The sequence below is a fragment of the Haematobia irritans genome, chromosome 1, assembly GCF_050003625.1.
Source record: "Haematobia irritans isolate KBUSLIRL chromosome 1, ASM5000362v1, whole genome shotgun sequence".
In the NCBI taxonomy this organism is placed as follows: domain Eukaryota; kingdom Metazoa; phylum Arthropoda; class Insecta; order Diptera; family Muscidae; genus Haematobia; species Haematobia irritans.
The window spans coordinates 184781349-184903244 of NC_134397.1; the positions used below are offsets into that span (position 1 = coordinate 184781349).

The window sequence follows — 121896 nt, forward strand, 5'->3', positions numbered from 1 at the left end:
TCCTTTTCGCTCTAGGACGCTTAGTTTAGGAGATATGGGCAAAAGAGGTTTTTCATATAAAAATTTCAATTTTTTTAGGTTTTGGGTGGATTTTTCAACTTTTTGGGGGTGGTCACGAATTATCGTCCTTTTCGCTCTAGGACGCTTAGTTTAGGTGATATGGGCAAAAGAAGTTTTTCATATGAAAATTTCAATTTTTTTAGGTTTTGGGTGGATTTTTCAACTTTTTGGGGGTGGTCACGAATTATCGTCCTTTTCGCTCTAGGACGCTTAGTTTAGGAGACATGGGCAAAAGAAGTTTTTCATATAAAAATTTAAATTTTTTAAGGTTTTGGGTGGATTTTTCAACTTTTTGGGGGTGGTCACGAATTATCGTCCTTTTCGCTCTAGGACGCTTAGTTTAGGAGATATGGGCAAAAGAAGTTTTTCATATAAAAATTTAAATTTTTTTAGGTTTTGGGTGGATTTTTCAACTTTTTGGGGGTGGTCAGGAATTATCGTCTTTTTCGCTCTAGGACGCTTAGTTTAGGAGATATGGGCAAAAGAAGTTTTTCATATAAAAATTTAAATTTTTTAAGGTTTTGGGTGGATTTTTCAACTTTTTGGGGGTGGTCACGAATTATCGTCCTTTTCCCTCTAGGACGCTTAGTTTAGGAGATATAGGCAAAAGAAGTTTTTCATATAAAAATTTCAATTTTTTTATGTTTTGGGTGGATTTTTAAACGTTTTGGGGTGGACATGAATTATCGTCCTTTTCGCTCTAGGACGCTTAGTTTAGGAGATATGGGCAAAAGAAGTTTTTCATATAAACATTTCAATTTTTTTAGGTTTTGGGTGCATTTTTCAACTTTTTGGGGGTGGTCACGAATTATCGTCCTTTTCGCTCTAGGACGCTTAGTTTAGGAGATATGGGCAAAAGAAGTTTTTCATATAAAAATTTCAATTATTTTAGGTTTTGGGTGGATTTTTCAACTTTTTGGGGGGTGGTCACGAATTATCGTCCTTTTCGCTCTAGGACGCTTAGTTTAGGAGATATGGGCAAAAGAAGTTGTTCATATAAAAATTTAAATTTTTTAAGGTTTTGGGTGGATTTTTCAACTTTTTGGGGGTGGTCACGAATTATCGTCCTTTTCGCTCTAGGATGCTTAGTTTAGGAGATATGAGCAACAGAAGTTTTTCATATAAAAATTTCAATTTTTTTAGATTTTGGGTGGATTTTTCAACTTTTTGGGGGTGGTCAGGAATTATCGTCCTTTTCGCTCTAGGACGCTTAGTTTAGGAGACATGGGCAAAAGAAGTTTTTCATATAAAAATTTAAATTTTTTAAGGTTTTGGGTGGATTTTTCAACTTTTTGGGGGTGGTCACGAATTATCGTCCTTTTCGCTCTAGGACGCTTAGTTTAGGAGATATGGGCAAAAGAAGTTTTTCATATAAAAATTTAAATTTTTTTAGGTTTTGGGTGGATTTTTCAACATTTTACGGGTGGTCACGAATTATCGGCCTTTTCGCTCTAGGATGCTTTATTTAGGAGATATGAGCAACAGAAGTTTTTCATATAAAAAATTCAATTTTTTGGGTTTTGGGTGGATTTTTCAACTTTTTGGGGGTGGTCAGGAATTATCGTCCTTTTCCCTCTAGGACGCTTAGTTTAGGAGATATAGGCAAAAGAAGTTTTTCATATAAAAATTTCAATTTTTTTATGTTTTGGGTGGATTTTTAAACGTTTTGGGGTGGACATGAATTATCGTCCTTTTCGCTCTAGGACGCTTAGTTTAGGAGATATGGGCAAAAGAAGTTTTTCATATAAACATTTCAATTTTTTTAGGTTTTGGGTGCATTTTTCAACTTTTTGGGGGTGGTCACGAATTATCGTCCTTTTCGCTCTAGGATGCTTAGTTTAGGAGATATGGGCAATAGAAGTTTTTCATATAAAAATTTAATTTTTTTAGGTGTTGGGTGGTAGTCACGAATTGAAGTCCTTTTCGCTCTAGGACGCTTAGTTTAAGAGATATGGGCAAAAGGAGGTTTTGGGTGGATTTTTCGATTCTTTGGGGGTGGTCACGAATGAAAGTTCTTTTCGCTCTAGGGCGCATATTTTAGGAGATATGGGCAAAAGGAGTTCTTCATATTAAAATTTCAATTATTTTATGTTTTGGGTGGATTTTTCAACTTTTTGTGTTTGGTCACGAATTATCGTCCTTTTCGCTATAGGACGCTTAGTTTAGGAGATATGGGCAAAAGAAGTTTTTCATATTAAAATTTCAATTATTTTAGGTTTTGGGTGGATTTTTCAACTTTTTGGGGGTTACGAATTATCGTCCTTTTCGCTCTAGGACGCTTAGTTTAGGATATATGGGCAAAAGAAGTTTTTCATATAAAAATTTAATTTTTTTTAGGTTTTGGGTGGATTTTTAAATTTTGTGGGTGTGGCCACAAATTAAAGTTATTTTCGCTCTAGGACGCTTAGTTTAGGAGATATGGGCAAAAGAAGTTTTTCATATAAAATATTCCATTTTTTTAGGTTTTGGGGGGTGGTCACGAAAAGTACTTTTCGCTCTAGGGCGCTTAGTTTAGGATATATGGCCAAAAGAAGTTTTCCGTATAAAAATTTCAATTTTTTTAGGATTTGGGTGGATTTTTAAATTTTTTGGGGGTGGCCACGAATTCGAGTCCTTTTCGCTCTAGGACGCTTAGTTTAGGAGATATGGGGAAAAGAAGTTTTTCATATAAAAATTTCAATTTTTCTAGGTTTTGGGTGGATTTTTAAGTTTTTTGGGGGGGGGCGGTCACGAATTAAAGTCCTTTTCGCTCTAGGATGCTTAGTTTAGGAGATATGGGCAAGAGAAGTTTTTCATATAAAAAATCCTATTTTTTTAGGTTTTGTGTGGATTTTTCAATTTTTTGGGGTTTGTCACGAATTGAAGATCTTTTCGCTCTAGGATGCTTAGTTTAGGAGATATGGGCAAAAGAAGTTTTTCATATAAAAATTTCAATTTTTTTAGGTTTTGGGTGGATTTTTCAACTTTTTGGGGATGGTCACGAATTAAAGTTCTTTTCGCTCTAGGACGCTTAGTTTAGGAGATATGGGCAAAAGAAATTTTTCATATAAAAATTTCAATTTTTTTATGTTTTGGGTGGATTTTTAAACGTTTTGGGGTGGACATGAATTATCGTCCTTTTCGCTCTAGGACGCTTAGTTTAGGAGATATGGGCAAAAGAAGTTTTTCATATAAACATTTCAATTTTTCTAGGTTTTGGGTGGATTTTTCAACTTTTTGGGGGTGGTCACGAATTATCGTCCTTTTCGCTCTAGGACGCTTAGTTTAGGAGATATGGGCAAGAGAAGTTTTTCATATAAAAAATCCTATTTTTTTAGGTTTTGGGTGGATTTTTCAATTTTTTGGGGTTTGTCACGAATTGAAGATCTTTTCGCTCTAGGATGCTTAGTTTAGGAGATATGGGCAAAAGAAGTTTTTCATATAAAAATTTCAATTTTTTTAGGTTTTGGGTGCATATTTCAACTTTTTGGGGGTGGTAACGAATTATCGTCCTTTTCGCTCTAGGACGCTTAGTTTAGGAGATATGGGCAAAAGAAATTTTTCATATAAAAATTTCAATTTTTTTAGGTTTTGGGTGGATTTTTCAACTTTTTGGTGGGTGGTCACGAATTATCGTCCTTTTCGCTCTAGGATGCTTAGTTTAGGAGATATGGGCAAAAGAAGTTTTTCATATAAAAATTTAATTTTTTTTAGGTTTTGGGTGGATTTTTCAACTTTTTGGGGGTGGTCACGAATTATCGTCCTTTTCGCTCTAGGACGCTTAGTTTAGGAGATATGGGCAAAAGAAGTTTTTCATATAAAAATTGCAATTTTTTTAGGTTTTGGGTAGATTTTTCAACTTTTTGGGGGTGGTCACGAATTATCGTCCTTTTCGCTCTAGGACGCTTAATTTAGGAGATATGGGCAAAAGAAGTTTTTCATATAAAATATTCCATTTTTTTAGGTTTTGGGGGGTGGTCACGAAAAGTACTTTTCGCTCTAGGGCGCTTAGTTTAGGATATATGGCCAAAAGAAGTTTTCCGTATAAAAATTTCAATTTTTTTAGGATTTGGGTGGATTTTTAAATTTTTTGGGGGTGGCCACGAATTCGAGTCCTTTTCGCTCTAGGACGCTTAGTTTAGGAGATATGGGGAAAAGAAGTTTTTCATATAAAAATTTCAATTTTTCTAGGTTTTGGGTGGATTTTTCAACTTTTTGGGGGTGGTCACGAATTATCGTCCTTTTCGCTCTAGGACGCTTAGTTTAGGAGATATGGGCAAAAGAAGTTTTTCATATGAAAATTTCAATTTTTTTAGGTTTTGGGTGGATTTTTCAACTTTTTGGGGGTGGTCACGAATTATCGTCCTTTTCGCTCTAGGACGCTTAGTTTAGGAGACATGGGCAAAAGAAGTTTTTCATATAAAAATTTAAATTTTTTAAGGTTTTGGGTGGATTTTTCAACTTTTTGGGGGTGGTCACGAATTATCGTCCTTTTCGCTCTAGGACGCTTAGTTTAGGAGATATGGGCAAAAGAAGTTTTTCATATAAAAATTTAAATTTTTTTAGCTTTTGGGTGGATTTTTCAACTTTTTGGGGGTGGTCAGGAATTATCGTCTTTTTCGCTCTAGGACGCTTAGTTTAGGAGATATGGGCAAAAGAAGTTTTTCATATAAAAATTTAAATTTTTTAAGGTTTTGGGTGGATTTTTCAACTTTTTGGGGGTGGTCACGACTTATCGTCCTTTTCCCTCTAGGACGCTTAGTTTAGGAGATATAGGCAAAAGAAGTTTTTCATATAAAAATTTCAATTTTTTTATGTTTTGGGTGGATTTTTAAACGTTTTGGGGTGGACATGAATTATCGTCCTTTTCGCTCTAGGACGCTTAGTTTAGGAGATATGGGCAGAAGAAGTTTTTCATATAAACATTTCAATTTTTTTAGGTTTTGGGTGCATTTTTCAACTTTTTGGGGGTGGTCACGAATTATCGTCCTTTTCGCTCTAGGACGCTTAGTTTAGGAGATATGGGCAAAAGAAGTTTTTCATATAAAAATTTCAATTATTTTAGGTTTTGGGTGGATTTTTCAACTTTTTGGGGGGTGGTCACGAATTATCGTCCTTTTCGCTCTAGGACGCTTAGTTTAGGAGATATGGGCAAAAGAAGTTGTTCATATAAAAATTTAAATTTTTTAAGGTTTTGGGTGGATTTTTCAACTTTTTGGGGTTGGTCACGAATTATCGTCCTTTTTGCTCTAGGACGCTTAGTTTAGGAGATATGGGCAAAAGAAATTTTTCATATAAAAATTTCAATTTTTTTAGATTTTGGGTGGATTTTTAAACTTTTTGGGGGTGGTCAGGAATTATCGTCCTTTTCGCTCTAGGACGCTTAGTTTAGGAGACATGGGCAAAAGAAGTTTTTCATATAAAAATTTTAATTTTTTAAGGTTTTGGGTGGATTTTTCAACTTTTTGGGGGTGGTCACGAATTATCGTCCTTTTCGCTCTAGGACGCTTAGTTTAGGAGATATGGGCAAAAGAAGTTTTTCATATAAAAATTTAAATTTTTTTAGGTTTTGGGTGGATTTTTCAACATTTTACGGGTGGTCACGAATTATCGGCCTTTTCGCTCTAGGATGCTTTATTTAGGAGATATGAGCAACAGAAGTTTTTCATATAAAAATTTCAATTTTTTGGGTTTTGGGTGGATTTTTCAACTTTTTGGGGGTGGTCAGGAATTATCGTCCTTTTCGCTCTAGGATGCTTAGTTTAGGAGATATGGGCAATAGAAGTTTTTCATATAAAAATTTAATTTTTTTAGGTGTTGGGTGGTAGTCACGAATTGAAGTCCTTTTCGCTCTAGGACGCTTAGTTTAAGAGATATGGGCAAAAGGAGGTTTTGGGTGGATTTTTCGATTCTTTGGGGGTGGTCACGAATGAAAGTTCTTTTCGCTCTAGGGCGCATATTTTAGGAGATATGGGCAAAAGGAGTTCTTCATATTAAAATTTCAATTATTTTATGTTTTGGGTGGATTTTTCAACTTTTTGTATTTGGTCACGAATTATCGTCCTTTTCGCTCTAGGACGCTTAGTTTAGGAGATATGGGCAAAAGAAGTTTTTCATATTAAAATTTCAATTATTTTAGGTTTTGGGTGGATTTTTCAACTTTTTGGGGGTTACGAATTATCGTCCTTTTCGCTCTAGGACGCTTAGTTTAGGAGATATGGGCAAAAGAAGTTTTTCATATAAAAATTTAATTTTTTTTAGGTTTTGGGTGGATTTTTAAATTTTGTGGGTGTGGCCACAAATTAAAGTTATTTTCGCTCTAGGACGCTTAGTTTAGGAGATATGGGCAAAAGAAGTTTTTCATATAAAATATTCCATTTTTTTAGGTTTTGGGGGGTGGTCACGAAAAGTACTTTTCGCTCTAGGGCGCTTAGTTTAGGATATATGGCCAAAAGAAGTTTTCCGTATAAAAATTTCAATTTTTTTAGGATTTGGGTGGATTTTTAAATTTTTTGGGGGTGGCCACGAATTCGAGTCCTTTTCGCTCTAGGACGCTTAGTTTAGGAGATATGGGGAAAAGAAGTTTTTCATATAAAAATTTCAATTTTTCTAGGTTTTGGGTGGATTTTTAAGTTTTTTGGGGGGGGGCGGTCACGAATTAAAGTCCTTTTCGCTCTAGGATGCTTAGTTTAGGAGATATGGGCAAGAGAAGTTTTTCATATAAAAAATCCTATTTTTTTAGGTTTTGGGTGGATTTTTCAATTTTTTGTGGTTTGTCACGAATTGAAGATCTTTTCGCTCTAGGATGCTTAGTTTAGGAGATATGGGCAAAAGAAGTTTTTCATATAAAAATTTCAATTTTTTTAGGTTTTGGGTGGATTTTTCAACTTTTTGGGGATGGTCACGAATTAAAGTTCTTTTCGCTCTAGGACGCTTAGTTTAGGAGATATGGGCAAAAGAAATTTTTCATATAAAAATTTCAATTTTTTTATGTTTTGGGTGGATTTGTAAACGTTTTGGGGTGGACATGAATTATCGTCCTTTTCGCTCTAGGACGCTTAGTTTAGGAGATATGGGCAAAAGAAGTTTTTCATATAAACATTTCAATTTTTTTAGGTTTTGGGTGCATATTTCAACTTTTTGGGGGTGGTCACGAATTATCGTCCTTTTCGCTCTAGGACGCTTAGTTTAGGAGATATGGGCAAAAGAAATTTTTCATATAAAAATTTCAATTTTTTTAGGTTTTGGGTGGATTTTTCAACTTTTTGGGGGGTGGTCACGAATTATCGTCCTTTTCGCTCTAGGATGCTTAGTTTAGGAGATATGGGCAAAAGAAGTTTTTCATATAAAAATTGCAATTTTTTTAGGTTTTGGGTAGATTTTTCAACTTTTTGGGGGTGGTCACGAATTATCGTCCTTTTCGCTCTAGGACGCTTAATTTAGGAGATATGGGCAAAAGAAGTTTTTCATATAAAAATTTCAATTTTTTTAGGTTTTGGGTGGATTTTTCAACTTTTTGGGGGTGGTCATGAATTATCGTCCTTTTCGCTCTAGGACGCTTAGTTTAGGAGATATGGGTAAAAGAAGTTTTTCATATAAAAATTTCAATTATTTAAGTTTTGGGTTGATTTTTCAACTTTTTGGGGGTGGTCACGAATTATCGTCCTTTTCGCTCTAGGACGCTTAGTTTAGGAGATATGGGCAAAAGAAGTTTTTCATATAAAAATTTCAATTTTTTTAGGGTTTGGGTGGATTTTTCAACTTTTTGGGGGTGGTCACGAATTATCGTCCTTTTCGCTCTAGGACGCTTAGTTTAGGAGATATGGGCAAAAGAAGTTTTTCATATAAAAATTTCAATTTTTTAGGTTTTGGGTTGATTTTTCAACTTTTTGGGGGTGGTCACGAATTATAGTCCTTTTCGCTCTAGGACGCTTAGTTTAGGAGATATGGGCAAAAGAAGTTTTTCATATAAAAATTTCATTTTTTTTAGTTTTTGGGTGGATTTTTCAACTTTTTGGGGGTGGTCACGAATTATCGTCCTTTTCGCTCTAGGACGCTTAGTTTAGGAGATATGGGCAAAAGAAGTTTTTCATATAAAAATTTCAATTTTTTAAGGTTTTGGATGGATTTTTCAACTTTTTGGGGGTGGTCACGAATTATCGTCCTTTTCGCTCTAGGACGCTTAGCTTAGGAGATATGTTCAAAATAAGTCTTTCATATAAAAATTTAAATTTTTTAAGGTTTTGGGATGGATTTTTCAACTTTTTGGGTGTGGTCACGAATTATCGTCCTTTTCGCTCTAGGACGCTTAGTTTAGGAGATATGGGCAAAAGAAGTCTTTCATATACAAATTTTAATTTTTTTAGGTTTTGGGTGGATTTTTCAACTTTTTTGGGGTGGTCACGAATTGAAGTCCTTTTCGCTCTAGGACGCTTAGTTTAGGAGATATGGGCAAAAGAAGTTTTTCATATAAAAATTTCAATTTTTTTATGTTTTGGGTGGATTTTTCAACTTTTTGGGGGTGGTCACGAATTGAAGTCCTTTTCGCTCTAGGACGCTTAGTTTAGGAGATATGGGCAAAAGAAATTTTTCATATACAAATTTCAATTTTTTAGGTTTTGGGTGGATTTTTCAACTTTTTGGGGGTGGTCATGAATTATCGTCCTTTTCGCTCTAGGACGCTTACTTTAGGAGATATGGGCAAAAGAAGTTTTTCATATAAAAATTTCAATTTTTTAGGTTTTGGGTTGATTTTTCAACTTTTTGGGGGTGGTCACGAATTATCGTCCTTTTCTCTCTAGGACGCTTAGTTTAGGAGATATGGGCAAAAGAAGTTTTTCATATAAAAATTTCAATTTTTTTAGGTTTTGGGTGGATTTTTCAACTGTTTGGTGGTGGTCACGAATTATCGTCCTTTTCGCTCTAGGACGCTTAGTTTAGGAGATATGGGCAAAAGAAGTTTTTCATATAAAAATTTCAATTTTTTAAGGTTTTGGGTCGATTTTTCAACTTTTTGGGGGTGGTCACGAATTATCGTCCTTTTCGCTCTAGGACGCTTAGTTTAGGAGATATGGGCAAAAGAAGTTTTTCATATAAAAATTTAAATTTTTTTAGGTTTTGGGTGGATTTTTCAACTTTTTGGGGGTGGTCACGAATTATCGTATTTTTCGCTCTAGGACGCTTAGTTTAGGAGATATGGGCAAAAGAAGTTTTTCATATAAAAATTTAAATTTTTTAAGGTTTTGGGTGGATTTTTCAACTTTTTGGGGGTGGTCACGAATTATCGTCCTTTTCCCTCTAGGACGCTTAGTATAGGAGATATAGGCAAAAGAAGTTTTTCATATAAAAATTTCAATTTTTTTATGTTTTGGGTGGATTTTTAAACGTTTTGGGGGTGGTCATGAATTATCGTCCTTTTCGCTCTAGGACGCTTAGTTTAGGAGATATGAGCAAAAGAAGTTTTTCATATAAACATTTCAATTTTTTTAGGTTTTGGGTGCATTTTTCAACTTTTTGGGGGTGGTCACGAATTATCGTCCTTTTCGCTCTAGGACGCTTAGTTTAGGAGATATGGGCAAAAGAAGTTTTTCATATAAAAATTTCAATTATTTTAGGTTTTGGGTGGATTTTTCAACTTTTTGGGGGGTGGTCACGAATTATCGTCCTTTTCGCTCTAGGACGCTTAGTTTAGGAGATATGGGCAAAAGAAGTTGTTCATATAAAAATTTAAATTTTTTAAGGTTTTGGGTGGATTTTTCAACTTTTTGGGGGTGGTCACGAATTATCGTCCTTTTCGCTCTAGGATGCTTAGTTTAGGAGATATGAGCAACAGAAGTTTTTCATATAAAAATTTCAATTTTTTTAGGTTTTGGGTGGATTTTTCAACTTTTTGGGGGTGGTCAGGAATTATCGTCCTTTTCGCGCTAGGACGCTTAGTTTAGGAGATATGGAGATAGAAGTTTTTCATATGAAAATTTCAATTTTTTCAGGTTTTGGGTGGATTTTTCAACATTTTACGGGTGGTCACGAATTATCGGCCTTTTCGCTCTAGGATGCTTTATTTAGGAGATATGAGCAACAGAAGTTTTTCATATAAAAATTTCAATTTTTTTGGGTTTTGGGTGGATTTTTCAACTTTTTGGGGGTGGTCAGGAATTATCGTCCTTTTCGCTCTAGGATGCTTAGTTTAGGAGATATGGGCAATAGAAGTTTTTCATATAAAAATTTAATTTTTTTAGGTGTTGGGTGGTAGTCACGAATTGAAGTCCTTTTCACTCTAGGACGCTTAGTTTAAGAGATATGGGCAAAAGGAGGTTTTGGGTGGATTTTTCGATTCTTTGGGGGTGGTCACGAATGAAAGTTCTTTTCGCTCTAGGACGCATATTTTAGGAGATATGGGCAAAAGGAGTTCTTCATATTAAAATTTCAATTATTTTATGTTTTGGGTGGATTTTTCAACTTTTTGGGGATGGTCACGAATTATCGTCCTTTTCGCTCTAGGACGCTTAGTTTAGGAGATATGGGCAAAAGAAGTTTTTCATATTAAAATTTCAATTATTTTAGGTTTTGGGTGGATTTTTCAACTTTTTGGGGGTTACGAATTATCGTCCTTTTCGCTCTAGGACGCTTAGTTTAGGAGATATGGGCAAAAGAAGTTTTTCATATAAAAATTTAATTTTTTTTAGGTTTTGGGTGGATTTTTAAATTTTGTGGGTGTGGCCACAAATTAAAGTTATTTTCGCTCTAGGACGCTTAGTTTAGGAGATATGGGTAAAAGAAGTTTTTCATATAAAATATTCCATTTTTTTAGGTTTTGGGGGGTGGTCACGAAAAGTACTTTTCGCTCTAGGGCGCTTAGTTTAGGATATATGGCCAAAAGAAGTTTTCCGTATAAAAATTTCAATTTTTTTAGGATTTGGGTGGATTTTTAAATTTTTTGGGGGTGGCCACGAATTCGAGTCCTTTTCGCTCTAGGACGCTTAGTTTAGGAGATATGGGGAAAAGAAGTTTTTCATATAAAAATTTCAATTTTTCTAGGTTTTGGGTGGATTTTTAATTTTTAGGGGGGGGGGCGGTCACGAATTAAAGTCCTTTTCGCTCTAGGATGCTTAGTTTAGAAGATATGGGCAAGAGAAGTTTTTCATATAAAAAATCCTATTTTTTTAGGTTTTGGGTGGATTTTTCAATTTTTTGGGGTTTGTCACGAATTGAAGATCTTTTTGCTCTAGGATGCTTAGTTTAGGAGATATGGGCAAAAGAAGTTTTTCATATAAAAATTTCAATTTTTTTAGGTTTTGGGTGGATTTTTCAACTTTTTGGGGATGGTCACGAATTAAAGTTCTTTTCGCTCTAGGACGCTTAGTTTAGGAGATATGGCCAAAAGAAGTTTTTAATAATTTAATTTGTTTTAGGTTTGGGGTGGATTTTTAAATTTTGTGGGGGTGGCCACGAATTCGAGTCCTTTTCGCTCTAGGACACTTAGTTTAAGAGATATTGGCAAAAGAAGTTTTTCATATAAAAATTTCAATTTTTTTAGGATTTGGGTGGATTTTTCAACTTTTTACGGTGGTCACGAATTAAAGTCCTTTTCGCTCTAGGACGTTTAGCTAAGGAGATATGACCAAAAGAAGTTTTTCATATAAAAATTTAAATTTTTAAAGGTTTTGGGTGAGTTTTTTAACTTTTTGGGGGTGGTCACGAATTATCGTCCTTTTCGCTGTAGGACGCATATTTAAGGAGATATCGCCAAAAGAAGTTTTTCATAGTTTCAGTTTTCTCAAAGTTTCAATTTTTTGAGGATTTGGGTAGATTTTTCAATATTACGGGGGTGGTCACGAATTAAAGTCATTTGCGCTCTAGGACGCATATTTAAGGAAATATTGCCAAAAGAAGTTTTTCATATAAATATTTCAATGTTTTTGGATTTGGGTGGATTTGTCAAATTTTTGAGGGTGGTCACGAAATATCGTTCTTTTCGCTCTAGGACGCTTAGTTTAGGAGATATTGCCAAAATAACTTTTTCATATAAAAATTTAAATTTTTTTATGATTTGGGTGGATTTTTCAATTTTTTGGGGGTGGTAAGAATTAAAGTCATTTTCGCTCTAGGACGCTTAGTTTAGGATATATGGCCAAAAGAAGTTTTCCGTATAAAAATTTCAATTTTTTTAGGATTTGGGTGGATTTTTAAATTTTTTGGGGGTGGCCACGAATTCGAGTCCTTTTCGCTCTAGGACGCTTAGTTTAGGAGATATGGGCAAAAGAAGTTTTTCATATAAAAATTTCAATTTTTTTAGGTTTTGGGTGGATTTTTCAACTTTTTGGGGGTGGTCACGAATTGAAGTCCTTTTCGCTCTAGGACGCTTAGTTTAGGAGATATGGCCAAAATAAGTTTTTCATATAAAAATTTCAATTTTTTTAGGATTTGGGTGGATTTTTCAACTTTTTACGGTGGTCACGAATTAAAGTCCTTTTCGCTCTAGGACATTTAGCTAAGGAGATATGGCCAAAAGAAGTTTTTCATATAAAAATTTCCATTTTTTTAATTTGGGTGGATTTTTTTAATTGTTGGGGGATAATCGTGATTTAACGTCCTTTCCGCGCTTGGATGCATATTTAAGGAGATATGGCCAAAATAATTTTTTCGTATACAAATTTTAATTTTTCGAAGATTTCTGTCGAAAGTTTGATTTTTTAGGGTGGTCCTCAAAAAATTTAGGATTTTCATAGAAATATTGATTTTTTTGGTGGTCATAATGTGTGGACAAAATATAACTAATAACTATAAATAAATATAGCTAAAATAATAAAAATGTGTACTCGTTTTTACTAAGTTTTCACTTAATATATTTCAGTTTTTTTTTTTTGCGTATAACATCCACTCTTGTATCCCAATACCCTATGAACATCATAGACAAAATTCAAATGACTTGAAAGCAAAATAAATCTCGTCGCGTAGGGGAGAGTAAAACTTGAACTTTATCAATGTCAATACTTCCGAAAGGTTAGTTTTGGGGGGTGTCGAATCCTTCTAAAGCGAATCAACTACGATATGGGACTACCATACAGGGAGTAAGACAAGAAATTGAAATCCTTTATCGTTACATGACATTTTGATGGCAGAAAAAGAATTGAACTTGCCAACGAATAACTGGTGAGGATGCTAAAGATATTAGAGATGAATTTCATACAAAATCCCTAACATTCATTTTCTCCTATACTGACTCGTATATCTCCAACACACACCCATGCACAGTACCTCTCTCGTCCTACTCTGGATTTGCTCAAACAATTTCACATTCTCATACATATATGCAAATGATGACGTATGGCTATAATGAGCATTATGATTTTCATGGCTACGGTAGTGGGGTTAAAGTCAAGGATACGTGGTGACATACAAGTACAAATAAATGACATATCCTTACTATGACCAGGCTGGTGATTTAATGGAGTATCAGTATGCAAATGTAGGGTTATAGTTCCAATAATGGAATGATGCTATCTGAATGAGAAGAATGTTCAGTAAGGGAAATCAATACAAGTTTCAACATTAGGTTAGGGTTAAGTGGGCTGACACTTTATTTCGGGCCAATTTATGTAAAAATACCTATTACATATAAGTACTTATTGCTTTTACCGTTGGCTCTACCCGATTTTCCGCTGACCTCTTTTGGAACTGCTCAATTTGGAATGGCTTCTCATCGAGTAAGGTAGCTTGCCATTTTCGAGCAAGAGAAGCAGCTCCTTGGCTATTTCCTGTCTAACTGTTTTGTTTTTTGCGTATCGGTGAGCTCTAGCAAAATTTGGAACTTCAATGGCTGAACCGATTTACTTGAAACTTTCAGAGATCGTAGGGGGCGTTCATGTGGTGAAAATAGGGTACCTCATTCTTTGACACCTGGTCGCGGAGGGGGACCTCCCCTTCATCGGACTTTTTGAAAATTGGACCAAAGTTGACCGATTTGCTTGAAATTTTCATTAAAGATTGGGGTTGGCATCTAGAGAAAGATCCGCTACTTTTTATTTCGATATTTGGTGGCGAAGGGGGGCCTCCCCTTTGTTCGACTTTTAAGTACAGTGAAAAAACTAAAATTCTCTAAATTATCTGAGATTTACAGAGAACATGTGGTGAGGTTATGGAATTAATATGGGGTACCCGATGATTTCATATGTGGATGGGGAGGGGGACCTCCCCCTTGCCCCACTTTTTGAAACTTGGAACAAAATTATGCGATTTGCTTGACATTTTCATTGAATGTTGGGGTTGGCATCTAGACAAAAATCCTCTACATTATTTTTCGATATTTGGTCGGGGAGGGGGACCACCCCTTTGTCCGAATTTTGTTGTTTGAAAGTACAAACAAAACTAAACTCCCCCGACTGAAAAAATGGGTTATGAAATTTATATCAAGTTCTTGATTTTTTAATAAAAATAAAAGGGCATAGGGAGACATCCGCTTCTCTTAAGTACATATAGAGAAACAATTAAACTTTTACCGAGTTACTTGAAATTTACAGAGGACTGGGGAGAGGTTACGATATTAATAGTTGATACCTGATTTTGTTGTATTTGGACTGAGGAGAGGCCGCCCTTTTAGGCTTATAATTTGCTTGACACTTTCTGGGACGTTTACAAAAGATACGCTACATCACTTTTCGATATTTAGTCGGGGAGGAGGTCCTCCTCTAAAACTACAAAAAAAAAACAACAATTCTTACGTTTTCTTGAAATTTACATAGGCAATGGGGGAAGGTTATGAACGAAGAGGCAACCTTCCTTGCCCCACACTTGAAGGAAAGTTTCAAGAATTTTCAGGGAAGGTTAGGGGTGCTATTCATTACGGTGTTTGTCGATATTGTATCGGGGAAAGTGACGTCCCTTTAAAACAATAGAGCAAAATTTAAACATCGCCGATGTATTTGAAATTTACAGGGAACGTGGGAGGAGGTGATTAAATTTATACAAGATTTTTAAATTAGTAAATGATTTTTCGATATCTGGTTGGGGAAGGGGAAAATTGAAATAAACTTTGTCGATTTACTTCGATAGAATTTATAGGCACCATTGAGTAGTTGCGAAATTAATATAGGGTACGTGATAGTCCGATATCAGGTCGGAGTGGAGCGAAGGTGGGGGAGGGTTCCCTTTTGTCCGTTTTTTTTTTCTTAAATTGAAAGTAGAGGGTTGTCCGTAAATGGGAACTCGGTACATAATTTTATGATTTTTGCACAGGCTTCTGCCAGACTTCTTTTTAGTAAAGAACTTAAATTTGCATGAATTTGGCAGCCAACGTAGAGGATGCATCATTTTCCAACATTTTAGCAAATGTTAATGTGGTAAAATTTTTTATTATTTTTGCTTTTTTTATTGGATGGGAAACAGTAATTCTTTGTATGTTATTATAATATAGTGCTTAATTTTCAGATATTTTGAGGAGAAGGATACCTTTCCTTGACAAACCACACTTAAAATTCACAAGAAATATAGAAGGTACACCCTCTCCCGCCGTATTTGTACCTATAAACGAAAAATCAAGTAGTCCGATTTGTTTAAAAGAATTCAAATCTTTACGAATTTGTTTTCAATACGAAGGATATAGTTGACTAAGTTAACGCAAAATGTTCCTCAAAATACGCTTCGGAAGGCGCAGCGAAGCGGGCCGGGTTACGCTAGTCAACTATAATATTCGAATTCCATCCCGAATGCCCGAAGTTGGTTAGATTATGGAGGATGAGACCAGCCCGTAGCAAAAAAAGGGCTGGCTCCCACTTAGACCATGTTGATCCATTGTGTTTCATCATAGTTGTTCTTCTTCGTCCTCATCAATCATTTGAGTTTGCAGGCGAGTTCCAAAGAAAGTTTTCCTAGGTCTTCCATCCCGAGGACTTTATGAAGGCAAGTATATCCTTCATATAGCAGTTCCGTACATCCGTTATATCCTGAAAGAAAAAGGAGACCAGGGGGCTAATCACGGCATTCGATATCGAATTCATAATCGTATCGAAAAAATTGTCGATACGATTAAAAGTTTGGATCACGGGATTCGATCGAAATTTGATGCAATTTCTTAAGCGATGAAATGACAAAATTAAGTTAGCGTCACAAAATAGAATGTAGAAAAAAAACATGCTTTTGGAGGTTTCAAAGTAAAAAGTAAATTGTATTGCATTATATCTTATGGACCCATGCATTCCTCCGAATTCCTTCCTAATTGGAGGATGAGATGAATATAAAATAATTCGACGACAAATAAGGAATAAAAGTGCTCATTGTTATTGGTGTAAGTACATGGGTTTGAAATGGTGTGCACTGTTAGAAAGTCACCTTTTGCAGGCTCAATGGACGATTTCGGCTGACGAAGGAGGCGTTCAAATGGAAAATAATTTTTGGTGGCATGTCAACGTCAATTCTATCACTTTACAATTGTCTGGCGTCTTACAATTTTTTGCGAGTGGAAGCCTTCTTAATTCACTATTCTTTCAAGGTGGTCCAGAAGCATTATGTTGTCACGGAATGGTACGGTATGGTTGATCACAATCTCTTGGATATCGATCTAGCAAGTGCACTTTTTATATAGTTCTTTGCCAAGCTAGGATGCTCGCTCCCGAACTCGACTATGACCAATTTTTGATTAACTTTTATTGGAGTTTCATTAGTCCTAAATATTCAAAATATGTTCATTATATGTAAATTTACTACACAATAGCAACAATTCGAACTAAAACTAATATAAAGGGTGATTTGTTAAGAGCTTGATAACTTTTTTTTAAAAAAAAACGCATAAAATTTGCAAAATCTCATCGGTTCTTTATTTGAAACGTTAGATTGGTCCATGACATTTACTTTTTGAAGATAATTTCATTTAAATGTTGACCGCGGCTGCGTCTTAGGTGGTCCATTCGGAAAGTCCAATTTTGGGCAACTTTTTCGAGCATTTCGGCCGGAATAGCCCGAATTTCTTCGGAAATGTTGTCTTCCAAAGCTGGAATAGTTGCTGGCTTATTTCTGTAGACTTTAGACTTGACCTAGCCCCACAAAAAATAGTCTAAAGGCGTTAAATCGCATGATCTTGGTGGCCAACTTACCGGTCCATTTCTTGAGATGAATTGTTCTCCGAAGTTTTCCCTCAAAATGGCCATAGAATCGCGAGCTGTGTGGCATGTAGCGCCATCTTGTTGAAACCACATGTCAACCAAGTTCAGTTCTTCCATTTTTGGCAACAAAAAGTTTGTTAGCATCGAACGATAGCGATCGCCATTCACCGTAACGTTGCGTCCAACAGCATCTTTGAAAAAATACGGTCCAATGATTCCACCAGCGTACAAACCACACCAAACAGTGCATTTTTCGGGATGCATGGGCAGTTCTTGAACGGCTTCTGGTTGCTCTTCACTCCAAATGCGGCAATTTTGCTTATTTACGTAGCCATTCAACCAGAAATGAGCCTCATCGCTGAACAAAATTTGTCGATAAAAAAGCGGATTTTCTGCCAACTTTTCTAGGGCCCATTCACTGAAAATTCGACGTTGTGGCTCGTTAGTAAGTCTATTCATGATGAAATGTCAAAGCATACTGAGCATCTTTCTCTTTGACACCATGTCTGAAATCCCACGTGATCTGTCAAATACTAATGCATGAAAATCCTAACCTCAAAAGAATCACCCTTTATTTACTATTCCTATACAGCGAAAACAATGTAAAAAACAAGTGAAAAATGTTTTACGATTGCAATTTACTAATCGAAAAAATTGTCGATTCAAAAAACTCAATATCGACTCTCGTGATCCGAAAAATTTAGATTTCGATCACAAGTTCTCGATATCGAATGGCGTGATTAGCCCCCAGTATCTTGTTTCTTCTAAAGGATAATGCTGGACACTGGCACAGAAAATGGTACGAGTCTTCTGTTGCCTCTGGGTTCAGACACCATCTACAAATATCGTCAGTCATTAAGCCGATCCTTACCCTGTGCTTTCCAAGGGTATTGTGTCCTGTTATGATGCCTATAAATACTCTCAGATCATCTCTGCGAGTCGCCATCAGAAAAACAGAGTTCTTGCGGCTCTTCTCGTCCCATATCAGTTTGGTTTGCTCGCAGGTAGCACAGGAAACCCAACGTTCCTTCCATATATCATCGTATCTTACATTGATCCTGTAAGTATATAAAGATAGCGGGTGGAAGACATCTGCAACGATGTTGCTCGTCCCGCGTGCGCCTTCTTTAGCCAACACATCCTCATTTCCCATTATTCCATAATGTCCTGGTCAGGGTTGGCCTGTCACAAACTGTGACTTTTGCGACATACATTTGCGACGGTATAATACGTATGTCGCAAAAGTCGTAAACCTACTGTAAAAACCTAATTTTGAATAGAAGAAATCCTGAACATTTTTTAATTTAGTTTGACAGCATTCGCTGTGAGTTTCTGCAGAAATTTGTGAAAGTATTCCCACGGTCAAGCCTATTTTCTTAGGTGGTATCGAAATTCCCGTTGGTGAGTGTGCAAAATACCTTGGGGTTATATTGGACAGGAGACTGAACTTAAAGCTAAGAAAGGACGAGAAAATCCACGGTTACCCTGTACTCGTGCAAAAGCCAATAGGGAAAATGTGGGGACTGATACCGAAAATTGTGAACATTCCTAAGAATTGAAACTTCTTCGCACATACAATCGTCTTGCATATCATCGAATTCGCTGCCTAGCTGACGCGACTAAAGTATTTTGAGTTTGCAACTTTTGTTACTTTTTCTACATTTACGACGTGTATGTGACGTTTACAACTTTGCGACAGTCGCAAACCTAAAAAAGTTTGATACAGACCATCTCTGGTCCTGGTACCCAGCACAGAGTGATACTATGCTGTTCAGTGAGAACTCTGAGCTATCATCGACAGCGACTGACTACCTTCGACGTTATGTTCGGATTTCCTAAGGCTTTTATTGCTGTCTGACTGTCGATGAAGAAGCTGATATCGCTCCTGAATATCGGCCTCATCAACATTAGCTCCGCAGCCTTCGCAATGGCAAATACCTCCGCCTGAAAGATGCTGCATGCGTCATCCATCTTGTATGAATCCTTGATACCCAACTCTTCGCAGTAGATACCACTGCCCGTGCCCTCATCCATCTTCAAGCCATCCGTATATATATTCAGGTCTCCAAAATGTATGCGTCCCTCTCTCCACTCTTCTATACTTGGTATAATCGATCTCAGCTGTCCCTCATATACATGCTGAGTCGCCATAAAGTCCGTCGTAATATCTCGCGGTTTAAGTTTAGATGGGGCCATATTTGCTTGCTGTCGATGAAGGGATGTAATTTCCCATCGGATATTCGCCGTCATAGCAGCTTTCTCAAGCAGTACGAGCTTGCAGGTTGCCAGAAGCATACCAAATCATTCTAGTTCCCCTGGAATATGTAAGGTAGCTCTTAGCCTTGCTAAATCATCCGCTTTCCATTTCCCTGGTATGTTTCTGTCACCCATATTAGTTGAATATTGTAGCGATGTCGTTGAGAGATGTGTGGCAGTCTATTGCCGTTTTCGAGTTGAGGAACACATAAATTTCTTGTCGCAAAGGGGTTGCAGCAGAGATTAATCCATTGCAAGTACATAGCGGCCAGTGGCACATCTGACTTGTGCTTTTTGTTTTTTGACATAGTTCGCGAAACCGCATAGCCGCTGTTGCAATTGTCTGCTTAGCCTAATATATCTAAAGGCAATAGACGCAATATGACATTAAGGGGATCTGTTCCTATCTTACTGAATGCGCCTGAGATACACAAACCATTCCATTCGCTGAATTGTCTAGTGCTGAAGTGACAGTCACTACACCATAACAGACAATAGCATTAGTGGTCTAACCACTGACGATGTACAAATTTCACCTTATCTATATTGCTTGTTTCACGAGTACATGGCTACCGTGGCTTTACTCGTACATTCACCAAAGGGAATACGACCTAAGGAGATGCGCATAATCGTAGGAATTGTCTGTCGTTGTAGGATATATCCGTAGTCCATTATTCCTAATTGTAGATGAGAATTTTCCCCCAAATTCTAAAGTCACATCATCTGTGCATGTCACACAAAGTAGAAGGTTATTTATAGCAACATTCCAAAGAAAAGGTGATAGAACTAGTGCTGGGTGATTGCATCTGTTCTCATACCTTTGAATGTTTACTTGCCCTAGAGTGGCTATAATACGTCCCTCTGTTAGAAGTTCATCTATCAGCCTCAGTATCCCTTGATCAATATTCGGATTTTACAATGCATTTATCGATGTATAGAATGCATTTATCGATGTATAGAAAAGCCACCATTGTGTATTTATTGACAGATAGTGAGCTTTCAATAAAGCTGACTAGTTCATGCAATACAGTCTCAGTAGACGTGTCCTTCGAGTAAGAATGTAGTCGTTTCGAGAACAATCATGAATCGAAGCTAGTTCTAAGATAAATATCTCTCAGCCTCTCCAAAGTCTTAAGAAGAAATTAAGATAAGCTGATTGGTCGAAAATCCTTTGCACCAGTCCTCCGGAGCTCTGGTGGACATTGGCGTGTTAAAGTGCTCCCTAAAGGATTTCCTCATATCTAAGAAGGTACAGTCGCTTCAAAGCTGTCACACAGATATCTTATCATTCAATTACTGCGAGGCCAAGGTGACGTCCAAAACCTCTTGTTTGGTTTAAGTGATAAAGGTTGATGCATTTACCTTTTTGGTTACCTTAAAACTAAGGATTCAATATAACAATTAATTTAAAGACAATTTTTTTTAAATCAAAAATGTTTTTCTTTACTTTAATGAAAATTTTGCTCTAACGGAGGAACGCAAATTCCCAGATTCGTGTCCTAAATATAATGAAAACAAGTTAGTAATGTCTAAAGTCGGTCGTAGCCGACTATATTATACCTTTCACCTACATGAAATGAAAATTTTGTCTCCGGTTGTTATATGAATCTAACATAAATCGGACGAAAGATATATATGTGAGCTTTATCTAAATCAGAACGAATTTTAACCAAATTTGGCAGGGATAGCTATAATATTAATTCTACTCCCTGTGCATAGCCTCACATAAGAGGAGTAAAACTTTAGCCTCTATGGTCATATAGATCTAAATTGGGCGAAAGATTTATATGGTAGCTAAATCTAAATCTGAACCGATTTCAACCAAATTTTACATACATTGCTAGAATGTCAATTGTATTCCTTATATCATATCGGTCCAAATCGCGCGAAAGATATATATGGGAGCTAAATCTGAACCGATTCCAACTAAATTTGTCACAATTGACGACAATATCAATTGTACTCCTTGTACAAAATTATGAGCAAATTAGGGTAAAACTCTGGCTTCTGGGGCCATATAAGTACATATCGGGAGACCATATAAGTGCATATCGATTTAGCTGATATTTTGCAAGTTTTTCGAGACTCATAAAATATTTGGGTGTATGGAATTTGAAGAAGATAAGTTGATAAACACGGTGATAAATATATATGGCAGCTATATCTAAATCTGAACCGATTTTTTTTAATCAATAGCGATTGTCTCTGTCCCGAAAAAAGACCCTGTGCCAAATTTGATGACGATCGGACATAAAATGTGGCCTGTACACAAAAATACATGAGCAGACAGACACACAGACAGACGGACATAGCTAAATCGACTCAGAATACAATTTTAAAACGATCGGTATACTAAACGATGAGTCTCTGACTTTTCCTCTCGGGGTTACATTCAAATGCACGAACTTATTATATCCTGTACCACAGTAGTGGTACCATAGTAGTGGTCCTTTAATTAAAATTTCTTTATTTTAAAGAAATTTGTCCTTAATATTGTATAAATTGCTTGTCCTAAATTATAGTTTGATAATTAAATTTTAGTTCGATAATTTTTCATACTAGGTCAATATATTTTCAGTGTAAATATGATTCTTGACTAATGCCCTGTTTCTGTATGTCGAACGAGTGTATTTCAAATGAAAAAAAATTATTTGGGTTTCTCTATATCGACAAGCAAGTCACTTCATATCTTGTTGTCGATTAGCAAACGAACATATACAATAAGTGTCAAGAAAAAAGTAAAAACTGTTTTGGAATTTGAATCAATTCTCAGGTCGAAAATTTGAAAATACTCATTTTTGATAATCAATGTACTCTCATACAAACGATATGAACTTTCAAAAATAGAGAAACCCAAATTGATTCGAATTCGAGTGACTGCTTTTGAGTCGACTGGGTTTTCGATCGACATACAGGGTATAAGAAAACCCTTTCAATATAATCTATTTCTCAACTAACTTAAAGAACCCTCGTAATAATGCAAAAAATTTTACTTTGGATTATGCCATGATATGAGTAATTTAGAAAATAAATTCCATTTGCATATTGAGACGAAATTGTATTCGTTATGATTTCCAACCCCATCTTTCTTGCGTGAAACTTTAGCTACCCTAGATGCCGACTATTCAAACACCAATATTGTTCCATCTAAAGGAATGATGAAATAAAATCAAAAAAATGTTCGCTATAGATTCTTCAATAAGGGTGAGTTGGTTGGTAAGAGTGGTGGCCATACCAAATCAAAATACTTTTTATGGTCACATGCAGATTTGAGTGTCATTTGTGTAAATTGCCTAACTCCCAACTGGTTATGATTTTTCTTTTCCATTTGGGTTTGAGAGAACTTTTAGCGCTAATCACTTCAAATGGGTTTTGAATTTTAAGACCGCTTAGGACTTGCATTTGTAAGAATATTTTTTCTTATTTTAAGATGATTGTGACATTAACAATCTTAAAGGCCTACATATAAAGCTCGCAAGGCTATGGAAGTCAATAAAAAGCTTATCAATGATACACACATATTTCAGCTACTAAATTATTTTTCTTTCATATGATTATTTATTTTTTATTTATTTGTATCAGGACAGTTGGTTCGATAAAATGTATTGCAAATTATTAGTACATAATTTCACAGGCAAACTTAAATTTATGGCAAACAACTTCATTTAATTTAGTTCAATTCATCCTCCGAATAATACTTACCCGGAGGCGAGACCACCGCACATACACACAAAAAAAATTTTTTCTGCTTCAATCACGAAATTAATTGATCCAATTAATTTTTAATTGAAATGTCTTCAATCACAGAAATGATATTATCAATTAAAGAATTAATTGAAGGTCAATTAAAAAGTTAATTTATCCAATTAAAAAATTAATTGATACTATTTTTGTGATTGATTTTTGTTTCAATTAAAAAATTTGTTGAATCAATTAAATTTTTAATTGAATATTTTTTAAAACTCAATTAAAATTTTAATTGGAAAAATTTTCGTGAAATTTTTTTGTGTGTAGGTAGATATTGAGTAATTAGGCGGCCAAAAGTCAAAATCTTAAATACGTGGTAGGCACAAAATATTGACGTCTACGTATAGTAAACACTTCCGCGAATTATCCCCCACTCTTTTTTTCCACAACCATACGTCACCGCTTCCGTGCAGTTAGACGCAATTTGAGCGTTGACTTGATACGTATTGCTATTTGGGTGCCCGAATTATATCAAATTTCGCAATACGCATGTATGTTTAATTTAAGTTGTGTAGTGAAGTGAAAGTGATTCCCATAGCTCAAGTAAGCTTCTATTAAATAAATAATAGTTTTAACTTTTATTTTTAACTTTCGTTATATTTTTCGGTAGTTGAACATACCCTCTTTTTCACATACAAAAATTATTTTTTTTAATTTCAAAAGCAATTTTGTTATGGATCAGGATTCGTCCGAATCAAATTTTTTTGTTTATTGAATACGTTACACATTTAGCTTTTCTATAAAAAAAAAACAACAGCCGCAGAAATCCAAGAAAGATTCTGCTTAGAAACTGGGCTGTTGGTGGACATGCCTAAACCCAATTTTGGTAATACCAATGATGGCAATACGAGTATGACATTTTTTGAAAACACAGAATTAGCGGCGGACATAACAAGCATTAACCACGAATTAATACATAGATTTAAAATCATATTAGAGGCGATTTCAAGTGGACACAAAATAAATACAACAAAATTCAAAGAATATGCCTTCAACACCGCGCAAATTTATGTGGAATTATACGACTGGCATCCCATGACTCCAACAATGCATAAATTACTATTACATGGGGCGACCATCATAGACAATGCACTGTTGCCAATCGACCAACTGTCGGAGAAGGCTGCAGAAGCACGAAATAAACATTTTCGGTCATACAGACAGAATTTTTCAAGAAAATTTTCAAGGGAAGAGTGCAACCGTGATATTTATCAAAGATTGCTTCTTACTTCAGATACACTCGTAAGTAGTGAAAGATCGTTAAAGAAACCATCACACAAGATTTTTTCCAATGAAGTTATAGAACTATTAGAACCTGCCTAGCCCCACACACAATCAAGTATTGAGCACGAAAAAGTCGAGATAGAACCATCTTTCAATAAGAAAATTTAATGCATTTTTATTTATTTATGATTTATGAGAATAAAATGTGTTTTTATTATAAAATATATGTTTTTCTTATTTATTTTTTTTTAAATAAATAGATAGTTTTTTAAAATACAGTCTTTCGAAGCCATTAACGTCAAAAAAATATTTTTGGCCGCCTAAATATGTCAAATCGACCACTGTGCGCTGGTTGTTGTTTTGACAACGCATGGTGTCATTTTATCGTTGTCAGATTGACACCACCTGTTCATAGTTTGACACCACATGTGTGTTGATTCACTTTCATGAACGAATCGTTTTGAAATGAGCACGCCGTACATTATTTTTTCTATGATTGTAGGGTTCTATTCTGACCCAAAACAGAAAATTGTGCCAAATTTGAAGTCGATTGGACTAAAACTGCGACCTAGACTTTGATCACAAAAATGTGTTCACAGACAGACGGACGGACGGACAGACGGACATGGCAATATCGACTTAGGAGCACACCCTGAGCATTTTTGCCAAAGACGCCATGTGTCTATCTCGTCTCCTATGCACTAACTTATAATACACTGTTCCACAGTTTGGCGCAGGGTATAAACATCGCGCAAAGGAGAGGTCCCGCCCCTGCGCCAAATATCGAAAAGTAAAATAGCGGATCTTTGTCTAGACGCCATCACCAATCTTCCCTGAAAAATTCAAGTAAATCGACTCAATATCGGGCAAGGGGGAATTCCCCTTTTTTCATCACATGATTACAATCGACGTTCTGTGAAACATTGAAGTAAATCGATTCAGCCATTTCCGCGCTTACCCGGAACATACAAAACAAATAAGCAAACATAATTCGGATTTTATATAGATTTTTTTGTAATCAAATCTAAATTGTCTTTACTGTATTTTAATTTAATACCAATTTATATGTCAATTAAAAGAATTTAATTTTGTCAAAAATATTCTTAAATATGAATGCTACCGAATATCTGAAAATACAGCCTTCATTGATAAAACAAACTTCACTTTACTTAAAAATTTTATGCTCTGTCATTTCTATTTTTCCAAGCGTCCATTTCAATAAACATAAAAAAGTTTACTTCATTTTACAACTGCTGCTATCGTTACAACTACACAAAAAAATAGTAATCCAAAGTCCTTACTAGTCTTACTTCGATGTATTGAAATGCTATAAAATTCGAAATGAAGAAAGACACCCCATTCAAATCGGGCGGAAGTGTGTGAATGTTTCCTTATACGATTTAGTTCCGGTTCTTGCTATTTCCTTAACATAAATGCATTTTACTCGTATGGAGGAGACTATGTCACTTTGATCAAAATAAAATTTCAGTAATTTTACTATCATATAAGTTTTTATATGGATTTCAAAATGCAGCTTCCATATCAACTCCTGGTGTTGTATGCATTTATTCAAGCATATGCTTTTTTTTCTATGAAATGCATTTGAATGACAATGCAATGGTTTTTGATATTGTGTGAGGGAGGACATCCCTTGAAATGTGATATAAAGTGGACTATTTTTTATGTCTTTTTTTTTTTGTGTTCATTGAAAAGTCGTATTTGAAAACATCATTTAAACGTAGCTATGTTTTTTTTCGTTTTCAAAATGCAATTTCCATGCATAATTGGTATATGTGCAAGTTATAATCAAATATTCCACAATATATTCGGTTGCACAAAAAATAAAAATTATAAATTTATTGTGTTGCAAAATTTTAATATTCAAGGATTTCATTCATCAATTTAATTTTGTTGTGAGCATTTAAATGTTCATTAACCCACTTGTCACACAGATATGTTATTTTGTTAATAGAAAAAACCGAATCTCCATTATCTCGGGAGTAAAGTACACAGAAAAAAAATTCCGTAGTTAAACTAACGCAAAATTTAACTTATTTTTATGCGGAAAAAATTATTTGCTTGTAGTTAAATTTTATTATTTTTATCGAAAGTTTCCACAGCTTAATGAAATCTTACTTTTTTTTTGAGTATGTCTCACAAATTTTATGAACTAAACGTAAGTATAAAGTTCAATGACCGTACACCTAAGTTCAATATGAACTAAAACCAATGAAAATTTTCGTACGATTCCCACAAATAGTAAGAATGAACTACTGTATGTGGAGTAAAATTTAGTTCAATTTTCATGCGTGGTAGTTCATTCTTCCTATAAAACTTTTTTTCGGTGTAGTAAATTTCATGGCAGTTAAAAAAAAGTATTTTTGTTGTAATACCGTGATTTCATATACATATAACTCAGCAAAAACAAGTATATTAGGCCGTATGTTCGGCCAGGCCGAATTTTATATACCCTCCACCATGAATTACGTAAAAAGTTCTACAATCGAATTACTTGGGTTGTGGAAACACTTGGTATCTTAAAATTTCTTAACTTCGTCTTCTAAATTGTAAGCTAGTCCATACGGGCTATATACGGGTATATTTTTTTAACCGTATATATATTGGGGAGTCTATAAATAATTACGAAACGATATGAATTTTTGCGCGGTAATTAGAGCGCCAGAAGTGAAATCGTGGATCGGGTTGGCTGATAAGTCCCCGATCTGAAGCATAGATGGCGTCGCTAGTATTAAATGCATATTAGTACCAACCTTCAAATGATTCATGTCAAAATTTGACGTCTGTAAGTCAATTAGTTTGTGAGATAGAGCGTCTATTGTGAAGCAACTAACAAAAGTTGTGAAAAACAAGTATATACAGCAGTAAGTTCGACCGGGCCGAATCTTAAATACCCACCACCATGAACCAAATATTAGGGTTTCCTCTGAAATTTCAGGAGGGCTTGAGGACTTGGGGACACTTCCCGAAGATAAATATAAAGATTTCACCTATGAGGAGTATATCAGATTCTGGATTTATAAGAACCATTTTTGTTTAAGTTTTAGAGGAATCATTAACATCTCTTGTAAGTGTGCAAGAAAATTATAAAATAATTTGATTTGAAATCTTAAATCTGTAGAAGTAAAATCTGGAAATTTTACATTGAGTTTCAAGCAATTTTCATTATCAGTGCGGCTTCTACACCCTCAAGAAGTGAACTCGGTCTATATGGAGGCATTACCAAATGGACCGATAAAAACTTAATCCGATACACGTTTTTGTGAGCCTAAAATACCAAAATATTTACAATTTCAGGCAAATCGGATAAAAACTACGGTTTCTAGAAACCCAAGGAGTTAAATCGGGAGATCGTTCTTATGGGGGCTATACTAAAATATGGACCGATACTCACCGTTTTCGGCACATCTCTTTATGACCCGAAAATACCTCTAGATTTCCAATTTCAGGCAAATAGGACCCCCATATAGACCGCGAAATCGGTCTATATGGGGGCCGGTAAACGCAGTGGACGCCCGAAAGAGGTGGTTACCGACGAAAACATCAAAAAAAATCCACAAAATGATTTTGAATTACCGTAAAATGAAGTTGATCGAGATAGCAGAGACCTTAAAGATATCAAAGGAACGTGTTGGTCATATCATTCATCAATATTTGGATATGCGGAAGCTCTGTGCAAAATGGGTGCCGCGCGAGCTCACATTTGACCAAAAATTCTGAGCGGTGTTTGCAGCTGTTAACTCGCAAAACACCCGAGTTTTTCCGCCGATATGTGGCAATGGATGAATCATGGCTCCATCACTACACTCCTGAGTCCAATCGACAGTCGGCTGAGTGGACAGCGACCGGTGAACCGTCTCCGAAGCGTGGAAAGTCTCAAAAGTCCGCTGACAAAGTAATGGCCTCTGTTTTTTGAGATGCGCATGGAATAATTTTTATTCATTATCTAGAGAAGGGAAAAACCACAGTGACTATTATATGGCGATATTGGAGCGTTTGAAGGTCGAAATCGCGGCAAAACGGTCCCATATGAAGAAGAAAAAAGTGTTGTTCCACCAAGACAACGCACCGTGCCACAAGTCATTGAGAACGATGGCAAAAATTCATGAATTGGACTTCGAATTGCTTCCCCACCCACGGTATTCTCCAGATCTGGCCCCCAGCGACTTTTTCTTGCTCTGAGACCTCAAAAGGATGCTCGCAGGGAAAAAATTTGGCTGCAATGAAGAGGTGATCGCCAAAACTGAGGCCTATTTTGAGGCAAAACCGAAGGAGTACTACCAAAATGGTATCAAAAAATTGGAAGGTTGTTATAATCCTTGTATCCCTCTTGAAGGGAATTATGTTGAATAATAAAAACGAATTTTGACAAAAAATGTGTTTTTCTTTGTTAGACCGGGGACTTATCAGCCAACCTGTTACATACATGCTTTTCTGACAAGAAATACTAAAATTGGGTCCTACTAACAAGAAATACTAAAATTGGGTACGTAGAATTTTGTAGGGACTATATATAGTATAGGAAATAGTAAAGAAAATAAATTTTCTTCTTCAAGAAGTTCCGAATAATTATGGACCGATATGGAATAATGCATGGTTATTACACGGTATATTAACTTTGTCATTCCGTTTATAACACATCGAAATATTGCTCTAAGACCCAATAAAGTATATAAATTCTGGGTGGTGGTGATATGCTGAGTGGATCTAGCCACGTCCGTCCGTCCCTCTGTTGAAATCACGCTAACTTCCGAACGAAATAAGCTGTCGACTTGAGGTCCCTTGTGATTGAGCTTAATATAGAATCGGGCAGCACTCAGTGATAAGAGAAAAGTTCAACACTGTGGTATCACAATGGACTGAATAGTCTAAGTGCGCCTGAAATATCGGGCTGCCACTATACCTAGCCTAACCTAGGTCGGATGGTATTGCAAATGGGCCTTATCGGACCATTTTACGTATAGCCCCCATATAAACCGACCCCAGATTTGGCTTGCGGAGGCTCTTAGAGATGCAAATTTCATCCGATCCGGTTGAAATTTGGTACGTGGTGTTAGTATATGGTCTCTAACACCCATGCAAAAATTGGTTCATATCAGCCCATAATTATATATAGCCCCCATATAAACCGATCCCCAGATTTGACTTCCGGAGCCTCTTGGAGGAGCAAAATTTATCCCATTTGGTTGACATTTGATACATTGTGCTAATATATGGCCACTAACAACCATACCAAACTTGATCCAAATATGTCTTTAGTTATATATAGCCCCCATATAAACCGATCCCCAATCACAAAAAATGGTTCATAGCCGTACATAATTGTATATAGCCCCATATAAAGGGCCCCCATATTTCAAATTTCAAGCAAGATGAACACTTGTCGCTCCATTGCGCAAGTATTGTCAAATTTTTTAGAAACAAAGTTATAATATGTGAAGCGAAGTAATCTTTGTTGATACCCTTAAGTTGGACCATCCTTATGGTTTCAACTTCATCTCACTCTCATATTTTGGGTTTACATGTAGGGGGGCTTAAATCTTAAATTTTAATACCTAGACTCAACCAATTTAGCAAATCTCACCTTCATTAAATCTAAGTACAATGATTACTTCCACAATTCCATAAACAACCCGCCACACATGTTTGTCTGATGTAACATATGATGAAAAATTTTGTTTGGGATTAAATGTTCTTAGGTTGATTGATTGCATCGATGATGAATTATCGATGAGGACTTTTTGCTTGGCCTTTATTTTTGGCTCTTCTAGGTAATCACTTTCAAACTACCTTCGACATTCTATGTTCTCGATTTTATGAAGACAAACGATAGCATGAGAAGAATTAAAGAAAAAATCCTAGACACTAGGGCGGATTCATCAAATACAAACAAATGTTCACAATTTTACTTAGATTTCTTTTACCTTAAAACTCTTAAAACTTTGGCATCTTTTTTGTTGAAAAATGATTTATTAACAATTTTTCCCATGGACATATTTCATAATTCTATATTATACAAAAGAATATAATACCAATTTGTTGGCTTTTCATTTTTATGAATTTATGATGCCAAGAAGTGCGTAACACAATGGAAATTTCTAGGACGCCAATATGACAATAATTCACTTAATTTTTTTTTCTATTTATTTCTTATTCAAGTCAAGAAAATTTAACTCCCAAATGTATACTATAGTTTTAGGTGTTTTCTTTTGTGTGGAAGAGAACTCCTTCGAGCTGTGCTATAATATTTTTTTTTCAGTTTTTCTTTTATGTGCAAAGAGAGCTCCTTTGAGCTATGCTACGTGTGAGCTCATAGTAACTACACTGTTGCAATGACATTATTTTTTTAAGTTTGATTTCATTATTTTAGACTCTGAAATGTTTATATTCTTTTAATTTTTTTTTTTTTCAAATCACAAAGGAAATTTCTAACCCCCATATTCATAAAAGTTAACGTAAACTTTAAACCTACTATTACCATACAAATGCATTCGATAAACTGTCAGTAAATTATTATGAATATGGGCATAAGACGCTAATGTGGCAATAATACACTTCGATTTTGTTTTCAATTTATTTCTCATCATGTAAGAAAATTTAAATCCTAAAAGTATACTATAGTTTTAGGTGTTTTCTTTTGTATGGGTGAGAACACCTATGAGATATGCTACAGTTTTTTGTTTTTGTTTCCTTTTTGATATATGATATAAGTATGCGTGGTACTAGTAACTACACTATTATAAGGAATTTTTGATTTTTTAATTTGATTTAATTTAGATTCCAAATTTTTAATACTCTTTTATACATTTCCAAATATGTAAACAAGAGGGAGTGAGAGGAAGAATTGAACATTTGCATATTTTTTTGTCTATCCGCTTTCCTGAAATATAATTTTTTCCGGTTTTAATTTGAAATGTTTATATCTTCTAAATTTATTTAAACCACAAATTTAAACCACAATAATACACTTCGATTGTATTCAATAGATTTCTCATCATGTAAAGAAAATTAAAATTTAAATCCCAAAAGTATGCTATAGTTTTACGTTTTTTCTTTTGTGTGGTGGTTCTATGAGATGTGCTACAGATTTTTGTTTGTTTTTGTTTTTTTTTATACCCTGCGCCACACTGTGGAACAGGGTATTATAAGTTAGTGCATATGTTTGTAACACCCAGAAGGAGACGAGATAGACACATGGTGTCTTTGGCAATAATGCTCAGGGTGGGTCCCTGAGTCGATATAACCATGTCCGTCTGTTCGTCCGTCCGTCCGTCTGTCTGTGAACACATTTTTGTGATCAAAGTCTAGGTCGCAATTTAAGTCCAATCGCCTTCAAATTTGGCACATGTTCCTAATTTGGGTCTGAATAGAACCCTATTGATTTTGGAAGAAATCGGTTCAGATTTAGATATAGCTCCCATATATATCTTTCGCCCGATATGCACTAATATGGACCCAGCAGCCAGAGTTTTACACTGATTTGCTTGAAATTTTGTACAAACATTACATTTAGTCGTGTAGTCAAGTGTGCAAAATTTGATTGAAATCGGTTCAGATTTAGATATGGCTCCCATATATATTTTTCGCCCGATATGCACTTATATGGATCCAGAAGCCAGAGTTTTATCCCGATTTGGTTGAAATTTTGCACGTGGAGTACAATTAGTAGTGTAGTCAAGTGTGCTAAATTTTATTGAAATCGGTTCAGATTTAGATACAGCTCCCATATATATCTTTCGATATATATTTACTAATATGGACCTAGAAGCCAGAGTTTTGGCCCAATTTGGTTGAAATTTTGCACTAGAAGTACAATTAGTAGTGTAGTCATGTGTGCCAAATTTGGTTGAAATCGGTTCAGATTTAGATATAGCTCCCATATATATCTTTCGCCCGATATGGACTAATATGGTCCTAGAAGCCAGAGGTTTGGCCCAATTTGATTGAAATTTTGCACTAGGAGTACAACTAGTAGTGTAGTCAAGTCTGCCAAATTTGATTGAAATCGGTTCAGATTTAGATATAGCTCCCATATATAGCTTTCGCCCGATTTACACTCATATGACCACAGAGGCCAATTTTTTACTGCGATTTAGTTGAAATTTCGCACAGGGAGTATAATAAGCATTGTTGCTATGCATGCCAAATTTGGTTGAAATCGGTTCAGATTTAGGTATAGCTGCCATATATATGTTTTTCTGATTTCGACAAAAATGGTCAAAATACCAACATTTCCCTTTTAAAATCGCCTCTGTTTTGTCGAAAAGTTGTAAAAATTACTCTCATTTTCCTCTACTTCTAATACATATATATCGAGCGATAAATCATAAATAAAAGTTTGTGAAGTTTCCTTAAAATTGCTTCATATTTAAATCTTTCCCATATTTTTTTTTACTATCATTGTGTTCCACCCTAGTGCATTACCGACTTAAATTTTGAGTGTGTAGATTTTGTAGAAGTCTATCAAATTCTGTCCAAATCGAGTGATATTTAAATGTATGTATTTGGGACAAACCTTTATATATAGCACCCAACACTTCTGACGGATGTGTTATGGTATCGAAAATTTAGATCTACAAAGTGGTGCAGGGTATAATATAGTCGGCCCCGCCCGACTTTAGACTTTCCTTACTTGTTTTTATATAAAATTTAAATATGTGTGGTAATAGTCAGGGCCAGAGAATGAAGCCGCCGAGTCGCGCCGCCGATTTCAGTCGCTGCCGTTCATTTTTGGCCAGTCGACGCCGCCGCCGAATATGTCGACTCACCGTGACTCAAATTTAGCCGCCAATTAATCAAACATATCGATTTGTTGAAATGTTGAACCTTCCACCCACAATCAATCAATTTCTCTGGTCAGGGCTGTGGAGCCGGAGTCGGAGTCGTAAAAATTTTGCTCGACTCCGACTCCGGTTAAACCAAATTTTTTAAAACACTTCACATTTTTGTAACTAAGCAAGTTTTTACACAAATTAGTTTCCATTGCGTTATTCATTCGATCAATGTATAACATGGTTGTAAATGAAAATCAACTTCCAATTACGGCTATATTTTTATGTTTCCTAGAATGTTAGACTAGCAGATGGGTTGGATCGATCCATTTTAATGCCCATATCAATTTATTTGAAATATTTCGAACAATCGAACAAAAAATAGAAAATTTTGTCAAAATGTTATTTCTATAAAAAGTGTTGTCAAAATTTTATTTCTATAGCAAATTTTCTCAAAATTTTATTTCTATAAAAAAATTATTCAAAATGTTATTACTATAGAAATATTTTTTCTATAGAAAATTTATTCAAAGTTTTATTTCTATAGAAAATTGAGTCAAAATTTTGTTTCTATAGAATATTTTGCAAAATTTTATTTCTATAGAAAATTTTGAAAATTTTGTTTGTTACACAAAAATTTTTTCAAAATTTTATTTCTATTGATAATTTTCTTTCTATAAAAATTTAAGTCAAAATTTTATTTCTATAGAAAATTTAGTCAAAATTTTGTTTCTGTAGAATATTTTGCAGAATTTTATTTACTACACAAAAATTTTTCTAAAATTGTATTTTTATTGATAATTTTTTCAAAATTTTATTTCTATAAGAAAAAGTTGTCAAATTTTATTTCTATAGCAAATTTACTCAAATTTTTTTTTCTTACTGATGCTCACTGGTACTCACTGCTATAAAAATGTATTCAAAATTTTATTACTATAGAAATATTTTTTTTATATAAAATTTAGTCAAAATTGTATTTCTATAGAAAATTTAGTCAAAATTTTGTTTCTATAGAATATTTTGCAAAATTTTATTTCTATAGAAAATTTAGCAAAATTTTGTTTGCTACACAATTTTTTTAAATTGTATTTATATTGATAATTTTTTCAAACTTTTATTTCTATAAAAAATTTTCCCAAATTTTATTTCTATAAAAATTTTATTCAAAATATTGTTTGCTACACAATTTTTTTAAATTGTATTTCTATTGATAAATTTTTCAAACTTTTATTTCTATAAAAAATTTTGCCAAATTTTATTTCTATAAAAATTTTATTCAACATTTTATTTCTATATATTTGGTCAAAATTTGATTTCTATAGAAAATTTTGCCAAAATTTTATTTCTATAGAAAATTTAGTCAAAATTTTGTTTCTGTAGAAAATTTTGCAAAATGTTATTTCTATATAAAATTTGGAAAAATTTTATTTACTAGACAAAATTTTTTTTCCAAAATTGTATGCTCACTGATACTCACTGCTAAGTCGAAAACTTGTAGAAATGACTCAAATTTTCAAATTTTTCAATGAATGAATCATAAATGCATTTTTGCGAAATTATCTAAACAATTATAAATATTTCCCAAATATTGCCCGAGATTTTGTAGAAGCCTGATTTGAGATTTTATCAAAATGTAGATCTAAATACAAAGTTGTGCAGAGTATATTATAATCGGCCTGGCCGACTTTAGACTTTCCTTGCATTTTTATTTTTTGTTAAAATTGTGTTACGTCCCATAACGTTAGATTTAAATTTTAAGTACATAGATTTTGTATAAGTATATACAATTTTGTCTAAATCGATTCAGATTCAAATTCATGCATATGGGAATATAAACCTTTATATAGCTCGCAACAAATTTAAAGGATTTGAGATAGTATCAATAATTTTGATCCACAAATACATACACTGTTGGTATCTTCTCATATTATGACGGGTATTTATATCATTATTTTATTTATTAAACATTGCCCTAAATTTGAAATATAGAGTTCAATTGGCATCTAATGTGAAATTAAGACTTTTTTTTTGCACACATAAATAAATACGATACTTTATATCGATCCACTTACGGTACCCCCACAATAGAACTACAAATTAGTGGTATTAAAATGACATTTAGAAAAATGCTGGAGTCGGAGTCGGAGTAGAGCAAAATTGGCTCGACTCCACAGCCCTGGTAATAGTAACTACACTATTAAAGGAACGTATTTTTTAAATTTGATTTCATTTAGATTCCAAATTTTTAATACTCTTTTATATATTTCCATATACCTAAACAAGAGGGAGAGAGAGAGGAAGAATAAAATATATAATTTTTTTCTATCCATTTTCCTGAAATCTAATTTTTTCGATTTTCACATTAAATGGTGTAATTGTTAGAGAAGCATATATTTTACCTTAAGTGGCATCGGATATGGTCGATACGTCGTTGGTTATAAAAAAGATATATTACTCCAACTCCTTTATCGTATCTTTTGGGAAGACATTCAGGCGTCTCTCTAATACACACTTAATCTTAATGGCTTTTTGGAAATAGTTACTTTTCTTCTTCGCTTTTTTCTGGTATAGTTTTCATTCAAGCCATTCACTTTATGCTGCACATTAACTCTGTAGCAAAAATTCTCAAGAAAATTCCCATGAAACGCAAATTGTGAAAATGACAAGAAATCATAGTTAATAATTAAGAACACAGATAATGCAGTGCAGTTAACTTTTTTATATGCTGCCTAGAATGATAGAAATAAGTGAACATGGCAGGTCTGAATCTTATATGATTTTCTGTGTGGATTATATACATGGAGTAAGAATCGTTCAACGATTTTCTATGAGTGCCAGCGATACCGTTGAGTAACTAAATGTGATACTGTTTACGATTTTGTGCCACTTTTCCAATAAAGTGTGCAACTTTTTCAAAAGTTTAAATTTTATGAGAAGTTAACATCATATAGATATGCGTTATCCCGAAAATTGAATATTATGCACCAACGATAAACAGCTATAGTCCAATAATCTTAATATATGAACTCATAACCGTTCAATTAAGGTTATGTCAAATTTATTGTGACGATAAATATCGTTTCTATGATGATATTCTTCTACTATATAAAAATAATTTGTCGAAATCGGTCCATAATTATATACAGCTCCCATATAAACCGATCCCCAGATTTGACCTCCGGAGCCCCTTGGAAGAGCAAAATTCATCTGATTCGGTTGAAATTTGGTACATGATGTTAGTATATGATAATTAACAAACATGCCAAAAGTGGTCCATATAAGTCCATAATCATATATAGCCCCATATAAACCTATCCCGAGATTTGGTTTTGGAGCCACTTGGAGAAGCAAATTTCATCCGAGTCAGTTGAAATTTGGTACATTGTGCTAGTATATGGCCGTTAACAACCATGCCTAACTAGGACCATATCGGTCTATATTTATATATAGCCCTCAGATAAATAGATCCCCAATCACAAAAAATTGGTCCATATCAAGTTCATAATGGTATATAGCCCACATATAAGCGACCCCCATATTTCAATTCTGGCTCTCTACGTACCGTACAAAAGTCCATATCCATAATTTAGAAAACGATGTTAAGAAGTTTTAAGATACCACAACCCAATTAATTCGATTGTGGACGACAGTCTTTCGTAGAAGTTTCTACGCAATCCATGGTGGAGGGTACATAAGATTCGGCCTGGCCGAACTTACGGCCGTATATACTTGTTTAATATTTGGTCGGGGAAAAATAAAAGGGCACAGGGAGACCTAATTTCTCCTCAAGTACATACCGTGAAACAAATAAATTTTTCCAATTTACTTGAAATTTACAGAGGATATGGGGATATAGGTTATATTACTATAATGGATATCTGATTTTGTGATATTCGGAAGGGAGGAGGGACCGCCCCTTGTCCTGCTGTTTAAAAATTGGGATTATAATTTGCTTTTCTTGGGACGTCTTCATTTTTCGATATTGGGACGGGTCGATATTGGGACGGGTTGGGAGACCTCCTCTAAAACTGCAAAAAAATAGGATTCTCAAGTTTACTAGAAATTTACAAAGGCCGTAGTGGAATATAATCAATATGGTGTACTTGATTTGTGGGTATTTTGAGGGGAACCTTCTCCTTGCCCAACTCTATGAAACTTGAAGGAAAGTTTACAGATTTTCTTGGAATTTGCAAAGAAAGTGACGTCCCTTTACAAAAAATTGAGCAAAATCTCACCTTCTCGGATTTACCTGAAATTGGGAGAAGTAGGGTACGTGAATTTACGATATCTGGTCGGGGTGGAGGGGAGGTCCCTTTTGCCCGATTTTTTGAAAATACAAAGTAGAGGATTGTCGATAAATGGGAATTCGGTACATAATTTTATGATTTTCCAGACTTTTTAAGTAATAAACTTAAATTTACATGAAGTTGACAGGCAACGTAGAGGGTGCTTCATTTTCCGGTATATGTTTGTGAATGGCATGTTCTCCGTGTCCAACACTTTAACAAATATTAATATGGTCAATTTTAAAGTACTTTTACTTTTTCAGATTTATTGGAAGGTATGTTGAGGAGAAGTATACCTCCCCTTGACAAACCACGCTTGAAATTCAAAGGAAATGTAGAAGATTGTCCAACGATTTGAATACACAACAATTAAAAAACAAACAAGTATATACGGCCGCAAGTTCGGCCAGGCCGAAGCTTATGTACCCTCCACCATGGATTGCGTAGAAACTTCTACTGAAACCGATGGCAAGGTATCTTAAAACTTCCTAACACCGTAATATATACCACATAGTCCATACGTGGTATATATTAAACTAAAAAAAGGCCGATTAAATACGTATATAATTAAGTTTAAAGTTTCTACAGAAATAAAATTTTTACAAAGTAAAATTTTGACAAAATTTTCTATAGAAATAAAATTTGGAACAAATTTTCTATAGAAATAAAATTTTGACAAAATGTTCAATAGAAACAACATTTTGACAATGTTTTCTATAAAAATAAAATTTTGGTAGATTATTTTTGGCTCGAGTGGCAACCATGATTATGAACCGATATGGACCAATTTTTGTGTGATTGGGGATCGGCTATATATAACTATAGACCGATATGGATCAATTTTGGCATGGTTATTAGCGGCCTTATACTAACACCACGTTGCAAATTTCAACCGGATCGGATGAATTTTGCTCCTCCAAGAGGTTCCGGAGGTCAAATCTGGGGATCGATATATATGGGGGCTATATATAATTATGGACCGATATGGACCAATTCTTGCATGGTTGTTAGAGACCATATACTAACACCACGTACCAAATTTCAACCGGATCGGATGAATTTTGCTCCGCTAAGAGGCTCCGGAGGTCAAATCTGGGGATCGGCTTATATGGGGACTATATATAATTATGGGTCATATGGACCAATTTTTGCATGGTCATTAGAGAACATATACCAACACCATGTACCAAATTTCAGCCGGATCGGATGAAATTTGCTTCTCATAGAGGCTCCGCAAGCCAAATCGGGGGATCGGTTTATATGGGGGCTATATATAATTATGGACTATAATTATGGGGGCTATATATAATTATAGAGCAATCGCAAGCCAAATTTGGGTGTCCGTTTATATGGGGGCTATACGTAAAAGTGGACCGATATGGACCAATTTTTGCGTGGTTGTTAAAGACCATATACTAACACCATGTACCAAATTTCAGCCGGATCGGATGAAATTTGCTTCTCTTAGAGCAATTGCAAGCCAAATTTGGGGGTCCGTTTATATGGGGGCTATACGTAAAAGTGGACCGATATGGACCAATTTTTGCATGGTTGTTAAAAACCATATACTAACACCATGTACCAAATTTCGCAAGCCAAATTTGGGGGTCCGTTAATATGGGGGCTATACGTAAATGTGGACCGATATGGCCCATTTGAAATATCATCCGACCTACATCAATAACAACTACTTGTGCAAAGTTTCAAGTCGATAGCTTGTTTCGTTCGGAAGTTAGCGTGATTTCAACAGACGGACGGACGGACATGCTCAGATCAACTCAGAATTTCACCACGACCCAGAATATATATACTTTATGGGGTCTTAGAGCAATATTTCGATGTGTTACAAACGGAATGACAAAGTTAATATACCCCCATCCTATGGTGGAGGGTATAAAAATTGTTTGAAAGGGAACACCCCCTATCCGACGTTTGTTAAGCCGGTCCGTTTTACATCTACATAACGAAATGTGTGGCAACCATCGAGTGATTAATCTGTACTTCAGTTTTTGTGCCAGACATCCCCTGACCCTACTCTTTAAAAGAGTTCAAAACTTTTCGAATTTGTTTTCAGATCGAAGGATACGGGTTACGCAAGTATCTATTGAATTTTTGGATAAGAACAATTATTTTGGCTGCTTATTCTCTCTTCATATATTTGTAGGATTATAAAATATAAATTTTATAATCCTACCAATATAATTTATTTCCTCTTCAGATTTTTGTTGGCTACTTTCACGTGCAATTAAACATTGGTTGGAATCATACGAAATTACCTGGTTATTGATGCATCTGCATTTGTCTAATATTCTGTCTAGAGGTCATATGTACATTGCAATTAATGCATAAATTTACATGAATTGCGAATGTACGATGGATATTTGGACAATCTGAGATGACAATTTCAAGACCTTTTAAATTTAGTTATATCCAAAAATCATTGAATAATGTGAATAGTGAATAATAAGTTTGGATTTTATGAAAATAGATATGGGTCCATTTATAATATCCGTAGGTATAACACTAAACTTAACAATACATCCATAATTCTCAATGTCGGATCTACTACCTTTCAAGAATAAGAGAATCTTCCATATGTAATCTTCCATATGTAAGGGAAACAGCCAGCTTTCAAAAATAGTTTAAACAGCTCCTTATACAAAACAATCGATTACTCCGACATTAGATATATCCTTTTCGAATTACATCATAAATTATACTTAGATCATAGTCCTTTCAAGAGTTTCAAAGAAAAAACCAGTTTGTTTAAAAAAATCTATTTTAATTTAATTTGACTTTTTTCTATTGTTGTTTAAAATATTCAAATGTATTTCACAGCTAATTGCCTTACTATTCGTCCATGGTCTTCTCAAAGCACCTCCACCACCACCATACAACCCAACAAACGTAATTGTCATGCATAAATAAAAACTCAACAATCCGGAATGGAGAGAATAATACGCGAAATCAAATCACATCACATTGTCGAGTGAACTCAATTGATTTAATCATTCGAGGAGTGCAATTACATTAATGATACTACCACGCTTCCTTCCACCACATGCCTTCCTTCGGTGGAATTGTGAATGATGACTTGTGGCGACATTGTTATGGACTCCATACTCAAACTCCTATGTATCCTATGAATACCATCCAACTCAATCACCCTGTCCCACCTCAAACATGGTCCTAAGGATAAACCAATGGAGGAAAAAAAACGAACAAAATGGAAATGTACTATGTACCCAAAGGACCCATTTAACTTTTCAATGAAACATTGAAGAAATCTAAAACTAAAATATCCGTCATCCATGAACGAATGGAAATCAAATGAAAGTTTGAGAAAGAAGCAAGCAAAACTTTTGTCGAATGTTCGAAGACTAATTCGCAAATTGACTACAAATTATTGAACAATTTACCCAACAAAACTAAAGCTAGCCAAATAAAACAAAAAAAACTACAATTGTCGACTATGGAACAGGGATACCAAGGCGATAACATGAAAAAAACACATTTCAAGTGTATTGTCATCAACAATGGAAGGAGACAATTGAAATAAAATAAAAAAAATTCTTTATGTCCTTTTGGCCAAAAAAGAACTAGGCTCACATACACACGACCACATTTACTCATTGGTAGGATAAAGGATATACTGCCACGCACATTATCTATGGCGACCAGCAGTCATTTGGCTATTTGACCGGTACCCTACAATCGAAATTGTTGTCAGCAATCAGACTCTTAACTGACATAACGTTTTCGAAAAGATCCGTGGGGAATAGTGAAGGGAATAAAACCATGAGGGGATACTGCCAGTAACATCGGAAGATGTAGTATATCCGAAGAGACTCTGCACGTTTGCGACAAACATGCTACTTGTTCACTGTCCAAAAAATAACATTTTGCTTTTGATCATATTCCTTCTCTGCGTGCACTTAGGGAAGCACCATTGTATCACAATGCACTTAATAGTCTAAGTGAGTCTGCAATATCGCACTTAGGGAAGCACCATTGTGATATCACAATGGACTTAATAGTCTAAGTGAGCCTGCAATATCGGGCTCACTTAGACTGTAATGTAAAACGGCGTCAATAAGTGAGCTTAACATAGAATCGGTCGGCACTTAGTGAAAAGAGCTCTAATAGAAACAAGTATAAACGGCCGTAAGTTCGGCCAGGCCGAATCTTATATACCCTCCACCATGGATTGCGTAGAAACTTCTACGAAAGACTGTCATCCACAATCGAATTACTTGGGTTGTGGTATCATAAATCGTTTTCTAAATTGTGAGTTAGTCCATACGTGGTATATATTAGACAAAAAGGGTATGTGTAGGTAAGTCTACAAATAATTACGAATCGATATGGACTTTTGCACGGTACGTAGGGAGCTAGAATTGAAATATGGGGGTCGCTTATATGGGGGCTATATACAATTATTGATATGGACCAATTTTTGTGTGATTGGGGATCGATTTATCTGAGGGCTACATATAACTATAGACCGATATGGACCTAGTTAGGCATGGTTGTTATATGGCACAATGTACCAAATTTCAACTGACTCGGATGAAATTTGCTCCTCCAAGAGGCTCCAAAACCAAATCTCGGGATCGGTTTATATGGGGGCTATATATGATTATGGACTGATATGGACAACTTTTGGCATGGTTGTAAAATATCATATACTACCACCACGTACAAAATTTCAACCAGATCGGATGAATTTTGCTTCTCCAAAAGCCACCGGAGGTCAAATCTGGGGATCGGTTTATATGGGGGCTATATATAATTATGGACTGATATGAACAAATTCCTGCATGGTTGTTGGATACCATATACTAACATCACGTACCGAATTCCAACCGAATCGGATGAATTTTGCTCTTCCAAGGGGCTCCGGAGGTCAAATCTGGAGACCGGTTTATATGGGGGTGTCTAAACCAATGTTTAGACTTATATTTATCTATCGAATTTCCTATTTAATCGAATTTGCATCTGTACTGAACTATTATGAATTACTGATTTTTTGTATCTGAACTAAACTATTATGAACTATTGTTAATGAAAAATCCATGAAGTTTTAATTTAAGATTAATCGATATTCCTAATCGAATTTATTATTGTAAATTATTACTTTCTATCTAAAAGTTTCTTGGCTTGTTAAATAAGTTGAATTCGGGCTATTCTTCTCTATATCACGAACGGTGAGCATACCCCAAATAAACCAATCACACTTCAAAATTGTAACTCCTGTCCTTTTATTTCCAAATCTTTCCCTATCTCTGCGTTGCTAAACTTGATGGTATAAATTCTCATATTCCACATTTTCTGCTCAAAATCATACATCCACTACAAAGCGTCAAGTACTTTCCCAAGTAGCTCAACTCTTTGACCCAGCAGGATGGGTAACTCCTGTAATAATAAGAGCCAAGATGCTTATGCAGCATCTCTGCATAAAGAGAGATACAATTAACAAATACCCGTATCATATCCCTAACTCAACAAAAATATTATAATATTGAGTATCAAGCTTTACGTGATTCAAAGCCGTTACCTCACAAAAGCACATTACTAACTTTGAACCCTTTTTTGGACTCAGACCAAGTCATTAGAGAAACGGTCGTTTATCAAATTCGTCACTTCCCTATAAGGAGAGATTTCCAATAATTCTTCCTGGAAATTCGCATTTTTGCACCCTTTACTTGTCTCATTTACATACTTTTCTAGCCCATGGAGAATGTAATCAAATGTGTCGGTTTGTACAAACTGAGTACTACATTCCCCGATTGAAACCTAGAGTAAAAGGAGTTATACGCAGATGCTTTTTTCGGCTGAGCCCCGTTTGTACAGGTGGAGGCTCTGATCGGCACAGGAACTCCCCCGGATTCCCTTAAATAACGTCAAATATGGACCGGAAATGGTCTTACGGTAGCATAAACGTCTTGTGATATATCTAAATCTAAACCAATTTGGCTGAGTTTTCAGTGTTGGAAAATCATACATGGCTATTGTTAGAGCCATTCAGCATTTAAATGTGAACAAATCGTTTGTTGCTCGATACGGTGATACTTATAGTATTGCATCGCGTCCAAAGAGAGCATGATAAAGCGGTAATGGCCCGACTTGATCGAAATCCATGCGGCAGAAAATGTATCGGGAATATGTTCTAATGACTGTATCCTTCGGCAAACAAACATTTCGTCCGCAGACCATGGACATTCCAACAGGACTCCAGTTCTCCAGCACGCGCCAACCTAGAATGGCTTAAAAAAGAGGTTCGTCGTTCCTTGCATTACTTAGCATCCATCAAATCCCACTGCTGTCATTATTTCCGTATCATTGAAAAGGGGTTTTGTAGTCGTAGCTGCCGCATCTCCGCAAATTCCGAGATTTTCCCACCCATTCCCATCCATTTAATCGAGAAGTGGTCAAACATTTCATGTTTTTTTGCTGGTTCAAGTAAAACGAAAAGAAATGAAATGTTGGTGACTGTGCAATGCGTTAGAGACCTATTGACGACCTTTATCTGAGGGCTATAAACCATAATCTGTGTTGGCAAGCAAGTTTTCTCGGACGACCGACAATTCATCCGTCCAATCCAAGGGGTCACTCTTCTGAGCCTTTTGAGTACTCGAAAGTGCTTTACCGCTACTTGGATTAACGGATGTATCAATAACGGAAGCAAGGGTCATTCATTTAAATGTTGTCTACAAGTTGGCAATTTTTGAAGTTCCTTTGGACGGAGAAGTAATGGTGGTCCATACCTCACATCCCAAAAGAAATTTTCTACACACATTCAAACACACGCAATAGCCTCTTCCATGCCTTTTGGTAACTGTGGTAATGTCCATGTTGGCGTTGTACGCAAGAAAGGATATGTGTGTTACCTTCTTATTTTCTTCACAACCCATCTAAGATGGGTGTTTTACTTTTCGTTTGTAAGAGGCGGTGTTCTGTTATCCTTCGAGCAAGTAGCTGAGAGTGTGTGTGTGTTTGTAGTCTTTGATGGCGCCTTAACGTCGTTGAAATTTGTTTTAATCGGTGTAAATTTCTGTTAAGAACATTTCTTATTTCTTCGTCAATGCTTTTGTTTCCTGACTGTAAAAGTTCTATGGCCATCCATTGATTTGTTTAAAAATGACGAAAAAATATCCTGCGTTCAATAAGGATGCTGGTGTACATAATTTTTACAACTTGAATTTTACTTAGATTTTATCTCTCTTAATGAATATCATACTTGGGGTTTCTTTGTGTGGCAATTGCTCTTTTATTTTAACCTCTATACACTGAGAAAAAATATTGAGTTTTTTATGCAACCTTAATTTTAGGACATGCAAGTTACACAATATTAAGGGCGAATTTCTTAAAAGTAAAGACATTTTAATTAAAATAAAATTCATAATACTTCCTTCAAAAATTGTTTTCTTTAAATTGAGGACACGAATCTATGAAATTTGTCTTTCTCCATTAAAGTTGTATGTCTTCGAAGTAAGTCAAATTTTCCTTAAATCAAAGAAAATCATTTTTGATTTAAGGAAGTAATCTATAAATTAAATGAGATATTGAATTTGGACTAAAGACAAATAAATGTTCAAATATAGGCCAACCAATATTTTGCTGGAAATTGAAAATCTGATGGTATTTTATTTAAGAAATTGTTCTCTATACAATGTTTTGACATAATTCCTCTGTATCCCAAGTTTCAAATCGCTTTAATACCCACCACCATGGAGCCACCGTGGTGCAATGGTTAGCATGCCCGCCTTGCATACACGAGGTCGTGGGTTCGATTCCTGTTCGACCGAACACCAAAAAGTTTTTCAGCGGTGGATTATCCCGCCTCAGTAATGCTGGTGACATTTCTGAGGGTTTCTAGGCTTCTCTAAGTGGTTTCACTGCAATGTGGAACGCCGTTCGGACTCGGCTATAAAAAGGAGGTCCCTTGTCATTGAGCTTAACATGGAATCGGGCAGCACTCAGTGATTGTGATACCAATGTGGTATCACAATGGTCTGAATAGTCTAAGTGAGCCTGATACATCGGGCTGCCACCTAACGTAACCTATACCCACCACCATAGAATGGTGATAGGGGTGTAATATGTTTGTCATTCCGTTTGTAACACATCGAAATATCGATTTCCGACTATATAAAGTATATATGTTCTTGATCAGGGAGAAATTCTAAGACGATATTACCATGTCCGTCTGTCTGTCTGTCTGTTGTAATCACACTACAGTCTTCAATAATGAAGCAATCATGCTGAAGTTTTGCACAAACTCGTCTTTTGTCTGCAGACAGGTCAAGTTCTAAGATGGGCTATATCGGTTCAGGTTTTTATATAGTCCCCATATAAACCGACCTCCCGATTTGGGGTCTTGGGCTTATAGAAACCGTAGTTTTTGTCCAAATCGCCTGAATTCGGAAATCTAGAGGTATTTTTGGACCCTAAAGAGGTGTGCCAAAAATGGTGAGTATCGGTCCATATTTATGTATAGCCCCCATATAGACCGATCTCCCGATTTTAATTCTTGGGCTTGTAGAAACCGTAGTTTTTATCAAATTTGCTTGAAAATGGAAATCTAGAGGTATTTTAGGACCGTTAAGAGGTGTGCCAAAAATAATGAGTATCAGTCCATATTTTGGTATAGTCCCCATATAGACCGATCTACCGATTTTACTTCTTGGGCTTATGGAAACCGTAGTTTTTATCCAATTTGCCTGGAATTGGAAATCTAGAGGTATCATAGGACCATAAAGAGGTATGCCAAAAATAATGAGTATCAGTCCATATTTTGGTATAGCCCCCATATAGACCTATCTACCGATTTTACTTCTTGGGCTTATGGAAACCGTAGTTTTTATCCAATTAGCCTCAAATTGAAAATCTAGAGGTATTTGAGGACCATAAAAGGAGGACCGAAAATTGTGAGCATCGGTCCATGTTTTGATATATCCCCCATATAGACCGATCTCCAGATTTTACTTCTTGGGCTTATGGAAACCGTAGTTTTTATCCAATTTGCCTCAAATTGAAAATCTAGAGGTATTTGAGGACCATAAAGAGGCGCGCCGAAAATGGTGAGTATCGGTCAATGTTTTAATATAGCCCGATGTCCCGATTTTACTTTTGGGCTTGTAGAAACCGTAGATGTTATCCGATTTGACTGAAATTGTAAATATACTAGAATTTTGGACGTTGTTTTAGATACACGTTGTTTTTCAAAAAAATCGGATTTAGTTTTTATCGTTCCATTAGGTAAGGCCTCCATATAGGCCCATTTCACTTCTTGAGGGTATAGAAGGCGCACTGATCTTGAAAATTGCTTGAAACTGATTACAGATTTTACTTCTCGTAATCATTTGAATAATTTTGCACAAGGAGTATATTTGATAATATCGTCAAGTGTGCCGAGTTTCATTTAAATCGGTTCAGCTTTAGGTATGTCCCCCATATAAACGTACATTTGCTGAAATACAGTATTTTACCCGAGTTAGTGATGTTTAGTACACATTTTTGGTGCATTTTGCTAAGCACCGGTCTAAATATAATATCATTGGAAAGGCATTTGATAGAAATTTATTCTTATGTATTTAAAAAAAATGTTGGGCCAAGAAGCAATTTGAAGATTTTGGGCCAAGGAGCAATTTTTTTTTTCCAATATTCCGATATTTTGGGATTTAAAAATATGAGTTGAAACCTTAATAACTTTTGAACTAATTGTGGTATCATTATGCTTTTTATTGACTTTTGCGGGAAAGTTTTTATAAACCATTCACAAAATTGGTATCAAAAATGCCCAAAATCCCTAATGTGGGACATATGTTAAAAAAAGTTATTTTTTGTAATTTACATATTTCTCAGCTATTTACTGGTAGGATGTTGAAACCTTTTACAATTAGTTAGTAGACACATGCGGCTTTTGGGAAAAGAGATCGGTTTAGCAATCGTTGCTTTTCCATATGAGAATTTTTTAAACTTTTTCTTTTTGAAAAATTGCCTATATTGTTAGGAGAAGAACTCATATACTACTTGACCAATATGGCCGATATAAGCTTAAAACGTATCTTTCTTTGGTGTTCTATAAGAAACAAGCAAAAAAGATTAGGAGAAATCTATAAAAAAATGTTACGACAGAAAGAATGTATGTGCCACTTTCGAAAAAAAAAATGGTAAAAATTTGGTATTTTTTTGGAAATTCTAATTTGTGGACTTTACAACTTTTAATCTAAAACACATAGGTACACAAGTTATTCTTATAAAATTCGTAGAATGCAGTTAAGGAGAGAAATTAAAGATTCACTCAAAAACGGTTCAAAATATTGACCTAGATCAGTATTCTAGATTCAAAATACTGACCCCACTTTGTCAAAATTTTGTAAAAAAAAAAAAAATAAATTGTGGGGACCATATCTTGTGAAGGGTAAAAGATAATCGCACACGCACGCGAACTTTTTTGTAGAGCTTTCATCAACTAAATCCGTTCAAAATTGCGAAGTTCACAGCTAAATCAAAATTTCGTAGCACCCGAGGTGACCAACTTTCAACGCCTACAGGTCAGCCCGTGGACCCACTAAAGACCCAAGAAACACCTCAGCTTTCACACAGAGAAAAAATTATGTTGATATCTTTATCCGGCTTCTTTAAAATAAAGACATTTTTACGAACCTATCTAGCTTTAAATCTAGGATAAAACAAATAAGGAAAGTCTAAAGTCGGGCGGGGCCGACTATTTCAACGAAAAAGAGGGAAATTCTTTTTTACATACAGCGCACATTCCAAAAATGTATATTTTGATTTCATAGCAGTTGCTTTTGAAAAATGTTCGGAGAACGTAGAGGTGAAAATAGGGTACCTCATTTTTTGAAACTTGGAACAAAATTATGCGATTTGCTTGAAATTTTGGCGACTTACTGAAATTTTACGGAGAACTTGGGGGAGATTATAAAATTTATAGGGAGATTATGAATTTATAGGATTTTTTAATATTTGGTCGGGGAAAAATACTCCTCTAGTACATACCGTGAAACAAATAAATTTTTCCAATTTACTAAAAATTTACAGAGGATATGAGGTAGGTTATATTACTATAATGGATATCTGATTTTGTGATATTCGGAAGGGAGGAGGGGCCTCCCCTTGCCCTGCTGTTTAAAAATTGGGCTTATAATTTGCTTTTCTTGGGACGTCTTCACAATTACGCTATATCATTTTTCGATATTGCGACGCTTGGGAGACCTCCTCTAAAACTGCAAAAAATAGGATTCTCAAGTTTACTTGAAATTTAAAAGGCCGTAGGGGTGTACTTGATTTGTGGGTATTTTGACGGGAACCTTCTCCTTGCCCAACTCTATGAAACTTGAAGGAAAGTTTACAGATTTTCTTGGAATTTGCAGAGAAAGTGACGTCTTTTTACAAAAACTAGAGCAAAATTTCACCTCGGATTTACTTGAAATTGGGAGATGTAGGGCAAGTGAATTTACGATATCTGGTCGGAGAGGTGCGGAGGAGGTGGATTCCCTCGGGAACTCGGTACATAATGCTATGATGCTTCCACAGGCTTCTGCCAGATTTTTTTAAGTAAAAAACTTACATTTACATGAAGTTGACAGGCAACGTAGAGGGTGCTTCATTTTCCGGTATATGTTTGTGAAAGGCATGTTCTCCGTGTCCAACACTTTAACAAATGTTAATATGGTAAATTTTAAAGTACTTTTACTTTTTCCGATTTATTGGATGGTACGTTGAAGAGAAGTATACCTCCCCTTGACAAACCACGCTTGAAATTCAAAGAAAATGTAGAAGATTGTCCAACGATTTGAATACACAACAATTAAAAAACAAACAAGTATGGAAAGTCTAAAGTCGGGCGGGGCCGACTATATTATACCCTGCACCACCTTGTAGATCTAAATTTTCGATACCATATCACATCCGTCAAATGTGTTGGGGGCTATATATAAAGGTTTGTTCCAAATACATACATTTAAATATCACTCGGTCTGGACAGAATTTGATAGACTTCCACAAAATCTATAGACTCAAAATTTAAGTCGGATAATGCACTGGGGTAGAACACAATGTTAGTAAAAAAATATGGGAAGCATTTAAATCTGAAGCAATTTTAAGGAAACTTCGCAAAAGTTTATTTATGGTTTATCGCTCGATACTTCTAATACATATAGAAGTTTAGGAAAATTAGACTCATTTTTACAACTTTTCGACTAAGCAGTGGCGATTCTGCAAGGAAAATGTTGGTATTTTGACCATTTTTGTCGAAATCAGAAAAACATATATATGGGAGCTATATCTAAATCTGAACCGATTTCAAACAAATTTGGCACGCATAGCTACAATGCTAATTCTACTCCCTGTGCAAAATTTCAACTAAATCGGAGCAAAAAATTGGCCTCTGTGGGCATATGAGTGTAAATCGGGCGAATATATATATATATATATATATATATATATATATATATATATATATATATATATATATATATATATATATATATATATATATATATATATATATATATATATATATATGGGAGCTATATCTAAATCTGAACCGATTTCTTCCAAAATCAATGGGGTTCTATTCTGAGCCAAAACACATACTTGTGCCAAATTTGAAGTCGATTGGACCAAAACTGCGACCTAGACTTTGATTACAAAAATGTGTTCGCGGACAGACGGGCATGGCTATATCGACTCAGGAGCCCACCCTCAGCATTTTTGCCAAAGACACCATGTGTCTATCTCGTCTCCTTTTGGGTGTTGCAAACATATGCACTTACCCTGTTCCACAGTGTGGTGCAGGGTATAAAAATCAAATTAGGATACAGATCTCATTTCTCGAATTTGCATTCTCTTTTTGCGATATATTAATAAAGCTATTCATTTACAATTAAATATCAGTTTGTAACCCCAGTTATAACAGATACTTCAAAGCAAAAAAAAAAAAAATTCAAAAAAAAACTTTAGTCCATATATATAAAATCCTTCAGATAATTCTTAGCCTATATTTGAAACGTTTTTACCTTATAGGTGAGTATTAAGTTCAAGTTTAGCCGCTAAAATCGCTAAAGTGAAAACTAAATCAGTAAGAAAAATGCATGAAAGTATACATATTTGTTGCAAATTTTATTATAACTTGATGGGGAAAAGCCCAAAGCAAATTTTCACAAAGTTTGTATACCTTAAAATGGATTATTAAAGAAAAGTAATCGTGAAAAAATTACGTTTTTAGCGGCTAAACTCGATCTTAATACCCACCTTATATCTAAATATATATAAAGACATACGACTTTAATGTAGGGATGTAAATTTTCAAGATTCGTATCCAAAATTTAATGAAAAATTTTTTGATTTTAGATAATTAACTTTCTTTTAATTTTAAAGAAATTTGTGCATGTCATGAAATTTAGGGTGCATAATCTCTCACATTAGGTCAATATTTTTTTTCAGTGTAGAGTGGGAACCTCATTTTTTCATATCTGGCCGGAAGGGGAGGTTCCTCTTTCCCGACATTTTGAAAATTGGACCAAAGTTCTCCAATTTGCTTAAAATGTACAGAGGACATACACTCAAAAAAAGTTTACTTGGATCCAAAGATTTTGACCTTCCCTTAAGGATTTTGGTATTGATTCCGAGCCAAAGATACGGCTTCTTTAAAATAAAGACATCTTTGACGGACCTCCCTGGCTTTAAATCTAGTTATCCTAGATTATTAAAATTGGATACAGATCTCATTCATCGAATTTTTATCCTCTTTTTGCGATATATTAATTAAGGTATTTATGTACAAAACAAATTCCAATTTAAAATCCAAATTATGGCAAGTACTTCAAAGTAAAACCAGTTTTCTTAATGTTAAAAAAAACTTTAAACCAAAGATGCAAATCCTTAAAATAAGTCTTAGCCTATATTTGAAGCGATTTTATCTTAAATTTAAAAATGCAATATGTCAGTTGAGTTAAAGGCGATTTCTTTAAATTAAAAATGTTTTTCTTTATTTTAAGGAAAATTTGCCTTACTTGAAAGATCTACAACTTCAGCAGAGAGACGGAAAATTTCAAGATTTGTATCCTAAATTTAATGAAAAAAAATTTTTGAAACAAGGATTATAAACTTTCTTTTAATTAAAATGCCATTATTTTAAAGAATTTTGTCCTTAACTTTGTGTAAATTTCGATTCCTAAAATTTAAATTGCATAATTTTCCATATTGGGTCAATATTTTTTTCAGTGTAGCTAGAGGATATGAAATTAATATAGGGTCAGGGTACGTCCTATTTTTAAAACAATAGAGCAAAATTTTAACTTTTTGAAAATTGGACAAAAGTTCTCCGATTTGCTTATTTGGGAGGGGGACCCCCCTTGCCAGCATTTAAAACTTAAAGAAAAGTTCCCCTATTTTCTTAAAATTTTAGGAGAAGTTTGATGGTGTTATTTGGACCAAAATCCCTGAACAATTTTGTTGATGTACGATCGGGAAAGGATACGCCCCTTTTCTAAAACAATAGATCAAAATTTAAACTTCCCCGATTTACAAGGAACGTGGGAGAAGGTTATTAAATGAATATACGTGTTTTTTTGGAGATTTTTATATCCAAATGAGATTTTTATATCCAAATTTTAAAATTTTTCAGATTTTCTTGAAACTTTTCCAAATTACAAGAAAATTACTGGGAACGATATCTGGTAAAGTGGTGTACATACTGTACAATATGCACTTCATTCTTGGCAACAAAAAGTAAAGGGTGATTTTTTTAAGAGTTATAGAAATAAAACTGTGAATTTTTCTGAATGCATTGATAGTTTTTGCAATGCTTCTGGCTGATCTTCACTCAAAAAGCGGCAATTCTGCCGAATTAACTTTTTGACATCTACGCGATGAACCCTTGGGGCGCTAATCCAACCCCAAAAAATTTTTGAACTTCGAATCTTTTAAAAATTAAGTACGTACAATTTTATTTAACATGCCAATTTTTTTATTTGAGATGTTTGAGTCAAAAATTAAGTAAACAAAAAATCACCCTTAAATCAATTTTTTTATTTGAGACGTTTGAGTGAAAAATTAAGTAAACAAAAAATCACCCTTTATAAATAAATTTCATTAAATTTAATAACACATAAGACACCATATTCAGCGTAGATATATACACATCGATATCCAGATTAAATGATTGAAAAAAATCTAAATTTCAGTCTCACTAGTTAGAGCTTCATAAGCACATATATCTATTGCTCCAAAAAAGTATTCACGATTTCCATGATATATATAATAACGTCGCAATTTCAATGGTACAAACGAAAATCCTTGTTATCCTTTTGGAAACTTATTTCGAATGCAAACAACGAACATTGGATAAAAAGAGCAAATACATGACCACACACATTCGTCCTCGAAGAAAAAAAATTAAAATAAAATTTCACTGATTATGCACACAATGTCCTCGAATTTCAGCCATGAATGTGAATGCAACAGGCTGCAGCAGCATCAGCTTTAATAGATCTAAAGCAACAAGGATACCAATGGACAGATGAAAACATACGAATGAAATGAATGCAATTCAAATAAATGCAAACACTTTCAACAGAGACAGTGATTCTACTTTTTTGGGGGTTTCATGGAATCACCATGTAGGACAAAGGAGCAACAGCGTATCCACACTGGATACTGTACAACCCACCAGTATCAGACAATAAAAAATCGTTTTTTTACACAAAATTCAACCATCATCACTGTCTGATTTGACCTTACAATTGGGGGATATTGTTAAGCAAGCATTGCTCATACAGACATACAATTATTCCCAAATTAACCCAAAAAATCCACATGTTCATGAACCACTCAATGATGGCTTATTAACATTTTTTATGCCTCTGTCGTTTCTGTCATCATGCTGTGGCAAGAGTTCGACCAAAGCACAGTGCTTTAGAATGGAATTCCATTATTGGAATTCATAAATTATTGTCAATCTAGAGATCAATTTTTGGTAGTAGTAAAATTGCGCCACCACCTAGCATCCAAAATGATACCCATATGAAACGTGCGCAAAAACTCTGAGTATCGCACGAATATAAACACTGTTAAAAACTGTTTCGTTGGCAAACTCCGAGAAGAAACATCTAGAAATAATATACCACCTGAATCGACGGTTATGTAAAAGTTGAATACACACGGACGAAAAAGACTGTTTTTCATATGTTTGGGTATAAACATTATATGTTTGGAACTCAAATTTTTAAACACAATATTTTTGAGTGCAAACATATAATGTTCATAAACTAGCATAATATGTTTAGGACCTATATGTTAATATGTTAGAACATATTATGTTTGGGACATAAAATGTTTGTAAATATAATATGCTTGGATTCAAACCTATATTAATTTAGAAATAGCCCATAAACATATACACAGTCTTACACAAGTTTACACACGGTTTAAGAAATTGTATTTTCTTTAATTATTAAAATATAATAAAATATGCATATATATGCTTTAGATTTTGTAAATTAATTTGAAAAACAAAGTATTTGTCCATTTTCAAGAAGATGTTTTTAGTCTGGATTATAAACAACAACAAGAAACATGTTTAGTTATAAGGTAAAAACCTCAAGGGTATGTAAACTTATGTGAGACTGTGTATGTGTTTACAAAGAGAGACAAAGTGTATTCTGGAAGTAAAATAATGAAGTTAACCAATTGGCGCATTAAAAATATATATACACAAAGAAAATTTCATTAAATATAGGAAAAATACTACATGTGAATATAAACAAGTATAAATGTACATATTATGAGTAAACATATATATGTTGTGATATAAGACTTCGCCAAAAATTGTATATCCTTAAGTAAAATAATAAAATGAGTATTCGGAGAGAAAATTCATTCGGGACCAAGATAAAATATATTTGAAAAAAAGAGCATGAGTTTTCTTTATCATTTTCGCATTACGGGCACAATTTTTTTGTTTCGTCAAAACAAATCGGAACGTAGGACGAGTAAGTCAAAATATTCAAACAAAGGTAATTAAAGGGATCTTCATAAAAACTAACGAAAGGGCACTATACACTGAACAAAAAGCATGTCTGGTTCCAAAGATTGTGTCTCCACTTTAACAATTTTTGTATTGATTCCGAACCAAAGAAGCGGAGAATACAAGTAACGATGCTTTTAAGACACAATTCTCTTTTAAATGGGGTTTTGTGTACTTGACTCTACGAAGCACATTTCAATTTTTCGCTTTTTCAGCTTTTTTTCATATGCTATAAAATGTCCTTTAAAAACAAGACTTCCAGTAGAAATTATGCTATGTTTCAAGTAAAAATGTCTTTAAAATAAAGTATTGAAAAACATATCCTATTTTTTTAATGATTTTTGCCTTGTAGTCAAGATGCAAAAATGCAACAAATTTAAAGACAGTTTCATTAATTTTAAAGAATTTTTCTGAATTATTAAAGTCAAGTAGACCTTAGTCCAAAAATTTGTTCTTTCATGTTATGATACCCATTTTTAAGTCAAATCACTTAATTATAACGACAACACGACTTCATTGAAAGTATCAACCTTTGAACATGGAAAAAACTTTATATTAGAGAAATGCGTCTTCTAAGCTAAGCAAAAGTTGTATTCTTATTTTAAGGACATGAACTCTTTGGCCTCACGACAATATTTTTTCAGTGCACTCTTTTTAGAGTTGTGAAAGTAAAATGAAAACAGGGCGAAACAGTGAAATATTAAACAGTAAGATCTATAAAAACAAAGATTAGTTCCTCTTTATTAATGAGTAGTCCAAGAGGAGTTGACGGATTTTTTCGAAAATAAAAGCGGGCATTGAGTTCGAGTTTTGCCGCTAAAATTATTTCTCATTTTAGCGGCAAAACCAGAATAACATTACAACTTTTTCCAGTAAATTGTATTATAACATGGTGGGGAAAGATCCAAAGCAACAATTGAATAAGTTTATTTTCTTTAAAAGAAATTATTAAAGAAAAGTAAAAGGGTAAACATGGCCATTTTAACGCGATAATACCAATTTATACCGGCCTTAAGAATTAAATTAAGTACAAAATTATTCGTAATAAAAATACATATTTATTTGTATTTCTAAATTAATGGTGTTACATGCTAGCAAACAATTGTTCACACCAAAATAAATTTATGTGCTGTTGTAAAATTACTGTTTAGAATTTAAATATAATGTGCTTTTGAATGGTTATCGTTAACCTTAGGATTTGATGGAAAAATATTTTTATATACTCGAATTCACGTTCTTCTTTTGTAAGAGTTTTTGAATTTCTTCGAAAATTTTAAACTTGTATACAAAAACCTTTATTTGTTACACAATTTTTATTTTTGCAATAAAAAAATAATATTTGATTTGAACACAGTCCATTTCGTTTATATCAAGCATTTTTCTTTTCTGACTTTAAGTCTTTTATAAAACACACTTTACAATTTCGTAGTAAAAATTTAATATAATAGTATGTAATGCTGAACAACTTTTCGGGAACTTCCGAACGAATCTGGAGTATATGTTAAAAAATATATTTAAAAAAAAAATGGTGTTGGTCGAAGCAGGGATCGAACCCAGGACCCCTGTCACGCAAGGCGGACGACCAACCACTGCTCCACGCTGCCAACAAATGTATGTTTAACAATGTTATGTTTGCATCGGCTCGTGGGCGCCGCAAGCTATGCTATATAAACATAACTTATAACGATAATTATCTCTTGATGACCATAACAGCTACGTAGCCCAGTGGGTAGTGTGCTGGCTTACAAACTGTGTGGTCCGCTGTTAAAATCCCCGTCCGGCAAAAGGTAAAATTGAAAAAAAAATTATAAAATTTAATAATTTCTTCTACAATGTTTGTATTACGGAAAAAGGTGCTAAGAACTAAAAAAACTCATGGAAGTGAAAAAAATGTGAGGCAATATACAATTAGGCAGAAAAAAAATTTTGAGCACAATATTCTTTGGGAGAAAATTCTTCTCAGCATATAATATTTTTGGGTCCAAAATGCCTCCAAACATATTATATGTTCACATAATAACATATAGTTTTTTGGAAGACAACATTATTGAATTTGGATGGAAAAATACAAAATGTTTGGAACTTAGACTACCCAAACATATTATATTGTTTAGACCAATATGCTTTCAAACATATTATATATTGGAAGAAATCAAACATATAAATGTTTGGGCAATACCCAAAAATGTATATGCTTGAAGCAAAATATATTTGGGAGTATATGTTACAGAAGCGATTTTTTTGAGGGTGCAGCCAGGAATATTTTTACAAAATGTGCCTTTGACTAAAAGTAGGCAATGTTGGATGATAGATAAAACTCGGAGCACTACCCAAACACGAATTAAAGTTAAAGTCGAAAATACACTCAAAAACAGTCAATTATTAGAATTTTGACACAATTTTCTATAGAAATAAAATCTTGACAAAATTTTCTATAGAAATAAATTTTGGTAAAATTTTCAATAGAAACAAAATGTTGACAAAAATTTCGATGGAAATAAAATGTTGACAAATTTTTCTACAGAAATAACATTTCTATAGGAATAAAATTTTGAGAAATTTTTCTATAGAAATAAAATTTGGACAAAACTTTCTATAGAAATAAAATTTGGACAAAATTGTCAATAGAAATAAAATTTAGACAAAATTTTCTATAGAAATAAAATTTTGACAATATTTTCTATAGAAATAAAATAAAAATAAAATGTTGACAAAATTTTCGATGGAAATAAAATGTTGACAAAATTTTCTACAGAAATAACATTTCGACAAAACCTTCTATAGAAATAAAATTTTGAGAAATTTTTCTATAGAAATAAAATTTGGACAAAACTTTCTATAGAAATAAAATTTGTACAAAATTTTCAATAGAAAGACAAAATTGACAAAATTGCTATAAAAATAAAATTTTGACAAAATTTTCAATAGAAATAAAATTTAGACAAAATTTTCTAAAGGAAAAAATTTTGACAAAATTTTCCATAGAAATAAAATTTTGATAAAATTTTCTACAGCAATAACATTTGGACAATATTTTCTAAAGAAATAAATTTTTGAAAAATTTTTCTATAGAAATAAAATTTGGACAAAATTTTCTATAGAAATAAAATGTTGACAAAATTTTGCATAGAAATAAAATTTGGACAAATTTTTCAATAGAAATAAAATTTGGACAACATTTTGACAAAATTTTCTATAGATATAAAATTTGGACAAATTTTTCTATAGAAATAAAATTTGGACAACATTTTCTATAGAAATAAAATAAAAATAAAATTTTGACAAAATTTTCTATAGAAATAAAATTATGACAAAATTTTCAATAGAAATAAAATTTGGACAAAATTTTCAATAGAAACAAAATTTTGACAAAATTTTCTATAGAAATAAAATTTGGACAAAATTATCTATAGAAATAAAATTTTGACAAAATTTTCTATAGAAATAAAATTTTGACAGAATTTTCTATAGAAATAAAATTTTGAGAAAAATTTCCATAGAAATAAAATTTTGCAAAATTTTCTATAGAAATAAAATAAAAATAAAATTTTCTATAGAAATAAAATTGTGACAAAATTTTCAGTAGAAATAAAATTTGGAATATATTTTCTATAGAAAAAAAAAATTTTGAAAAAAATTTTATAGAAATAAAATTTAGACAAAATTTTCTATAGAAAAAAATTTGGACAAAAACTTCTATAGGAATACAATTTTGAGAAAAATTTCTATAGAAATAAAATTTGGACAAAATTTTCTATAGAAATAGAATTTTGAAATAATTTTCTATTGAAATAAAATTTTTGAAAATTTTTTCTATAGAAACAAAATTTGGACAAAAATTTCTATAAAAATAAAATTTTGACAAAATTTTCTATAGAAATAAAATTTGGACAAATTTTTCGATAGAAATAAAATTTGGACAACATTTTCTATAGAAATAAAATAAAAAAAAAAAATTGACAAAATTTTCTATATAAATAAAATTTGACAAAATTTTCTATAGAAATAAAATTATGACAAAATTTTCAATAGAAATAAAATTTGGACAATATTTGCTATAGAAATAAAATTTTGAAAAATTTTTCTATAGAAATAAAATTTGGACAAATTTTTCGATAGAAATAAAATTTGGACAAAATTTTCTATAGAAACAAAATTTTGACAAAATTTTCTATAGAAATAAAATTTGGATAAAATTTTAAATCGAAATAAATTTTTGACAAAATTTTGACATATAAGATCCGTTCATGGTGAAGATATTAAAATAAAACAAAGTGATTTTCGATTATTAATATTTGTAATTGTTCTCTAATCCCGAAATATAAAAGCCAACCCTCGTACACAAGACAAGTGCCACTTTTGTCTTTAGTGCCCTTATTAATTTACAAAACTTCATCTGTATCAGTTCACAAAAGCGGAGCGGAGAAGGGCTTATTTCTCTCGCCAACCGTTATGGCTTTCATTTTTAACTTTTTTAGGTCAATGTTTTGTATCAATAAAGACTGACAACAGCAGAATCGAAACACTGTGTTTTGGCCTGGATTATGAAAGCTGGCTGCATTGTTGGTTGACTTGTCAAAAAAAGCTGTTCTCATCTTCATTGGAATGTCAATTGCGTGACATTTTAATATGATTACTCTTCGTATGGTGTCCTGATTTTTCACATCAAGATTGCTATACGGGGAAGTTTCCAGGATATTTATAGAGAGGTTCAAATTCCCCAAAACTCATCACCATTGTCATACAACAAAAAAAAAATGTTTCAATGCTGTGGTGTTTAATTTGATTCCCAAAGTCTGCAGTGTTTTAAATTTTTCGTTCATTCTCTGCAAGGATATGTGATTTCTGGGGAGCGTTGGGTAAGGATGGTACTTGTAATTTTGTATAAGAACAAAATGAACTCATCCATCCAACCAAGAAGGATGAGCATTTCGGAGGTAGTGAGCAAGTGAGGTGGGGAAAATAAATAAAACTGATGCCAGCCTGCTGTGATGGATTCAATTTAATATTATGAACCAGAAGCAAATATGGCCCAAACGACATGAACCACAAAGATGAAACAAAAAAAAAAACAACAACAACGAAAACACTGACAAAGTTTTGGCCCTCTTCAATGGCTCAATGAAATTGCACATTCAAGTGGCACAAATAGACTCACTCCAACATCCCCTTCCCACACCTAACCGAAGGAGGATAGATTCGGAAATTTGTGGCTATATTGAATGCTTTATGGCACTGATATAGGTGGAAGGAATAGATGCATGGAGCACTCTGTGGTTAATACTCGATCCAAACATATGTCCGCAATGGCTTTATTTCACACACTAAATTTGTTGCTCTCCTTTTTATGCTTGCCAAGGATAGTGGCGCAAAAAAGCGCCTGCAAAAACGGAAGCGTTTAATTGAAATTTATTGTTTTTTTCTTCTTCAAACACAATTTTTAAGATTGAAGATTTTAATTTATTTTCCAAATTTTTTTCCATGCTCTTTATATACAGTCACCCAATTAAAGTGGTCTTTAGCGCAATTCATTCATTTTGTTTTCAGAGGATTATTTGTGTAGAGTTATTATCCTGATGCCAACAATATGTTGAAATAATTAATCTTAATATTGAAGTCCATTGAAACTATTGAAAGGAATTCTTCAAACATTTCTATGTTATGTCTTTCAGCACATGGACATTGTGCCGAGCGGTGAGAGATTGCAAGAAACGAATTTTTTTATGTAAACGTAAATGATTACAAATGATGCTACATGAATCCACAGTTGTGTGTTTTAATATAGCACATTGTCTAAGGTTTGTTAATAGGAAGAAAATTGCTTCTTACTCCAGACTCATTTACATTGAAAAAAATATAACGTGAGGCCAAAGATTTAATGTCCGTAAAATACGAATGCCAATTTTGTCTAGCATAGAAGATGCAATTCTCTAATATAAAGTTTTTTTCTTTGTTCAAAAGTCGATAAAGTCGGTTTGTCTTTATATTTAAGTGATTCGACTTAAGAATCAGTATCTTAATATGAGAAAAAATTTTGTTGGACTAATGTCAATTTGGCTTTAATAATTCAGAAAATTCTTCCAAATTAGTGAAATTGTCTTTAAATGTGTTGATATTTTGCAGGACAAGAAACAAGAAACATTTGGTCTCAGGACAATATTTTTTTTTGGAGACTTATCCAACTTACCAAGTACATAAAATTCTAATTTAAAAGAGAATTATATTTCAAAAGTATTCTTACATAAATTCTGGTCTTCTTTGGCTCAGAATGAATACCAACATAATTAGTGTAAAAACAAAACCTTTGGAAGCGGACATGCTTTTTTTAATTCTATAGAAAATTTTGTTAAAATTTTATTTTTATAGAAAATTTTGTTAAATATTGTACTTCTATAGACAATTTTGTTCCTATAGAAAAGTTTGTCAAAATTTTATTTCTATAAAAAATTTTGTTAAACTTTTATTTCTATAAAAAGTTTTGTCAAGATTTTATTTCTATATAACATTTTGTAAAATTTTTATTTCTATAGAAAATTTTGTTAAAATTTTATTTCTATAGAAAAATTTGTCCAAATTTTATTTCTATAGAAAATTTTTTCAAATTTTTTTCTATAGAAGATTTGTCAAAATGTTATTTCTATACAAAATAATGCCAACAATTTATTTATTTAGAGAATTGTGTCAAAATTTTATTTATTTAGAAAATTTTGTTAAAATTTTATTTCTACACCCAGAAAAAAGTGCCTTCGAAACTAAAGGAAAAAATTTTCATCAATATAGTTTATCCATTTTATTTCCATTAAGGTAAATTTTTGTGAAAAATAATAAAATTTACTCGTTTCAGTAAAAAAATCCTAAACTGTAAGCAGTTAGGAATAGTTCATTAACTAGAATAAGGCATGGAATTTTACTCATACTATTTTCTTCGCTGGGTATAAGAATTTACTACTGAAAAAGAAAATTTTATTCACCGATAACAAAGCATTCGTAAAAATAAACAAAAACCGAACTAAAACCAAGTTTCTTAAAAATTAGTAAAATTTCTTATAAAATGATAATTGCGACTTCTTTTATAATAGAAAGTTTTTCATACATACGAACAACACTTGGCATAGAAAAATATTTTAGTTCATTCGTACTAAGAAGTACGCAATCCTTTCAAAACTTAAGGAAACACACTTGTTAGAATATAGGAAATTTTCCTAAATTTCTATTGTCTACCTGTAATCGATACCTGTCATCGTAATCGATGTGTTTGCGCGTGGGTGTAATCGATATATTTGCGCGTCGGTTGTTTCTTTTAGTTGGAATCGCGTTGTTTTGGTATACGGAGAGATTGTTAAAAAATAATATGGTAAAATAATATAATAAATAACAAATAAAATATATAAAATATTTGTTATTTTAAATTAGTGAGAAAAATTTTCGTTTTTTTAAATAAATCTATCAATGTTCGTGATAGTGTATAAAGAAAGAAAACACCAGCAGAATAACAACCCTTTCATTTGTCTTCATTTTGGAATCTTCAATTATCAGGTAATATTCAGTGACGCTAACCTTTTGCAACAAAAATGTTTTATGATTTTTTATATTTGTAGGTATTGAAATTGTAAAAGGAGGACAAAATCGGCAGCAACTTATTAAAAGTGAAAAGTACAAGAAGAAGAAAAAGTGCGTTTTACAGTTGATAATATCACACGGAAATTGGAAATAGCGGAATAATAAACTAATATTTCAAAGAGATTCGATGCTGTTGATTCTTAATAAATATATTCAATATATTAATAAAACATGTCTTTTATTGAAGATAAAATTGCTTATAGAAATAAATAAAATTGTATTTAAAAACGAAGGTAAGCAGTTCCAATTATGAAGTAAAAGTTTTACCACAAATGTGTAAGATTTGTCGAAATGAATGAAAAAATTTCAATAAAATCATTCCATATATAAATTCAAATTAGTTAAATTTTTTCATTCTGTAGTATAGTGGTATATAGGAAAATGTTAACTAATATATGGAATGCATTATTACTAATTTCTACGAAAATCACATCGTTCAAACAAATAAAAATGTCTTTGGCGCTATACGAAGTTCAACTTTCTTCACAATGAGTTCATTTTAACTTAAAGAAGGGGTCACTCTTTTCTGGGTGTATAGAAAATTTTGTAAAAATTCATTTCTATTGAAAGTTTTGTCAAAATTTTAACAAAACAAAACGAATGAAAGAAAGAAGAGGAAGCACGCTCAAAATAAAACCCAGCCAACTTCATTCAAATCAATGATTTGATGGTGGCAAAGGAAAAGAGAGATGTTTGTACGAATTTATTTCGGCAAAAGCCGGCTATCAATGTAAAACCTTTTTTCGGAGGGTTCGGAGGGTTAATTGGTTGATAGTTTTGCTGCAAGTAGAGGATGCTGTGGTAATTCCGAAACGTGCGTCCATCCAACCATCTTGCAGTCTATAGGGCTTTGTCCAAAGGCTTTGCCCAAATAAACTTGACAAACATTCTTTTCCTCTGTTGGTTAAGCTACACTTGTAGTTTAGTCAATGTATGGTTTTAAGCTGAAATCACAAAAACAACAACATTGATTAAAGCACAAAAACCAACAATAACAAAACAAAACGAATGAAAGGAAAAAAATTTATTTCTATAGAAAATTTTGTCAAAATTTTATTTCTATTGAAAATTTTGTGAAAATTTTATTACTATAGAAAATTTTTTTCAAAATTTTATTTCTATTGAAAATTTTGTGAAACTTTTATTTCTATAGAAAATTTTATTCTATAGACCATTTTTTTCAAAATTTTATTTCTATAGGAAATGTTGTCCAAATTTTATTTCTATAGAAAATTTAGTCAAAATTTTATTCCTATTGAAAATTTAGTCAATATTTTATTTCTATAGAAAACTTTGTCCAAATTTTATTTCTATAAGAAAGTGTCAAAATTTTAGTTCTATAGAAAATATTATACAAATTTTATTCCTATTGAAAATTTTTTCAAAATTTTATTTCTATTGAAAATTTTCTCCAAATTTTATTTCTATAAAAAATTTTGTCAAAATTTTATTTCTATAGAAAATTTTGTCAAAATTACATTTCTATTGAAAATTTTATTTCTATAGAAAATTTTATTCTATAGAAATTTTTTATCAAAATTTTATTTCTATAGAAAATTTTGTCCAAATTTTATTTCTATAAAAAATTTTGTCCAAATTTTATTTCTATAGAAAATTTTGTCAAAATTCTATTTCTATGGAAAATTTTGTCCAAATATAATTTCTATAGAACATTTTGTCAAAATTTTATTTCTATAGAAAATATTATCCAAATTTTATTTCTAATGAAAATTTAGTCAAAATTTTATTTCTATAGAAAATTTTGTCAAAATTCTATTTCTATGGAAAATGTTGTCAAAATTCTATTTCTATAGAAAATTTTGTCCAAATATAATTTCTATAGAAAATTTTGTCAAAATTTTATTTCTATAGAAAATATTATCCAAATTTTATTCCCATTGAAAATTTTTTCAAAATTTTATTTCTTTATTATATTTCTATTGAAAATTTTTGTTAAAATTTTATTTCTATAGAAAATTTAATTCTATAGAAAATTTTTTTCAAAATTTTATTTCTATAGAAAATGTTGTCCAAATTTTATTTCTATAGAAAATTTTGTCAAAATTCTATATCTATGGAAAATTTTGTCCAAATATAATTTCTATAGAAAATTTTGTCAAAATTTTATTTCTATAGAAAATATTATCCACATTTTATTTCTATTGAAAACTTAGTCAAAATTCTATTTCTATGGACAAAGTTGTCAAAATTCTATTTCTATAGAAAATTTTGTCCAAATATAATTTCTATAGAAAATTTTGTCAAAATTTTATTTCTATAGAAAATATTATCCAAATTTTATTCCCATTGAAAATTTTTTCAAAATTTTATTTCTATAGAAAATTTTGTCCAAATTTTATTTCTATACAGTGAAAAAACAGTGAACCCACAAGGAAGAAAATTTTCGGTTAATTTTAGAAAATTTTGAATATTTTTAGAAAATTTTAACTAAACAGTATTACAAGCGTTGGCATCACGCCGATGTCATAAAAATAAGTAAATATTTTTCGACAAATTCAAGAAATTTTATTAGGCATAACTAAGTTTTCTCACTCGTTAAAGAAAATTTTGTAGTTTGAAGGAAAAACTTGGAGTTCAAAATTGCAAGAATGTCTTTAGTGACATACGAAGTTCATGATGGACGCTTTTATGGTAAATTTTACAAATTTAAAGAAATTCTGAACTATTTTGTGGAAGACACGAATTTAGTTCATCTTTATGCCTCAGTTGAGTATATTTTTTTCCTCGGTTTTAGTTAATTTAACTTACGTGCACAAAAAATTATTAGAGTAAAGGAAACTTTCTCCAAACATAATAATTCCATGAACTAAAATAAAGATAAATTGGCTTTAGTGAAATAGAGAGTTCACTTTTTTTTGAGTGTAGAAAATTTTGTCAAAATTCTATTTCTATTGAAAATTTTGTGAAAATTTTATTTCTATAGAAAATTTTATTCTATAGACAGTTTTTTTTCAAAATTTTATTTCTATAAAAAATTTTGTCCAAATTTTATTTCTATAGAAAAATTTTGTCAAAATTCTATTTCTATGGAAAATTTTGTTCAAATATAATTTCTATTGAAAATGTTGTCAAAATTTTATTTCTATAGAAAATATTATCCAAATTTTATTCATTTTGAAAATTTAGTCAAAATTTTATTTCTATAGAAAATTTTGTCCAAATTTTATTTCTATAGAAAATTTTGTCAAAATTCTATTTCTATGGAAAATTTTGTCCATATATAATTTTATTTCTATAGAAAATTTTATTCTATAGACAATTTTTTTCAAAATTTTATTTCTATAGAAAATTTTGTCCAAATTTTATTTCTATAGAAAATTTAGTCAACATTTTATTCCTATTGAAATTTTTTCAAAATTTTATTTCTATAGAAAATTTTGTCCAAATTTTATTTCTATAAAAAATTTTGTCAAAATTTTATTTCTATAGAAAATTTTGTCAAAATTCTATTTCTATTGAAAATGTTGTGAAAATTTTTTAAAAAAATTTATTTCTATAGAAATTTTTGTCCAAATTTTATTTCTATAAAAAAGTGTCAAAATTTTATTTCTATAAAAAAGTGTCAAAATTTTAGTTCTATAAAAATTGTCAAAATTTTAGTTCTATAGAAAATTTTGTCAAAATGTTATTTCTATAGAAATTTTTTTTTAAAATTTTATTTCTATAAAAACTTTGTAAAATGTTATTTCTATGCAAATTTTGTAAAAATATTATTTCTATAGCAAATTTTGTCACAATTTTATTTCTATAGAAAATGTTGTCAAACTTCTATTTCTATAGAAAATTTTGTCAAAATTTTATTTCTATAGCAAATTTTGTCAAAATTTGATTTCTATAGAAATATTTGTCAAAATTTTATCAAAATGTTATTTCTATAAAAAATTTATCAAAATGTTATTACTATAAAAATTTGTGAAGTATCCGTTAGTTGGAGAGGAATATTTTGCAAAATCTACCAAAGCATCAAGAATTCTACCAATCTACTAAATAGTAAAAAATCTACCATTTTTGGTAGAATTGGTAGAACCAACTGTGGCCGGATCCCTGATGCTAACCATAGCACCAGTGTGGTTCCTTGCTAATCATTCAATTAATTTCACTGCGATGAATTTGGGGATATCTGCGACCAAACGACGACAGAGGTACGCAGATAAATATCGGAGTTGATGACGTCATATTTCCGTCATCAAATTACTCCAAGTTTCTGCAACATAAAACAAAGAATTGAGACAATTATAGCCCCTACTTCTCTTCTTCGTATTCGCCCATCATTGTTTAAGGCAATCACCATGAATCTTGAAACATGTATGACGTGATCGTAGTGCTTCTTTACTGTATATTTACCTCATAACAAGGGACCCGATTTTTACCTCCTAGTCCGAAAAGCTTGTGATATTACATGTGAAACCACTTATAAAGAGGCTTTGAACTCTCGAAAATGTCATTAGCATTACGGAGAATCTTCACTCGCCGTGAAAAGCTTTTTGGATTTCGGTCGACAATGGGATTGAACCCATGACTCTTTGTGTGCAATAGGCATTGTACCTAAGAATCAAGCTAACCGAAAGTTTAGCGTATTCATTTATTTTAGATTAACTATACCCCATTTTTGTTACTATAAAATTGCACATGACTATAACGATTGCAGTTTCCTATACACATTTCTGAGCAAACGTTACGTTAAAGTGACAATTAAATAAATCAAGCTATTGGATTATCATGTCAAACATAATAAATACACAAATCCTTGACTCCGATACAAACATATACATACTCATACGATGAAAGCATCCTTTTTTACACATGCTGTGAAAAAGAAATTCTTCACACATGTCAAGTGAATCGAGAAGGAGAATGGAATCACCAACCATAAGACAAATGAAGGCTATCGAATGAAAAAACGCCAAGCAAGGAAATAAAATGATACACAATGCAAAAAAGGACTTTGGAAAAAAAATTAAAGGATACAAAAAGGGGACAAGGATGATTCAAGGAAATCAAAGGAAGCTTAGTAATTTTTTAAACTTTAGTAATTAAAATGACATCAACACAGTTGACCATGTCCATGGTCACCCACGATGAGGGACCATTGACATGACGCATGCATCCTGAATGTGTGTCTCTAGGTGGAGAATGTGCTGGCATCAAGTACACCACAGGATAATCACTTGATGATGAAAGAGCAAAAACAAATATTCATTGCTATTCCAATCCCTTTTTAACTCTCTTTCACATACACCCCCGAATTTGTGGCGGAGTCATTTGAAGGTTTTAATTAAAGTCTCAAATATTGGAAAGTTTCATTTCTGGTTTATTAGTTTGTCGTAGCATCCAATCCTGTCATTAGAGGATTTCCCACTTAATTTTAGTATCGGTTTGAATGTTCTTGTTTGTTTAATTAGTTTTGTGGTGGCATATAAAAATCGTATGTGAAATGCTCCGGGAAACGGGGAGCCACTGTAGTGCAATGGCAATGGTTGAATACACAAAAAAGTGAACTCTTTTATGGGAAAAATAAAATAAAATGAATACCATTTATAAAAAGAAAATTATTAGACATTTATACCCATGTTCCCAAATCCACTTCCCACTGAATGTGAATCAATTCCACGATTTTCGTGTCCTACAATCCACTTTCACCGAAATTTTCGTGAAATCAATTCACTTGCAAAAGTCTTGGTGAAAGTTGAATTATGTCCAAGATGGGTGTATTTCCGGTTAAAAAAAAGTACTCGCGTAAAAAAATTGAAATGTTTTGTATTTAATACATGAGTTTTATTAAAACTGCGTCATTTTTAATTATAATTAATAATAAATTGTAATAAGTCTATTGATTCCACTTATTTTGATTTCCACCTTAATGAATTTTTGGGTGATTTGTTCAACCCAGCTGGTTACAGAAAAGTTCAAAAAAGAACGTGGAATTAAGAACACCAAATTTTCACGTTCGTGGATTTGACGTAAATAGTGGAAGTGGAATTGAAGTGGATACCCTAACATGGGTGTTAGTAAATTTGGTTGGTACTATGTTGGCGAAAATATTCATTTTCTCAACGAAAAATGCATGCAGAAATCATTAATGTCATCTTTCTTATAAAGCTCCCAAATTTATCCACAAAATCATCAAATAACAAAAACTTCATCTTCGTCTTATGCGTACAAAACTTAATAATCGAGTTTTGTTTACTTTGTTTGGCTGTCCACTTATCTTTATCGATTCTTTATTTGATAAAAAAAAATGGGATATGTATGAGAATTTTTTCAATAAGTTTCGGAAATAATTTCAAATAAAAATAGCTAGGATAACATTTTGAAAAAAATTTTTTGATAAACAATACCATATTAAAGTATTGTTAAGCTTTTATCAAGAAATGTTATAAACCATTTAAATAAATCCAATCCAATGACAAAAATAACGTATTTGTTTTATCAATATTACTTCAAATGTTATATAAGAAAATTAAAAAAAAAAAAAAATTAAAAAAACTCATGAAATATTCACATATATTCAAATATTCATAGCACGGTCCATATAATATAATGTTTGAATAATTCGTCTTTCCAACATTTCGTCCGGTATCTCACGTATGAATGCTTCAATGTTGTCTTCCAATGCGCCAATTAAGCGGGCTTGTCTGTATAACCATGACCATTAAGGTTGTCTCTCAAAACAAGGTCTAAACTTAAAGCATACGATCTAGGCGACCAATTCAAGTGAACGGTCCCGAACGTGAAATAAAATGTTCACCGAACTCGACTCTCAATAACTCCATTGTTACACGTGTGGTAAAATTTTAAGAAAATTGTATCACAAATCTACCGAACTTAAAAAATCTTTCTTTGAAGTTTTTGATCCAATTTTTGTGGTGATTTTAAATATTTTTTATCAAATTTTATTTCTATAGGAAATTATGTCAAAATATTATTTGTATAGAAAATGTTTGCCAATTTTTATTTCTATAGAAAATTTTTTGTCAAAATTGTATTTCTATAGAAAACTTAATCCAAATTTTATTTCTATACAAAATTTTGTCAAAATATTATTCCCATAGAAAATTTTGTCAAAATTTTATTTCTATAGGAACTTTTGTCAAAATTTTACTTCTATACAAAATTTTGTCAAAATTTTATTTCTATAAAAAATTTTGTCAAAATTTTATTTCTATAGAAAATGTTGTCAAAATTTTATTTCTATAGAACATTTTATTTCTATATCAATATTACTTCAAAATTTGTCAAAATTTTATTTCTACAGAAAATTTTGTCAAAATTTTATTTCTATAGGAACTTTTGTCAAAATTTTATTTCTATAAAAATGTTTGTCAATATTTTATGTCTATAGAAAATTTTGTCAAAATTTTATTTCTATAGAAAATTTTGTCAAAATTTTATTTCTATAGAAAATTTTGTCAAAATTTTATTTCTATAGAAAATTTTGTCAAAATTTTATTTCTATAGAACATTTTATTTCTATAGAAAATTTTGTCAAAATTTAATTTCTATAGGAACTTTTGTAAAAATTTTATTTCTATAGAAAATTTTGTCAAAATTTTATTTCTGTAGTAAATTTTGTCAAAATTTTATTTCTATAGAAAATTTTGTCAAAATTTTATTTCTATAGAAAATTTTGCCAAAATTTTATTTCTAGAGAAAATTTCGCCAAAATTTTATTTCTATAGAACTTTTGGTCAATATTTTATTTCAATAGCAAATTTTGTCAAAATTTTATTTCTATAGACAATTTTGTCAAAATTTTATTTCTATAGAAAGTTTTGTCAAAATTTTATTTCAATAGAAAATTTTGTAAAAATTTTATTTCTATAGTAAATTATGTCAAAATTTTGTTTCTATAGTAAATTTTGTCAAAATTTTATTTCTATAGAAAATTTTATCAAAATTTTATTTGTACAGAAAATTTTGTCAAAATTTTATTTGTATAGAAAATTTTGTCAAAATTTTATTTCTTTCATTCGTTTTGTTTTGTTATTGTTGGTTTTTGTTCTTTAATCATTGTTGTTGTTTTTTTGATTTCAGCTTAAAACCATACATTGACTAAACTACAAGTGAAGCTTAACCAACAGAGGAAAAGAATGTTTGTCAAATTTATTTGGGCAAAGCCCTATAGACTGCAAGATGGTTGGATGGACGCACGTTTCGGATTACCACATTCCTCATCAGCATCCTCTACTTGCAGCAAAACTATCAACCAATTATCAGAATAAATTCAGGCAGTTCATTAAACCCAACAATAAACCACACTTGAACATTGATAGCCGGCTTAAGCTTAAGCCGGCTATCAATGTAAAGCCTTTTTTCGGAGGGTTCAAGTGTGGTTTATTGTTGGGTTTAATGCACAGCCTGAATTTATTCTGATAATTGGTTGATAGTTTTGCTGCAAGTAGAGGATGCTGATGAGGAATGTGGTAATTACGAAACGTGCGTCTATACAACCATCTTGCAGTCTATAGGGCTTTGCCCAAATAAATTTGACAAGCTACACTTGTAGTTTAGTCAATGTATGGTTTTAAGCTGAAATCAAAAAGACAACAACAAAATTTTATTTCTATAGAAACTTTTGTCAAAATTTTATTGCTATAGGAACTTTTGTCAAAATTTTATTTCTATAGAAAGTTTTGTCAAAATTTTATTTCTATAGAAAATGTTGTCAAAATTTTATTTCTATAGAAAATGTTGTCAAAATTTTATTTCTATAGAAAATGTTGTCAACATTTTATTTCTATAGAAAGTTTTGTCAAAATTTTATTTCTATAGTAAATTTTGTCAAAATTTTATTTCTATAGAAATTTTTGTCAAAATTTTATTTCTATAGAAAATTTTGTCAAAATTTTATTTCTATAGAAAATTTTGTCAAAATATTAACTCTGTAGAAAATTTTTTGCAAATTTTATTTCTATAGAAAATTTTGTCAAAATGTTATTTCTATAGAAAATTGGAGAGGAATATTTTTGCAAAATCTACCAAAACATCAAGAATTCTACCAATCTACCAAACAGTAAAAAATCGGCCATGTATGGTAGAATTCTACCATCTGTGGCAAGCGTGGCTGTGTGTCATGTCATGCAAGTCAAGCTTACAAAAGTGTTATTATCGATTTTTGGCCGAATGCCGAAGCCGATGCTCCGGTCGAGCTCTACCGCTTTATTCGTTCTATACGTAACATATGTCTGACACTGATATCCAAAGGAAATTTGGGCTATGATTCCGGCCAGACGAGAACATCGTTTTGACAGAAGATTCCTATGCTTTATCTGAAATTATTTCAGGTTATCAATATTTCCTGTCGTTGCAACCGATTTGCACATTACTCACTTATAATATCATCCTAATTAGATTGACATGTACGTAATTACTCTCTAGCATGTATGTTGACCTTTGGATAATTTATTTAAATCGCTTCCCGAGCATGGATACCATCATGTGTTCACCTCAGCTATGCCAACAAGGTCCTTTCAATTTCTTTGCATTGGAAAATCCCCTTGTTAACAGGATGGACGAAAGGCAATTGGGTTGATGTTTAACCATAACATCATTAATCATACTATAATATGATGAAGTGTAGTAGTTCGTTGAACATATGTTCAACTAAAACCTGTACATATCCTTCAATAGTCTGGATTCTCTCTATTAAATCAATCATTTATCAGCATCGATTTAATTTGTGGTGAAATAAAAAGATTTTACAAATAAATCAATATGGTGTATTGGATTGGCCTCCCACACACCATAAAAATCATGCAATATGGTCGAGCGATTAGCTATGAAGAATAGAGAAATAAGTTCCCATTACTTCTTGCAATCCTCAGAAAAAGTCAAAGTAAATGTCTGTAGCTAATATAGCTTTATTTTAGTTGATTAGAAATACAAAATAGGCTTGACTAAAAAACAGTTAATTTTTTGTACACTTTCCAATTGAAAGAAAGCGTATAAATAATAAGTTTGTGCATTTGTATGTAACGCCAAGAAGGAAAAGTCAGAGACCCATCGTTTAGTATACCGATCGCAGTGTTGCCAGGTGATTTTTGATTCTTCCCCCCAAATCTTAAGAAAAAAACCCCTAAATTGTGTAACAACCCCCTTATTAAAGCGAACCTGGTACGTAGTGGTGTTATGCTGCGGCCTAGCTCGCCGGATGGGGTGGTTCTTTCCGCTTTTTAGGGTTTTACATTTAAAATATTTAATGTACCAGTATGTTTTTCTGAACCAGAGCTGGGAGTATGCAAAGGGTGTTAAATAGCAATTAAGCATATACAGCTCTGATGGTTTTTCGGTATTTTCTCTCAATGAGTGAAATGGTATGGGTGATTCTCTCAACCAGTTAGTTCAGGGATGGGATGTGGCTATTGACGGTTATGCTTTTTCATGCCAGGTTTTATTTTCTTGAAGAGTTTAAAAATTCAAATGTATTGGATTTCCAAAGTGAGACAAAGATGTTGTGTCTCCTTGGCAAGCCCTCCCCATATGACATTTCTGTCATCCGTGATATTTCTTGTGCCAATTAAAATTTGGAAATATCCCAAATGTACATCTATCGTATCCTAACGACCGTTACATTTCAGCCTTTTTTAAATGATTTCTAACTCATTTTGATTCTTTTTCTTAAACATTTACATTCTTAGATATAGTTTATTTTTCTTATTTTATAATTATTATATATATATACATTTAAATTCCTATATAATTTTTTTAAAATTAATTTAATAAATTTTAAATTTGAATATGACGTTAGAAAATTTTTTAAATTTTTATAATTACATTTATGTTATATTTATGATATTCAGATTAAATAATAATTTCAAAAAAATAAAATTTATATTTTTTTTTTTTAACAAAATTGAAATATTAAAGATTAATAGTCAAATATTTTAACAAATTTTCTGCAGTTTTTTTTTATATACGGGTTCAGTAAAGATTTTAAGCAAACTTTTTATGTTAAATTTTATAAAGTTAAATATCTTATTTTTTTAACAAATTTTTAGATATTTTTAATCCAATAATTTAAAAATTGTTACACTTATAACAAATCGTTTTATTTATATACAAGTAGTTTTAGAAATTATTCATATAGTAGCTTTATTGGTTTTTGGTTGAATTTGGTAATTTGTATATTTTTTTACAATGTAGTTATACGGTTTGTAGTTTTCTAGTTTTGTTTTAAATCATCTCACATTTTTTTTTTTTTGATATGATTTTTTTTTAATGTATTCGCATATTTTTGTTTTATATTTGAATTTTCAAATTTTTTGTAGTATTTATTGGTAAGTATATTTTTCAGACAGGTAAGTATATTTTTCGGAGTGTAGTTTAACGGTTTACAGTATTAAGTTGATTCTTTTTGTATATCATGTGAATTTCTTTTTTTTCTGTATTTTACATGTTTTACATATTAATTTTCAGATTTTTTGTGGATTTTCAGAGAAATTTGTTGAGCACCTTCGATATTCCAACAGAAGTTGTTATATCAAAGGTACTCAGGTCAAATATTTTATATTTTGTTAATTAACACGTTGGGACAATTACAAAAATGGACAACGACATCTTTACCTGGAATTTTTCCAATTTCTGCGAACAAATGTTTTTCTTTTTCTTCTTTTCTTTGTTTGTTTTCCCTTCTCTGGATATTTAACTCTCTCCACTATTGAATTCGCCAACCATAAGAATTCATACCCCTGTGTCTGTGTTGTCTCAAACACGTGGTGAGTACAGCTAGCATCACCACCACTGAGTCGAATCGGGTTATGTCTACGCTCTAATAGTTTCCAAACTGTAGATGATTATGAGTTGCCTATCATTATGGACATTGATACATTTGGGAACACAAAAATTAGTTTCCATTAGTAATGAAATTAAAGAGAAATTACATAGTGGAAATAATGAAACATTGCAGTTAGCCTTTTTTTACAGTGTAATTCGAAATGCATGTCTCACTGAACTCTGATTAAATCCTAATGCCAAAATGAATATTTATCATACATTTTACAATGATTTTCATTTATTTCAAATATGAACATATGTGAACATATGTGAACACACTTTTACAGCATTTTCTTAATAATTTAAAGGACATTTGTATACAATCTGTTAAGTATTATTAAACGTGAACAACAAACATTCTTTTCCACCGTAAAACCTAACCTCAAAAACTATTGTAAAATGTATGTATCACTAATGGATTGAAGCTGAGACATGTTTTACATAAAAACGTGGCTTGTCCTCACAAATTGCCAATCAATTCCATTTCAATCCATCGTCACAATTTCCTACATTAATTATTCAGCAAATGCTTACCTTTTTTACTTCACCAATCCTTTATTAATTTCCTTAAGTATTATCACCCACAAAACACACTATCAGTTCAAATATATACTTCACTTTTTTTTCTAATTTTTGTCCAGGGGCTGATGTGTCTTTTTCCGCAACGTGAAACCAAGTGAAAGATGGGTTTGTTCAAGATTTCACTAAAGGTACCCTTACCATATTCCAGTCCGTTAGGACCAATCTTATTCCCGTGCGGTACGTTTTCGTACTGGGTATGAAATTCGAGTGTGTTATTGTGAATGTTACTCATTCAATTAGTGTGCGTAACGTGTCGTAAACTTAACTCAAAGAATGGGCAAAACAAAAAAGGAAAATGTAAATAAATAAAATAATGTGATCTTCATTACGGACATCACAAAGCCATCACTTTTTGCGAAATCAGTGTAGCTAAAAGTGTTGGGAATATAAAATAAAATAAAGTGAAATCATAAAGATTACCCATGTGTCTTATCATATGTGTATTTCTGTAAGCGTTCCGTGTCTGTTTACATTGTTATACAGGTAAGAAATATCAATAACTCGTCTTGACAATTTTCATAAATTTTGTATTTCTCTTTCTACACAGGTATATGGAATGGAATTTCCTATGATAGAAGTGTTCCTATAAAAACAATTTTATGATGTCTGCGGTCAATGAAACCAATCTTGTTATCCCAATTGTTCCATAGACGTTGTGCTCTTGTGAATAGCCGGCCATAATACATTCCAAAGAATGTAAGAATATATAAGCAAATTGCCCCATTATATTTGAACCACTGGGGTGAATGTGCGTGTGGACAAAATAGACATGATTTTGTTTAAGTGCCAGAGAGGAAAGATAGATGAAAAATAATAGTTTGTGTTGTCGTCTGTGATGTAATTATGCCTTTTAAATATTGGAGTGGTTACAAAGGTACGTTATGTAGAGAAATTTTGTGGTTTTTGTTTATACGGTATTAGACTGTTCAATGTAGTGAATGTTATTGCCTTGACCAATTCTCATAAATGTCACTTTATTTTTATACAGGTACAAGGAATTTTCTTGTTGGTGAACATTCAGCAATTGATGTCTGTCCAGTGTCCATGGGTAGTTATCATGGATAAAACGGGTTGTTTTGTTTGTTCCAAGTGTGAATTGTTCTACCTGTTGCGTTCTTGTGTGTGGCTATAGACAATATATACCTAATTATTGTGGCCCAACTAATATTACAAAGAATTTGGTTTGGATTGGTAAATGTGTATGTGGACTATGGCTATAGGTTTTATTTATGTACCTGATTTAAAATTGGAAACTATTTACACTGCAAAAAAAAGATGAGTATTTTTTTGAGAAATCATTTAGATATAGCAATTTCTAATTATTTTTCTATATCCAGGTATATCACGTTCGTTTCCTTTAATGATATGTGTTTCTCCTAATTTAGGTACTATTTTCGTGTGGCTTGTGTGAATTGGTGGAATTTGCAAAATTGTAAATGTATAAAGACATGCGAGAATGATTGTTGGAATGTCTATGGCATATGTTACGAACTTTCTGAAGCGATGTTGGACATTATCCGATGACTCGATTACAACAATGTATGCTTAATGTCGGAAATAAGAGACAATGCTTTCCTCCTACAATTCAGCTAAGATAAGTTTTCCTCTTTATGAATTTCATATTAATTTTGGTAAATACTAATTCATTCTTTTTCTTTTTTTTTCAGGTTTACGAAAAAATATCTAAATTGTACTAAAGTCGTTTTCTCTTTTCCATAGGTGCTGCGTCAACAAAACAAAAACGATTTTAATGGATATATTTCCTTGAACATTGAATGCCAAAATATAAATTTTACACCGAAGCCTTGAATGCCGATCATATAGATTTTGTCGGTAAGAATTATTATTAGCAAGTCATATGTATCCTTTGTTTTATACTCTTAAATGCTGTGCGTGTATGACCCCGATATATTGACCTTTTAGTGTTTCCACTTCGTATTGGCAATTTCCAATTGCTTTTCGAATTCGGCACTTCAGCCAAGGTCTACATAATTTTGCATTTATCCCCTTTGAGAAATTGCTTTGCACGAAATTTTTTCTAAAAACTTCTTGCCCTTCATGAAATGTCGTAAAGCGGCTTCTCTTGTTGTAAGACCTGACATTTCGCTCATATGCCTCGTGTAATTTTCCTTTAATCTTTTTATGCAAGATTTGCATTTGGTCTGCTTTAGGTAAAACCATTGTTTCACCATCCTCCAGAGCATTCAATTTCCTTAAGATCTTATAGGCATCAGCATGTGTTATCATCTGATATCCTGTAAAGGCAAAATAGGGTGATGTACCTGTGGACGAGTGTATGGTAGATCGTAAGGAACACTCTATTTTCGAAATATTTTCATCCCATTTGGAATGATCTGTTTTCAGGTAACACCTAATGCTGCTTAAAATCGTTTGATTCACTCGCTCGCTTGCATTTGCCTGGGGGGAGTGAACTGGTGAACGAATATGTCGTATGCCAAACATCCTCAACAGATCTTGAAATGAATCCGATAAGAATTGTTTTCCATTGTCGGAGTGTATGAATTCAGGTACTCCGAATTTATGGAAAACTTCTTCTACCAGGAATTTATTTACAGATTTTGTTATCGCTTTGTTCATAGCCTTTAATAAAACAAATTTGGTTTTGTGATCCAATACTATAAAAAGAAAGGCTTTACCAGATTTCGTCCGTGGGTAAGGTCCTAAAAAATCAATATAGATTTTTTGAAATGGTCTTTGTGTGACAAATTCATTACCCATAGGAGGTCTTAGTGTCTGTTTTGGATGTTTCACTTCCTTGCAAACATCACATTTATTTATAAAGTCCCTTATTTGGGTGACCATTGATGGCCAATAAAAATAGTGCCTAACATTTTCCAATGTTTTTACCATACCACTGTGAATAGTATTCTCATCGTGTGATTTCACAATTATCCCCTCGGTCAATCCCTGTGGAGGCCAAATACGCCAACAACTGCCTTCTGATTCAACATCATCTCGATTAAATCGAACTCTTTTATACACAACTCCGTCACAGACTTTTAAGTCTGGTAGCCGGTTTTGGTTTTGTTCAATAGTATCCATAAGAGATAGATAATCCTCACTTTTAAAAGCTTCCGATTCGAAATCGAGTATGCCATTATTATCCACTAAAAGTTCATCTATGCTCAAGCGAGACAACATATCCGGGACTATATTCTTGGTTCCTTTCCTGTGTTCAATCGAAAATTTGTAACCTTGCAATTTCAAGCTCCATCTGGCAAGTCGACCATTGAGATCGCTTTGTCTCATCAGCCATTGGAGACTTGAATGGTCGGTGATGACAGTAAAGTCCATAAGTTCTACATACTGTCTAAAACGTTCAATTGCCAAAATAACGGCTAAACATTCCTTTTCAGTTGTTGAGTAGTTACGTTGGGCAGTGTTTAATTTCTTTGAAAAAAATTCGATGGGATGTTCACCATCGTTATCGTCTTTTTGAAAAAGCACTGCACCAACACCAACGTTTGAAGCATCGCACTGAATATAGAATGGTCGCTCAAAATCTGGGCTCGTTAGAACAGGACTCGAAACTAAACAAATTTTCAATTTTTCAAATGAATCCAAGGCCTCAGGTGTCAATATAAATTTAGGCGATTTTTTTAAAGTGTCCGTGAGAGGTGCTGTGAGGGTAGAGAATTCATGGATGAAACGTCTATACCATCCTACAGTCCCTAAAAACTTTCTAACGTCTTTCTGGTTCCTCGGTGGTTTTATGTTTGTTATGGCCTCTACTTTTGAAGGATCAGGTTTCAATTTACCTGCTCCGACAATATAGCCAAGGTATTTCAATTCGCGATAACAAAATTTCGATTTTTCTATGTTAATGGTCAAACCTGCGGCTGTCAACTTATTCCCTACAACATTTAACATTTCCATGTGTACCTGGAAGTTCGGTGACACAACCAATAGATCGTCTAGGTACACAAACACACGGTCTCTCAACTCTGAAGGAATCACTTTATCCATAAGTCGACACATTCGTTGCGCAGCGTTGCACAGTCCAAAGGGCATTACCTTAAATTGGTAATGTGGCCTGCCTTGGACTGTGAACGCTGTCAACGGCCGACTTGATTCCTCCAGAGGAATCTGCCAAAATGCGTCCTTCAGATCTATGGCGGAAATGTAAAAGGTGTCACCAAGTCTAGCCAATAAACCATCTATGTTTGGTAAAGGATATGCATCCTTTCGAGTTACTTTATTTAACTCCCTCGCGTCCAAACATAAACGATTTTTATTGGGTTTAATCACTAATGTCACTCTATTATTCCATTCCGCATTCTTTGCTACCTCGATCACATCTAATTCGATCATTCGATCCAATTCTTCATATAAGAGTTTTTGTACGGCTGGACTAACTGGAAAATATCTCATTTTCTTTGGAGTTGCGTTTCCAACGTCTATGGAGTGTTTTTCCAAGTTAGTTTTGCCAAGACCAAATTTCGAGTAGCATCGGAATGAGAGTTTAACCTTCTCCAAAATCCTTTCTTGTTCATGAGTCAGTTCATGCATGTTGTTGTTCCGTTCGGGAGACTCAATCTCACAAATGGAGCTGTTATCCATTATTATCTTTATTCCTAACTTTTGCCATAAATCATAGCCTATTATTAAGCTTTGTTTTAAATGTGGGACCAAATAGAAAATCATTTCCTCATTCTTATCGCCACATTGAACTAATAATTTAACTTTTCCAATGATTTGTAAAGGATTGCCACCAGCAGTATTGATGGTAGATTTAAAATCTACTATTGGCACATTCATGGCTTCTATATTCTCTAGACAATTTCTGCCTAAGCAACTTACTGCCGCTCCGCTATCCATTAAGCCATGAAATTTAACACCATTTAGTTTTATGTCCATGTAAGGTCTAATATCCCTTTCGTTAGATAAACAAGTCGATTCTATCTGTTTCCTCTCACTTTTCCGTTTCTTGTACCTTTCTCTTGCCTTTGATACCCTCTTAGTCATTCTCGGTATAAAATCCTGAAATATCTCGTTTCTCTTCTCGATATAGTTTTGTAATCGTACTTCGTAGGGAATTATAGGGTAAATCTTACTACCTGTATTCGGTTTCACTCCATGTTGAAGAATTTGTGTAGATTTCGAATTTGTTTCTAACAAAGAGTTGTCATTATTTCTCCCAATGGAGGAACTTTCAATTTCTTTACTAGAGTCCGAAAAAGATCCATTTTGAAAAATGTCTGTCGATTCCGTGTAGGTATGATTGGGAATATTTTGTGAATTTGACGAAATTTCATTTCCATCACAATATTCAAAATTCTCGTTTTCGTCAATATTACAGTTATTTTCATGAATAAAGTTTCCATTTAGATTCCGCATGTGAGTTACTGGGTCTATTCGGATTTTGAACATGTCTGCCCAGTTCTTGCCATGTTCCGATTCGGGTTTCCCATACATCGTGGGCATTTAGGCGATGTGGTCCCATCGAACCCACATCTGTAACAGAAAATATTCCGTTTTTCTTCAGCGCAATCTATAAATGTGTGGCCATTTCTTTTGCAATTCCAGCAGACAAGTTGTCTAGCTAGTCCAGCATCTTGATATAAAGCCTCCACATCTTGGGTCACTTCTAAAGTTTTGTTTTCACCAATGTCCAATTCATTCACACGTCTATAATTTTGATCTTGTCTTCTGTAAGAGATTCTTTTCAAAATATTCTTTTCTGCTCTCTTACATTCTTCAAGAAGGCCGTCGATTGTCTCTATATCTTTTGGGAATATTAATTGAACAAGTCCCTCTTTTAAATTATCCTTCATGATACGAACTAATTCATGTTCATGAATAGGAATTCGAAGTTGGTTTCTTAATTTGACAATTTCCGATATATACATATCCGCTGTCTCCGAGGGCATTTGTCGTCTCTCCATGATTCGTCTTTGGATTTCGAAATCGCTTTCGAAATTCCTGAACTTTTTAATAAAATGGTACTTAAGGTGATCCCACTGACAAACAGGATTTTGTTGGCGAAATTGCCAAATCCAATCATGGGCTCTCCCAGTCAAGAGATGGTGAAATCCTTTAACAAAAGTGTCCCAAGGACAATTGTAATCGAGTCGTAAAGACTCAGCTCGGAAGACGAAATCTTCGACGCTCACTGATTTAGATGAGCCGTCAAATTTTAACCCCCACTTTTGCAATTGCAAAGGAGTAATTGGCTTAGGTGCAAAAGGCGAATATTGTGGTGGTATGTTTTGTACATTATGAATTGATTGCGGTTGTTGTTGTCGAGGAAAAGAAGGATGTATTTGAGGCAATGTTTGGTTTGGTGTATCATGCAGTGATGAATGGAAATTGGGCAATTGTTGTTCTTGGGGTTGGCGGTTATTCATCCGGCCATATGCCGATATATTTCGTCTATGATTATAGTTATCGAATGAAAGATTTCCCTGAGAATCAATAGAATCCCTAATAGCCTGTGGTATCATAACTGCGAGTCTGTCTTCTAACATACGCATCATGTCCGCCTGTGCAGCTTCCACTGATGCACTCACATAATTCCTCAAACTTATTCCATCTGCGTTCACAGCAGCTTCTGAATTTACATTTTCGTTTACAGTTGGAAGTCTTGTGTCTTGATTCGACATTCTTGAAAATTCTCTCCTGATTGATCTAGCCGTGATGCTACTATACTCAGGAGTTGTTATTGAATGTAAAGATTCAGGTGAGGAAGTTGTTTGTGGGCCTAAACCGTTTTGAGGGCGTACTGACATTAGAGGTGGTATATTACCTCTATCTACAACTGTTCTATCCGCTATAGATCCTGCGCCAGATGAATTTCTATGTCCCGAATTATTGATATTAGTATTCTCGTTCGCGTTCGAACTCAAATTACTGGAATTGGGTCGAAAAGTTGCTGCGTTTGGGTTTAGGTTATTATTTCTTGCAGCTATTCTGCTAGAGGATCTCGATGGTATATTAGGTCCTTGTCTACCTGGCATGACGAATTCAATTCCTATGTTTCTCTGTCTTTGTTCCAATTAAATTTTATTAAACAAGTATGAGAACAAGTTGTAAAAAAGGTAGAAATTGGTAAAATCCAAAATAAAGAGGTCGATAAAAAAAATTATTGTAAATGATTAGAAAAAATATATGTATGTATATATATTTTTTTTTTAAGTTATCTGTAATTCTGTAAATTTTCAAAATTCATATATACAAACTAAATTTTTGTTAAATATATATAGCTACTATTTTTGTTATATTTTTTGTATAATTTATCTTTGTTAGTAAGACAATAACTAAACATATAGTAATACACATAAATATCTTTTTTTCTTTTCTTTTCAGATACTATTATTTTCATGCAAGGCTGAAATTTGGTAACTGGTCTGGTCGGAGACGAGAATTATGGAAATCCAAAAACAATCTTCAATTAAATATACTTTTTCTTAAATATTCAATTTAATTCTAATTTTAAGATAGAATTATAATATATAAAAAAAAATTTGATTGTTTGTAAATTTTAAATATTTGTTTTTTTCAATAAACGAACAAAAAAATTCGATTGAATTTTAAATCTTGGTGGTTTAATTAAAGGTCATTGGTTTAATAAACACAGGTTTGAAAAAGCATTAAAAAAAATATAAACTAATTAATTGAATCTAAATTCCAAATCATAATCAGTTTGCCTTTAGAAAATGAAACAAATAGTTATATCTGGCTCTATAGCCTTAATAAACTATGCCTTCATTATCCCTTAAGCAATCGATATTAATTAGGAAGTTGGGCTGAACACTTGATTTTATCAGAATATTGTTGCGAATCGGCATGGAGCTAAAGTTCCTTCCGTGACATCCAACATTCGTAATAAATTCGCATGTTAGGCTTGGACTATTGGATGAAAGAGAAAACTGAATTGGATGTATGCTAGAGTTAAAATGTCTATGGAGATTTTTTTTGTAAGTATCGTTTTCCACTTTTTCGTTTGAGCTCTATATTTGTTAATAAGGCTCAGCTTCTGGACCTATAAACATCTCAACTGCTCCACGTTGCTGGGCGCCAAAATGTAACAACCCCCTTATTAAAGCGAACCTGGTACGTAGTGGTGTTATGCTGCGGCCTAGCTCGCCGGATGGGGTGGTTCTTTCCGCTTTTTAGGGTTTTACATTTAAAATATTTAATGTACCAGTACGTTTTTCTGAACCAGAGCTGGGAGTATGCAAAGGGTGTTAAATAGCAATTAAGCATATACAGCTCTGATGGTTTTTCGGTATTTTCTCTCAATGAGTGAAATGGTATGGGTGATTCTCTCAACCAGTTAGTTCAGGGATGGGATGTGGCTATTGACGGTTATGCTTTTTCATGCCAGGTTTTATTTTCTTGAAGAGTTTAAAAATTCAAATGTATTGGATTTCCAAAGTGAGACAAAGATGTTGTGTCTCCTTTGCAAGCCCTCCCCATATGACATTTCTGTCATCCGTGATATTTCTTGTGCCAATTAAAATTTGGAAATATCCCAAATGTACATCTATCGTATCCTAACGACCGTTACATTTCAGCCTTTTTTAAATGATTTCTAACTCATTTTGATTCTTTTTCTTAAACATTTACATTCTTAGATATAGTTTATTTTTCTTATTTTATAATTATTATATATATATACATTTAAATTCCTATATAATTTTTTTAAAATTAATTTAATAAATTTTAAATTTGAATATGACGTTAGAAAATGTTTTAAATTTTTATAATTACATTTATGTTATATTTATGATATTCAGATTAAATAATAATTTCAAAAAAATAAAATTTATATATTTTTTTTTTTTAACAAAATTGAAATATTAAAGATTAATAGTCAAATATTTTAACAAATTTTCTGCAGTTTTTTTTTTATATACGGGTTCAGTAAAGATTTTAAGCAAACTTTTTATGTTAAATTTTATAAAGTTAAATATCTTATTTTTTTAACAAATTTTTAGATATTTTTAATCCAATAATTTAAAAATTGTTACACTTATAACAAATCGTTTTATTTATATACAAGTAGTTTTAGAAATTATTCATATAGTAGCTTTATTGGTTTTTGGTTGAATTTGGTAATTTGTATATTTTTTTACAATGTAGTTATACGGTTTGTAGTTTTCTAGTTTTGTTTTAAATCATCTCACATTTTTTTTTTTTTTGATATGATTTTTTTTTAATGTATTCGCATATTTTTGTTTTATATTTGAATTTTCAAATTTTTTGTAGTATTTATTGGTAAGTATATTTTTCAGACAGGTAAGTATATTTTTCGGAGTGTAGTTTAACGGTTTACAGTATTAAGTTGATTCTTTTTGTATATCATGTGAATTTCTTTTTTTTTCTGTATTTTACATGTTTTACATATTAATTTTCAGATTTTTTGTGGATTTTCAGAGAAATTTGTTGAGCACCTTCGATATTCCAACAGAAGTTGTTATATCAAAGGTACTCAGGTCAAATATTTTATATTTTGTTAATTAACACGTTGGGACAATTACAAAAATGGACAACGACATCTTTACCTGGAATTTTTCCAATTTCTGCGAACAAATGTTTTTCTTTTTCTTCTTTTCTTTGTTTGTTTTCCCTTCTCTGGATATTTAACTCTCTCCACTATTGAATTCGCCAACCATAAGAATTCATACCCCTGTGTCTGTGTTGTCTCAAACACGTGGTGAGTACAGCTAGCATCACCACCACTGAGTCGAATCGGGTTATGTCTACGCTCTAATAGTTTCCAAACTGTAGATGATTATGAGTTGCCTATCATTATGGACATTGATACATTTGGGAACACAAAAATTAGTTTCCATTAGTAATGAAATTAAAGAGAAATTACATAGTGGAAATAATGAAACATTGCAGTTAGCCTTTTTTTACAGTGTAATTCGAAATGCATGTCTCACTGAACTCTGATTAAATCCTAATGCCAAAATGAATATTTATCATACATTTTACAATGATTTTCATTTATTTCAAATATGAACATATGTGAACATATGTGAACACACTTTTACAGCATTTTCTTAATAATTTAAAGGACATTTGTATACAATCTGTTAAGTATTATTAAACGTGAACAACAAACATTCTTTTCCACCGTAAAACCTAACCTCAAAAACTATTGTAAAATGTATGTATCACTAATGGATTGAAGCTGAGACATGTTTTACATAAAAACGTGGCTTGTCCTCACAAATTGCCAATCAATTCCATTTCAATCCATCGTCACAATTTCCTACATTAATTATTCAGCAAATGCTTACCTTTTTTACTTCACCAATCCTTTATTAATTTCCTTAAGTATTATCACCCACAAAACACACTATCAGTTCAAATATATACTTCACTTTTTTTTCTAATTTTTGTCCAGGGGCTGATGTGTCTTTTTCCGCAACGTGAAACCAAGTGAAAGATGGGTTTGTTCAAGATTTCACTAAAGGTACCCTTACCATATTCCAGTCCGTTAGGACCAATCTTATTCCCGTGCGGTACGTTTTCGTACTGGGTATGAAATTCGAGTGTGTTATTGTGAATGTTACTCATTCAATTAGTGTGCGTAACGTGTCGTAAACTTAACTCAAAGAATGGGCAAAACAAAAAAGGAAAATGTAAATAAATAAAATAATGTGATCTTCATTACGGACATCACAATTGGTCTAGACTTTTTTCAAAAACCCCCAAGAAATTTAAGAATATAAATAGTACAAAAAGGGGTCCCAAATTTCGTGAAAAAATCCTGCAGTGATACACTTTAAAATTTAATTTTAACACAAATATATATACTGAAAGAAGTGGTTTCTTTTCTGAGGAACAAAATTTAGACAAATTAGATTTTCTTTTGATGCATAAAAAATTTTCTTTTGAAGTAGACAAAAATCATTAGATGAAATCATTACAACACTTGTCACAAATTCGGGTTTATTTGTTCTTTTAGAAAATACTTTATAACAAAAGGGAATTTCGTTTTTCTAAAATTTCGTCTCTGAGGAAAGCAGGCAAAAAAAAATAGTTCAATGTATAAATCATTTAAATTAATTTTAAAAAACGGGTTATAAAGTATAAATAATAGAAATAAAAAAAAATGAACAAAAATTAAAGTTATTCGCCAAAACTGTAGACGAGAAATTATAAGACCAATTATTTAATGAAAATTTAACTCTTAAAATACTTTCATATGTAAAGTTAAAATACGGTTTTTATACCCACCACCATAGAATGGTGACGGGGGTATAATAAGTTTGTCATTCCGTTTATAACACATCGAAATATCGATTTCCGACTATATAAAGTATATATATTCTTGATCAGGGAGAAATTCTAAGACGATATAACGATATCCGTCTGTCCGTCTGTCTGTCTGTCTGTCTGTCTGTCTGTTGTAATCACGCTACAGTCTTCAATAATGAAGCAATCGTGCTGAAATTTTGCATAAACTCGTCTTTTGTCTGCAGGCAATGTTTTGGTATAGCCCCCATATAGGCCGATCTCTCGATTTTACTTCTTGGGCTTATAGAAACCGCAGTTTTTATTCAATTCACCTGAAATTGGAAATCTAGAGGTATTGTAGGACCACAAATACATGTGTCAAAAATTGTGAGTATCGGTCCATGTTTTGGTAGGGTCCCCATATAAAACAACCTCCCGATTTGGGGTCTTGGGCTTATAGAAACCGTAGTTTTTATCCAATTTGTCTGAAATTGGAAATCTAGAGGTATTTTAAGACCATAAAGAGGTGTGCCGAAAATGGTGAGTATCGGTCCATATTTTGGTATAGCCCCCATATAGACCGATTTCCCGATTTTACTTCTTGGGCTTCTATAATCCGAAGTTTTTATCCTATTTGCCTGAAATTGGAAATCTAGAGGTATTTTCGGGTCATAAAGAGGTGTGCCGAAAACGGTGAGTATCGGTCCATATTTTAGTATAGCCCCCATAAGAACGATCTCCTGATTTAACTCCTTGGGTTTCTAGAAACCGTAGTTTTTATCTGATTTGCCTGAAATTGTAAATATTCTGGTATTTTAGGCTCACAAAAAAGTGTATCGGATTAAGTTTTTATCGGTCCATTTGGTAATGCCTCCATATAGACCGACTTCACTTCTTGAGGGTGTAGAAGGCGCACTGATCATATAAATTGCTTGAAACTCAATGTAAACTTTCCAGATTTTACTTCTACAGATTTAAGATTTCAAATCAAGACGTTATTTTATAATTTTCTTGCACACTTACAAGAGATGTTAATGATTCCTCTAAAACTCAAACAAAAATGGTTCTTATAAATCCAGAATCTGATATAGTCCTCATAGGTGAAATCTTTAAATTTATCTTCGGGAAGTGTCCTCAAATCCTCAAGCCCTCCTGAAATTTCAAAGGAAACCCTAATATTTGCTTCATGGTGGTGCACTGATAGAAAAAGTTTCGTTATATTAACGAAATGTGTCATTAAAAGTGAGCTAACGAAACAAATTCGTTAATACAATGAAATGTTTCGTTATTATGACGAATTTTCTGTTACTCAACGTAACATTTCGTTCTATTAACGAATATTTTCATTGTATTAATGAAAATGTTTCGTTATATCAATGATAAATTTTCATTGGCTCAATTTTAATGAAATTTTCTTTGTGTGTGGGTATTTAAGATTCGGCCCGGCCGAACTTAGTGCTGTATATACTTGTTTCATTTGTTTTTAATTGTGTCAAATATTAAAAATGCCCTTTCAACAGAAACGTTTGAAAAAGATATCGAAAATAATGCAATTGCATACTTCCTTATATTTAGGAACTTGGGTTGACTACCGTATCTTTTTTCTCATAATTCATGCCAGAATTGTTCCGAATTTGGTTGAGAATTGCTCCACTATATAAGGTCTAAGATATGTTTGTACCCCAAAAATTCCCCCAGATAAATGTTACCCCTAAAAATCCCCCTAAACGCGATCGTCTTGAATTATATGTCCTGTCTGTCCGTCAGTCTGTTCATGTATTTTTGTGTGCAAAGTACAGGTCGCAGTTTAAGTCCGTTCGTATAATTGGCGTGTTTATCAACCGATCTTCTTCAAATTCCATACATACAATATTTTATGAGTCTCGAAAAACTTGCAAAATATCAGCTAAATCGGTACAGATTTAGATATAGCTCCCATTAAAAGTTTGGTTTTAATATTTTTAGTTTTATTATAATTACGGTTTATTTTCAACAGGGAATGCGGTTGCAAATGTTTTGAACAGCACTGTATCTTTCGACCGATTTAGACTATATATGATCACAGAGGCCAAAGCTTTACTCCGAATTATGTGAAATTTTGCACAGAGAGTAGAACTGACATTCTACCAATGGTTGCTAAACTTGGATGAAATCGGTTCCAATATATATTTTTTGCCCGATATGGATTTAATTGGCCCTAGAGGCCAGAATTTTGCATTCATTTCCTTCAAATTTTGCTCAAAGAGAACAATGGATGGTCAAATTTCGTTCAAATCGGTTTAGATTTAGATATATCTCCCATATATATCTTTCGTCCGATTTAGATTCATATAACAACTGGAGACCTTATTTTCATTTCGATTTACTTGAAATTTTGCACTGAGATTAGAATTAAGATTTTGGTATCGATTTGGATATAGCTTCCATATATACGCCTAATTTGTGGAAATATGGCAGAAAATTTCATATATTATATTGAAATCGGGTCAGATTTAAATAAAGCGCCATATATTCTTCTGATTTAGGCAAAAATGGAACAACGTCAGCGAAGATGTCCCCATACTTTCCACAGAAGATTTAGACACTGTTGCGACAATTGACCACTGCTAAGGAGCACAAATAAACCATAAATGCACTTTTGTGCAATAAAATGACTTCAGCTTTATATTTCCCATATTTTTATACCCTCCACATAGGGGTATATTAAATTTGTCATTCCGTATGTAACACATCGAAATATTGCTCTAAGACCCCATAAAGTATATATATTCTGGGTCGTGGTGAAATTCTGAGTCGATCTGAGCATGTCCGTCTGTCTGTCCGTCTGTTGAAATCACGCTAACTTCCGAACGAAACAAGCTATCGACTTGAAACTTGACACAAGTAGTTGTTATTGATGTAGGTCGGATGGTATTGCAAATAGGCCATATCGGTCCACTTTTACGTATAGTCCCCATATAAACGGACCCCCAAATTTGGCTTGCGAATCCTCTAAGAGAAGCAAATTTCATCCGATCTGGTTGAAATTTGGTACATGGTGTTAATATATGGTCTCTAACAATCAGCAAAAATTGGTCCACATCGGTCCATAATTAGATATAGCCCCCATATAAACCGATCCCCCGATTTGGCTTGCGGAGCCTCTAAGAGAAGCAAATTTCATCCGATCCGGCTGAAATTTGGTGCATGGTGTTAGTATATGGTCTCTAATGACCATGCAAAACTTGGTTCACATCGGTTCATAAGTATATATAAACCGATCCCCCGAATTGGCTTTCGGAGCCTCTAAGAGAAGCAAATTTCATCCGATCCGGCTGAAATTTGGTACATGGTGCTAGTATATGGTCTCTAATGACCATGCAAAAATTGGTCCACATCGGTCCATAATTATATATAGCCTTCATATAAACTGATCACCAGATTTGACCTCCGGAGCCTCTTGGAAGACCAAAATTCATCTGATTCAGTTCAAATTTGGTACGTGGTGTAATATATGGCCTCAAACACCCATGCAAAAATTGTTCGAAATCGGTCCATAATTATATATAGGCCTCATATAAACCGATCCCCAGATTTGACCTCCGGAGCCCCTTGGAAGAGCAAAATTCATCCGATTCGGTTGAAATTTGGTACGTGATGTTAGTATATTGTATCCAACAACCATGCAGGAGTTGGTTCATATCAGTCCATAATTATATATAGCTCCCATATAGACCGATCCCCAGATTTGACTTCCGGTGCCTTATGGAGAAGCAAAATTCATCCGATCTGCTTGAAATTTGGTACGTGGTGGTAGTATATGATATTTAACAACCATGCCAAAAGTGGTCCATATTAGTCCATAATAATATATAGCCCCCATATAAACCGATCCCGAGATTTGGTTTGGAGCCTCTAGGAAGAGCAAATTTCATCCGAATCAGTTGAAATTTGGTACATTAGGCTAGTATGACAGGTTGGCTGATAAGTCCCCGGTCTGACACATAGATGGCGTCGCTAGTATTAAATGCATATTATTTTTATAACCTTCAATTGATTCGTGTCAAAATTTGACGTCTGTAAGTCAATTAGTTTGTGAGATAGAGCGTCTTCTGTGAAGCAACTTTTGTTATTATGAAAAAAATGGAAAAAAGGAATTTCATATTTTGATAAAATACTGTTTTCTGAAGGGAAAAAATACGGTGGAAGCAAAAACTTGGCTTGATAATGAGTTTTCGGACTCTGCCCCAGGGAAATCAGCAATAATTGATTGGTATGCAAAATTCAAGCGTGGTGAAATGAGCACGAAGGACGGTGAACGCAGTGGACGCCCGAAAGCGGTGGTTACCGACGAAAACATAAAAAAAATCCACAAAATGATTTTGAATGACCGTAAAATGAAGTTGATCGAGATAGCAGAGGCCTTAAAGATATCAAAGGAACGTGTTGGCCATATCATTCATCAATATTTGGATATGCGGAAGCTCTGTGCAAAATGGGTGCCGCGCGAGCTCAAATTTGACCAAAAACAACAACGTGTTGATGATTCTGAGCGGTGTTTGCAGCTGTTAACTCGTAATACACCCCGAGTTTTTCCGTCGATATGTGACAATGGATGAAACATGGCTCCATCACTACACTCCTGAGTCCAATCGACAGTCGGCTGAGTGGACAGCGACCGGTGAACCGTCTCCGAAGCGTGGAAAGACTCAAAAGTCCGCTGGCAAAGTAATGGCCTCTGTTTTTTGGGATGCGCATGGAATAATTTTATCGATTATCTTGAGAAGGGAAAAAACCATCAATAGTGACTATTATATGGCGTTATTGGAGCGTTTGAAGGTCGAAATCGCAGCAAAACGGCCCCATATGAAGAAGAAAAAAGTGTTGTTCCACCAAGACAACGCACCGTTCCACAAGTCATTGAGAACGATGGCAAAAATTCATGAATTGGGCTTCAAATTGGTTCCCCACCCACCCTATTCTTCCAAATCTGGCCCCAGCGACTTTTTCTTGTTCTCAGACTTCAAAAGGATGCTCGCAAGGAAAAACTTTGGCTGCAATGAAGAGGTGATCGCCGAAACTGGCGCCTATTTTGAGGCAAAACCGAAGGAGTACTACCAAAATGGTATCAAAAAATTGGAAGGTCGTTATAATCGTTGTATCGCTCTTGAAGGGAACTATGTTGAATAATAAAAACATGGTCGTTAACAACCATGCCTAACTAGGTCCATATCGGTCTATGGTTATATATAGCCCTCAGATAAATCGACCCCAATCACACAAAAATTGGTCCATATCAAGTTCATAATTGTATATAGCCCCCACATAAGCTATCCCCATATTTCAATTCTGCCTCTCTACGTATCGTGCAAAAAGTCCATATCGATTCGTAATTATTTGTAGACTTACCTATACATAACTTTTTTGTCTAATATTTATATACCACGTATGGACTAACTCACAATTTAGAAAACGATGTTAAGAAGTTTTAAGATACCACAACCCAAGTAATTCGAATGTGGATGACATTCTTTCGTAGAAGTTTCTACGCAATCCATGGTGAACGGTACATAAGATTCGGCCTGACCGAACTTGCGGCCGTGTATACTTATTTTTACTTAGTTGTGTTTCGTTTCAGGGCGTTAGTCGATTTAAATTTAAAGCCTAGAGATTTTGTAGAAGTTTTAAAACGTTTCTCCAAATCGGTTCTGATTTAAATATTTGTATATGGGAATGTAAACCTTTATGTAGCTCCCAACAAATTTGTAGGTATCAAAAATGTTGTTGGACTTTAGACTTTACTTACTTGTTTTTCTCCAAATTCATGCCAGAATTGTTTCACTTTATAAAATGTAGACATATATGTTTTACCCCTAACAATGTACCACTTAAAAATCCACCCAGACTGACAAACTGTTTCGGTCGAATAAATTGGTTATAAATGCATCGGCAGTTATGATTTCAAATATTATAGCATAAAAACATGTATAAAAAAGAATAATTTTTACTACAGAAAGTAGCTTCTAAATCCTATTCTCCTTAAGTTTCGAAAGTCCGGAGGAGAACAAAACTGGGTGACAAACTGTATGATAAAGGGTGATTTGTTAAGAGCTTGATAACTTTTTTTTTTAAAAAAAAACGCATAAAGTTTGCAAAATCTCATCGGTTCTTTATTTGAAACGTTAGATTGGTCCATGACATTTACTTTTTGAAGATAATTTCATTTAAATGTTGACCGCGGCTGCGTCTTAGGTGGTCCATTCGGAAAGTCCAATTTTGGGCAACTTTTTCGAGCATTTCGGCCGGAATAGCCCGAATTTCTTCGGAAATGTTGTCTTCCAAAGCTGGAATAGTTGCTGGCTTATTTCTGTAGACTTTAGACTTGACGTAGCCCCACAAAAAATAGTCTAAAGGCGTCAAATCGCATGATCTTGGTGGCCAACTTACCGGTCCATTTCTTGAGATGAATTGTTCTCCGAAGTTTTCCCTCAAAATGGCCATAGAATCGCGAGCTGTGTGGCATGTAGCGCCATCTTGTTGAAACCACATGTCAACCAAGTTCAGTTCTTCCATTTTTGGCAACAAAAAGTTTGTTAGCATCGAACGATAGCGATCGCCATTCACCGTAACGTTGCGTCCAACAGCATCTTTGAAAAAATACGGTCCAATGATTCCACCAGCGTACAAACCACACCAAACAGTGCATTTTTCGGGATGCATGGGCAGTTCTTGAACGGCTTCTGGTTGCTCTTCACTCCAAATGCGGCAATTTTGCTTATTTACGTAGCCATTCAACCAGAAATGAGCCTCATCGCTGAACAAAATTTGTCGATAAAAAAGCGGATTTTCTGCCACTGATTTTGGTAATAAAATTCAATGATTTGCAAGCGTTGCTCGTTAGTAAGTCTATTCATGATGAAATGTCAAAGCATACTGAGCATCTTTCTCTTTGACACCATGTCTGAAATCCCACGTGATCTGTCAAATACTAATGCATGAAAATCCTAACCTCAAAAGAATCACCCTTTATTTAAGAGAAACGACGACAAAAAACTGCATGATATTAGAGAAATGTTACTCATGACTGCCATCTACTGACACAGTTAAGCGAAACAGTTTCGTTCTCTTGTATTTCCTACTCTCTGCCATCTTGACGAGCGGGTATGTTTCTTGCTAAATGGTGCCTCTTTCCCATACAACTCTGATATCACATTAGCAAAGACAGTAACCAACAAACCAATATAAAAGTACTACCAAGTTAACTCTACTGAATACAGCCAACGATGTGTATAACAAGATGTCGCACTTACATTGCAGGCAAATCGCAATAAAGGTCGTTGTTGAATATTAGCCTAATCTTTCGCTCATTAGGCCGGTATGCACCTCTAGCGAAAAATTTCATTCCCATAAGAAATGCATTGCTATTCATGCTAACGAAATTTTCGGTAGCGTTCAATTTCGTAAGTTGGTACGCACCTCTAATGAAAATAACAGTGTTGTCAAAAGCATATTTTGGCAGCAAACATTTAATTTATTACAATTATTGTGTGCGTAAAAGTTTTAAAAGGTCTGTAAATAATAAACAATTTATTTGAGGAATATTTGGAATATATATTAACAATTTTTAAAAGCGTTTAGCTGGTTTAAAATTTGTGTACACAGTCCTGTTTTTTTGTTGTAGACTTAAATAAATTTTTGCTACCGAAAATTTCGCTAGAGGTGCATACCGGCCTATTGGAAAAGTTCATTTCTGAACATGCACTCAAAATAGCACATACATATTATTAAAGTATTTTTGGGTGATTTTACCTGTTTCAAAGGCAATTTTGGTATTCTCTATTGGCGATAATAATAAAGTTAAACTAACATCATTAATGCTTTGAGACCACTCGAGATAAATGATCGAAAAATATCAAACATATCATGAAATTGGTTCTACCTTGTTTCCTCAACCTTAATAAATAATTTGGTTTACGTGTACAATCTGAAAGTAAATAGCTAAATAATCGGTAAGTGTCCCTGCCAGCATTTCACAGTTCCATTTCATCCTCATCGCTACCACAGACTCGTAAGTGACACTGCAACAATCGCCAACTGTGATGGGGAAGCGTATGAAAAAGTATGAAATGTACATGAAAGTTTTTGCCATCACTATTGTTACAAGAGCCATTTTATATTTTGTGAAGCATCAAGCGCAACTAGCTTTTTATTTATTTAAATAAAAACGATAATGAGGTGCTGAAAACATAGTTATTTCGCTTAAAATTGTAAAAGGTATATTGGTGAACATTTTTTGACTTTCCAAATGGAATGAAGTGATTGTTTTTCAGATGTTTTACATACACGCTGCCTCCATCAAGAATAAAAACACTGGCTGATAGACGCTGCAACATGTAATTTGCCACTTGTAAATGAACATCATTCTATCACTAATGAAAAAAATTATGTTAAATGTGTTGTGATAGTGGTATAAATGTTATATTTATAAGAATTTATAAATGTTTAATCAAATTAATAAACATCTAAACAATCGTGTTTTACGTGACTACAACTATCTTAAAATTCACTTTTTCTGATTGTTTGAAGGGGCTCTTATTGGCGTCGTTCTAAATTTATTAAAAAAGGCACCTAATAATTGCACTCATGCGATACTTTTTTGTAGTAACTTGGCGTGGTACAATTTCTCAATAGTGACGGCGCCTTTCCGACGAGTTTTGGAGGTCGTATACGATTGTTTTCGACGTGGTGGGGATTCTCAGAAGCGCCGTCATTCAAAAAATGTTGGCAGGGGTGTTATCGATACCATAAACATGCAGCAGTATCGATTATGCCATCAGACTTAACTTATAATGTAGCCAATATATGGGATATGTTCGACACGGGCACTGTCGTCCGGATAAACTTATAGTCTGCACGGCGCGTAATTGTCTGCACGGCTGCATGTTTATGGGATCGATAACACATTTACCGATTATTTAGTCATCGCCGACAAGTCGTATCGATCCGACACACTGTAAGATTCTTTACAAACACCGACATTCCGTCCGGAATAATTGCTAGTCTGTAATGCGCTTTACAGAGTATCAGTTATTCCGGACGACAGTGCTCGTGTCGAACATATCCCATATATTGTGCACATTATAAGTCCGAAGGCATAATCGATACTGATGCATGCCCTGCCAGCATTTCAAAGTTCCATTTCATCCTCATCGTTACCACAGACTCGTAAATGTCACTTCAACCATCATGAAAAGGTACATCAAAAAGTACCTGAAAGTATTTTGCCATCCCTACTACGATTTTATTTTTTGTGAAACGCCAAGCGCAACCAGCTTGTTATATTTTAATTAAATAAAAACGAAAATAAAGTTCTGAAAACATAGATTATACGCTTAAAATTGCGAAAGGTATATTGGTGAACAATTTTTGATTTTCCAAATGGAATAAAGTGATTGTTTTTCAGATATTTTACAGACATGCTGCTTCCATCAAATAAAAACACTAGTTGATAGACGCTGCAACATGTAACTCGCTACTTGTAACTCAACATCATCATTAATGCCAAAAATTATTTAAAATGTAATGTGATAGTGGTATAAATGTTATATTTTTAAGAATTTGTAAATGTTTATACAAATTTATAAATATCTAAACAAACGTGTTTTACTCGACCACAATGATTCTTTTACAACTATCTTAAAATGCACTTTTTCTGATTGTTTGGAGGGTCCCTTATTGGCGTCGTTCTAAATTGATCTATAAAGGCACCTAATAATTGCACTCATGCGAAACCTTTTTGTAGTAACTTTTGCGTGGTACAACTTCTCAATAGTGACGGCGCTTTTCCGACGAGTTTTTGATATCGTATACGATTGTTTTCGACGTGGTGGAGATTCTCAGAAGTGTCGTCAAATTCCAAAAATGTTGGCAGGGTGTTTATGGGATCGATTATGCCTTCGGAATTAACTTATAATGTGCACAATATATGGGATATGTTCGACACGAGCACTGTCGTCCGGAATAACTGATAATCTGTAAAGCGCATAAAGGCCAGTATTAAGTTGGCATTATAGGTGAGTACTATGTTCGTATTTTTCACTAAAGGTTGAGTTACATATCATGCGTTAATCCGTGCGTTGATGGAAGGGTTGATATTTTTCAGTTTGATGCACTCTAACTTTCAAAGAGAAAATTCAACTCTTCAATCAACGGACGCATTAACGCATGGCATGTAACTCAACCTTAAAAAACAAGTTCAAAACACAAGTTTTCCTCCAAAACACGTTAATATTAGAATGTGAACCCACCTAATTTGGAATATACCCCGAATAACATACCCTATTCAAAATATCCCAATAAACACAGGATGAGCGTTTTTCAAATGCAACAACTTTTCAGTTTGAAGGCCGGTATGCACCTCTAGCGAAAAATTTCATTCCCATAAGAAATGCATTGCTATTTATGCTAACGAAATTTTCGGTAGCGTTCAATTTCGTAAGCTGGTACGCACCTCTAATGAAAATAGCAGGGTTGTCAAAAGCATATTTTGGCAGCAAACATTTAATTTATTACAATCATTGTGTGCGTAAAAGTTTTAAAAGGTCTGTAAATAATAAACAATTTATTTGAGGAATATTTGGAACATATATTAACAATTTTTAAAACCGATTAGCTGGTTTAAAATTTGTGTACACAGCCCTGTTTTTTTTTTGTTGTAGACTTAAATAAATATTTGCTACCGAAAATTTCGCTAGAGGTGCATACCGGCCTTGAGGGTAAATATAATTTTCAACATAAATTCAACTTGACTTGAAATAGGTCATCTTCAATACATCTTCAAATTGTTTGCGAATTACTTCCAATTTGTCAAAATGTTGATGAAATCTTTGAAAAGGTGTTGAAGATAATATGAGAAAACTTTGACAAAACACTACCCTAAAATGCAACGAAAAAACCATGTGGTTTTCAATACTTATTTTTGCAACGAAGTTCGTGGTCAATTGCAAGAAATTAAAAAAATGGAAAATTTTAGACAAATAAACAAATAGTTTATAAAAATAGGTAAGTGAAAATAAAAAAATGAAATAAAACTTTAAGGAAGTCACTAAATGTATATCTCTTTGCAGAAAACTAAAATTATGGATTCTACGTTCTTGAAAACATTAAAAAGCTGACCAATGAAAATTAACTGGAACTGCTTCAAATAGTTTATAATAATTGGTACGTCAATATGAAAAATTAAATCAACACTTTAAAGAAGTCACTAAATTTAAATCTCTTTGCAGAAAACTAAAATCTTTGAATGCTACATTCTTGCAAACAATAAGAAGCTGACCAATGAAAAATGAGTGGCTTATCGACAAGAAAAAGTTTCCAGAAACATTATAAGTGCAACCAATTAAAATTGTTAAAAACAACAAATTGTTGAAATCAACAACTTCTGGATGAAAATGTGCATCACATCGTCAGTTTAATTCGTATGCTATTATCAGTTTAAAATGGATATTTTTTGAATTCCTTCTGCTGGAAATCAATTCTAACACGCGGTCCAGTACGTTCCTAATTTCAAATTGCCCGCATGTTAATAAATTTTAATGCTGTTTTATGACACCAAAAGGAAGGAAATCGAATTATCAATGCAAACGTGTTTACTAATAATGTTTAAGATATTTAAAGTTTTTGTTTTTTTCTTATTTGTTGATATGTTTAATAAGATTATTATTTATCAATTGGTATTGTAGTGTATTATGTAGTGTAGTGTATTATTATATATTTTATTTTGATAAAAATGAATAAATTATACAAAATTCATAGAATTTAGGCTTTGACTTTCAATTTGAAGTGGGGATATCATTCATACAAATTTAGGTTGAAAAGTATTTGCAACGATGTTAATTTTGAATTTGACTCTCATCGAAAATTGTTGGACAAATTATTGAGTAGCGATGCATTTCAATTTGAGGATAACACTTGAAATATTATTGCTAATGTGTTGAATTTCACTGTTGAGGGTAATGTCTGTTTTTTGTTGAGAGCGCGATTTTCTCAACAATTTCTCAACTTGAATATTACCCTAATCCTTTGAAAAAATGTTTGAAAAATTGTTTAAATTTAGCATTTTTCAAACGTTTGTGTTTATTGGGATATGTCAAAATATTGAAATAAGTTTCATAGAAAAAAAGAACCCAATAAACACAAGCATTGGAGAAATGCTTATATTCACTACACTTTCAAACATTTTTTCAAATAATTAGATTAGAATTCAATTTGGGAAATTGTTGAGAAAATCGAGTTCTCAGCAAAAAACAGACATTACCCTCAACAGTAGAATTCAACACGTTAAGGTGAGTACTATGTTCAAGTTTTTCACCAAAACACTAAATTAAAAGTGCAAAAATATATATGAAGACGATAACATTTTTATCAAGTCTCTTCAAATTATGGATGGAAAAGATCCAATGTATTGATTGCGATCCATTTAATATTTCGAAATTAATTGATTAAAAAAAGTAACCGTGAAAATAAGCTAGTTTTCAGCTTGAAAACTGAACATAGTACTCAGCTTTAGCAAAAATTTCTCAACATATTAGAAACAACTTTTCAAACTAAATTTCATTTTAATGCTTCAAACCTATTGGAAAATTTGTTGAAAGCAAGCATTTTCCAAGCCCATTTAAAATAATGTTGAAAAATGCTCATCCTTGTGTTTGTTGGGAATAAACTAATGGTGTTTTCTTTTCTGAAAAAAGTGCTTTGCCTTCATTTTGTCTGTACAGAATGCGCATTTTTAAAATGTTACCAGCAACCTAAAAAAATGCTATCATTTCAGCGGGCAGAAAAGAATTCAAAGAAGGAAACAGGGTAATTGCAGCACTCTCGTTTGTTGGCAGTGCTGAAAATGCCCGTAATTTGCCTCTATGCGTGGCGCTATTTTCACAACAGAATTCGAAGCCTTTTCGCACTTTTGCCTGTTTTTTTAGAAAAGAACCTAAAGAGTACATTTTCCGGGCAAAATGCAAAAAAGTGTGCATTTTTTACAAGAAAAGAAAACGCCATAAGGCTTTTAAGAACATGGACATGTGAAAATAACATAAAAAAAATTTTCCCTTTGCGCTCGCGGTAATTATTTGGACATAGGTTGCATATATGTGAATTTCGAGTAAAGGTGGGTATTAAGTTCGAGTTTAGCCGCTAAAATCGTCAATTTTTCACGATTACTTTTCTCTAATAATCCATTTTAAGGAATATAAATTTAGTGAAAATTTGCTTTGGGATATTCCCCATCAAGTTATAATGAAATCTGCGACAAATATGTATAATTTTATGACGTTTTTTACTCATTTAGTTTTCACTTTAGTGAAAATTAGCGGCTAAACTCGAACTTAATACCCACCTTTATGCCTAGTACTAAGTTCGTTTTTGCGAAAAACGAATATCTTCATTTATCTCGGTAAATAGGGTCTCAAGCCCAGGGATGTTAACTTATTTATGCGAAATAATATACCTGCCTATTTTTTCGTGCGAAAAATCCAGGGTTGTATAAGTATGTGTTTGAAAATGCTCAAAACAAAGATTTCGCATATATTCCGCGCTAACGTTTTTTATATGGAGTATAACAGTTTTTCGTGCGAATACGTTATCTTAGTACTAGGCTTTAATGTGAATTTCTAGTTTCCATGGTAACTGTCAAACTAAAACATCTCAACCCGGTGTGAACGGTGAAATGTTTTGGAAAAACGAATGACGAAAACGAGTCGGTGGGAACATAGCATAAGGAATTGATTGTGAACTATTTTATATTTATAATTTAACTAATTTAAAAAGTAAAGTTTCCTTTAATAATTCATTTCAACAAAAAAAAAAACATTTTCAATTTTCCCGATGTCGTTGTGTTCACACTCCTTGTGTCAATCTATAAGGAATGTCGCAGAAAAATGTCAGCTACATTTTTACGCCGTCAAAACCATAACAATCAACTTCGGTCTCTGGTCGATTGTAGAAGAAGAAAAGTTCAAGCAGTCAAAAGAAGTTCGGGAAAAGGTGAATTATAGTGGATTGTCGCGTTTTCGATATAAAAAATGATGAGTGAAAATCAAAAAAAGTGATTAAGTTTCATGGTACAAACGAATAAATAGGAAAAATAATAAATAATACATGTATTGATGTCAACAATTGCTTAACGAATTAAGGTGTGAAAAAGTGTGCAAAGAATTAGAAGTGAAACAAAGAGCACAGAGGATTAAGCAAAAAACGACCGACGACAGAGTACCCAATATACACTCGCCACCACCACAACCTCCTTCATAGACACCAACAACAACAAAAGGAAACAGAATAACTTCCAACAAACAAAAAAGGTAAATTTAACGAAAATTGCAAAAAATTTTAGTTATTTTAGAAGCAGTATTCAATACTATGGATATTATTTCTACATCCTGGCAAAATTCAGTGCAGTATGTGAAATGGTTAGCGCCATTAATGACACAGTGGCTGCAAATAACCTCCGCCCAAACAAAAAAAAAACAACAACACCGTTAACGGCGGCTGCGATGCCAGAAACAAAATCAGCAAAGGCAACAAAAAAGTGCCAAGAAACAAACTCATCCATGCAACAACATAAATGATGGAGCAGCACGCACGCATATACAGGGCTAGTCTAGCTAGCCAGCCGTTTGTTCCATAGGGAAAGATATGAGACGTGCCGTTCGACGGCGGCCGGCCGTCCGACCGACACCATATTCATCCACACACACTCTTATTAGTTGCTCGACATAATGCGGGTTGTGGGTTGTACACACAATTTTCGGTATTTTGTTTTTGTTGTTGTTCCTCTTTGAGTTTTCTCCTGCTGTTTTCCTCCCCATCTTCACACTGCCCTTTGTTTTGTTTGTTGTTTTTGTTGATTTCTAATGACAATTTTTTTTGTGATTTTATTTTTGTTGTGTTCAAATATTGAATCCCGGCCAAATCGCGGTGACAATAGCACAACCGGTGTACTTACACGCTTTTACCTGTGAGCCCTTTTCAAATCGAAATTTTTGTAGACTTTCTCCATATCTCTGATAAAGCAAACAAAATATATATCGATATGAAATTTTGTTATCTCAACTTAAATATATATCGATGATAAACTTTAATTGAGATTAGAGTTTTCTAATATTTGTTTATTTAGTCCATATCATTCAGAACATTAAGTGCAACATTATCCAATCGGAGTAGATGACTACATGTAATACACCACTGACGTGAATAAAATTTTGTATGGCTTGCACTTGATTGTTTAGATCTTTCTTTATTTTTTCAATTCACCATTTGGAATTATTTCGGCACAGAAAAGGATCTCTCGACACTCTATACAGGGATGAACACAAATTTGTTTGAATTGTACCAACGAGGGCAAGAAATGTTGTCGAACCCATTTCTTGTCCTCGAATGGGATTAAATAGAGAGATTTAATGAAATAGGAAAGATGCAATGAGGACTGCACCTCAAGGATATTCTTGGGATATAGGAGTATGGTTGCCTTACATATTTAGGAATTAGGGAACAAACTCATTTGAACCCATTGTCGAAGCACTTTTGCCTCTTTTTGCCTCTGATTGAGGTATCTCCAAAACAGCCACCGTGGTGCAATGGTTCTTGGGATATAGGAGAATGAGGGTTGCTTTACATTTTTAGGAATTAGGGAACAAACACATTTGAACCCATTGTCGAAGAACTTTTGCCTCTTTTTGCCTCTGATTGAGGTATCTCCAAAACAGCCACCGTGGTGCAATGGTTAGCATGCCCACCTTGCATACACAAGGTCGTGGTTTCGATTCCTGCTTCGACAAAACATCAAAAACTTGTTCACTGCAATGTGGAACGCCGTTAGGACTCAGCTATAAAAAGGAGGTCACTTGTCATTGAGCTTAACATGGAATCGGGCAGCACTCAGTCATAAGGGAGAAGTACACCAATGTGGGATCACAATGGACTGAATAGTCTAATCTGAAATATCGGGCTGCCACTATATCTAAACCTAAACTTATCTCCAAAACATGCATACCGAACAACTGCCTCTGTTGGCTTTGCAGGAAACGCGAAGAGATGCCTCGTGATGTGAGACGACTGTCGACAATTCGGGCAAAACTATTGAATTGCCGGGTTCAGAAGGGTGTGGTAACTATTCAAGTACCTGGCTATTCCAGATTTTAACTGAGATGACGCCCCCAATGCCGTCACTATTCCCTCATTACTGTCATTGCCGATCAAGTGGTCTATTGACTGAATGTCTTTCCTAAAATCAAACCGAATGGCGTAGCCTCTTTCGTTTTGTACCCTCCTGGTTGCAGTCGTTTGAGCCGACCTGTGAGAGCTCGCATTGTCGTGTTGAAGAGTGATCCGTCTTCGGCCGTTGGATTTCCTCATTTCTTAGACGACAACTGAAAACGAATGGTTTTGTACTACACAGAATCGACTGTTATTTATTGGTCTAGGGTACGTTTACGGCATATCCAGTTTTTCCGAAAAAAAGAGGCGATAATTTCCTTGATAGAGCTTCGTGCGTGATCAACTTTTGTTGGTTTTAGTTCATCTTGAAGCACCCATACAGTCGACTACTTTTTAATTTCGGGCTCATACGCGTAAATCCACGATACATTACCTGTGACGATATCATAGGCATGTTTTGAGCTAATGTGATCGCATTTTTTGAGCATATCTTTCGATCAATCGAAGCGCGCCTTTATTTCAGCGACTGACAAGTTGTGTGGAATCCAATACTGTCAAATGTTTATGCAATATGGAATATATGCTGGTTCCACGATAGGGTACATGACGATCCTACAATGCCAGTTGGCGTACAGCATCAATAGATTTCGGAACAACAACTGATTTTGGACGACTTTCACGAAATTTGTCTTGGAGTGAACTATGACTTCGGTTGAATTCACCATACAATTGATAAACACTGGTCCTTGGCGGAGCTTCATTGTCGAACATTCAATTAAGTTCATCGATGCACTGTAGTTGAGTTAATCCACGTCGAAAATTATAAAAAATAATCGCTGGGCAAGATTAATCTTTTAAGTTGCTATAAAAAACATAAATATGATGGGGTCGACGATCATACCCTAAACCGCTCTAAGCATTTGAGCGGTATTATTAAAATAATTTTGGTATGTAAACATATTCATGGGAATTTTATCTAAATCTGAACCGATATTTTTTAAATCCATGAAGTCTTGTGTAGTATTACACATTTTGAGGTACATCGGTAAATAGGTGAAAGATGGTAGGCCATATGTCAGATTGGTAATGTGGCTTTATTCATGCGCATTTTTGATTTTGATTGACTTGCATAATTAGTGCAGCATTAAAATTGAATGGCTATAATATAGCACCCTGCACCACTTTTTGTAGATCTACATTTTTGATAACATCTCAAATTTTTGGGTGACATATATATGGTTATGTTCCCATAGACTAAAATTCAAATCTGAACCGATTTGATCAGCATTTTTTAACGTCCAAAAATCGGAAAAACACATATATGGGGGTCTAAAGTTGAGCCGATTTTGATCAAATGTGGCATGCATAGCTAAAATGGCAATCGTACTTCCTGTGAAGAGTTTTAAGTAAATCGAAGTGAAATTTGGAGCTACGGTTTTCATATGATTGCAAATCGAGCGAAGTGCATAAGTGCATATCGGGATATATATCGAAATCTAAATCGATTTCGATCAAATTTGGAAGACGTTGCGAAAATGTTAATTTTACCCTCTGTGCAAAATTTCAAGTAAATAGGAGTAAAACTTGGGCCTCTGCCGTCATACGAGTGTAAATTGGGCGACATCTATATATGAAACCTATATCTAAATCTGAGGGCTAATCACGGCATTCGATATCGAGAACTTTTGATCGAAATCTATTTTTTTTTTCGGATCACGGGAGTCGATATCGAGTTTTTTGGTTGACAATATTTTCGATTGAATATGACCATAGTGACTAAGGGGGACCACGCTGAGTGTTATTGACAAAGACACAATGTCTCTATCTCGACTCCTGTTCCACTGTGTCGCGCAAGGTATAAAAAAAGAAAATCATTAAAATAGGGTGGATAACAGAGAACTGCAACCGGTGGCTTTTTATACCCTTCATCACTACTGTGGTACAGGGTATAAGTTTGTGCATTTGTATGTAACGCCAAGAAGGAAAAGTCTGAGACCCATCGTTTATACTAAACCGACCGACTTAGAATTAAATTCTGAGTCGATTTAGCGATGTCCGTCTGCCTGTCTGTCCGTCCGTCCGTCTGTCTGTATATGTAATTTTGTGTGCAAAGTACAGCTCGCAGTTTAAGTCCGATCGTCTTGAAATTTCACACAGAGTTTTACATTGGCTCAAAGACAATCGCTATTGATTTTGAAAAAAATCGGTTCAGATTTAGATATAGCTGCCATATATATTTATCACCGATCTGGTCATAATTGACGTATTTATCAACGTATTTTCTCAAAATTTCGGGCAGCCAAATATCTTGGGGCTTTCGTAAGATATGCAAAATATCGGCCAAATCAGTTCAGATTTAGATATAGATCCCATATATATCTTTCATCCGATTTGAACTTATATGGCCTCAAAAGCCAGAGTTTTGCCCAGATTTGCTTCAAATTTTGCGCAAGGAGTACGTTTAATAGTATCATTAAGTGTACCAAATTTCGTTGAAATCGGTTCAAATTTAGATATAGCTCCCATATATATCTTTCGTCCGATTTCGACTAATATGGCCTCAAATGCCAGGTTTTGCCCTGATTTGCTTCAAATTTTGCACAAGGAGTACGTTTAATAATATCATTCAATGTGCTAAATTTGGTTAAATTGGTTCAGATTTTGATATAGCTCCCATATATATCTTTCGACCGATTTGCACTTATATGCATTGGCGGAGCTAGAAATTTTCTCTGGGGGGGGCATAGCCTTCAAAATTTTGTCGAAATTTCCGAAGCGATAAATTACCCCTATTGATAAAACTATACATCCTCAATTTTATTGCGGTGTTAAAGGCAATATGCAGCAAAATCAATCAAAAACAAAAAAACTCAATCGCAAAAATTAGTTGTATTAATTAATTTTTTAATTGGCTTTGATGATTGATACTATCATTTTTTTTTTGATTGAATACATTTCAATTAAAAACAAGTAAGTAAAGTCTAAAGTCGGGCGGAGCCGACTATATTATACCCTTCACCACTATGTAGACAAACATTTGTGTTACCATCTCAACTACTTAAAATTTGCTGGGAGCTATATAAAGGTTTGCATTTCCATATACAAATACTTTTAATGGAAACAATTTTTTGTACTTCTACAAAAACTCTAGAATTAAAATTTAAATCGGCTAACGCCCTGGGATGATACACAATGTTAGTAAAAAATATGGGAAATATGAAGCGAGAGAAATTTTAATGCAATTGTACAGAAGAGATTTATGATTTTTCAGGCGATACATATGTATTCGAGATATAGGACAATTAGAGTAATATTTACAATTTTTGCTACTCAGCAGTGGCGATTTTACAAGGATATTGGTTAGATCTCGCCAAGATATGTGTAGGGCGACTTGGAGCCTTATTTAAAACTCATCCGTTCTGTGGAAATTTTGGCATTGCAGTGTGTAGGATATGGCTAAGATATGGGGAAATCATCACAGAATTTTGTGTAAACTGTGAGAATTTTGGCCATATTTGTATTCTCTGTGGAAACTATCCAGTCAATTGGAGGAAAATCCCATTGAAAATGGGTCTAAAATATGAAACAGTCGACCATATTTCCCCAACTCTGGTGTACGTATATATGGGAGCTATATACAATCTGAACCGATTTTGACTAAATTTGACATGTATAGTTAGAATAATAATTCTGCTATCTATGCGAAATTTCACGTAAATGGGAGTATAACTTTGGCCCCCCTGGTCACATGAGTGCAAATCGGACGGGAGATATATATGGGAGCCATATCTAAATCTGAATCGATTTCAACCAAATTTGGCACAATTACCTATACTACTAAACGTACTCCTTGTGCGAAATTTGAAGCAAATCACGGCAAAACGCTGGATTTTGAGACCATATAAGTTCAAATCGGACGAAAGATATATATGGGAGCTATATCTAAATCTGAACCGATTTTAACAAAATTTGACACACTTAACGATACTATTAAACGTACCCCTTGTGCAAAATTTGAAGCAAATCACGGCAAATCTCTGGCTTTTGTGGCCATATAAGTTCAAATCGGACGAAAGATATATATGGGATCTATATCTAAATTTGAATCGATTTCAATCAAGTGTACCAAGCATTGGTAGAATGCCAATTCTACCCTCTGTGAAAAATTTCATGAAGATCGGTAGTAAACTTTGGGCTCTGTGGTCATATGGGTCTAAATCGGACGAAAGATATATATGGTAGCTATATCTAAATCTGAACCGATTTGGCTGATATTTTGCAAGATTTGCGAGATTCATTAAATATTTGGATGTACGGTATTTCAAGAAAATCGGTTGATAAACACGCTAACTATGACCACATCGTAGATAATTATATATGACAGCTATATCTAAATCTGAACCGATTTTTTCCAAAAACAATAGCAATTGTCTCTGTCTCAAGAAACGGCCCTATGCCAAATTTGAGGACGATTGGACTTAAATTGCGAGCTGTACTTTGTGCACAAAATTACATATACAGACAGACGGACGGACAGACAGACAGACAGACGGACATCGCTAAATCGACTCAGATTTTAATTCTTACCCGATCGGTATACTAAAAGATGGGTCTATGACCACTATTTCTTGGCGTTATATACAAATGCACAAACTTATTATACCCTGTACCACAGTAGTGGTGAAGGGCATAATTAATTAGATCAATTAATTTCATGGTTGAAGACAAAAAATATTTTATTGTGTGTGGGAGCCGGTTCCACGACACCGCTATAAATAATCAAATAGCAACTTACCATTATTTAATATAACAAAAAATAAAAGCATTGCTTTAAGTATGTGTTTGAAAAATATTGTTTGTAATTTATTTTTAATTCAAGACAACAAACATATGATTTTTAAATTTTATTTAAAATGTGTGTTTTAAAACAGGACTAGAAATCATAAAGCAAAACATAAATTTAACATATTCATCGTGTATAAAAAATACTAAGAATAAAAAATTAAATAAAAGCCAAAAAATAAATTGAATATTATAAAACGTCTATCTTCGATCAGTTTTTAAAAATTCTCTGAGAACAGAATACAACGAAGCAACTGTCGAGAGCAGCGGTGCCAACTCTGTGGATTTTTCGTGATTTTGACGATTTTAGATGGTAAATTGGGCATGTGACGATTTATGATTTTAATCAACGTAGTTATAAAATGTGCGTCTCAAGTTTCCTTTTAGTGTTTTTATTTCGTGTTTTTAATTGTAATGTAAATATCAATACTAAAAAATATGCTTAACATACTCTCTCTGCCACAATCTTAATTGGATTAAACACATCGCAAAGCTTGAATTAAAATATAAAACAACTGTAGCTTTGATTATTCTGGGGGGGGGGGGGGCAAGAACTATTCTGGGGGGGGGCTACGCCCCCCCCCCCAGCACCCCCCTAGCTACGCCAATGCTTATATGGTTTCAAAAGCCAGAGTTTTGCCATGAGTTGCTTCAAATTTTGCATTAGGACTACGTTAAATAGTATTGTTAAGTGTGTCCAATTTGGTTGAAATCCGTTGAGATTTAGATATAGCACCCATATATATATCTTTCGCCCGATTTATACACATATGACCACGGAGGCCAAAATTATTCTCCCTTTTACGTTTTTTGCTGAGATAGTAGGATTATTATTCTAACTATGTATATCAAATTTGGTCAAAATCGGTTCGGGGAAATACGGTAGAATGTTTCATATTTTAGACCCATTTTCAATGGGAGTTTCCTCCAATTGACTCGATAGTTTCCACAGAGAATACATTTAATAAGCTATTTAAGTGTGTCTTGATTTAATATGACCAAAATACTCACATTTTACACAAAATTCTGTGACGATTTCCCCATATCGTAGTCATATCCTACACACTGTAATGCCTAACTTTCCAGAGAATGGTCGAATTTTTAAATTAAGCTCCGACTTGTGGAAATATATCACAACCCACAATTGACCACATATCTTTTGCGAGATTTAACCAATATCCTTGTAAATATTCTTGTAAAATATTACTTAAACCAAACCATGCGATATACATATATATGGAAGCTAAATCTTGACCGATTGTAATGATATTTTGCACACTTGTAGTATGCTGCTCTTACATTGTGTCAAATTCGAAGACGATCGGTGGTTAGTAAATAAGCGCAGTATGAACCAATGAAAAGTTTAAGTAATCCTGAAAAAAGGCAGGATGTCACTTAAACCTAAACCTATAAACCCATTTGTCGAAATCAGGCGATAAATATATAGGGGAGCTACATCTATATTGGATTTACAAATTTCTTATTTGTCCAAATTCAATATCATTCGTACATGGTCAAAACAAAACCCTGAAGTAAATTCATCAAATTCTGAGTCAATCGATTTATGGGGTCTAAGATCAATATTTCTGGTAAGGACATTTCTTTATTATACCCTGATAACAATGTGATTTATACCCTGATAACTATTTATAAAAAATCGCTTAGACTACTAATCCATGTATATTATAAAAAACTGATAGGCCCTTCAAATTTGGGCTAGAACACACGATAATATAAGTTGGAAGAGCTAACCATGACTAAATCATGGATTCCGCTTTAGTACCACATTCATATAGCAGAATACAGTCATACCGAAGATAGCACTTTTCTTACCTGCAGTTTTAGTATCATTTAACCCGCATAATGTTTTCCTCTATGTCCTGTTTGTGTGTACTATTTTTCTATTCCCACAATATTGAGGATGACCTATGCGATTGATTATCATGATAGTAGCAGCACCATTGAAAGTAATATTAATAGAATCTGCAAACAAATCTAGAGCATTGGTATAAAAAAAGTATGGACAAATGTCTAAAGGCATAAGTCTATTTCTTTTTATTTTCACTTTTTCCATCCATCCAGTGTACGTCGCTAACATTCTTTCTAAGACTATTACAGAAAAAAACGAAATGAGGACATTGCCTTTTCTACAACGTCTTTTTTTGATCCCCATGGCATTTATAATCAATGAAAGGCTTTTGAATAATACATCATCTTGCATGGATGGACGGACGTATTTATAAATAATTTACGTGGGCTATTTGTTTCCAATAAAAACTTGCATATTTCTATTTCTAAACTGCGAGCTGCATTAACAGCCATCCATGATAGCAAACCATAAAATGATATTTGATGATTGCATCGGTTTGCCGGGCTTTGATTTGGTTTGGCCTGTATCATGTTATAGCTGGTCGCTGGTGTTTTGTTTTCCATTAGCATTTTGGTTGCATTCGATGATAAAGTTTCTTTTCTCTCCTTTATTAATTGGCCAGCATGGCATATACAATTTTTGTTATTTGAAGATTTGGCTTTATTTGGCTTTAAAATAAATTTGAAAAAATCCCACTCGTCTTATCACCGTACACTTTTATCCCCACTCCTACATCCTACATACATGACCATGCACACTCCCACTCACATCCCCTTTTAGAGATATTACAGAGATATAATTGAGAATGGACTACCGCCATCAACAATGCACGTCGAATGTGATTCTAATGGCAGCAGACAACGATGCCACTTGATGATGCCTGCCTATGTATGTTCGCATAATGTGATGGGGATTTTTTGTTTCATTTCTGAAAAACGCAAAGAGGGGTAAAATGATTGTGTACGATTTTTCTTAATATTAATTGAGTTTATTTTTAAGATGGGAATCGCTCGCCGATTTTCCATTAGACAGAAAGGGACCTGTAAACGATGGCAGTGAAGACATATTGGATTGGATGAATGAAGACGGCGGCAATTTGGTTTTAAACGAGTCGAGCACTCTTGACTCTTTTTCGTATGGCAGTCATGACCGGCACAGTCATTCCTCATTGAGACCACTCTACCCCAATTTGTTTTCGTTCTCATCTTTGCTACTTCTGTCATTGATGATTTAGTAGACAGAAAGAAAACTTTTATTCCTACAATCATGGTAGTTGTCATTGTGGGTCGATCCCAATGTCCCTTATGTACGAATGATAGGTTCCAATAAAAAATTAAAATTTACATTCCTTACCACAATAACAAAGAAATGACTCCAAATAAATGGGCCCAAAAGGAATTTCTATGTTGATTTTGAATATGGTGTGAATCTATTGTGAGTTGTCCACCTTACAAAATTCCCCAATAGGTAGAGTAAATCCTCTACTGTAACCTGATAGAAATGCGAGTAAGAGCGATCAGTGCAGGTTCACGGCAAAGCCTCTGGATGAAGCAGCATTTCGTGGTGCAAAGGTAAGCAGGCCGGCCTTCCACGGGTCATGTGTTCAATCGCAGTTTTGACAGCGGTGGATTACCCCCTCTCACTAATGCTGGAGACGTTCCATAGCTTCTCAAAATGGTTTCAAAGTAATGTGAAACGCCGTTTAGATTCGTCTATAAAATGGAGATCCCTTGGCAAATTACGGTCTGCCTAACAGTAACTATGTTCCGTGAAGAAGTGACCTTTCAAGACAGACGAGGATCCTTTTGACCCAACTAAGACCAGGCCTCCAAATAAGATCACACGCTTCTGAAAACCGTTAAGAATGGAAATGGTAGTCGAACAAATCAAAGCTCATTACGGGAAGTACAAATAAGGCTCTTAAAAATATATGTAACTTTTCAAGGACATAAAATATTCCAAAATTATTTTTCCCCTTTGGTGTTAATATAGGCACAAATCCGCACAGTGTCTCATCGAGTATGATCACTGTCAAGGTTTCGAACAATTTATGATGTGAATTATTCAACGCTTCACTTAGGATAGAAAATCTCAGTGTGAGATGATAACTATAGAAATAAAATTTTGACAAAATTTTCTATAGAAATAAAATGTTGACAAAATTTTCTATAGAAATAAATTTTTGACAAAATTTTCGATAGAAATAAAATTTTGGCAATATTTTCAAAAAAAAAAATTTTTTTTGACTAAATTTTGTATAGAAAAAAAATTTACAAATTTTCTATAAATATAAATATTTGACAAAATTTTTTGACAAATGCCTACAGATTCCTCTAAATTTTTTGACAAATTCCTATATAAATAAAATTTTGACAAAATTTCCTATAGAATTAAAATTTTTGGCAAAATTTTCTATAGAAAAAAATTTAAAAAATTTTCTATAGAAACAAAATTTTGACCAAATATTCTATAGAAATAATATTTTGACATATTTTTTCATAGAAAAAAATTGGACAAAATTTTCTATTAAAAAAAAAAATTGACAAAATTTTCTATAGAAATAAAATTTTGACAAAATTTACTATAGTAATAACATTTAGACAACATTTTCTTTAGAAATAAAATTTGGACAAAATTTTCTATACAAAAAAAAAAAATGGACAAAATGTTCTAAGAAATAACATTTTGACAAAGTTTTCTATGGAAATAAAATTTTGGCAAAATTTTCTATAGAAATAAAATTTTGACAAAATTTTCTATAGAAATAAAATTTTGACAAAATATTCTATAGAAATAAAATTTTCTATAGAAAGAAAACTTTGACAAAATTTTCTATAGAAATAAAATTTTGACAAAAATTTCTAAAGAAATAAAATTTTGACAAAGTTTTCTATAGAAATAACATTTTGACAAAATTTTCTGTAGAAATTAAAATTTTGACAAAATTTTGACAATGTTGACAAAATTTTCTATGGAATTGAAATTTTGGGAGAATTGTCTATAGAAATAAAATTTTGAAAATTTCTATAAAAAAAATTTACAGAACTAAAATTTTAACAAAATTTTCTATAGAAAAATAAAATTTGAACAAAATTTTCTATAGAAATAAAATTTTAACAAAATTTTCTATAGAAATAAAATTTTAACAAAATTTTGTATAGAAATAAAATTTTGACAAAATTTTCTTTAGATCGTTAAAACATTAAAAATCCTATACATTTACGATCCAAAATTTTGGTAGATTATTTTTGGCACAAGTGGCAACACTTATCCAAGCGATGAGGCCTATTATGGGGAGGACGGTTTCGCAGTTGATCTATGTTTCGTCGACTGTTACAAAACAACACCGATTTTTTCCGACCAAACGTGGTACTGAAAAGTCATGGTTAAGTTTTATGTCTGGCCTGAAGAAAATACGGCACATATCACGCCATTCGTGCAATTTCATGCAGGATATGGACTTGCAAATCTTTTGAAATGCCTACTTTATCAGCTATCTCGCCTACATTCAACGGAGATGTCTCAATACGAGATCGTGGATTTGTTTCTTAATACTTCGTGGGGTAGCAGTTGATGTGCAAAGGGTTACATAATTGAAAGTGATTTTTTGACTAATCAACATTTTTCCAGAAAAAAATCAAGGTCGCCTTTTTGTAACCTTTAAGTTCTACTAATCGAATTCAATTGCATCCCCAAAGCTTCCAAGTGCCTCTTGCTACTGGAAGGTGTGTCGGAGAAAACGGATGAAATTTGAAATAACTGCTTTTCATTCAGTTTTATGGACAACCCTCATTTGCTGTCTCCACTGTCTCCACTGTTTCAACTTTTGCTTATTTCCAATTTTAAATTTCATAGAAAGAAAACCAAATTTTTTTCAACTGAAATGATTCCATCTAAAGGGAAAAACTTTGAGTAGTGTATAGCAGTGTCGCATTAAATATACATATGTATGCCTTCGTAACATTTCTTTGTCTGTGACGGTGTTTGTTGTTCCCTTTACAACATATTGTGTAAATCCCTTAATGTCATTTTGAAAATTTATCATAATGATCACAGATTCTCCTCATCCCACACCCCCTAAGATACTTAATTTGATGATGCGTTTGATGGGTTAGCGGCTTAGGCAATGCGATCTATTTTTTGAATTTGATTTTCGTTTCGTTCTTCATATTCATCCCATTTTGCAAAACTAACAATGAATGCCGTCATGCTTTCGCTGTTTTCTTTCCAGTTTCTTCAGTTTAGCGCTTCCACAATATTTTCTGTGACAAATTCCGTTTGTATTCTATTTTTACGGGTCTGTCCGGTCGTCTGTCTGTCCTCCATTTGATGTTCACATTTTTTTTGTTGTAGTTTTCTTAAATATTTTTTTTTGGGTATTTCTCTGCTTGGCGCTTTTATTATTATTATTATTTATTTTAATTTCATTTGGTTTGGCTTGGTCACAGTAGCCACCGTCATACGTATCTTGTGTCAGCGTTAATGGGTTTCTGTGATGTTTATGGTTATTGTGGCACTCCTTTGAAATGTTTTCGTTTTGTTTTTTTTTTTTTTTTGATTTCATAGCCCTAAGTGTGCATATGATTTGGGAGCATATTCGTGTTTTTTTTTTTGGAATTTGCAAAAGCATAATTCCATACATGATCAGAATCACCTTTATGCTGATGATTATAATGGTCATTGTACTGTGGGCAGGAATGTTTTAATTGTATTGTATGATATGTAGCCACATTACAGCAATACCAAGTAGAGCGGAAATAATGATGGAACAATGAAAGATAAATAGAGAGGTGTGCTCATTATGTGTGAACTCGTTAATACATGGATTTGATTTGGTTTTGAGATTTGTGTAACTTTTATTGATAAGGGGAAATGAGGATTTTTTTGTAAACAATGGCATCAGAAGAAATTGATTTGTGTAAACCCAAATTCAAGTAATTGTGATTGTTAATATTTGATTCCCATTTGCAACTTTTACTTATACAATAAAAGAAAATTATTAATATCCCCAAAAAACAAAAAAAAAAAATTATATACAGCAGTAAGTTCGGCCGGGCCGAATATTAAGTACCCAACACCATGAATCAAATATTATACTTTCCTTTGAAATTTCAGGGGGGTTTGATGACAGACATTCTCACAAAGATTTTACCTATGAAGATGAGATCAAATTCTGGATTTTGTTTGAGTTTTAGAGGAATCATTAACATCTCTTGTATGTGTGTAAGAAACCGATGAAATAACGCCTTGATTTGAAATCTAAAATCTGTAGATGTTCATATATATATGAACCCTCAAGAAGTGAAATCGGTTTATATGGAGGCCTTGCCAAATGGGTCGATAAAAACTAAATCCGATACACGTTTTTGTGAGTCTAAAATACCATTATATTTACAATTTTAGACAAATCGCAAATCCCAAACAATAAAATCATTTCTTGCACACCTATTTATAGTCCAAAAAACCGTCCAGATTTTCAATTACAGGCAAACTGGACAACAACTATGGTTTTTACAAGCCCAAAAAGTAAAATCGGAGATCGGTCTATATGGGGGCTGTATCAAAACATGGACCGATACTCACCATTTTTGACACACCTCTTTACGTTTCTAAAATGCCTCTAGATTTCCAAATTCAAGCAAAATGGATAAAATCTACGGTTTCTATACGCTCAAGAAGTAAAATCGGTAGATCGGTCTATATAGGGGCTATACCCAAACATGGACCGCTACTCAGCATTTTTGACAAACCTGTTTACGTTTCTAAAATACCTCTGCAGCAATTATGCTACATCCTTCAATAATGATGCTATCGTGCTGCAATTTTGCAAAAACTCTTTTTTTCTCTGCAAGAAAGTCAAGTTCGAAGATGGGTCCTGTTTCCAAATATTCACCATATAGACCGAATGGCGCGGAAGCAGCAATTTTCATCCCATTTCCATGAAATTGGAAATCTAGGTATTTAGCTCCATAAAGAGCTGTGCTAAGCTTGGTATTTTTTATGTCATTGTTCAATATGCTAAAATTGAAGTAAAACACTCCAAACATCTTCGGCCGATTATTGCTTTGTTTTGGCTGAGCATCGTCTTCGGCCACGCTCTAGTAGGCACGGACGACTAACAGACGAACTCGACCATGAGTTCTTCGTACCTGTTACTGAAGTCGATCTTTATCCTTTCAAAATTAATTTCAGAATTATTTCCAAAAAAGCAATTTGAAGCCACTCTGCGATGTCGAAGAAGACGCAATCGTAAAAAGGGATTTAATATTATTCTCTTGAGAACTTTTAGAAAATGTATTTTCCCTAAAATCACGCCAGTAACCCGAAGAAACTCGTCGTTACAGGTTTAAATAAAATATATGCTACAGTTAAACGGCCTTCTGACGCCGAAAGCCGATTCATGGTCGATTATCGCCTTTTGGCCTAATGCCGAAACCGATTCTTCGGTCGAGCTCTAGTGCCTACCCCTACCTAATATAACATCAAGCATATCCTTCTGTTTGATTGTGGATAATTCTCACGTCGAATAAATCCAAGTTTTGATAATATTTTCCTATTTAGTCAATATTCATCCCCAAATCCCCAAAACCTAACGTTACCTTTGACAACTTGTTCCTCTTTAACATAGTTGGCAAAAATGTAGGGAGCACAAATAAGATCCGAAAGACATTGGCTGGTCGTATATGGGAATACGATAGGAGGACCTACCTTGCTTGTGTCTTATCGATTACGTGGGTATCAAATACTCCTACTGACATCCAGTCTCAGAAACAGATGCAGTTTATTGGATAATATTTTCATATAAAATATTTAATAATCGGGATCAATTAGATTTTTTTAATAATGATTTTATCTGTGGTTACGTTTCTTCTTAACTGAGAAATCTCATCCAGATAATTTTTTTTTTTGGAATCTGGAAATCTCAATGTTTTCAATCCAAAAGTGCAAAAAAGTGGATAAAAGATTGCAATATCCATTTTACTCTTCATTTCTTCGCTTTAATTTGGAAAATAAAAAACGAATAAAACACACATCAGTTTTCACCTTTGTAACGGGCTGTTGCAATTCAAAATAACAAAGAGGATTGAAACAAAAAACATGTATTTCTTGGGCGTGTTCTTGCATTTATACTGTTAAGTCACTAATCTAGAAAACATTCTACAAATTCCTGAAACAATAGCTTTAATCAATTTAATTAGAAGATAATTCTTAAAGTATTGCTTGTATTGCATGCAATGCGATCGTCGGCCAACCACTAACCATGGATTCATTAATAGCCTCTGGCTGTCTGCTGCACAATTGCAATGGGTGCTTTTGTGTTTTTGACTCAATGAATTCCAAATGAAAAAATACAGAACACTTTTATTTACAAAAGTTGTAGTCTTTAGTAAATTTCAACACACTTAGCAGTGACAAAAAGCCAACAACAAACCACTGGAACAATGTCACCAACACCGCAAGGGAATAGAGCGTAACATGAACGATATAACGGCTAGTATAACATGCCTTCATTACCATTTTTGTCTTTTTTTTTTGCAGATGTCAACAGGAAGACCCATCAAATGTGTTGTCGTTGGCGATGGTACGGTCGGCAAGACATGCATGTTAATATCATATACCACAGACAGTTTTCCCGGTGAATATGTGCCTACAGTGTAAGTGTTTCATCATTTTCCTTATGAAAATTCTTGATACGGATATATTGTGTTAATGGTATCTATTTGTTTTGTATGTTTCCCGTTTCCCATTTCTGTTTGGCAAATGAAAAGTTTTGACAACTATTCAGCGCCAATGCAAGTGGACACAATACAGGTATCACTGGGTCTATGGGATACAGCTGGACAAGAGGATTATGATAGACTCCGACCACTTTCATATCCACAAACTGATGTTTTTCTGATATGTTTCTCAGTGGCGAGTCCATCATCATTTGAAAATGTCACCTCAAAATGGTATCCCGAAATAAAACACCACTGCCCAGATGCGCCCATAATATTAGTTGGTAAGTATAGTGTTAATGTAAATTATTTATTTATTACAAAATTTATATTTATACTAAATTATGAATATAAGGGTTTTGACCTAATACAATCATTTGAATCAAACCCTATAAGGTGGAAATGTTGCAAAATTTTAAAAAGTGTTAGTGTTTCATGCAATCCGTAGTGCGTAATTTTTCATAAGTAGTCATCTCCATGCAATCTGCGTGAATCACATTGTTCAATATCTTTTGATTGTCTAAATGTACGAGATTTCACATTTCAAGACTGAAGCGGAGTTAGAAATATGGAAATATCGATCTCCGACTATTTGAAGTATGTATTCTTCATCAGGGAAATTCAAAGACAATATATGGAGCCACCGCGGTGCAATGGTTAGCATGCCCGCCTTACACACAAGGTCGTGGGTTCGATTCCTGCTTCGACCGAATACATAAAAGTTTTTCAGCGGTGGATTATCCCACCTCAGTAATGCCGGTGTGCTGCGTTTGTTGTGGCCAACAGTTAGAGCCCGCTGCAAGAGATTGGATTGTGGAATTTCAGTCATCTTTGGCGGAGTGACGGTGACAGGTTCGAAGAGATGCGCTAGACAACTGACAGTTTTTCGAGTATCCCAAGAGTGATGGAGCGAAAAGAAGAGCCATTCTTCGCATTATTTCTATCGAAAATTTTATCAACATTTTTGTTCTATCGAAAATTTTGTCCACATTTTATTCCCATAGTCAATTTTGTCAAAATATGTGTTCTATAGAAAATTTTGTCAAAATTTTATTCCTATCGAAAAGTTTGTTAAAATCTTATTTCTATAGAAAACTTTGTCAAAATTTTATTTCTATAGACAATTTTGTCAACATTTTAGTTCTATAGCAAATTTTGTCAAAATTTTTGTTCTATAGAAAATGTTATCAAAATTTTTTTTCTATAGAAAATGTTGTCAAAACTTTGGTTCTATCGAAAATTTTGTCAACATTTTTACTCTATAAAAAATTTTGCCAACATTTTTATTCTATAGAAAATGTTGTCAAAATTTTTGTTCTATAGAAAACTTTGTCAAAATTTTATTCCTATAGAAAATTTTGTCAAAAGTTTATTTCTACAGAAAAATTTTTCAAAAATTTATTTCTATAGAAAATTTTGTCGAAATTTTATTTCTATAGAAAATTTTGTCAACATTTTATTTCTGTAGAAAATTTTGTCAAAATTTTTGTTCTATTCAAAATTTTGTCAAAATTTTTGTTCTATAGAAAATTTTGTCAAAATTTTTGTTCTATAGAAAATTTGTGTCACAATTTTTGTTCTATGGAAAATGTTGTCAAAATTTTTGTTCTATAGAAAATGTTGTCAAAACTTTGGTTCTACAGAAAATTTTGTCAAAATTTTTACTCTATAAAAAATTGTGTCAAAATGTTTATTATAACAACATTTTCTATATGTTGTCAAAATTTTTGTTCTATAGAAAATTTTGTCAAAATTTTATTCCTATAGAAAATTTTGTTAAAATCTTATTTCTATAGAAAATTTTGTCAAAATTTTATTTCTGTAGAAAATTTTGTCAAAATTTTATTTCTATAGAAAATTTTGTCAACATTTTAGTTCTATAAAACATTTTGACAAAATTATGATAAACATTTTTATGATAAACATTTTCTATAGAATGAACATTTTGACACAATTTTTTATAGAGTAAAAATTTTGACAAAATTTTTTGTAGAACCAAAGTTTGACAACATTTTCTATAGAACAAAAATTTTGACAACATTTTCTATAGAACAAAAATTTTGACAAAATTTTCTATAGAACAAAAATTTTGACAAAATTTTCTACAGAAATAAAATGTTGACAAAATTTTCTATAGAAATAAAATTTCGACAAAATTTTCTATAGAAATAAATTTTTGAAAAAAATTTTCTGTAGAAATAAAATTTTGACAAAATTTTCTATAGGAATAAAATTTTGACAAAGTTTTCTATAGAACAAAAATTTTGACAACATTTTCTATAGAATAAAATTTTTGATAAAATTTTTTGTAGAGTAAAAAATTTGACAAAATTTTCTATAGAACCAAAGTTTTGACAACATTTTCTATAGAACAAACATTTTGATAAAATTTTCTATAGAACAAACATTTTGACAAAATTTTCTATAGAACAAAAAAATGCACAAAATTTTCTATAGAATAACAATTCTATTTCTATATAAATAAAAATTTTGTCAATATTTTTATTTATATAGAAAATTTTGTCAACATTTTATTTCTATAGAAAATTTTGTCAAAATTTTATTTCCATAGAAAATTTTGTCAAAATTTTATTTTTATAGAAAATTTTGTCAAAATTTTATTTGTACAGAATGTTTTGTCAAAATTTTATATCTATAGAAAATTTTGTCAAAATTTTATTTCTATAGAAAATTTTGCTAAAATTTTAGTTCTATAAAACATTTTGACAAAATTATGATAAACTTTTCTATAGAACAAAAATTTTGACAACATTTTCTATAGAATAAACATTTTGACACAATTTTTTATAGAGTAAAAATTTTGACAAAATTTTCTGTAGAACCAAAGTTTTGACAACATTTTCTATAGAACAAAAATTTTGACAAAAACTTTGACAAAATTTTCTATAGAACAAAAATTTTGACAAAATGTTCTATAGAACAAAAATTTTGACAAAATTTTCTATAGGCATAAAATTTTGACAAAGTTTTCTGTAGAACAAAAATTTTGACAACATTTTCTATAGAATAAAAATTTTGACAAAATTTTTTATAGAGTAAAAATTTTGACAAAATTTTCTATAACCAAAGTTTTGACAACATTTTCTATAGAACAAAAATTTTGACAAAATTTTCTATAGAACAAAAAAATTCACAAAATTTTCTATAGAATAACATTTTGACAAAATTTTCTACAGAAATAAAATGTTGACAAAATTTTATATAGAAATAAAATTTCGACAAAATTTTCTATAGAAATAAAATTTTAACATATGTTGACAAAATTTTCTATAGAAATATAATTTTGACAATATTTTCTGTAGAAATACAATTTTAACAATTTTCTATAGAAATAAAACTTTGACAGGTAATGGGAGACTATATACAAAAAGATTTGTTCATAAAATTTAAAATAGGATTTTGTATATTTTTTTTTCATTTTCTTCAAATCTTGGTAGATTATTTTTAGCACGATTGCCAACCGTGCTTCTATGCCTTCAGGAAGTCAAATCGGGAGATTGGTCTAGGTTATATTAGGTTAGGTAAAGTGGCAGCCAAATATTTCAGGCTCACTTAGACTATTCAGTCCATTGTGATACCACAGTGGTGAAAAGCTTTGCAACAATCAGGAATGGCACCAGCATTTTTGGGGGAGAGGGAATAATCCACCGCTGAAAAACTTTTTGGTGTTTGGTCGAAACTGGGTTCGAACCCAAGACCCTGTGTATGGAAAGCGGTCATACTAACCATTGCAACACCATGGTGACTCACCATTAGGGTAAAAATAAATTCATTCAGTACTTTCGCATTCATACAAAACAATTTTTTTTTTTAATTTTACCATATATTTAAATTTAATAGTTTCTCTATTAATTTATACCTTTTAATATCCATAGGCACAAAAATTGATTTACGTGAAGATCGTGAAACACTTAGTGCACTGGCAGAACAAGGATTAGCGCCACTGAAAAGAGAACAAGGACAAAAATTAGCGAATAAAATTAGAGCTGTTAAATATATGGAATGTTCTGCGTTAACACAACGAGGTCTAAAACAGGTGAGTAACCAAATGAATATATTTCACTACAATATAAAACTGACAAAATCCAATCCTTTATTTCCCTTAAATGACATTCCTCAATTGCCTTGGCCATAGGTATTCGAAGAGGCTGTGCGGGCCGTACTAAGACCTGAACCACAAAAGCGACGTCAACGAAAGTGTATAGTTATGTAAATATATATTTCCTCCAGTCCTCCAACCGTCACAAAAGTTTATATGTAAACACTTTCCTATTGTAACTCTATCCTTTCCTATCGACATCATCCTATTTCCTTTCCTCAATTATTATCGTCATCGTCTTCGTCGCCATCATCACCATTAATATAATACCAACAATATATTATTTTTTAATTTCTTTTTGTATAAAGTGATCTAATTAGGTTCCATATTATTTTAATACTTGAACGAAATTGTAATATTGAGAAAAGTAACAAATGTCCAAATGTCCTTTTAAAGTAAAATGTCTAAGATTTTTTCTAATTCTAAGTGACACTCACACAAACACTCATACACAAATCAAATCGAATCAAACCACTAGTTTTTATACCTTTTTAAAGTAAAACCTACAATAATACCATAAGCTAAACCTTAGACAACTAACCCTCTGAATTAGCTTCAGTAAAAACGCTCGAAATAATTGTAGTTTAAGTTAGCCATTTGTTATTTTATTTTTTAAATGTACTCATTTTTTATATTTCATACATTCTCATTGTCGTTCTCATCCCTTATTCACATCATTGGCAATTGATGGCCTAAGCCACAAATTCTATGTTTTTTTAAAGTATTTTCGAAATAATTATTTGTTTACTCATTTTGAAATTAACTCGAATTTAGTTGAGATTATTATTATTATTTTTTTGTCTATGTTTTGTGTGATTATTTAGTTGTTGATATAGAACCAAAATATATATCGTATATTATTATTTATAAAAGAAATCAAAACAAAGAGTTCCGAATTTAATTTTTACCAATGATTTCCGCCCAAAGGAAATTGTATAGAATTTTCACAAATCGAATATTTTAAATCCATAGGTATGGAATATCGTCATATGTTCTTCATTCATTTCTATATTCACCACTATAGTATAAAGATTATAAATACACATATATATTTTTGTTCAAACCCAAATTTTAAATAGTGAAGTCCGTCTTTCTGTTCGTTTGTTTGCCGGAAGATTTTCGAGATAGAAAAATTCAAAATCTAATAACCGCAGTGTTGCCAAAAAAAAAAAAATAAATCCTGGAAGGTAAATCTTAAAATTCGACTAAATGTTTCATGTTGACCAATATCGACCACAACTGACTAATAAACTTTTAACTCCATAATATCTGAAAAAAAAAGAGTACAATTTCTTGTCCATCTTCCGTACAGTGTGATAAATGACATGTTTTTTATGAAATTTTACGATGATGATAGAAAACATTCCACATAACTCTTTTCTGAACATAAAATGTGGGAACATTACATATTTATGTCTTAACAGCACTTACAAACGCAGTGTTTCTACAGGTC

At 33.0% G+C, this 121896-nt stretch overlaps 1 protein-coding gene and 2 long non-coding RNA genes across 5 annotated transcripts; 2 read left to right on the plus strand and 1 right to left on the minus strand.

The window, feature by feature from the left end:
• The first annotated feature begins 74755 nt into the window (after nt 1–74755).
• Nucleotides 74756–81994, plus strand: LOC142222256 (uncharacterized). 3 transcript variants are annotated; one of them, XR_012718291.1, is made up of 4 exons: nt 74756–74971; nt 75036–75362; nt 75528–76321; nt 81815–81994. It is a non-coding gene; the product is annotated as an uncharacterized LOC142222256 (long non-coding RNA). The 3 variants fall into 3 exon arrangements; XR_012718289.1 differs by having other exon boundaries at nt 74758–74971; nt 75477–76321; XR_012718290.1 differs by having other exon boundaries at nt 74758–74971; nt 75139–75362; nt 75477–76321.
• Nucleotides 81995–83773: 1779 nt separating this feature from the next.
• LOC142242946 (uncharacterized) lies at nt 83774–85116 on the minus strand. The gene is made up of 2 exons (XR_012724265.1): nt 84760–85116; nt 83774–84256 (listed from the first exon to the last, which is right to left on the minus strand). It is a non-coding gene; the product is annotated as an uncharacterized LOC142242946 (long non-coding RNA).
• A 14547-nt stretch (nt 85117–99663) lies between these two features.
• Mtl (Rac family small GTPase Mtl) lies at nt 99664–121329 on the plus strand. The gene is made up of 5 exons (XM_075292278.1): nt 99664–100038; nt 116145–116260; nt 116375–116607; nt 120220–120380; nt 120480–121329. The coding sequence occupies exons 2-5, from the start codon at nt 116145–116147 to the stop codon at nt 120555–120557; spliced, it is 588 nt and encodes a 195-aa protein (XP_075148393.1). The 5' UTR covers nt 99664–100038; the 3' UTR covers nt 120558–121329.
• Nucleotides 121330–121896: the final 567 nt, after the last annotated feature.

Excerpts from the sequence above, each read along its gene's own strand:
- Mtl (XM_075292278.1), top strand. The coding sequence starts at position 116,145 with ATGTCAACAGGAAGACCCATCAAATGTGTTGTCGTTGGCGATGGTACG. Across the intron at positions 116,261-116,374 it reads GGTGAATATGTGCCTACAGT|TTTTGACAACTATTCAGCGC; the intron begins GTAAGTGTTTCA and ends GCAAATGAAAAG. Across the intron at positions 116,608-120,219 it reads TGCGCCCATAATATTAGTTG|GCACAAAAATTGATTTACGT; the intron begins GTAAGTATAGTG and ends TAATATCCATAG.